Here is a 105915-nt window from a genome sequence, read left to right on the forward strand (position 1 = left end):
TCAAAACACGAAAAATGAAGCAAGAACCTCCGATCATTCTTCTGCACACAGAGTCTCACACACACACACACACATAAAACAACAATCATAACGATTTTTCTCAATGAAGGTCCAAGATCGTTCTTCAATTCCAAATCCAAATCAAAAGCCCCATCGTTCTTCTGGTCCTCGTTGTGACCGTGGCGGCGCTCTTCTTCCTCCGCAACGCCGGCGACACCGCCGCGCTCATCTGCTTCCAGAACCAGGCGCTGGAAGACCGGATCTGCTCCCGCGTTCTTCCTTTCCTGATTTCTCTATATCACTTCTGACCCACAATCAAGAGGAACTCTAGACCGGATCGGGGCTGGGTTTTTGGGATATTTTGGGGTTTATTGGTGGTTGGCGGTGGTGCTCAGCGCGGCGGGGTTGTTGGAAGAAGGAGAAGGAGGGTCAGAAGGAGGGTTAGGGTTTGCTGGAAAAGGGGGAAGGGATTGGGGTGGGGATTATGGAAAGAGTTCCTGGAATTTTTGTGCAAACACAGAGATCTCGTGTCTAAGCAAATTGATTTGCTTTTGATCATTTGATTTGTTTTGTACCTTTTGTTTGGGCAAGCTATGAATCTTCACAATTTAAGGGTTTGTGTATTTAGATTCTTGTCCTGAATAATTATTAATGATGAGTCACACAACCTGGTGGTGAGTGTTTGTTAGTGAAAGAGGAAGATGATGATGTAAGATGTTGAAGATGAAGAGGAGGATGTGCAGATGTTAGATGATGAATTAATTAATCATTTTAATAATTGAAATTAAATTATTAGTTATTTTAATAATTAGTAGGGTTAATTAGTGGAGATTAATGGTGTTTAAAATTTTATTTTTTTAAATGAAAAATAATAAAAAGCCACGTGGACCTCATTAATTGACGTGGCAAGGCCACCTCAGCTGGCGGAGCTCCGGCGTTGACCTAACCGGCCGGAAGGACCAAAGCCAACTATTTTACCAAAAACTGGGGACCAATCCCCACCTTTACTCCGGCGAGGGACTAAAGCCATATTTATGACAAAGGTTGGGGACCAAAAACTTGATTAAGCCTAAAAAAAACTCGTCTTTAATCAAGTGCAATACAATCACATCCTTGATAAATCACAACTTACTGAAAGATCTGTAAATATTCACTCGACCATGATGGATATCTGCAACTCTACTCATTCTTTCAAGCATACAAAATATGCTAGAAACCAATATCTTGCAATTTTGTCTCAAATAACCAGACCACTCACTGTCAATTGAGTCTCAAATAACCACTGGGACAGACCACTCACTGTCCAACACCATTTAATTTGCATCAGAAAATGGTTGACCAGCTCACATTTTTTCATTGGAGAAGCATGTTCTGATCATAAAGACAACATATGTCTTAACTCTTTAGTATGAATAAAAGAAGGAGGTTAATAAAAAAGTATTGTGAGCAAGTTAAACAGCAGAATTTGTAGGGAAAGACATCTTGGAGACCTGTTTCAATGACAATGAAACCATGGATAAACATTATGGTAGCAAGTTAAAAGGCAGCAAAATATTTCAATTCTTAAATGTGTTAAAAAAATTAAAATAAAGCAACTAACATTATTTTGGGCCCTAATTCTAACAGAAAACAAATAATATTATTCTATATGAAAGGAGAAGTAGCATAGAGAAAAGGAAGTACTGGCTATTGGGTAATGAAGCAAACAACAATTCCCAAAACACAAATCAAGCATGTAATTTACAGAAAATTCCCAAATCCCAAATCAACAACAAAAATACTGAACCCCAAATCTCATTACGAAAAGAAGTAGAAGAAACAAGATTTACCACTTAGTACAAAAATCAAGAACACAAATTAATGGTGGTGGGAGTGAAGCGGCCATGATGCGATGCTGAAGCATATGAACACTTTCCACCATCAAGTAACAGGCTATCCATGGCTATTTCAGCTAGCACGTGCTGAAGAGCATGAATTTCACATTTCCTGACATCAATTTCATCAAGTACTTTAAGTAGCTCAGAATCATTGAGATTACAGCTCCTCAATGTGTTTTGAACTACCCAATGCATCTCATTGTGCCTTCCATCATGACATAGAGCTTTAATAAGAGCAAGTACAGAGAACATATGAGGAGCAAAACCATAATGCACCATCTCCTTGTACATGTTATACGCCTTATCAACATTAAGGGATCTACAATGATCAAATATTAATAGATTATAAACTGCTGCATCTGGTTTATACTTTATAGTTCCCCTGAACCATTGTGTCATGAGCTCTGGCTGCTTCATTCACTAAACCCCTCATGCTGAAACCTTTCACAAGTCCTACCACACTCTTAAATTCATTATTACTGCAGTTCTCTATCAGAATATCATATACTATATAACTTGGGATAGTCAAACACTGATCAGAAATCTTCCTCAACCCTGGTCTCGCTCCCCCCACGGCAATATTCATGAAGAAGGGTGTTGTATATGGCAACCGAGGGCGGTAAGCCATTCGCAACCATTTCATTCAAAACCTCATAAGGACTCATACCTAAAGAAAAACTGAATGAGATTCTTGTAAGTCCTCTCATCAAGGGCCAAACCCATCCGATTCACCTCCGCAAGCAACTCCTTAGCCTTTATTATCTTATTTTCCATTACCAACTTGTGAATAATCGGGTGGACACCAATCGAACTCGGCTCCACACCCTTCTCAGTCGTTGCTTTCAACCACCCAGACGCGAAGCCACGGATCACGCCGTTTCGGAGCATGTGGCGTAAGGTATTGGTGGTGGTGGTGAGTGAAAGACGGAGGAGCTTCATTGGGTTGGGATTTCGGAGCATCTGTTAGGTTTTTGGACTTTAAGTAGTGTTTGGTTCTCTCGTTTCTGGCGGGAATGGTAACAAATGTTGTTGTTCTTGCCTTAACATGCATAGCATTAGAGTTTGGTCGTGCCCTGCATTGAGGTAATACAATCTACTCTCCTACCAAGATAACAAGCAAACCACAAAGAGGTTGTAAAATAGGTTATTTTAAATACTTCTTTATTTGTTTTACGTCAATAATTCGTATTTATTTGTCATTTTTTCCTATTGACAGAATTTGGAACATTTACATGGTATTAGAGTTGAAGAAGTAGTAACTACTAATATTGATCTTGTGTCATGCATAGATGGAGTAAGAGTAATTTGTCGACATACATCAGACATTTAATATTTTCTTTTTTTTTATAAATACGTATATTACCTATTTAAGTTGTTTTTTATAATCCTAGTTACATTCTAATTCATTTTTTTTTTCTAATTTGTTAGACTTTGAATCAATATACCAAAATCATTTTAATCTTCGAGATGTATATACGAAAACATAAAATACAAAATTATTGAGTTAATTTTCAAACCAATCTTTTAAAACGATTTGATATCAATTTTTATGACATATTTGATACCATTTTGAACATAAAATATTACATTCAATCTTTTTATATAAAAAATAACCATAATCACTAAAATAAAGACTTTATCAGCATACATCTTAATGACAAAAAATTCACAATTGACTTTTATTAATTATTTTATTGTCATTAAAAACCATTAAATGTCAAATTAATACAGTAGTTATTTTTGAAAAAAGTCATAATTTATTTTTGTTAATTATTCTAATGTGATAAGTAACTATTTAATGCAATATTAATCCATTAATCATTTTTGAAAATATGAAATTATTTAATATTTAAATTACGAAAAAAATCGGAAAATATAAATATGACATCATCTACCTACTAATTATAGTATGAGAGAGAAAGTTTATGAAGAAAATCAAAAAATATATAGAATGGGGGAGTAACACTTGTTGGAGTTGTCAATTTTTTGTTTCGGTAATAGTATACAAATAGAATAGGAATATAGGATATGATAGAAGAAAAAAATATTTTCTTTATAATGGAAAAAAATAGAGTTGAATAGGTTCAACAAAATTTTAATTGACTTGGTCAAATTTACCAATTTTGGTGAGTACTTATTTAAAAGGTTGAGTATTTAACAAGCGAAAATTAGTCTACACGTGTTGAAAAGGAGTCCATGAGTGAAACTCAACGGTGTGGGACTAAGAGGCTTGTTGATCATTGCATAGTGCAAGAACTCCGGAAGCAATTACACGAGCGCGGTTCATTTTGTGTTAAATTTCTGCCTCTTGTTGTATACAGAAAGAACAAATTAATATAAAAGCAGAGTTATTCAAAGATTGACACAAATTATTGCAATCTAAAAAATCAGTCAGAGAAGAGAAATGGCTCAGCTCGAACGCCCCCAGAGGCAAGTTGATGCCTCTTTAAAAACTCCAACCATTAATACCACGGAACAGCTCCTCAGAGGTAAATTTATGAAGAAAGTCGGTTCACATTGCATTCGACTTGTACTTAAACACACACATTCTGTAGAAAAATTGCAAAGAATCAATGTGACAAAGAATCATTGCATAAGTTTTAAAAAAAGATGATTGGTTGAGAAGGAAAATGGTTATACAATTCTCTTAAAAAAAACCTTTATCAAAATCCAACCATTGATTATTTCCATTTTTTTTTTCATACTCACCTTTGCAAATCAATATTTTTTTAATCAAGTAGCATTGTCATTCTAATTTTAAGTTCCAATTTGGACTCACAATACAGCAGGAGAAGGTTCACACTCAGCTCCAAACTCAAAGTCTAAGCTGTCACCAACCTGCTCCCCCTCCTCCTCCGCCATTTCCTCCTCGCCATCCTCCCCTTTCTTCAGCAGGTTGAGGCACCGTGATACAGAAGAAGACAATAGCCAGAATCAGAAAAAATCAGTCCTCACCAAAGTGAAGGAGAAGGCCAAGAAACTACGCCACAGCCTCAGCAAGAAAAAACAAGAGGATGGGAACGCTAATAGCCCCACATCAGGTGCTATCTTAGAAGGTGATGGTGCAGAAGAAGATGCTGAATACCGTGGAGCCCCAGGTAATCATGATAAACATTCCAACAAGACTCTTAAAGTTCTAAATTACTGTCGCAGCTGCTGCTGCGCTGTGGAGTTGCGGACAAATGCAGGCTGATGTGGCCTGACGTTGATGTGGTGTCTCCAAAACCCATTACATTGAGGCCGCAATAGCAGTTGCGGACCGCAATTTGAAACAAAACCATAAACATTCTTAAAGATTTGTCTTTTCTTTTCTTCCTTCTTTTTATATTCACATTGTTATGTCAAACTATTGTTTTCAGTGTATGAATCAGAGAAGGCACCTGCAGGATACAAGGAAAATGGTACACTCCATTCAAGAGCTACCTCTGCAGTCCCTGAGAAGCATGTTATGTCAAACTATGACAAACAAAATCGAGAAAAGTCACTAGGTCATTCCCAGTCCATGAGAACAACACAACCTAAAACAACAACTTCAAAGGCTGCTGCTGCTGCTACTACTACACTTCCGGATCGAAACAAGACAACGGCAAAAAACGTAGCTGAGAAACTGAAACCAGCTCATTTTGAAGGATCAGATGCAGCTAAGGCTTTAACATCCAAACTTCAAGACCTTACTGTTTCCAAATCTGCAGAACATCACACTTCATCTTCACTAACTGCTGCACCTCTAATAACTCATCACTTTTCTTCGTCAATTGGTACTGCTGCTCCGCGTACCCCTCCTGCAAAGTTGCCCTCCCAAACTTCTTCAATTTCAACTCGAACTTCATCGCCTTCGGCAGCTGCAGCTGCACCACCTCCATCCCCCTCGTCTGCTCCGCCAATCGGAAAGAGCACCAGTCCCACCAGCTCGCAATTATGGGACAAGGGTGTTTCCATGAAAGAGTATTTTTTGAACAAGTTTGAGCCAGGGGAAGATGACAAGGCTCTGTCTAAGGTGATATCTGAAGCAATGAGTCCTAAGAGAACTCCTGGTGATGCAGGTGTGATGGAGAAGGTTAGAGAAGCTGTTACTTCTTTGCTCCGAAATGAGCAACCAAACAAGTATGTAGACGCAAACACGACAATTACCAGTTCATCTCAAACCCCAGCATCTTCCACTGCAACTCGAGCTTCATCTCAACTTCCAGTATCTTCCAATGCTCAAGAAGGTAAAGTACCAACCGGATCATAATATGATATATAATTGAACGTTATGCTTTCTCCATAAAAATTATTTTATCTCAGCATAAACATATATTTCATCTGATCTTTGTAAATATGCAGTGGCTCAGGAAGAAAACCATGGCAGAATTCTTCAGGCAAATTGAAAGTCTCCATGATGTGTTTTCTGCAATTTGTACTATTGTGTATGTATTCATCTTTTGTTCAACCCTTTTTTGTATGTACCTGAGAATTAGGCTGGAAGATAATTTCCCTTGTATTTGTAAAATTCCATTTGTATGTAATAAAGGGTGTTCTGGGTGTAATGACCTGGACAATGCATTGTATATTTGTATTCAACATGGATAATAAAATCATTAGCCTGCGCCCTTATGTGATTTGAGTATCTTGGTTAGATACAATCGTGTTACTGCAAACATTTTCATCACCATCAAATCCCATACAGGAGATATACAAGAGGTTACAAACTTTACCGTGCTCACAGCAAAAAGTGCTAGTTTAAGCTGTCACTTCAAGATTTTGGATTCTATTTCTTCTAAGCTCAAGCCTTTAGTCTCAGGGACAGAAAATATAACGAACAGAAGTGCCACTAAAGAAATGGCACCAAAAAGGAGAAAAAGGTTCTCAGCTCCTAGAAGCTCCTGTAGAACAAGTGAACATAGATATAAACTCCAAAAGCACTCAGACAAAGTTAAAAATGATATAAAGTTATCTTCAACAAAAGAATTGAAAACCTTTAATGGTGAGAATGCAAAGGTGACGACAGCATTTGAAGCAAAGTTGGTAAGAACAGCCAGACTAATCCCCCGTCCTCTAGTGCGAATTGGGAAGATTTCTGATACCATAAGCCAGCTTATTGGCCCAAATGATATCTGCAATACAAATGCAATTTGGCATAAATCTCCTACAACACTTTAAACCGCATTGACTCAAGGACAGTGGTAATATTAAATATGAATTATTGCAAGGTTCTTCCTTTTATTGACACGGAGGTCTCTGAATTGAATTTCATGAAAATCTATGAGTGCGTTTGGGTGAACAGTTTAATTAAGCGCTTATGGAAATAAGGGCTTATTCATAAGTTAATTAGATAAACTTAATGAAATAAGCTGAAAATAGGTTATGGATAAGTATAAGCTCTTACTCATGAGCTAATGTGAATAGCTTATGAAAATAAGCAAGCTCAAATCAACTTATAGGTATTTACATAAGGTCTCCTCAACACTTACATTAGCCCTTATGCTATAAGATAAGTTCAAATGAGTTCTTCCAAACGAGGCCTATATCCTAGAGTCCCAATTGTATGGCCAAAGTTAATTAATACTACAGAACAGGACTTATATTCAAGTTGAACATGACAAGAAAAGGAAGCTGGACCAATGACTTAAAAACCTTTACCTGGTAGCAACCAACATAAAGAAGTAAAGCTCCAACAGCAACAAGTGGGAATCCTCCAAGAAATTTATAATAAGCAGACAGGAGACCTAAAGAGAGACCCTACAAAAGTATACAAAAAAGGAATAACCATTTGCATTTGACAAGTTGCAATGAAGTACTGTATGGATTTGTTGATTGAATTCCTACTATGCCACTGACGCCTGCAATCAGCAGAGGTCTTCTCCCAAGATCATCTACTTTTAGGACAGCAACCCATGTCATTAGTAACTACATGTTGTTCAATCACGAAACAAGTTATTACCAGTGTGATAAAGGGGTCGCTTTTCTCAGGTAGGTAAAATTCAAGTAAGTAGGTATACCTTGAATAAGCCGATAACAACTGAAACTTTAGTAGCATCAGATGCAGCTGAAAATCCAGCACTCTGGACATAAAGGACAGAATATAATCTAAAGTGATCAAGATGTAAAAACAGAAAATCTCATTTACAATAGAGTGTAAATGTAAAGTACCTGGAGAATTGAACCTGCATAATACAGAACACTAGGTTGACCTGTTATCTATTGTAATAAGGAGTCTAGTCAGACAAATAGCAGAAAGAACTCTCCATATTTCCTTCAATATAACATGAGTAAACTGGAAGCGTGCAAACATAATTATGATAATTATGGAAAGACTCATTGCATTGAAGATTTGAAATGGAACAACCTGTTGAAATAAGACTAGCCCCCCACCAATTATGAAGGCTTTCAGATTAGGACCCTGAAAAACCTCTAAGAAATTGCCCTCGGATTCCTGATCTTTATAGGCAGACTTCAATGAGACAAGGGTCTCTTCTATTTGCCTCTCGGATTCTTTATCACCGGGTGGTCGGCCCCTTAATTTGCTCAGGGAAAAAATTGCCTTTTCCTTCAAATCTTGAAAAGAACCTTTTCCTTGCACTGCTTTGAGAAGCAACCACCGTGGAGAAGCGGGGAGAGTCCACATTCCAAGTCCCATTAACACGGCAACTGGAGCACTAAATCCATACATGAATCGCCATCCCCCAACTGAACTAATCTGAAAGCTTCCGACAAAATAGCCCCCCTGCACAATAGTTTAGTTCCCACATCAGTAAATTATTTAGTCAAATAAAAATTCAGAGAAGGAAAAATGTAATACCAGAATCCCCAGGACAATGAAGAGCTCTTTTAGTGATACTAGAGTCCCACGGATTTGTGATGGACAAGTTTCTGCTATATATAAAGGAGCCCCATGCATGGCCTGTAATTCATTTCTCTTGTAAGATGGTGCAGGAATTATCAATATTACAGTAAGTGTCATGGTTCGACATAGCCTACCAAACCAATACCAAGCCCATAAAGCAGCCTTCCTGCTAAGAGGACATTAAGTTCTGGTGCAGCAGCAGTGATTGCACCACCAAGTATATACAACAAGGCTGCAACAATAAGTTGCCGTTTCCTCCCTAATGTTTCAGCAAAGTTGATATATTCAGAAAGGAAAATGAGAATCAAAAGAAGCTTCAGTTTCTGGTTAATATATGTAACCAAAGAACTTACCAAGGAAATCAGCAACAGCAAATGCAAGAATTGAGCCAAGAAGAGCCCCATATAGGGAACCACTGACCTATATTTGATGTTAGGAGTTAAATTCTAATTAATAAATATGGCAATGACTTTTCCATAAATTTGAAAGATGTTGGTCAGCTATGATGCAGGAGTCATACCACAAGTCCAAGCTGAATGGAAGAAAGATTGAACCAAGTTATCCCACTAAGCTCAGGTGACTGTGAATCCAAATAAAAAATATGAAAAATCAATTACTGACGTTACCACACTAACAACAGAACAAAATTTAATTGATAGACATTGAGTAACAAACTTACCTGCAGTGAAATTGTAGCACCGGAGGTGGCACCGATATCATAACCAAATAACAAGCCACCTAATGCAGGGAACAAAAACCTAAATTTTGAAACAAAGCCCTAATTAATTGACATAGGCACACCAGGAGCTCATATATTTTAAAATTTGCAATGCTTGATGACTAAGCTAGGATTGATGCTTTTCTGACAGTGGAATAAGGTAACTTAAGTACAATTAATCAGGCATAGCTCCCTGTATATTAGTTCCAAATCATTAGTTAGTCCTGCCTCAGCTCTAGAAGCAAAGTATTAGCACCAAGTTTAATAAACACTTTGATATGTTACTTAAGTTAAGATCCCACTTTGACAAATATGCCCAAAGTTCTCCTCATAATGACTTGGACAGTTCTTCTCATTGAATTAGCTTTTGTGGTTAATTTATACCTGGTAAGTTCTCAATTCAAGGCCATAATGATCATGATCCTGATCAATCAACTCTAAGAACTACAGTTTTACATATGTTGTTGAATCAATCCTAAGCTAAATTGAAATTCAGTCAAGTGTCTTAAAGCTTGCTACTTAACTCATCAAAGTTTAGATTTCATGTAAGTGGTTACTTTCAGTGTCTATGCAGCAAGAAAGAGCACACATTAATCACAAAACATTTATCCACACACAACAACACTTGTATGCTATTCACTTGTACTACCCAGCATTGCATTAGAAATTAAAAATGAATGAAGGAAGGAACAGTGACAGAAACGTACGGAAGAATCACAGAAGACCAAGAGAATTCCTCTTGGTATTTTGCATCAGAAGCAAGCGGCTCCGATTTTCCTCCAGCAGAATACACCTTCTGCTTCTGGGACCTCACGTGGAATCTGCTGTTAGGAGCAGAAGAAGAAGGAAGAAGTGGATATGTGACGCGTGTGGGAACCAAATGGTGGTTAATGGAAGAAACAGTGTGTTGGTTGATGATGCGAGAGGAAGAGAGAAGAGGTTTTGAACTCTTTGTCCTTTGATGGTGAAGAAGTGAGTTAGATGATAGGGTGAAATTGAAGAGAGTAGTTGATGATGATGCCATTGGAGGCAGCAAGAACAAGAGACAGCATGTGAGTGAGAATGTAGTGTGATGCACAATGACACTACCCAAGATATTTTTTAACTCATTGATTGATTTTGGAAGGTTCCATTCTAAATTAATTCAAATAAGGTGTGTATGAATGGTCTTATTTTATTTCAGGCTGTCCTGTAATTTCCGTAGGGTAGTTAAACTGCCGGTCTTTAAAACAAAATTATGTCAAAATTTCATTTCATTGAAAACTCTTAAGCTTAAAGAGACTTACAGCTAGTTTTGATCCACTTCTCATTCTCCTTAAAATTGATTCTAGTTTTAGAATCAATTATATAAGAATTTCCAAAAACTACACTTAAAAGAATAATTGCATAAATTTGGATATAATGATAAGAAAAAATAAATAGAGAAAAGTTAGATACATGAAGGCGTTGTTACTCTTGAGTCATGAGTGGTTTATAAATTGGATTTGTTTGAAAAAAGAGGAGCAAGCTCCATTGGGTAAGCAAATCAATAAATAATACAATTTATAAGTATGAGAAATAGCTAAATATACGAAAATATATGATAATAATTCAGAAACACAAGCAAGCGCTAATTATCCTTCATTTTCTCAAATCAAATGACATATTTAACTTGGTCACATTGACATTTCTACATTATTTGTTTACATATAGCATTGTTGAAGAGATAAATTATGGGGTCCATTGAAAATCTATTAAGATTTGTTGGGTTGAAGTAAAAGTTGGTTGACTATTGCTAGTGCAAATTACAACAATTTGAGATATTATAAAAAAATATATATATAAAATTTTAAAATGTGTTTGGCTGTGAAGCTCAAAGCTGGTTTTTTTTTTTTATTACAAGCTCAAAGCTGTATTTATTTTAACTAATAGTTTTACAGAGAAATTTGTTTCGAAAAGAATATACTCAATTTCGATACCAAGTATATGTAACAGTTTCTAAATTTAACCAACACATAACAAAGTAAGATAACCCAGATCACTTGTATGGTGAAAACTGAAAACAATCAAACTTTCCTCCAATAACAAGAACAGTGGTTGCATTGAATTTGAATGTATCCCACATACAGGACCAGAGGCTATTACCATTAGTAGAGATAGAAACGCTTCCACATTCTTGTGACTTGTGAGAACAAAATCATAGTAACAACAAACTGAAAAAACCATAGCCGTTGACTCCGCAAATAATGGGATTAGAGACAAGTCATCCTACAAAACCTAGGAACCAATAAAATTTGAAACCCTCTTCTCCGATTCCTATGGAAAGTTATTCTTGTTACCTCCTCCTCTGTCTTGTCCTCTGTACCATTCCTTTCAAAATCCATTCAAGTTGCAACTACATTAGGATATGCCTATATGAAACAAGATCATTGATTCAAATTGTTATCTCATTTGAATGAACCTTTTCCAATTACATTAAACATACTTCCTGCAAATTAGTGCAATCAATTTTCTAAGAATAAAAAGAAGCTTTTCTTTTTTGTAAAAATGGAGGACAAAGCTAGCTTGATAAGAACAAAAGGCAGAGCAGGAGGGTGCCCTACAAGGCTTCAGAAGCATGCTCCAGCTTCTCTTGAGATTGATAAAGTTCTCAGTGAGAGACCCTCTAACCCTTTTGGAGAGGCTTCAAATGCAATTCCTCTATTATCCCCACTTGTCATATCCCCACAAATTCTGTATGCAGAGACTGTTGAACAAAATCCAAATGCACAGAATAGTGGTGGCAATGAGGGTTGGAGTTCATCCTCCAAATCCAATACTCCAAATACAGGGTGGAAACATCCAGCTATGGCTCCATTTCCAGAGCCTTCATCTTTGTGCAGCTTCTTGCAAAAACAATGTGTTATTGTGAACAATACCCAGTAAAAAAAATCAGATTTTTCTTCTGAGGTATTGACAGAAAGTTGCAGAGGAAAGTTCCAAATCCCAAGCCTGTACAACTGCGACATTCCTTTCTACACGTTGGTTCAGAAATTAATTTTTTTTTTTAAAAAGAAGTGGAGGGAGCTTCTGCTCTCCCCCCACTATTTGTTTTTAGTGAAATAATTGCAAATATCTTTAGTGGCTTAGTTAAGTTTCAATTACATTCAAGCCAAACATTACACTTACAAATTTGTATAACAAGATGTATATCTTAAAGGCTGTTTGTCTTGCATTAATGCGAGAGTGATTTCAAAGATCTCAAACTCACAAACGTGTAACTTAAATTGACATTGAGCTTAATAGAAATTCAAACACAACGATGTATTTGAAAATTTGTTGCACAATCACCTAACGGAGGAGAATAGTGTACATCAGTAGCTTTTCACCAAAATACTGCAGATACAAAACCAAAACACTCCAACTATAGCGATTCACTCATACAAATGAGGTCTAGAAAGGGCATTACATTATAAAGCAGCTTTAAGAAAGAACGAACGAAAAATTCTACTCTTTCTTTCTTTTGCACAATCCATTTACCAAAAAACAAATAAGAAAATAACACCAGGCAGTAGAAACGCCCTAGCAAGAAATGACAAGCCGCTGCCATTGTAGAATTCTCCAATCTTTATATATCAATCTAATTTTTTTTATTTTCTGTCAGTTTCAGAAATCATTATCGCCGTTCTTTACTAAGGCTCAAAAGCTAATAAGGAGAACACGGTAATTTAAACTATCTAAAATATCATAAGGTCCCGAATGAAAAACAAACTGACCAAGTATACAGAGCTAATAAAACTCTAGCTATCCAGGTAAACAAATGGCGAACTTTAGGAAATGCCTCAGAGTGCCCTATCCAGGTAAAGGCCAAAATTTGCTCATACTTTTCCTTTATGTACATCACCAACATCAATATAACAAGGTCGAAACTCAGAAAGTATTAAGGACTTTCCTCTTCCTCAAGCTTTAACTTAGTAATTAACAATTATAATCAAAGAAAGATTACGAAACACAATGGCAAGTCTGAATTATGCTTCACCAAAGCACTCCCACTAAATGGCAGACCAGTCCCCGACAAAGTCAGAAGTCAAATTCTCCATTCGCCTGCAGAAGAGCATGGTATCAGCCATCGCAAAAATTCGATAAGCTGAAATCAAAGGATAAGTACATATCATTGCTCTCCTTCACAACTAACAAACCTTGTTGAAGAGAATATCCTTATTGTTTATGTGCATGATACCATCCTTTAGTGTGCACTTCCATCTGCTCTTGGTTCGCGTCACCTAAAGGTGTTGTGAGAGATCCATTAGTCTCAAGAAATGATTCTCCAACCATGAGCCATTAAAATATATTACTATATCACATTGTGATAACACTCAATATGTAATTCACAGAAAATGGAGAGGTTGCTACTTTGTCAAACTGGGCCAGAACAAGATGTTGTGTATTCTGATCCTCTCCCTGATCTAAATCATCAAAATCATCATCATCATTTTCATTTAGTGGGGGCTCATCATCATCATCATCTTCTTCATCAACCTCATTTTGCGCAACAAGGGCAGGAGTACTGGCTGGTACTTCTAATAAATAAGGTGAAAATATGCATCAGAAACATCTGTGGTAAATACAAATATGATGAACCACATGCATAAGTAACATATCCCATATTCTCAAGTTACCAGGAGGTGCTGGTGTGTTCGCAATGTTGTAGTCTTCAGTGAACGTTCCCCCATAATTATATATCTGCAAGCAAGTAAAAATAAAAACAATGAGATTGGTGATTTGGAATGCACAAAAAAAACTATCAAATGAAACACTGTTGCAATTAAATCTCAAATTTCTAAAAGATAAAATACTAGCATGCACAAAATTATTGATGTTGGCATTATACCACCCAATCTTTTTTCCTTGTGTGTGTATTGGGAGTTGGGGAAGGGGGGATTGCTACATATCATGCCACCCAATCAATTAGAGCTTTCAGTCATTAAAAGTAGGGCTGAACCATTGCATAAAATTTGTTGAACATGCAACTAGTTCAGGTTCTGTGTTATTGAAGATGTTGCAATATCCTTCTTCACTTATTCAAACCATTTAAAGAATCTCAAGAACTCACCTAAATTCATTAAATCCCTTAAATGTTGCATATTTCCTCAGAATTAGAGCTATAGTCTTTCTGTTATCTACAATGATAAACAGGGATGAGGGAGGGAGGGGAAAACTCATGATTACACTGAATTAAACAGGGGTCTGTGTGCAAACGAGCTTGTAGCTCAATCTGCACCAACCCAAATAAGAATTGGACTTGATTTGGTATCAGAATTTTGATATCCACAACCAAGCCACCTTTCCCCTTCCCTACCAAGTGCTTGAACCTCCAAATGTAACAACAAAATGAAAGGACTCACGCAAATGTAAGTATATAAAATCATTAATTTAGTATAGCTAGTACTTACAAATAGTCTACCACTCTACCAAAAGACACAGCTAAAGGTCATTTTCAATTTTATTCAACAAGAAATAACACAAAAGTATGAATGATAAGATTTGTCCCAAATTTTAAAATCCAAGCATGAGAGTGTGAATACAACTTATGCACCAAAAAGGTGCAACACTGCCTGCCTACCAAAATATTAGGGAATAATGCACATAACTTTTGTGCTTTGGCAAATAGACCCCATTAACTGTTAATTTCGCAATTAACCTCCTTTGATAGAAAATTAAAAAAAGTATCAATAAATAGGAGTTAATTTGTAGTCAAAGAAATGACTCATTTTTTTAAAATTTTGGATTATGTGTATAAACATTTTGAGATAAGCAAGCAACATGAGTATTGTGTTGAAAATTTTCAATATAAGAGAAGTTAGTTTTGAGTTCATATTCATACTGAATTATTGGCTAAGAAAAGAGCAAGAAAAACAAAGCAGCTATCAAAACATTTTCAAATTTCAAGGGATTAGTAATTGCCAAAATTAAAAGACTCGGTGACTATTTACAAAAGATCCAATATGTAAGGGTTTAATACACTTTTACCAAAAAAAAAATAGATGTAGGGGGGAAAACAGGGAAACTAGAAACAAAAAGAATCAGTGAAGAATGTACAAATGCATATCATTAGGCCAGGGTAAAGAACAAAAGGCAAAGTATTTCATCACAAGCTTGTATGGATGCAAGAAGGAGGAAAAATATTCACTACTCACATTTGGGGTAGAAAGCACATCATCATCATAGGGAATTGGTCCATCATGTTGAGGAATCCGAGAAGCTGGCCTCTCCAAATGTGCTGGCATTTTCTCTTTAGAAGTAGGGTGACCTGCACCAATGGAGATGCCCCCTCCATACAGCTGAAAGTTTCATTTTCCACAGTTCAGTAACTGAATAAACATTTCCCTCAACAAATTGTCAGACAAATAAATGCATGTACATTAACTTTTTTCCAAATATTTTCAAAACATTCAATTTTAAAACTTTTTCCACTAATATTATTTAAAGTCTTAAAACGTGATTTACTCTAACCTAATTAGGCTAGCAATTAACTTTCTCTCCAGCTGAAGGATTCTATTTCTTTTGCATTCTCATAATTTAATTGCTTTGTTCCTTTCTGACATCTTACAGTACAGAAAGGAAAATAAAATAAAATGACATGACCATCCATTACTGTAATACTGTTTTAAGAAATAGAAAATCTGGTTTTTAGTCAAAAACAAAATGTGAAGGTTGCTAACCTCCAAATCTTAAGAAAGCGTGGAGGAGTTTAGCAATCCCTACATTCATAGGACCCTAAAGAACTATTTACAATATTGGGCAGATAAAGAAGCCCGTGACCCAGTGTTGTTAATCGCGGATGGCGGAAAGCCAAAAATCCACTATATCAATCCCTCAAAGCGGAAAATAGCATAAAATAGCGGGTAGAGGTGAGCCCTCATAGCGTTATGCTATGGCGCCGCGATATCTACTATTTGACAACACTGGTGACTTATACGGTAACATGGCCATCTAAGCAAATATACAGGCTGCAAGTCAGGGAGATAGCGCTTACAGCAGTTGAGAATCACAATCTGACATGTTTTCAAATGAAAGCCATTTTTACAACAGTTGGTCGAATAATTATCTTGCCCACTTTTCAAAAAATGCAATGTATATCAGGTAGAGATGGCCAGACTTGCTTTGATCCACATGTCCCCATCCCCTCCCAACCACACCCACCACTTCCCGAGCTGGGACAACATTAAGACTGTGTGAACCTTAAAGTCAAGCTTTTTCTTTTGACAGAGAACATGCAAATATCTTATATTCCTATATGAAACTCTTCTCTTTTCTGCATTTCATTCTCTATCCGGCCCCTAAAACAAATTGATAAAAAAAGGATAGGCCCATAGATTTGAAGTCAGTATGAAAAGATCAGCCCATAGCATAGCTCTTTACATCCCCGTGCCGTCTCCTTCTGAAGGAAAGGCCTTCCGTCATATACCATGAGCTCATTTACAATAAAAACATAAGGGGTGACAATGATGAAAAATATTTTATCATGTAAAAAACCACTCCAAACAATATGCAAGCATCATGCTAATATGAATTCAAAAAATATCAACTTGACATTGACAATATGAAGAAAGAACATACTTCAATTTCAAAATTCCGGGATCTGGCATCTCCAGCTCCATCTTGCTGAGGTATATATCCACCAGCATTATATTGAGAAGCAACTTCATCACGTTTTCGCTTCCCTGAGGACATTGTGAAGAAGTCCTGGATGTTTCCCCAAAAATCAATAATATCTAAATGTTACTTTGATAGTGTGTTACCTCTTTTCATGTCAGAGTGGAAATTCAAGATAATTCCAAGGAATGGCATAGATAAACTCTACCATAAGGTTCATTCAAATTTGAAAATAGACAATTTTTCTAATAGACTTCACCTAGTTGCTTACCTGTGTCAGGGGTTGATTGGGATTTCCTCTGTCTGCCTCGTCCCGCCCTTCCACATAAGCTAAAGTAATAGACACAGTCATTACTGCAAAGCCATTTTATTCAAAACTTATGTTTTAAATTCAAATGGGACTCACCAACATTGACATCAAGAGAAGGCCTTGGGTTCATCCATGGAGAAGGAGGTTGCTGCACAAGATTAAATATACAAGATCAATAAACACAGAAACACACATCTAAACAGGAAAATACCGTGACGATCAACTGAGCCAGACAGCTACTTGATACATTAAGAAGAAAATATACCAGCAATCCATTATATTGGAGTCAGTGAGTCACAAAATGATTTACCATGTACAGACCGGGTCTTCCACCTTTAATCTCCACATTGGCTCCAGAATCATTCCCAGAAGATGGGTAATCACTAGGTCCAGTAGGAATGTTATACATAGAGCTATCCACAGTTCCTGGCAAAGGGGTTTGAATAGGTGTTTGTGCCGGGGTCTGTACATTCAAAAGCCCATATCAACAATCCAACATTTCAAATTCATTAAAACAAGTTAAAGCATAGATCATTGTTGTTAATGGCGGATAGCATAGCGGCAAGCCCAAAAAACGCTATTTCAAGCGCTATTGCGGCGCTATAGCGGTGAATAGTGGAGTAGCGGTGAACCCCTAGGGCGCTACACTGTAGGCTATTGCGCCGCTATAGTGCTATTAACAAGTCTGGCAGAGATAACTTATAAAAATTGATAATTCAGGACTAAAACTCACAGGGGGGAAAAGCATTTCAGCAGTGGGGGTTTCATACTCCTCAGTATAAGGCACATTAAGATCATGCACCGGCGTAATCGGACCACCTTGCACTGGCTTAACAGTGCCAGACCTTTCTATTGGACCAAGAAACACACCAGCTTGAATCATCTTCGATTCCCAAATCTACACAAATCATCAAAAAAGACAAAAATTCAACACAGCACTGTCACGATTTTCGACAGAAAGGAAAGCGCGTAAATGCACAGATCGAAGCCCTAGATTCTCAAAACGGAGAAGAGTTGATGCAAACCGAGTCATTGATTATATCAATTTCGACATGAATTTCATGATATGATAATAAATTTGGGAAATGAGAGTGGGAAATTACAGATTGAAGCTCCTTGAGGACTTCGTCGCCGGGACCGGCGTTGTTGACGAACTCATCGCGAACCTTGTTGACGACGTCGTCGATGACCTGAACGTAGACCTGGCTGGTGGTGGAAGCCGCCATGACGGTGGGTTGGGAATCGGCGAGTTCAGTGGTTTGATTAGGGTTTGGGGGGAGGATTTTGCAGTGATGATGAGGGGATAGAAAAGGAGAGTGCGAAGATGGGGAAGGGGCGGACCAGAAAACGCAGAATAAAGGATGGAATATAAATAGGTTTGCATCCGATTATATTCACGGGTCTACGTGGCGACATGTGCTTCATCCTTATCTTTCATGTTTTTCTTTTTACATCGGAAAATGTCTTTTTAACATTTTTTGCCCATTTCAAAAAAAAAAAACATTTTTTGCCACAATTTTTTTCTTCAACATACTTGATGATTGAAATTGACTTGAATACTTATTTTCACTTTTGATTTGATGATGGTTCTACACTTCTACTCTCAATTTTGTTTTGAACTAATGAGTAATAGTTTAGTATCTAAAACTAAAATTAGATATTAGATGATAATGTTCATTATCATGTTTTAACAACCTTAGTTGTAATCGGTGCACGAACTATCACTCAACTTAACAAGTATATCTCCCACAAAAATATTTTTTCTTAACAAATTTTCAAAAATAAAATGTCAACATAATTTTTTTAAAAATTGACAAAATTTCCTATGTATTTTCAACAATTCTAAAATACTAGATCTTGTGGGTGAAGACTACAGTGTCATCATTTTTTTGGGTTCCACCGGTGCCCTCATCAAAAAAACTTTTATAAAAAGGGGGACACCCAATACCTCTTTAATTACCACCATTGATATAATATTAAAAAAATTGAATGGTTCAGATTGAGTTAATAAAGTTACCAAAATACCCATTTCAAACCCTAATTCTTCTTCACTTAAAAAAAAAAACTCTTCCTTCCAACCTCCACAGCCACCTTCTTCCTCCTCCACCCAAGCCTGGTCCTTTTCCACCGACGACGCAGCCACCTCCGACGACCATCCACCCCCGCGACCCCACCCCGCACCCCTTTGATCGAGTCCGAAAATCTCACCAAATCCCCACACACATCAAAGTCCCTCCTTCACCGCTGCTGCACCGTGTGAGGCTCTAGTCGAACGCTACTCGCCACCGATCGAAGATCCTCGGCGGCCGTTGCGGTTTCCCTCAAATATTCCTCACCGAATGCTACATTCCTCGCGATCTCCTCTTGCCTTATTTTGTAATATTCAGATCTAGAAACTACAAGATCTATTGATCCAGATCTGTTTCTGGATGGTGTCATTTTCATCTATTTTGCAATTGTCATCTTCTTAGGTACTACCCAGATCTGTTTTTCTTTATGGTTGTGTCATTTTAGAAGGTTTGATAATGTACATGTGATTTGGAAACAGTTTCAGAGCAGCACCTTTTAATGTGATTGCATATCATTCAAGTAATTGTTTATCTCAACATTTGTCAAAATCGTTGATTTTACTTTTAAATCGCACCATTATGAATCTTGATACTTGAGGTTAATTAAAATCATGTTGCTATGGGGCATCTATTCTGGTATATTATATGGTTTCTTCTCTATGATATTGAAAACTTCAGCAAGTTGTGTGATGATGACTTCCTTAGAATTTGCAGGCCTAAACCTCATTTTCAATGTTGTATGGGTTCTAGTTCTGGGTTTTATTTTTGTCGATTTTAATTTTTCCATAGGTGGCTTTGGTTTCAATCACTCTCCTATTTAGTTATGTTAAATGATATTGTTGAGTTTTATGTTTTGATTCAGAAGAAAGATGAACCCAAACGAAGGGAGAAGGAAAGAAAAACGAAGTTGACAAAATTTGTTGCAGCCAACTACTGGAGGTTGAAAACCGCCACAATACTTAAGGGATAAATTTGTAATCTCACGTCAAAATTTTGGTGGACACCGGTGTCCCCATTTTTATGGGTGATACCATAGCCTTCACGGATCTTGTGTCAGGAGAGATTTATTAGTCTTTTTTTTTTTGAAAGGATTTATTATAGTCAACATTCCAAACAAAATTATAAATTCCAAATTCAGCACTCATGAGCAAATTTTTATAATGAAATATAGATCAATAAATCATAGTAAATCCAACCTAAGATTCTATTCATCTTCTCAGCAGCTTAACTCCATCTTTCCCACATGACAACATTCTATGGAGCACTTCCTTGAGCAATTCCTTAAGCACTTCCTTTAACATCTTACAAACAGGCACTGAATTTTCATATCCCAATCAATCCTTGAATTTCTTATATTATCAATTTACCATAGATAAAATTACCAACTTGGACATCAAATGGATAGGAAAAGATATTTATATTGAAAGGATTGATAAAAAGTAGTGAAAGACAAACAAAGAGCAAACCGTCATTTTAATTCTTGAAATATATGAGGTCGAGTATTATAGTGACAACATAAAATTTGTCATCAACTTAAGTTGACACAACTGATTACATGTTTTGGATTTAACTCTCAACTTCCATGGGTCAAGGGTTGAAATCCACTCGTGTCCAGTACAATCTCAATTGGTGAACAACTTTTTTTCAAGAGATTCTCTAGCACTCATACCTACTAGTGAGTTCCTGCTAGTATCCCTAAAATGCTAGTAGCACCCTTCCCAATCATATGGAGATGTTTTCCCACTGCCCTGCCATTTTTGTGTAAATAATATGAAATCTGTTGTTTTCATGACTTAAAAATTAAAAGCATTTAGTATAGTCCATCAAAATTAAAATTCGAGTTGTTTAACTATTGAAAGATGGAAAAAAAAAATGCCTAATCTTAATCCATACAATAATTAGACAAGTAATATGTGAATCAGATTGTAGGGATTTTATGAACTTGCTAAACAGTGTTAGAAGATCCAATCTGCTTGCTAATGCCCAAAAGGCGGCCGAGGTGTTTGATCTGGTCCGTCGTTGTATATTATAAAGTTTGATAATACTAAATTTAATAGTATTAGACCTGATATGATAGTGCATGATAAAAAATGAATAATATACATTATTTGATATTGCACTATATGTAATTTACCATATTGTCTAAATTGATACAATCATATATTTAATGGAGGATAGTAGTGTGGAAAGTGGTGGCGGTGATGATGATAGTGGTGGGTGGTAATAGTATAGAAGGTGGTAGTGGTGGCGGTTGAGGTGGTAGTTTTAGTGGTAGTGGTGGTGGTGGTGGTGGTGGTAGAGTGGTGGTCGTGGCGATGATGGTGGCGGTTGTGTTGAAGTCAGTGGTGGTGGAGACAATGACAGTTGCAATGACGAAGGTTGGTGATAACGACAATAGTAGTGGTGGCAGTGGGTGGTGGCGGTGAAGTGATGGTGGTGGTAGGGATATGGTGTGGTGGAGTGTAATGATGGTGAAGGAGAGGATGATGCCGAGTTGGATGTGGTGGTGTTAGTGACAATATTGTTGAGTGGTGGTGGCAGTGACGGAGGGTGGTGGTGGCGATGACGAAGGGTGGTGGCAGTGGTGATAATGACAATAGAGTTGGTGGTGATGGTGATGACGACAGCGACATAATCGTATTAGGCCGTTATCCATCATTCATATGTTGTATTAAATAATCTATCATTTTATGTAACCAAAAGAAGTAAACTATAATTTTAATAATAGTTGACTGATCGATTAATAATCCATCATTTTAATATATCGGAGTTGAACATAATATAATGTTAGCACTAAACAATAGATAAACTCACAATGTATTGTATAAATTCTTATTATCATGTTTAATATGATATATCAACCAAACTCTTGATTATTAATTTTGGATAAGAAATCCATAGGATAATTAAAGGCCAAGACTATTTGTACCATCCCCTTTACTATCCACACCACCCTTTTTTTTAATCCCAAAATTACCCCCAACATAGAAAACATACAAAGTAGGAAAAAAAAACACTCTCCCAATCTCACCTTCTTCTTCCTTCTTCCTCTTCCACTCTCACCTTCCCCATCTCATTTCATCTTCTAAATCAACACATCACACACCTTAGAGGTATTTGAAGCTCCATATCACTGTAAAAGATAAGTGGATGAGATCAAGAGAAGAATCGAAAGCTCAAAATAGGTGTGATTTTGGGATTTTTACTGTTTTTCCGCGTAAATATGTGTAGAATATATGAGTTCTGGTTCGTTCCACCATTTAAACTGCTGACGTTTTATTGCTACCGCTATCTTAGTAGCGGTAGCTTCTGCTATATTGGTAGCGGTAGCTTCCGCTATCTTAATAGCGGTAGCTTAGATTTTTTTTTATGAATTTAATCATAGCGGTAGCTTCCGTTATCTTAGTAGCAGTAACTTCCGCTATCTTAATAGCGGTAACTTCCGCTATCTTAGTAGGTTTTTTTTTTGAATTTAATCAGTTTTGTTTTTTAAATTGGGGGTATAATTGTATTTTTACTCAAAAGGGATAGTGTGGATAGTAAAAGCGATGGTACAGATGGTCTTGGCCATAATTAAATTGCTCTACTTTAATATTTCAAGAAATTGCGGAAAGTTTGCAACCTGGTGTTCATGTTTGGGATTATCCTCTCTTATGCTGAGTGATTCAGCTTTTATTCCTTAGCTCTTTTGTAGTTTTTCCAATGCAGAAAAAAAAAAGTCAAGAAACTGCTTTCAATACAAATGACTATTTGCCGAAAGAAAATTCTCAATGGGTAAAGTTGTAATTTAGCCATTGAGAGGGATGATTTTGTCATGGTATGTATCATGTATCATGTATCACTGCTGAATTAGGTCATGCTTCGAGTAGGTTCTGAACCCAACCACAGTTTTTTATCCCACACAGCGTTCAGACCCATTTGATAAACCTATCCATTCTCCACATCGGTTATGCATCTGAGACTGAAACCATCCCAGCTCAACCTTCTTCCCCTCTAGATTCTCGATTGCCATCTCATCCTCCTTCTCTTCCTCCCGTTCGGAAACCATCAGCATCCCAAGATGTCGGGCGGTTTCTTCCGAGTAAGCATAGCGCCACCCCTAAATCTTCCATCACTGTTTTCGTTTCTTCTATGATTCACTGCTAATTTATCGAAACATTTCTCAGATCTTCTCTGTACTCATATTCAGATTGCGTTTGATTTAATTAACAGAATGTTTATTCATGATTTATATTTGAAATTCATGCAGTTTTCGTTTACCACACAATAAATTGAATTCAAATTTTGGTTAATTGCACTGTTGTAGCTCTGTGAAGTATATAAACACTGAATTTTTGTGAATAGGGCACATCTGCGGATCAAGACACTAGGTTTTCGAACAAGCAAGCCAAGCTGATGAAATCGCAGAAGTTTGCGCCCGAATTGGAGCATCTGGTTTGTTGTTTCCTTGATTTTGAGTTAGATATTTTGTTTAGGGAATTTGTTTTTTTAACTGCCTTTAGTTTTGGAACAGCAAGGATTTGGATGCATATGAACTTGATAAAATTTGTTTGAAAATTTGGTTTGTAGGTGGACATGACAAAGGTGAATATGGAAGTGATGAAGCCTTGGATCACTAGAAGGGTGACTGAGCTTCTTGGGTTTGAAGATGAGGTGCTCATTAACTTCATACACGGTCTTCTCGATGCTAAGGTAATTAACTCTAGCAATTTGTTCTGGTTATATGGTAATGTTGGAGATTAAAAGGCGCTTCCGAGTCCCAACATTCTTTTTGCTTTGTAGTGAATCTTAACATCATTGTGTTTCTTTTTATTTTAAAATGTATGTTTTGAATTTTGTATTGCATTTATTTAGCTAACATTTGTTTTCTTTTAGGGTGTGATTGTGCAGTCTTACTCCTCTTTAAAATGAACTATTATTAATGTACATGTACTTTTTTGCTATCTTGGCTGCTTTATCACCTACTTCTTGATAACTTTACGTGGTGAGATCCCTAACGACCAGAGGTGTAGCAATAGTAGCGCTTATAGAGACTTGGGCATTCCTCATCTCATGGGCTAGGTTTTTGGGTAGAGTTAGGCCTAGTCCTAATTCAATACTGTGCTTATTTTTTATGGTTTTGGTCACATTTTATTCCTTATGATGCAGGAAGTGAATGGGAAGGAAATTCAAATACAAATTACTGGATTTATGGAAAAGAACACTGTAAAGTTCATGAAAGAGCTTTGGACGCTTCTTCTCAGTGCACAGAAAAATGCCAGCGGTGTTCCTCAGCAGTTCTTGGATGCTAAAGAGGAAGAACTCCAGAAGAAGAAGGTGCTCTAGAGTCTTGATATGCCAGTCATTTGGTCTCAAAATACCTTTCATACTTAACTTTTTGCGGAATTCTGATAATAATTGCTTCCTGTGTGTGGTTTAGGCTGAAAATGAAAGGATAGCAAGTGAAATTCAGAGGAAAAAAGAAAAGGAAGGGAGAGAGATGATGGAAGAGAGACTGAAGAAACTGGTAATTCTACTTGTTCCATGTTGGAGTTACATTTTATAGAGCTGAGATTTGGTTTTAACTTCCATTCGTGTTTTCATGGCGTTCAGCTAGCTTCTGCAATTATTTGGGTTCATGTCCTTTACCTCAAACTACTGTAGGACGGAGGACTTGATGCTAAGGATAATAATACTGCTTCAGATCCAACCTTGAAGCACAGGGATTCAGGGCGCTACGTCCAGGATGGGAAGGAAGCTGACAAAAGGAATGGTGTTAGAGCAAGAAACAGGTTAGATTGGCAATTCCTTTTTTTTATCATTTAAGTTATGGTGTTTTTTCCTTTCTTAATTTTCTTTTTGGTTACGCAGTGGGCCAAACTTCGAACTATAATCTAAAATTTATTTTTTCAGTTTCTTAAAATGGTTGGGCTTGTGTTAAGTTGTTATGAAGTGACACATAGTGGTAGTTGCTAGGCAGTAGGCATCACTCTAGCAGATGAGCTAGAATCCTATCAGTAATATTAAAATATAAGCTGCAACTCACTTTGCCCATTACAGGCCTTTTATTGGAATAATATAAACTTGATTGGCAGGTTAACAAAGGTGTAGAACTTCCCCAAGTCCCAACTCATTTATATCCTTATAGTGCTCTTAAGTTTCCCCGACAACCATAAAATTGCCTAGTATCACAATTAATTAAAATCATCATGAAATCTACACGAGTTTTGTAGAACTTCTTGCATTGTGAAGTCATTTGAATTCATTGTTATTTCCTGATATTGGATATTTGAACATTGTATTATATGTGAAGGAATTACCTCTGTTAACTTTCTCAAGTTATACCATAAACATTTATTTTAACTTTCCTCTTAGTTTAAATTATTATTTTAATTCTGTGTAGTTTGGGTGGACATAATCTTTTTGAGCTCGGCTTCTGCACCTTGAAACTTCTGAATTGAGTTCTTGAGTACTAATTAGCTTTTACTCTATTGCAGGGTTTCTAGGTCCCCTCATTCACCTGCGGTTTCCACTTCACCTCATCGGTAACACCATTGAATTCAACACTTCTTAACACATCTTCCATTTTCTATATTGGACTTAAATGATATAAATACATTTGATGTCGTTGTTAGTAGGTCACGTTCGAGGTCAAGGAGTAAATCATTTTCAAATTCCCGAAGTTATTCGGGGTATGCTTTATATATTGCTAACTTAGTTTTGTTTGCCTTGATTCTTTGCTGTATCTCTTGTCATTCATTAACCTAATTTGATGAATGGTTAAATGTGCGACTTGGCCAGCACATAAATCTTTATTTTGTCCCCACCCCCTTTTAGTCTTTGTTCATGAGTTTAACGTTGCACATTTAATTTTATTTTTGGTTTATCATTTTGTATTAATTGTTCTATCTTATGTAGTGATCGACACAAGTCAAGGAGTATATCTAGGTCTCCAGTGGCTCAAGGACGCTCCATTTCTCCTGAAAGAATTCGCCGATCTTCTCGGCAACGAGCTATTTCTCCTCGGAGGCATTCACCACGACGATCTCCTTATAGAAGGCCATCTTTTTCAAGGAGAAGATCCAGATCCAACTCAGATTACGATTCTCCTTCTCCTGTACGACGGAGAATTCATTCTCCATTCTATCGCCGACGCAGAACACCCTCTCCTGTTAAAAGACGTAGATCGCCTTCTCCAGTGCGTCGGCGCAGATCACCTTCTCCGGTGCGCCGACGTAGATCACCTTCTCCAATGCGGCGTCGTAGATCACCTTCTCCTGTGCGAAGGCGTAGATCACCATCACCTATTAGACGGCGAAGGTCACCCTCACCCATGCGGCGAAGAACTCCTGTTATGCGGCATAGGTCACCTTCACCTGTGCGCCGGATACCACCAAGGCGCAGATCAGGCTCTCCCATGCAATCTCCCTCTCCCACAACGCGAAGATATAGTAGTAGGCCTCCACGACGCAGGTCTCCATCTCCTTTGCAGTATAAATCACCTGTTCTCGGTAAGAAAAGATCTCCAAGTGCCTCACCTCGAAGGTCTCCTCGAGATGGATGGAGTTCTCAGTCTCCAATACGGCGTGTATCTCCATCTCCAGTTAGGAGAAATTCCCCAAGGAACCAAAGAAGTCCTGTGGATTCTTCTATGACAAGAGTCAGGTATAGAGACACTTGAAGGGATGCTTGAATATTGTTGCTTGCCTTGTCTCAGGCGTGTATGATTTTAATGTGATAATGATGGAGCTTTTAAAATCATATTTCATTTATAGAATCATGTCTCTATGTAACTGCAGAATTTTGTGAAGTGATAGTTTTGAAAAGGTCAGTTTTTGCAAGGAAATTGATGTTATCTGTGGTGATACCCATGCAGAATGCAAAAAAGTTTATCACCTGAGACTCATCAAAGTCCTTTGCGATCTGTACAAAGAGATAAAAATGGCAGAGCTTCACGCAATAAATCACAGGATTCCATGTCCACACCTGAGAAGTCTCCGATTCGATCAGTAGCCACCCGAGGAAGGAGCAGAACCAGCAGTGAAGATAGAAGGTAGTTTTCTTTTTATGCAATGCTCTTATCTTCCCATCATTGCTCGCAACTGGTAATTTATACACATATTTGTTTGTTTTTGAAAATGTTTAGTCCACATGAAAGCCCCCTGAGGCAAAGAAAGGAGAAAGTAACCAATGAAAGAAGCTCAAGTCCTCCAAAGAAAGCCAGAACCCAGAGACCTAGCTATGACATTCCAGAGACAAGGGAAGGAGCAGAAGAAACATATAATTCTAGGTTTGAATATGATTTATATAACTTTTAGTTACTTTATTTATTTATTTATTGAGGAATGTAAGTAACTGTCATTGCTTGGTCATTGTTTAGCTTTTTTCTTTTTCTCATTTTCTCCTCTATCTTATTGGTAGAGAGAGCAGAGATCCTAAGTCAAATTCATCTCAAAAGAAACCAAAATACTCCCCTGTTAGTAAGCAAAAAGGTTCACCTGCAAAATTTCGTCACGGTGATGAGTTTCATCCTGAAAGGAGAGCTGATCGTTATGATAACAAAGATTTGAGTAATAAAGGCCAGGAAATAAAATGGTAATACAATTGAGATGCTGCAGTTGTTCTAATGAATTTGAATGCATGTACACTGCAGACCTTTCTGATAATGTGTACTCTTTTGACAGTGATAATTCTTCTCGCAAGGGAGATGACCCTCCTGCCCAGCAGAAGTCACCAATGAACAAAGAAATTTTTTCCAGCGAGAAGCGTCATGAATCTTATCCTATTATTAAAAAATCTGATGACAAGGATCAATCCCATTCAGTCCATGCCAAAAGTAGTGAGCAACTCCACAAATCAGAAGCCGCTCCAGATTTTGTTGCAAAAGTTGATCTTGTCAATCAGAGTGCTTCATATGATTCTGTTTCTGAGGAAAGTGATAAGCATAGAAGGGAAGGAAAGGATAGGAGGAGAAAGCACAAAAGGTCTGAGAAAAAAATCGTGTCTTCTGATGAAAGTTATAGTGATGATTCTGAGTTAGAGGATAGGAAAGAGACCAAGAGGAAGAAAAGGGAGGAGAAGAAGCTGCGTAAGGAGGAGAAGCGTCGACGCCGTGAAGAGAGACGACACAGAAGGGAAGAACGTCGTGCAGAGAAGCTGAAGCTGAAGAGTAAAACAGACTACATTTCAGATGATGAGGAAGCTGAGCGAATGGATGACCATCCAAGTAATAATGAGGAGACACAAGTTGATCCAAAGAAGCTTGAGATTGAGCTACGGAATAAGGCTCTTGAATCCCTCAAAGCAAAGAGGGGCCTGAATAACTGATCAATACACTTTTGAGTTTTTATGTTTTATGCTTTAGAAGCTTCTTTGAGAAATATCTTCTTAGCTTCTTTTGAAAACTTGGTTTTACAAATGTTATGTTTTTTGTTTTATTGGTAAATGTTTGATGTCGTCTATCTTTAATGCTGGCAGCTGAAATGGATAAATGACGATTTCTGAGCAAATCTGTTGAGTACAACTCTATGCAGACATTGCCATATATTTACTGGTAATATTTGTCTCCCCTTTGTTGGGAATTTTATGTTTTTCGGGTGGTGTATTTTGGTTATATCTTATGTTCTTTTAGCTGCTATCTTGGTTTGTTGTAGATCCTTGTTTGTTTTCTCCCCACTATGACTTTGTTGTGATTGGTAGTGTTGACTAGTTTCTTATTTAGACGAGATTCAACCGAAGGTTGTGAATTATTAAGAAGGTTGTGATACTAAATTAGCTTTCTGGTCAATTGGTAGATGAAATTTATGTCAACTCTAGATGACCTGGTGAGCAGACCATGCGCAGACCTATGTATTGAACTTCAATTCAGGTGAAGTTTTTCATCTTTTACCATTTTTCTGGTTCTGGAAGAGCTCTTTTAAGTCATCTGTAGTATGTACATTGATATTCTTTTCACAATGTAATTTTTAAAACTATTAAGTTTGCATCTTGGGAGAGTTGTTCTTGGGCTATGTTTACTGGAAATCTCTATGATGTAGCTGTGTGTTTTATATGTGTTCTTCTGTATGTACTTTTTTGTGTGCCAGAACAAATAATTATCTTGAGCATTCTGGTGTGGTCGGTTTTCTCAGGTTGCTTTGTGTGGTGCAATTATTTGTTTTTGATTTCCCTTCTGACGACATTTAATACCTTGCATTATGCCATCTGTGCTTGTCTGCTTGAGCTGCTGTTACACTCGGAAATGTTCTTGTTTTCGATTTTCTTTGTTAACGTTGCTTTGGACTTTACCTGAGATCTGTATGATTTACTCTTGCAATTGTCATTCTGAATACTGATACTTCATTGTACATGAGATTTTTTTGGGCAATGTGAAACCAAAGAAAAACAGCAATATCAAGCAATCATAAACATGGGGCTTTTTTAATAACTGTCATTTGGTAGTTGCTTTTACGTTCATACAAGTAATTTTAAGGTGTTCTTTTCTTAAAAAATGTTATTGAAGGTTGTCATGCCATCTTTGTTCTATAAATTTGCTGTAAGATATCGTATTTTACAATTATCATTCCCATATAAACCCAATAGTACTTGATTTTGATTTAAACAAGGAAATGAATTTTGATTTTTAATATGGATCTTGTTCTTTTGAGGTGGAATAAAATAGTTCTTGATTGGAAAGTAAGAGTGGACATTGGCTTGATAGTTTGTACTGAGTTTAATTTTTTGTATTAAACTTTTTTTATAATGACATGCAATCGTTTCATGTATTTACACCGATAATATCCCTGTTATATTTGTGTCTCTTTTTGTTTCAGTTTAATATTATTTTAGGTAATGGTTACTTTTTTATTTGTAAATATGCTCGTTGAACAACACTCTTTCCAACTCTCTTCTATTGTTTTTCTGTTTTCATGTTTTTTAACGGTAAACTAATATTTTACTCCCGTAATATTTTTGATGGCTCTTATGAATTATGCTGCTCCTGATCAATAGTTAGATTAGATTTTCTACTGAGTATATAACCTACTAAATTACTACATTACGCCAGTCTTGGTCTAGTTGGAGGATGATCTCTAAGCACATTCAATACATCCTCCTCGACATTGTTGCGCTTCTGATCTTTATTTTGATGTATCTAAGAGTGGGAGTGGATCCTGTTTTATTTTAGGACAAATCTTAGACACTTGTATACTATACTGTGCTATGGAGGGATGAATATTTAATTTAATTTTTAGATAAATTTTTAATTTAAATATATTATGCAAATGTTTTAGATTGTTTTATAAAAATAGAGTGCAATTGTGAAGTCTAAGGTCATCCTCCTAAAACTACGATTGGTGAACTTAATTTAAACAATTTACGTGAAGATACATCATTGATTAATTAATCGACAACAGTAGTTAAAAGAAAAATTGTTCTATCCGGCTTAGAAATTTCTATTTTGTAAAATTTTTACAAATGCATTTTATATAGAATCTAATGTTCTTTTGATTCAATATTTTACATAACAGTTGTGAAACGGTGATTATGGGTGAATAGCAATTTTCAGAAGAAAAGGATGAACATTTTTAATTTTAAATCATTTAGAGAAATTGGTGTGTAAATGTGATGAGGCAGAGAGCTTAAATCTTATTGGATTTGTTTTTGGTCAAGAATCTTATTGGATTTCAAGTGCTTCTTCCCTCCCTAGGGCCTTTACCGGTGTAAGCTTAGCCCAACCAATATCCAAATAGTGAGTAAAAAAAAGTCTCATGAATAGTAAAATAGAAACTTGCAATTAGAGGGTTAAGATATGATATTATCTGATCACAACATGAGTTTTTCATTGAAAAAAAAAAAAAATACCTGAGTAAGTATTTACACTTTTGATGAAACTAAAAATGATTAAAGGCAGTTAGTTGTTACGAACTAAAAGATGGCACCTTCCCTTCTCCTAGACTTGATTGATCCCATCCCCTCTCTGATGGGACTTGGCTCTTCCTCGACTTGTTAGACAAGACAAAGACAACTTGCTTCAATGTTGTTGGCAGACGAGAACCGAAGAAAGGAAAGAGGGTCATGCGCAAATGCCGAAAGAGGACAAGGAGAAGCGCTAGTCCACAAACAACGGAACCTCTCAAGCGAACGAGTAGTGAAGCCTTACTAAGATCGAGATAAAAAAGAAAGGGCAATTCTCAAGCTAGACCCACACAAATGTTCAACTTTGTCATCCTTCCTCATACCAACACCACACTGGGTATACCCACCTTTTTAAAGAATTAGTTTAATGAATATAAAGAGAAATTCTCTTATAACAAGAGATCTGATCCGAGTTCAGAATGATGTTGATAACCTGACGGTAGGGTATACCCACCTTGTCGTGTACCATTGTCGCAATATTGCAGTATGCGATGATGATAATGGTAATGATGATGATGATAGCGGTAGTAAAATAAGCTTATTTTCTTAGTTTTAAAATTTCAAGAATAAATACTAATGTTTTATAAATGAAAATGAAAAATGAGAATAATTTTTTTTATGGCACAATGCCTTTATTTAGGACAGTAAACCACACTGCTCAAACAAGAACATAGATAGCATGAATGGATGTAAAGGCAAGGTGACATGTCCAGCAGGGATACAATTTTGGATCCATATGTCAAAAGGGAACATCATTTTCAGTGCTATCTGAACGCTTGGTGTTCCATCTTTCTCCTCTGGATAATCTCTTCCTACGTGGCTCCCCCCAATTCGCTAGCTTCTGCTTATCTCTTCCATTCAGATAATCCATTTCACAAAACCAAACTAAATTAACAGTTCACAACCTCACAGACATTTACACAAACACATGGTGTGCTGATTCCATTTCAATCCAATGGCTCCCACTCTCACATCCAATTCATCTCTAATACCCACCACCACAACAACAACAACACTCAGAAACCCAAGGCTCAGCAGCAGAATCTTCGCTAAGAAATCCGGTTCGTTTCCATCGTTTGGGCTTGGTGGAACCAAACCCAGAGATGATTCTTCTTCTGAAGAAAACGGGTCATTGAATTCCAATTCCAACAACCCTTTTCGTTTAAATTTTGGGAAGATACCCGATGTTACGTCGTTGATTCCGGTTGTGAACAACAATTCGCCGGGATTTTCGCTTGGGAACGCGAGGCGGAAGGACCCTTCGACTGTGTTTGTTGCTGGGGCGACAGGGCAGGCTGGTGTTCGCATTGCGCAGACGTTGTTGAGGGAAGGTTTTAGTGTTAGAGCTGGAGTTCCTGAACTTGGTTCTGCTCAAGAACTGGCTCGTCTTGCTGCTGAATACAAGGTAAAATTTGATGATTGTAATGTGGATTTATTTATTTACAATGCCATGATGTGAAACTTGGAAAAAGATCTTCCAAATTTAGTAATGTTTGGTTCCACATTTATAAGTGTTAGAATTGATTCTCCACTGTCAGAATTGATTTTTGGGTGTTTGCATGTTTCATTTGACAATTGATTCAAGCTCCAACATCAATTTTAGGATGGGGTTACTAATCCTACGTTATGCGGTGTGCATAATTAGTGTGAGATTTCACAACATTATCCTTCAAAAATAACTTTTTGCATAAATATACCCGAACATAGATCACTTCATTTTCAACTCACTTTTGCCATAATCATTTTAGAACTGATCCAATCACGCATTAAGTGAGAAAAGAATCGAGTGTAAACTCTTATCTTTCTGTAAATGAAAATTATAATATACTCAGAAGTTAAACCAATTGTGAATTTAACCTTATTAACACATTTTAGAGGAGTTTTAACCATGATATCCATATATAAAGCTAGCAAAATTAAGCGGCTAGCAGGAATTAAGGGAGATCTCTATTAACGGAAAATGAAACAGGTCACAAAAAGTGAATGTGATATTACAAAACCAACATATAGGCTTTTTCTCTTATATTGTGCTCATTTACATATATACGACTTCACCAGTGGCACTTTAATTTTAACTAGCAAAAGATACCATGGCCATTATATTGAGCATCCATGAAATTTCCATTTCAAGTACTATATTCCTGTTACTGATGCATGGTTAATGCAGATTATATCTAAGGAAGAGGCAAAGCGTCTGAATGCAGTGCAGTCAAGCTTTGATGATACAGAGTCAATAGCCAAAGCAATAGGGAACGCAAGCAAAGTGGTCGTCACCATTGGTGCCACAGAGAATGGTCCAACGGCAGAGGTCTCTATATCAGACGCCTTGCAAGTGGTTCAGGCTGCTCAGCTTGCCGGCGCAGGCCATGTGGCTGTCATCTACGACGATAGCAGCGCAGGCACCTCAACCTACAATGTGCTTGATGGCATCACCTCCTTCTTCAACAACATATTCTCCCGGTCTCAACCCTTGACCGTGCAAGAGTTCTTGCAGAAAGTCATTGAAACAGACGTTAAATACACCTTCATCAAGACAAGTTTGACTGATGATTATACCCCAGAGAGTTCCTACAATGTGGTTGTCGTAGGCGAAGAAAGCACCAGTGCAAACGACTATAAAGTAATGTAATGTATGCGATAGTATCTTGATGAGATTGCCTTTTTTTTAACCTCCCTTTATGTTCTTATTTCCATAGTTTAAAGGTTTTAGACAATGGTGGTGATTGTTTTAGGTAGCAAAGTCCAAGATAGCATCCTTGGTCGCTGATGTCTTCTCCAACACTGAGGTGGCAGAAAACAAGGTATCTGTTTAGTGTTTTTGCTTTACATGAAATGGAAATCATGCATGCTGATCTAATTGAGATGATTAGCATCCTTACACGGCAATATAATACACAGCCTCTCTCTCTGTCCAATAGGTTGTGCAAGTTTACTCGGACCCCGAAGCCCCCTTGAAGCGTGTAGATGAACTTTTCAGGTAAAATATGCTAAATATAGCAAAGTTGTTTCTGTTTTTCATCTATAAGAGTTCACTGATTTCACAATTAAACCTCATAAAATTAATTCTCTCTCCACAAGAATTGTGGAAAGAATTGATTTTGGTTAAATATGAGCAAAATGTGAAGTGGTTCATGTTTGGATTTGGATACATTTATGATTACTGTAGGGTAATGTTGTGAAATCTTGTAATAAAATCTCACCATTGATTCCACCGTATAAGCTAAAATTTGTAGCTTCATAAAAGAATTGATTTTTGGAGCTTGAATCAATTGTGAAAAAAAACCTCCAAACAGTCAAGAAAATTATTCTGATAGTATATATTAATCAATTCTAACTCTCAATTTGCAAACATGGAACCAAACACACTTAGTGTTGCTTCCAGTTGAGGAGGATCCATAGGTGTTCCTATCTAATTCATTAAGTTTCTTTTGCAGCACTATTCCTGTGGATGGAAGAAGGAAAGCCTATGCTGAAACGCTGGAGAAAGCTAAAGCAGAGGAAGAGGCGATAGTGGCTGCTGAGAAGGCACGTGAAGCTTCTGCAACAAAAAAGAAGCTGGAAGAAGAGGTGAAGAAGCTGTCTCAGCAAGAAACTCAGGCTTCCAGTCTTGCTAAAGAAGCACAAGAGAAGGCAGTGGCAGCTGGAACATCAGTGGAAGACCTCTTGAGCAAGGCGAAAGATTTTGGCGCAGGGATTTCATGGCAAAAGATCAGCTCACAGATTGCAACCTCAGTCCAAAAGCCTGATGAGGATGAGAAACCAAAGGTGCAGGTAGCCACTGTAAGGGGACAAGCCAAGGCTCGGAGTCTCACACCTAACAAAGCAGTGGTTAAACAAACAAGTCCAAGAAGCGTTGCTACTAAACCAAAAGAGGAAAATCGGAAGCAAGCAGAGACAGCAAAGGAGGTCAGAAAGGTATTCGGCGGGCTGTTCAAGCAAGAAACTATATACATTGATGACGACTAGTGGAAGGGGAGCATGTCTTGCACAGCATGAAACTCTGTCGTTTGAGTCTGTGTTGAAGTTGATAATTTGGTTGGATGTGTATTGTTTTGTAAAGTTCTATCTTTTGAAGAAAGACATATATGTAGTTTTACTGGTTCATAACCCTGTAATCAGAGCAGCAGGGAAAATAAGATCTTCCTGTATCTTCTTGACTCTTTCTAATGCCTCTGGGTCACGGTTGTGCCTTGCCTCAGCAACGGTAATAGCGTGCTTGGATTCTACTGTGCTCATCTCATATCATCATGGTTTAGCAAAATACTATTTTGGAAATTGGTAGGTACACACACTAGACACCCTATGGGGGTGTTTGGACCCTAGATAAAAAGAGGGAAAGAAAAAAGAGAAAAATGAAGTGATAGATATGATATATATGATGTAATGTGATATGAAGAGAAAGATAACTCGCGCGAAAAATGAGTGTGTGAGTGGAGATATTAATGGTGTTTGAAAATCAAAATTGGTACTAAAACGGTATAACCCACTTAACTTCTATGCTTTGTTTGGTTTGAATGAGAAAGTGAGAAAAAAGAATATGAATAGTGGGAAATTGTGAAAGTGGTGAGAAAGTTTATTGATGCAGCGCCCAAGCTGCTCAATTTGTGAATAGTGAAAAACTGCATTGGGGCCAACATCTTCTCCTCTATATTTTATTCTTCCTAAAACAACTTTGTCATATTCATGTTTTGGCTATCTTCAAATTAAATTAGATCAATTAATTTCTTATTAAATTTACTATTGGGTGAAATGAAATTTTTACTTTCATTGATTTTCTAATTAACGCACAAGTTTCTTCAATTAAACATCATATAAAATTAGATATTTAATATTTTTACATTTAGTTATTTCAAATAATAAAATAATTTATATTAATTAAATTCCAATGTGAAGATACTTTTTTATTTTTTATTTTTTAAATGTCTATCCATTGCGTAAAATATTAATATTGTAAAATATAACATAACCAGCACACATTATGGGCTTGTTCAACGGACAGTGATATGATATAAAATAAAGAATTTATATAAGAATATGATAGAATATCAACATGACTTTTCATATATCCCTACTATAAACACATTACATATTATTGTTTGCCTATCTAGTTTCCACTAACTTGAGCATCAATATATGTTTTGTATGTACCATCGAAATAGAAACATTTCAACGTTAGAGCTACAAATGCACTCTGGTGAAGGTTTAATTTGAGCCAACACTTAGACCAAACTTTAAAACATTAGAGCCACATCAAGTAAGATTTGTTTTGGCAAAAGTAAATAACTTACTTTATGGCAAGCCCTAGCCCAAAACTTCTTTTTTATTAAAGGAATTTCTGTCTTTGACCAGAAAAAGAAAAGAATGCTGTCAAATAGCAGAATTGCATATTTGAAGTGTCATGACATTTTCCCTAAACCCTATATATATATGTCTACATTCAAGACCTAAAAGTTTCTAAAAGTTATAATTTCAAGATGTGTAAATTCATTTTGTTACATGAACCATGAGGTGTTTTGTGCACCTATATACACTCATGTAAATGTAATTGTGCATTTACAAGCCAGCAAGAAGCCAAGAAATCAAAACAAAGTGTTTTTTTAGAGAGCTATCTTTTCTCCACACCACCTCCTTACTTTTCTCATATTTTACATGCTCGATCTTCAGCTAAAAGTTCACACTTCACAGTGAATATATATTATAATGAAACCTAACAATCAAAGTCATTAGATCTTCCCCATATCAAAGCACCATACAGCAGACTGAAACCATCATGAATCAAAATATTCTTAAAATTTAATTACGTGGAAGAAGTTGGCATACAACTGTAAAAGGTAAAGGTTCTATATATAGGTGAAGGGTTAAAAAGAAAATGTTGCCAATGAAAGGTGCAGGTGAATGAAAATTGTACTGTACATTACTGTTTTAACAGAAAATGAAAGATTTGGCATTGAAGAGGCTAAAGCTGTTAGTAGAAAAGGATTTGGCTTTAGACTTCTAAATAAACAGAGAGAGGAGTCATCACTTGAGATGGTCACTTTAATAAGTAAAGTAAGTCATCACAATTGAGAAATCTACGATTGAGATTTAAGTAAATAATAATTTGCTAACATTTATTTTTTAACGATTATAATGAGTTACTTTATTCTCTCTCTACTTTTATGAGCTAAATCTTGTAAAAAATCTCTCTAAGCTGAATATTCCAAAGACAACTAATCAGGTGCATAGAACATTGCGGACAAATAATAAGTTGAGTAAGAATAAAAAATGAAGAAAAATTGATAATAAAGATTAATAGGATAGTTGATGAGGCAACTGAGAGAATCTCATACGTATGTGTTCATTGTTTAGGCTCTAGATTTTACTTTATTATAAATATCTGTTTTTATCATTTATGTATAAATGCTACATAAGACACAGGTAAGTAAATTGCCTTGCTCATGTCGATGGTCCTGAGTTGTTGTGGATGGCAATGCTAGACTTGGTTCTAATCGAGAACATAATACAAACAAAATATATTCATTCTGATATGAGGCTTTCATCACTTGATACATACATTTGCTCATCATTGAAACTTTTATCCACAAGTGTTTCTTTCTCAGCCTCATCAACAAAATGTTGACATATCAATTAAAATTATCATAAGTTCATAACTGCTCCATTCGTACTTCTTTAGTTGATATGTCAAAATTTCATTGATGAAACATGAAATTGAAACGGCATATAAAAATGATGGAAGGCGTTGATCAACATTATATCGATTCTGAAAGCCTAGTCTATGCACAAACATTGTTGTTCTAATACTTGACACGTATACGACTCAAATTTAGTGCTACTTGGCCATGCGGTGCAATAAACTCAAATAAGAACTGTTGTACCCAAAACTAAAGAATTCAAAAGAAGTTAAGTTCTATCAGATCAAACATTATACTCTCATATACAATAAAAATCAATGCTAGTAAACAATTTAAAAAATCAAAATTTCAGAACAAAATGAAACAGATGATTTCTTATACACCAAGACAAAAAAAGGTTATTGGATACATCAACAAAATAATCATGTATAATTGTGCATTGAACTCAAAAGAATTTTCTGGTACCAGTTGCACCTGATGATGATGGCTCTGGCCCTAGTCTCAGTTCAAGGTCTAAATCAGAGGAGGAACCTTGGCTTAAAGCCCCTTCTGACGTAACAACTTGAACTTCCCCTTGAATTTGAGCTTGTGGTAATATTTGTGCTTCACCACTGCTAATTGGTGATTCAGCAAAAAGTGGAAGCTGCCTCATGTGAAGAAGAACATGGTCTTGTTGATGATGATACTTCAAATTCAAGTTTGGTTTGTTCTGTTCTTCTAATTCAGGGTTCTTCTGATGATGAACTTCCAAAGATGGTTGAGTTTGATTTGAAGATTGTTGTTTGAGCTTGGCTTTGTCTTTCCTATGGATGTTCATGTGGCCACCTAGTGCTTGTGCATTAGAGAAGCCCCTCTTGCAGAAGTTGCACTCATAGGACTTGGGGGGAGTCACCTTACTTGCACCTTGTTCATTATCACCTTGATCATGATCAGGCTCCATTAATCTATGAGTATCTTTCAACTCAATTTCTAGGTATGTCAAGTGTATATTGATAGATAAAAAGAGGACTATTGATGGTCAACATGGAGATTAATTTGCTGGTTTTATATGTTGAGTGGGGCATATACACAAAGGCCTGCTTTTTCATCTTTGCATTGACCAATGAATGAAATGAGAATACAACTTCCACACACAACAGACACTGAACAGACATCCAGAGCAAGAAAATAAATGTAATAAATGTGATAAAATGAGAGAAATAAAAAGAAAAATGTGATATTTATAAATTAAAATGTCTATACCGCACTGTTTGAATGTCGGAATATCATTATACTCTATTACAACTATGAGTTGTAGGAAAGGACAAAATAGCTCAAGGCTTTATAAACTTGGTCGTGTGGTATATTGGGAACAACCTGTCTGTTTGTAATTTGGCGTGTCCCTTTTTGCCTATGCTGCTTCAAACAATGTTACTGTCAAACAAGTAGATAGACACATAATTTATAGTTTCGTGTAATTATTACTTACTCACATAGGTTTCCTATCAGCTTGCTTTCAAATTTGTTTCTACATCGTATAAAATTTGTTTGGATTAATAATTTTTTATGCATGGGTTCATGAAAGCTGGATGAGTAAGACATGGTTTTGTGCTTTTATTAGATTGTCACAAAATTAAATGTGAAAAGAGAGAGGGTTGGTTTTGGGTTTTTTCAATTTTGTTTTGTACTGAAAAAGCAAAACCACCTTTTGAATTGAATTTGTGTGAGCCTTGTTTATTCTGTAAAATTGTATAATATTGTAAAGAACTTTGGTCTTTCAGAACAAGAATAAATTATTTAATCTAAAAATCAAAATTTTCCATTATACGTTGCTTTAATAGCATGTTTGCATAATTTTTTTCCAAAATCAATTCTAACCTGATAAGCTACTCACAAAAAGTCAAAAACTATTTCACCATATGCATAAGATAGAAAATTGAATCAGATGCGATTCTACTTGTTAGAATTTCAATCAAACAATCGCTTAATTAATTTTAGAAGGAGCTTATAATTCTTTAACATAATTGAAAAAATATTAAATATTGATATTTGAAATTGTAACCATGATCTGTTATCTGAGATTGATAGGTATGGTTTAAAAAACAAATGACACTCTAAATCTGTCCTAATTTCTAAAGCAAGAGTATGAAGAAAGTTAATTAAGACAAAAAAGATGAATGTTTAGCGATAGCAAATTATCCTGAGCTGTCGGGTAAAAGCTAAGTTAATAGTGGAGTATTTGTATTATGTTGGATTGGTTCCTCTCAAGTTGAAAAGGTCTTCTAAGGAATCACGCCATTGTTTGCATGACCATTTGATCTATAAAATAGTCAAGAAGTTTGAATATTTTATTTACCCTTGTCCCAAATTAATAATTAATCCATTCACTACCATATCAGCTATATGCATGATCAAACCTTGATGAATTCTGAACTATATATAACTTGATCAACTTTTTTCTTAGTACTTTCTTCTACCATATCTATAGACTTACTGAAATGTGAACCCAATTAATTCCTCCCAATGATCCTTAATTAATAATTAATTTAGTACTTGACTACTTCTATAGTCTTGTGTCATAGTCTACAATGTTCTCAAGCTTAGCCGTCCTGAACATTGAAATTGAAGCTGACTTGGTAGTTGGTGTTTGGGGGCAATGTTAAGTGGATATGCAAAATGGAAACAATCAAGCAGAGGGTTGCAGCTAGCTGGTAGAGGAAATTATCTTGGTTATGCCAACCTGACACAGCAATATTGTAACTATGAATCAACATTTTACACGTGGAAATCATTTGAGCATTTTAGCCAGTTGGACATTTTGATGCAGCTGCAAATAAAGAAGAAAGTGGTACTTGGGACCTTGAATATATCATGATATTTATCAAAACACTATATGTAATAAAGTCACCAAGGGTTTGATGATCCTTCTGGAATACATGTATAAATGTATATACATGGCTTAATCAGCAGTGGAAGGTGTCAGATGCAGAGAGAGAAATAGATAAATGCATTGCAAGTTTGCTCTGTGATTCAATCATAGAGACTTAATAATACAACTATTTACTCTGAGGGTATAAATTAGGCTATGGCAAGCTTACTCTGACATCTACTTTATTATAACTAATAGAAGCCTAATTACAACAACATAGTTAACAGTAAACAAATATAGACTCTGAACAACCTTACTCTCTCTTTTTATTGGTGGTGAAAATTTTATATATTTAATTTGGCTAGGGCCTAGGTGTAGTTACTTAGAGATGTCTTTAAATTTGAATTCAAGCTAATAACATAAAGGCCCAGTTTGGAAGAGCTTATTTAAGCTTATCTGATAGCATAAGCTCTTATGCCAGTGTTTGGGAGGGCTTATGCAAACAGCTTATGACCTCTCATAAGCTATTTTCAGCTTATTTTCATAAGCTACTTAGGATAGCTTATGAGAAACAGCTTATGCTTATGTACAACTTATTTTCAACTTATTTCAATAAATTTTTAAAAATAGCTTATGAATAAACGCTTATGTCATATAAGCGCTTAATTAAGCTGTTTTTCCAAACGGGACCAAAATTGAATGAGTGAAATTGAAATGAAAAGAATGCAGAAAATTGAAAATTGAGTTGAATGAATATGTGAATTGTGATTTCTGAACTTTATTCATCCATCATTTACGCACATCTACATCATTATCATTCATTTCTACCATTCGTCCATTTTTTTATTAAAATATAAATTTTATGAGATAAAGTTAATTGATAAGTAAACTTTCAAAAAATAAGTTTTTTTTTATGCTTAATACAAAGAGAGCCAATAACCAAAACAAACACAAAAAACCCTCCACTGCCTAACTACCATAGTTCCCAAGGAGTTAGCCAAAAACAACTCCTCCATACCAAGGAGGGGATCCTGAACATGGAGGAAAGAAGAGTTTTGAAGCGCATCCGCTTTCGCCAAGAAATCAGCACAGAAATTCCCTTCTCGCAGGATATGCTCCACCCGAGCCATCCAAGAACACTTCGACAAAGCAAAAATATTGCTAATAAGCACATCAAACATATGGTGTTGTGTCGGAGGAGCACGCACTAAGGAGATGACCAGCAAGGAGTCTGAAAAACACACCACACGTCTGTGCCCCAAGTTCCAAGCGACCAATTCCATAAGTAAAATAATTTTTTTAGAAATAAGTAAAGTAAAATTATGTAGTATTTATATTGAATAACAAGATAATAATCTATTGAATTATGGGTAAAAAAAATTAAGGTTCTAGACTTCTAGTGCCATGTACTCATAGCAAGGGATCATCCCCTTCACTAGAAGTCTAGAACCCTTGAAATCAAAGACAGCAAAAATGCACCATGCTTGTCTCTTTGGTGTCCCAAATCCAGCTACTACTCTTCCATTACTGTCAAGCTTCACTGCTTCTGGTTCTGGTTCTCCTACCACCACCTCTTTCAAGCTCAGTACAACATCTCACAAGAGACCTACAAGCACTAGGTGCCAACCCATGTTGCATTCCGACCCCAAAACCACCCCAACACAGGATCGGTGGTCTCTTCGTGGGATGACAGCTCTCGTCACCGGTGGAACTCGCGGAATTGGGTACGCCATTGTGGAGGAATTGATGGGTTTTGGAGCAAATGTGCATACCTGTGCTAGAAACCAAGATGATCTTGATAAGTGCTTGAAGCAATGGAATGATTCGGGGTTTGAGGTTACTGGGTCAGTTTGTGATGTGTCGGTTCCACAGCAGAGGGAGGCTCTCATGGAGTCTGTGTCCTCTGTCTTCCATGGGAAACTAAACATCCTTGTAAGCTCATCACCTTCTTCTCTCTTTCTTTTGTTGTTTTATGTTCATAATCATAATTCATGTGTTCTTGTTTTTCTGCTATCAAGGGTCAAAATATTGTATTTGTCATTGTCTTGTTTTGAAGAAAAAAATTCAGTGTGTTTGGATAACAGTTGAGTGAGTGAGTTAACATAGCATAAGCTTGTGACCTCTAGAATGCTGATAAATGGGGATCGTTTAGAATTTTGTTCAAGATTGCGTTGAGATTTATTGTGGATTAGTAACCTTCTTTATGTAGATATATTAACCTGAGTAATTGATGTGTAGGTAAACAATGTAGGGACAAATATTCGGAAACCAATTATAGACTTCACAACTGCAGAGTTTTCCCGTCTTATGGATACCAATTTAGGATCAACCTTTCACATGTGCCAACTTGCATATCCACTTCTGAAAGCATCAGGAGTGGGAAGTGTTGTATTTATCTCGTCTGTTTCTGCTTTTGTCTCCCTGAAGTCCATGTCTGTTCAAGGAGCAACAAAAGGTAATTCTGCTTTACATATACAGTGATGTATATGAGTTTATTAAATTTTGAAGATGCCTGTTTTCTGGTTTATAGGGGCAATTAATCTACTTACGAAAAATTTAGCTTGCGAGTGGGCAAAAGATAATATTAGGAGTAATGCAGTTGCGCCTTGGTACATCAAAACATCAATGGTTGAGCAAGTAATTTTCTTTCTCTTTTTATACTGTTACCATGAGTTAGAATCAACTACCTGTGACACTGATTAGTTCCTTGGTATAGTTAATTAGTTATATCAAAATTGTTTTGAAAATTGGTTGGATGCATGAAAAAATCATTTCCAGAACAGAACAACTATGAAATTGCAAGGACAAACACGAATTCCAAATTTTTATAGTCTTCCATTCCCTTCATAAGTTTCTATTTCAAGCTTTAACACACCATCTTTGATATAACATCTAGGTAGATTTATGCAGTCAATCTTCTTCCTTTCTAAGTGCCATCTTAGGTAGATTGCAGCAAATATATTGTTTGGTGAAGCAAGAACCTAGAATTTATCTGGAATCTTATCCTTGGGAACAGTAACTTTTCAGTAAGCATGACCTTGAAATCTCAATGATAAATCTACATTTAACCTCTGGCTTCTGTTTGACCAAACAAATTTACATGACATCGTAGTGTTGGAATGCTCATAATGAGCTACTTACAAGCTTATTCTAATAAGCCTATGAATAAGTGCTTAATGAAGCTGTTTTACTCAAATGCGTCTTATGTCCTTTATCTTTCCCAATTAAAGTTCTAGGGTTGGAATGCACACAAGTCAAATCCTCTACCATTTTAGTTTCCATTTTGTTCCTCTTCAAAGTTCCAACTAGTGAATAAAAGAGTATGTACTCCAATTCTTCTCACAACATGATAGAGAACAAGATTGTACAAGAAGCACGAGGGCAAGTTTTTGGATTTGTGTCTCAAATATATCGAAGCATATCCCAAAGGTATGGACAATAGTTTCCCTGTACGAAATAGAAGATTTGGAGGGTGCTCCTTGGATACATATCTAGAAATCTTACATGTATTTCAGTGTCGGATACGGGTACAGCATCTAGGCTTCATAGTAGATTACTACTGTCTTCCAAATATCCAATGAAATGATTTTGAAAGTTAGACATTTTATGATCCCATGATTGGAGCATTCAGGATTGTGATCTGTAATATAAAATGATTTAAGTTATTGGAGATACAACTAGTTCTATTGACTAGTATAATGGTATCTTTGATATAACATCTAGGTAGATTTATGCAGTCAATCTTCTTCCTTTCTAAGTGCCATCTTAGGTAGATTGCAGCAAATATATTGTTTGGTGAAGCAAGAACCTAGAATTTATCTGGAATCTTATCCTTGGGAACAGTAACTTTTCAGTAAGCATGACCTTGAAATCTCAATGATAAATCTACATTTAACCTCTGGCTTCTGTTTGACCAAACAAATTTACATGACATCGTAGTGTTGGAATGCTCATAATGAGCTACTTACAAGCTTATTCTAATAAGCCTATGAATAAGTGCTTAATGAAGCTGTTTTACTCAAATGCGTCTTATGTCCTTTATCTTTCCCAATTAAAGTTCTAGGGTTGGAATGCACACAAGTCAAATCCTCTACCATTTTAGTTTCCATTTTGTTCCTCTTCAAAGTTCCAACTAGTGAATAAAAGAGTATGTACTCCAATTCTTCTCACAACATGATAGAGAACAAGATTGTACAAGAAGCACGAGGGCAAGTTTTTGGATTTGTGTCTCAAATATATCGAAGCATATCCCAAAGGTATGGACAATAGTTTCCCTGTACGAAATAGAAGATTTGGAGGGTGCTCCTTGGATACATATCTAGAAATCTTACATGTATTTCAGTGTCGGATACGGGTACAGCATCTAGGCTTCATAGTAGATTACTACTGTCTTCCAAATATCCAATGAAATGATTTTGAAAGTTAGACATTTTATGATCCCATGATTGGAGCATTCAGGATTGTGATCTGTAATATAAAATGATTTAAGTTATTGGAGATACAACTAGTTCTATTGACACCACCAATTTACATTTTTTGGGTGTAGAAACCTAGAAATCTTATTTAAAAAAATGCATCTAGAACCTTTTTTATTTGCTTTATAACTGCTGAAAGCCTGAAATTGTAATATTTGTACTTTGATCTGAAATTTGTGATGCAGATTAGCTTTGTGAAAAATGCCCTGCATATCACAGCTTGGTTTATTGAATTGAATTTGGAATCTTGGTTGGAACTTGCATAATGTTCTAATGCAGCAATCTGATATAAACATTTATCTGACTTTCCCCCTCTTCATTTAGGTTCTCAGCAACAAGGACTATCTGGAAGAGGTTTACTCTCGAACTCCTCTTAGGCGCCTCGGAGATCCTGCAGAAGTGTCTTCTCTTGTTGCCTTTCTTTGCTTACCAGCATCATCATACATCACTGGCCAGATTATATGTGTTGATGGTGGAATGTCCGTGAATGGTTTCTACCCAACACATTTATAAGAGTTCCATTTACACCACACACCCTGCTTCTTGCTAATTTTCCTCTCCAAATTCCTATGGAGTATTAGGCATGATGGATCCATGGTCTTTTTTTAGTGAATTGAGTTTGGCAAATGAAGAGTCTAATTAAATTTATTAGAGCATGCCCGTTTGTGTATATTAGAATTAATTTTTTACTGTTAAAATCAAATTTTGAGTGTATATTTTTATTTCATGAAAAATCAATTCTTAGATGAAGATACAAAACCAGCTTGTTGAATTACACATGAGACTAGTATAATGGTATCTGACTTTTTTTTTATAAGCATAATGGTATCTGACTAATAAGTAATAACTGGAAAATTGTACCCAAAAAAAGTAATAACTGGAAAAGAATTTCCAACCGCTTGATTAGACATATTCCAACCGTGGATTCAGCCCACGGTGTTGACATATAATACCATGATGCTAGCGTACTGCAGGGGTGGTGAAATGAAAGAAGCTTGGCAACTTCTTGATGAGATGAAGACAAGGGGTTTCAAACCTGATCATATTAGTTACAATCTACTCATTGGTGGTTATAGTGAAGGAGGTGACGTGAAGGAGGCTTTTAGAGTCCTTGATGAAATGTTGAAGATGGGATTTGATCCTACCATGACCACTTACATAGCTCTTCTACCGGGCTTGTGCGAAAAAAATGAAGTTGAGCACGCCCAAGAGCTCCTCAAAGAAATGGTTAGTAAAGGCATTTGTACTCCTAATAACAGCCACTACCTATCTTTAACTGAATATATTGCTATATATTACTGATCAAGTGATGGTGGGAGTTGGTGAGTGAATTTGTTCTTGTCTTCATCCTCTTGAAATTGAGCAAACATCTGATGTTAAATGAAAAACAAGATAACGCACTATTTGCCTTATCTCACTTTTGTACTCCTGATGACATGAGACTTAACTAAAATGGTACGTAGAGAAAGATAATGATATTACCGCACAAATTGCCTTAGCTCACTTTTGTTAGGAGACTATAATTTTCTTTATTTCAACAATCATGTTAGTCATGAGACTGTCTTTTGATAAAAATATTTTCCAGTGTTTTTATTTGAGATATAGAAAAGGATGCCTATGGGTTGATTTGGCACTATCCTATATAAGTACATGTTCATTCTTTTAGTCTGGTTTTCAGTCTCTACTTTAGTTTTACTTCTAGGTGTTCTAGTGGATTGCAGATTAAATAAAGAACACGCCTATTTTTTACACTAATTTCCAAAGTTATCGTGCGCTAGCTTTGTTTAATCTTTGAACTATTAATTTAAACCGTCATGCCCCTTTACTAAGAAAATAAACACAATAGACTGGCAAGAAGAATGAATGAGTTAAGAAAAAGACAACAGATTAGTGAAAGATAGCATGTTTATGCCACTTTTCACTCCATCATTAGCTAAGGTTGATTGTAATGTATAATGTGTCTTGTTATGATATCGTCTTAACTCCTAAGTCCTAACTCCTAGTTTTTCTCAGTCAAGAACCTAAAGACTGAAGTTGAAGACAACATTTAGAATTTAAAGAAGGATGCCCCATCACATGAAACTAAACAATGAGTTATCGAGAAAATAGAAATGAAGAAAGAAGTTACGCGAAAACCCCAACCCCGTTCAAGCAGAGCAATATTCAATAGTCATGTTCACCACTTCCTCTGCAAACACATCGACCATTTTATATGAGAAACTCATTGAAGAAGATAGCTACTTTAACTCTTCTTTTAGATTCTAAGCAACAAGGACTATTTGAAGAGGTTTACTCAGAACCCTCTTCGGCGCCTCGGAGATCTTGAAGAAGTGTCTTCTCCAAATTCCTAGGGTATTATGATTCATGGTCATGTTTCAGTGAATTGAGTTGGGTAAATGAAGAGGTTTAATTAAATTTATTAGAGCAGGCACGTTTGTGTATATTAAAATTAATTTTTTACTCTTAAAATCAATTTTTGATGTATATTTTTATTTCATGAAAAGTCAATTCTTAGATGAAGATGCAAAACCTAAATTTTGTACAGCTACCCTATAAAGATTACTTTTCAAAAGTAACTTCAGACTTGTGGACCAAGACTAGGAAGCGCATTCAAAATTGTTCTCTCACTTTTTGGAGCAAGACTAGGAAGTTTCTCCTCTGTATAGAATCATTGTATATATAACCCATTGAGCACGTTGAATTATGAAGCATAGGATATTTTACAGGTCAGTTCCTAATTGCATAACTATTTTGGAGAAATGGCTGAGGCAAACACAGGCAGCAGGAGCAGCAGGTGGTCTTTACAAGGGATGACAGCTCTGGTCACTGGTGGATCCAAAGGAATAGGGTTCCCATCTTGCTCTCTCTCTCTACCTTTTCTTGTTCTTTCCAATTATATATAGTGCATGTTTGGAAATCATTTTTCAATTGATTTGATTGCAGTGCCAAAGTCAATTCTCGATAAAAGTTTCTATAAGTAAAAGTTTCTATAATTAGCTTGTGTGTTTCATAATTGATCATAAGAAACAATCCAGACATGCAAATAGTTACTAAAGTATCAACATCAACAACAAATTAGAGCTAGTAGACAATCCATAATGCTTGTATGGGTAACTTGTTTGGAGCAAACAGGTTTATATTAGAAAATGGTAGTGATCTGTGTACAGATAGTGATAGTGAGTGTTTGTAAATCTTTCTACAATTAATTCTGAAGTCAAAATGAATAATGGAGGGAAGTTTTTGAGTGTCGTAGTTAATTTTATGGAAAGAATTTGATTAGAACATGCATTGAATCATGTGTAACACTGATTTCTCACTGTTCCAATTACATGAACTCTTGTTAGATATGAAATTGTGGAGGAGTTAGCACATCTTGGAGCCACTGTTCACACTTGCTCTAGGAATGAAGCTCAGCTCACTGAATCATTACATCAATGGGCTTCAAAAGGATACAGAGTCACTGGTTCAGTCTGTGATGCAGCTTCTCGTGCACAGAGAGAGGACCTCATAGCTAGAGTCTCATCTGAGTTCAATGGCAAACTCAATATCCTTGTGAGTAGTAATTAATTGATTTCAATGAGATGAAATTGAAGTTATTTTTTTGCACATTATCTCAATTGAAGTTATTTTTTGCACATTATCTCAATATATATGAACTTATGAAGCTCAACTAAACCTCCCTTCATGTGCTGATTTAGGTGAACAATGTGGGGACAAACATACTGAAACCAACCGTGGATTATACAGAGGATGATTTTTCATTTCTGACCAACACAAATCTTGAATCTGCTTTCCACATAACCCAGCTTTCACATCCTCTTCTAAAAGCTTCTGGGGCTGCAAGCATCGTTTTTATATCCTCAATTGCTGGGCTGATAACCTTTAATGGATCAATATATGGTGCAGCAAAAGGTATATAACTGTTTCTTGTCTTGATTTTCTAGTGAAGAATAACTAACTAGTAACTGGTATTTGAATATGTGATTGAAATGAATGCAGGAGCTATCAACCAACTGACAAGAAATCTGGCATGTGAATGGGCAAATGACAATATCAGGACTAATTGTGTTGCACCAGGGCCAATCAGAACCCCTCTTGCTGAATCGGTAATTTAAGATTGATTGAAGTAACTATTAGTTATTCTCATATCATTCATTCATATCTTGTTTTGTACTTTGCAGGCCTTGAAAGATGAAAAACTTGTTACTAGTATTACTTCAAGAATCCCTCTTGGGCGGATTGGAAGGGCGGAAGAGGTGTCTTCCATGGTTGCATTCCTCTGCTTACCTGCTGCTTCTTTCATGACAGGACAGATCATCAGTGTTGATGGTGGTATGACTGCCAATGGTCTCTTAATCTGATTTTTATGATATCCTCCCTCTGCAAGACTGCAATGCAATGTAGTACTACTTTTTATATTATTGCTAAAAAGAAATTGATTGTGTATTCAATTTTTACTATCATTTGGATTGGTGAGCAGTGACCCAAAGTCATAGGTTGATATTGTAATAATTAATAAGTTAGCCTCAATAATAATGTAGTTTTTGATATGATTAATTTGGATGACCATCATGGGTCAAGCCCAAACCCATGCAACTTGTCCTTTCATCCTTATCCACCCCTATAAATATAAAGGAGATGCATCAAGATGAGCACCTCTATTCACTACATTTGTATCTTCTCTTGCTCTTGTTTCTCTCATCTAATCTCTTTCATCACTTGTTTAGACTTCATTTCATAACAGTTTTCTATTTTTAGAACTATCATATTTGAGTGGAATTATGACAACCTGCATTGATATCAAGAAATTTACTTATTTATGTTACTCAGTCTTTTTTATTTGAAGTATTGTTTAAGATGATGCAAGATATAAATTAAGAAATGCAACTAATTCTTTACGCGTGAAAATTACACCGGCAAACAAATGGATCCAAAGAATAATCTAGGACTCGGATCAAGTCATGGGGTGTGGGTTCTTTTTATTTGGTGGTTTACAAGCAATGACGAATGCGTTGAGTGTGTGGAGTATAATTCGAAATGATATATGTTTGTCTAAACAAGTTGAAAATAATCAAGTTATCTGGTGATAACTTGATAAGTCAGGGTTCCGGTGAGCTTAAACTTGTGTTTTGATGTTAAACAACCAAGTTGTTTGGTGATAACTTGAGAAATCCAAGTTTTAGTGGACCTAAACTTGCGATTCGAAAAGAGTTTTGAACAAAAAATTAAGTTATTCTGCGATAAGTTGAGAAATCAAGGCGCCGATGAATCCAAACTTAAGTTTAGAGAAATAATTTTGATACTAAAACAAAGTTTGAATTGTGAAGAAGTGAAAAGATTAAGTGTTGAAAACAAAAAAGTAAGCAAATATGCAAGAAAATAAGTAAATAAAAGATAAAGTTTGATTAAATAAAAGTAAAAAGCAAAGAAAAAAGGTGAACTCAATGCAGCAGTGTGTCATTTGCATGAACTTTATGTAGTCGTGTGTCATATATGAGCAACGTTAAACATTCTAGAATGTGTCACATGTCCAACATGTTTTTCACAATTACATTGACCTATTTAAAGTAAAGTAATTGCATTCACATTGAAAACTAATCCTACGAACAAGACTAAAAGTGAAGAAAATGCCTAATATAAGAACTGCCTAATATAAGTCGTTCCTTCAGCATGCCTATAATATCTCAAACTTGTCTTCTCGAGCTTTAGGTTCTGCTTCAAACTAATTCCTTCGTTCTTGGCCATGCCTTTGAGCTTCGAGCCTTTGCTTCCTTGCCGTCGATTCACCCATCAACTAATGCATGTTCTCCCTTGGAGTTGAGTAAAATTCTTCAAACCGTCAAGCCTTTCGAGCATGTTAATTCGATTCAAGCTCTTCCTCAAAGCTCTCTCATGACTTAGTCAATTTTACTTTCCTTGACCAAAGCTTCACATTTTCCACATCATTTTGAGACGTGTCTTACTTAATCTCCACTTCTATTTCCTTGAAACCATTGTCGTTCTTCATCTACTCAAATTGGAAAGCTAAATAATAACAGATGCTCCCAAAATGTTGTTCCTCAGGTAAAATGAGAGGGATAACATTTTTCTTATTTCCATAATTTCAAATCCAGCCTCAAATGGCTTCTAAATTCTAATCAAGATTTGCAAACCAATAGGCATGTAGGTGCATGCATCATTATGTGTTTAGCTTCAGTTGCGGTAGCAAAGCCAAATTGAAATTATAAAGAGAGAAATGAAGTGTTTCTGTGAAGCACTAAGGTAAAGCCAATATTCAGATTTCTGTCTCTTCTTAAGAGGAGATAGAATTATATTATCATTGTTTTTTCTAAGTTTGCATAAAAAAATAAAACCAGACTAATCATAATTAAATAATTAAACACATATTTATTGTAAACATTATTTTACAAAACTAAACAAGAAATGAAAACATTATTCACAACTGAGAGGAGCCTATACCAACTTTTCAAGATTTTTCTCTGTACTAGTAGAAGATTCTACCCCAATTATCCCATGTTCTCCCCCTTCTGATTTTTCTCTGGACCAGGGACAGGAAGTTGGCACTCTACATCTTCAATTCCTAACTTTCTCCTCTGTATAGACTCACTATATATATATATCACTATATATATATATATATATATATATATATATATTAACCCATTGAGCAAGTAGAATAATGAAGCATAACATATAGTATAGTTCTTAATTGTATAACCATTTTGGAGAAATGGCTGTGCCAAACACAGGTAGCAGGAGCAGCAGGTGGTCTTTACAGGGGATGACAGCTCTGGTCACAGGTGGATCCAAAGGAATCGGGTTCTTATCTTGCACTCTCTCTACCTCTTCTTGTTCTTGCCAGGTTATGTACATACATGTTTAGAAATTCTGCTGTGACTAATTCTAAAACCAGAATCTATTCTAGGGAAAAGCTTATATGAGTACCAGCTTCTGCGTTTCAGAATTGATTACGATAAAAGAGAATTTGATCCAAACTTGGTAATAGTTAGTTTAGAAATTCCTTGCTGAAAATATCCTTCTGACAAGTATCAGCAACATTAACAAATTAAAGCTAATAGAACACAATCCATTATGCTTGTTCGGGTAATTTGTATTTAGCAAACATGTTAATATTAGCAAATGATAGTGATATTTGTACAAATATGTGATAATATGTTTGGATCCGCTTCTCTTCCCTCATAATCAAATTTGACACCTAGCAGCTACTAACTTAATTTTGACTTATGAATCAATTGTAGAAGAATTTTGAAACATGCATTGAATCATGTATTAGACTGGTTTCTCACTGTTCCTCTGGTATGAACTCTTGCTAGATATGAAATTGTGGAGGAGTTAGCACAGCTTGGAGCCACTATTCACACTTGCTCTAGGAATGAAACTCAACTCAATGAATCCTTACATCAATGGGCCTCAAAGGGATACAGAGTCACTGGTTCAGTCTGTGATGTGACTTCTCGTGCACAGAGAGAGGACCTCATAGCTAGAGTCTCATCTGAGTTCAATGGCAAACTCAATATCCTTGTGAGTAGTAATTGATTTCAATGAGATGAATTTGAATTTTTTTTTTCATATTATCTCAATTAGTACTGGGATTATTCAACTATAACTGATATGTTAATATTTAGCCAATTTTAAAGTAGACGATTTATCAATCATTCATATAGCTGACCTCGCCTAGTGAGAGTATGTTCTGGAAAATATAACCAATTCTTGAGTCAATTCTATTGGGTTAAAATCAGTTTTAACCAGCTGAAATGATGTTTGAATCTACTAGTAAAGCAGAATAAACTTCATAGAATCAATTTTACTTGCTACTACATATAGTTGCTTCTGTGTTAATATATGAACTTATGAAGCTGACCTTCCTTCATGTGCGGATTGGGTTTAGGTGAACAACGTGGGGAAAAACATACCGAAAGCGACGACCCTGGATTATACAGAGGAAGAATTTTCATTTATGATCAACACAAACCTTGAATCTGCTTTCCACATAACACAGCTTGGACACCCTCTTCTAAAAGCTTCAGGGGCTGCAAGCATCGTTTTCATATCCTCAATTTCTGGGCTGGTATCCTTTAATGGATCAATATATGGTGCAGCAAAAGGTATATAAGTAACTGTTTCTTGTGTGCTAGACTTTTGTCTCAATTGTCTTGATTATCCAAATTACATAACCTTGAATGTGTTGATTTCCTAGTGAAGAATAACTAACTAGTAACTGATATTTGAATGTGTGATTGAAATGCAGGAGCAATCAACCAACTGACAAAAAATCTGGCATGTGAGTGGGCAAAATACAATATCAGAACTAATTGTGTTGCACCAGGGCCAATCAGAACCCCTCTAGCTGAATTGGTAAATTTTGTATTATTTTTCTTTTATAAAGACTAAATAGACATTTTAATTCCTTAACCATGCAGTTGGTGGTTTGACACTCACCCATAAAAATAGAACACATTTCGAAGTAGCCGCTTATCTCTTATAGCGAGCATCCGCAGAAAGGGAGTTAAGTAGTTAACCACTGTTTTAAGTGGTGGACATTCTTATCTCGACCAAAGAAGTATATGGGACGAATCGCCCATCATTAACTACCATTTAATCCTTGAAATGGAATGTAATTAGTTTAGTCTTAAAATATGAACTGTTTTTAACATCAGAATAAGACAATATTTAAGATTGAAATTACTAAATATGTGTTTGGATCCCTGTTGGAACAGTGCTAACAAGTATTTACACTCACTTCGAGACAAAAATGAACAAAACTTATGGATTATGATGAATGTGTTTTCACATTAGCTCAACTAATATCCAAACACATACTAAGTGGTTTTATATCATGTGTTTTCTTTCACTAAACTGAGGCATAAATGTTATCTTGTCACTATTTTCTTTCCAGCACTTGAAAGATGAAAAGCTTCTTAATGGTTTTATTTCACGAATCCCTCTTGGACGGATTGGAGATGCAGAAGAGGTGTCTTCCATGGTGGCATTCCTCTGCTTAGCTGCTGCTTCTTACATAACAGGACAGACCATCTATGTTGATGGTGGTATAACCGTCAATGGTCTCTTAATCTGATACCATTTGAGATGTACTGGTTTCTGTATTAATGTTAAGAATAAATAGATCGCGTACTCAATTCTACTTATCATTTTGGATGAGTGGCCAAAATTTGTGAGTATTAGCTACAGATTTATGTCACAAATTTTCGTTGCAAATATGTTTTTCATTAGCACTACTTGATATAAATGAGGTGGAATGTAATATTTAAGTTTAGAGTTAAGTATCATATTAGAAAACCTCAGGATAGTTGAGTGTAATTTACACCTTTTAAAGTAGTAAATATCATGACCGACTTCAGTTAGGGTCCATTTTGTATTTTTAAGGAGTCTACACTATAGACTAAGGTTCCCTCACTATGATCGAATTGAAAATTCACTGTGATTCCAGTCAAGCAACTTGACCCCTTCAAGAAATATGCAATTAAAATAACCAGTATAGCAGTGTAAATGAAAGCAAACATACAATAGTGTCTAGAAGAGATTACTTATATTACAAGCTTTCCAACAGTACTATAATAAAAGTCATACAATAAGGGCTCATTATTATATTTTAGGGTAAATTATACTGACACCCCATCCCCTGATGTTTGTCATTATTGCACTAACATCTCATCTATTATTTAAGCAAACACAAATCACCTTTTGGAAACATTCCACTGACCTCCTCCGATGTTTATCATTATTGCATTGACCTCCCATAAGATTTATTATAACACTAAACATCATTCTGTTATTCTAAATGATATGTGAAGGAGGCCAATGTATTTGGTAAAATAGAGGGGAGATTAGTGCAATATTGACAAATCTCGGAAGGTAAAAGCAATTTTCCCTATATTTTATGTACCCACTTTACGCAGAATGATATGAGCGCCATATTGAGGTTGAAGAGTCATTACCGTAGATGGAGCATGAGCATAGGCAGGAGAAAGTTCAAATGAGAAATGTTGTAAAATCACTGTCAAGGCCATCCTTGCTTCCAACATGGAAAAGTTTTGTCCAATACATATTCTAGGACCCCATCCAAAAGGAAAGAATGAAACTCTTCCTTTTGTTGCTTTTACAACTCCTTCAGAAAATCTCTCAGGATTGAACTCTTTTGCATCATCACCCCATAGCTCACAATCATGGTGAACCAAAACTGGTGGTAAATAAACCTGCACTCCAGCAGGTAATGCTAGGTTTCCAAGTTTCACATCTTTGTGAACATTTCGGACTAGCCCCACTGCTGGTGGGTATAACCTAAGAACCTCATACAAAATCATGGTGACCTGTTACATAAAGATACATGCTAATGGTAAGTTAGCGAGTATCAAGGGCATGTTATTCAGTATGAAGATCAGAACCATTAACACAATACTTACAATCTTAAGTTGACTTAGACCATCAAAATCTGGTTTTTGATTACCAAATACTCTTAATACTTCCTCCCTTGCGCGTGCTTGCCAATCCGGGTACCTACTTAGTAACACCATCGTCCAAACAAGCAAAACTGAAGTGGTCTCCTGCCCTGCAAAGTAGAATAGCTTGCATTCTTCAATTATGTCTTCAAGATTCATTCCAACATTCTTGTTGTTTCCATGTTCTTGAATTTCCTTGCGATTTGACTCCAGAAGAATATCTAACAAGTTGTTCTTACTGGCTTCACCCGCATTTAGTGCTCTCTCCCTCTTTTCAATGATATCCTTAAGGGAAGCATTTACATCTGTGCAGATTTCCTTCATCCTCCGATGAATAGTAGTAGGTAGAAACCTACAAATTAAACACAATCAGTCAATTAATATGATATGAAGGGAATGCTAGTTCGGAAATCAATTATCCTTCTAGTGGTTGGTCTGATAAGCACATTTCTTTGATTCTTAATTATGTAATCATTATATGCTTATCTCTGTTTCAGGTATGAAATACATGGGTAAGGTTAATTCAGTTAAATAAAACTTATTTAACAAAGTTCATCCTACTTTAGTCATCAAGCAATCAGATATACAGATTAGTCATACCTCCATCCAGGGATGTAAGCTTTCACCATAACTTTCATTGTAAGTTCAGCTTGCTCTTTTTGAAGTTGGAATATTCTTCTGCCTTCTTCATAACTACTTCCAAATGCTGTCCGAGAAATAACATCGCTGGCAAAATTCTGAAGGAAAGGCCATACATCCATTTCGCATGATCCATCTGACGACAACATTCCTTCCCATTTGCTAATTAGATCATTGCAGCTTTTGAAGAATATTGGTAACATGATCTGCAGTATGGGGGGAATTAATGAGGAGTTAAAATTCCCGCATCAGACTAAGCACTACAAACATTCAGACTTCAGATCATGTTCCTGAAACCAAACCCATGTTTCTTGCAAAAGTATATGTTGCTAGACAAACAAACAAGATCTGGCACACTGAATTTTCTTAAGAAATGCATCTTTGAGGAAAGTAATTTTTTCCATGCATAACGCACACACGTATCCCAGTGTTTTCTGACCTGGTTTCAGGAAGCACACAAACTGATTAAATAAGATCTACATTTAGTAAATAGAAACTAACCTTCAATTTTTCTATATTGAATGAAGGGTTAATTATCCTTCTATGCCTGCTCCATTTTTCTCCTTCATGGGTTACAAGACCTGTAGCTAGTAACTTTAAAATCGGATTAGTATCAGGCTTTGGGAAGTCATGGATCTTGTTTAACACGTTTTTTATTAATTCAGGATCTGTGAGGATCACCCACGGTGTTGGTCCAAACCAGATAAAAGAATTCTTTCCTGCATAACAACAGCAACTTTAATGATTAATAAGGTTAAAAGAATCAACCAGAAAGTAGGATCATTAATCCTGTCACTAAGGTAAATGATTAATATCAACGTTTGATGGATCATAAACGGAACCATTCCTTCTAAAGCAATTTGTACAATAAATGCATATGAAAGGCGAATATGATATGCATTAGATTAGACCAGAATCCAATTCTATCCAAACATGCAACACACTTTGATGATCCTCCACAGATCCTTCCTCAAACTTAAAACCTAACTATAAGGGGTTTATGGGAAGAAATCAGGAACTTAAAGGTGGAACCCAGATTGAAAATTTTCATTTGGAAAGCCTACGCAAAGGATGCAACTAATAGCATGTTTGGATGAGCTTCTATTCCCCCAGAATCAACTCTGAAACTTAGAAACTACTCACAGAAACTTCTCACCGGAATTGATTCTGGCTTCATACTAAGAGCATGTTTGGAAACCACAATCAATTCTATAAAATCAATTATAACAAGTTGAAATTATATTTGAGTGTACCAATAAAGCAGAATCAATTCTACTGTATAAATTCTACTTGTCACAACAAATAGTTTCTTCTACATTAAACACTTGAGATTTTTCAACTGAATTTCATCGCATTACCCTACAAACTCCGCTATTTTAATAAAAGTATCCGAACATAAATCACATCATTTAAACTCATGTTTATCACATGCAATTTTAGTAGAATCAATTTTAGTAGAATCAATTCTGCTAAACTTGATCCAAAGACACACATACTCAATTATATAAGGATTTCCAAACATGGAAGAGGTTTACTTATGTCATACCGTGTTTGTCAACAGTGAGTTTGACATAGGGAGACACACGAGACACTATTTCATGAGAGAAACTCATTGGTTTGGATCCGGCATCCTTTTGCATCTTGACAAAATCCTTCAAGTCACCGATCAGAATCCTGTATGGATTTCCTTTGAGACCTTGCTCTCTTAGCAACTTCTCTATCTTCTTCGGCCTCAGCCACAACCAGTTCACCACCTTCAATGCCCATATGATCAGACCAAATGTGATCACTATGCCTGCAGCTGCTGCTTCCTCCATTTTGAGATGAAACCATGGCTTTCTTGGAACTTGGTTTTATTGCAGAGAGTCAACGGAGGTTCTTCTAATACGACAAAGTTGGAAATGTGAGAGTGTTTTTTTTCCAAATTGACTGTGAGTCAAGTCTCTCCACTTAATTTTGTTACTGTGATGACTGACAATAGTGAAGTGAGACTAAGCCATCTTTCACTTTGGTTGTATTGCCGCCGCCGCCGGCGACTACCACCAGAAAGTCAAGGGAAAGTAGCTCCGCAACGTTTACGCTACGCTTGGTTCGGATAATTTTACCGTGATGGAAAGTAGGGACTAGGGGGAGCCCTCGATTTGGCACCCCAGGGCTTAGAAATGCCACCCCACTTAAGTGTGGGAAAATACCATAATGTCCCTGCGTGTTTATTTTCGAAACAACAATATCCGTAGGCTTTCGGATTCCGGTATTCCTAAATGATTCGGAAGGAACAGTTCCGAATGCTGTTAGTATTAAAACAAAACACGGTCAATCCCATTTCATTCCGAAACCTTTCATTCCGAAACCCTTCTTAGTCTCTCATTTCCGAAGCTCTCGCGATTTTCCCCCTCCAAACCTTCATCATCTTCGTCAACTGGAACGGGCTCCTGGAACGGTGCTCCGGTAGAGGTAAGAGCCTTCATCTTCTTCATCATCTAGTTGTTGTATTCAATTCAATTCGTATGTTAGGGTTTGGAATTCGAATAGTTTGGTGCGGTTTGGGGATGAGGTTGTTATTTGGGGTTTTAGGGATTTGGGGATTGTGGGGTGCGGTTTGGTTTAGGGTTTAGGGATTTATGCTGCTGAGATTACCATTGTGGGGTGCGGTTTGCTTTAACTCTCAGGGATTGTGGGGTGTGGGGTGCGATTTGGTTTAACTGCTATGATGAGGAAGAAATTTTGTGGATTTTGGGGTGCCATGAGCAGTCTTGGGTTTGGTCTGCTTGTTTTGGACTGCTGTTACATACATGAAACTCCAACATAGCAGTGAATATAGATAGTTTATAACTGAAGTTACATGAAACTGCTGTTACATTCAATGTTATTTTTTAGTCAATGATTCATGCTTATTGATCTAATATAGATAGTTTATAACTGAAGTATGAAGATCATTCCAACATAGCAGTGAATACACTCATTGACTTTGTTTCTGTATACCTGTCAATTGAACCAAGTTATTCTCTTCTTCCAATAACTTGGTTAGCATTAATGCATTCATGATACGTGAGTAATATCTTTGTACCTTTTTTTTGCTGCTGCTCTGCCCCCTTATATTAGAAAATATGCATTTGAATTAGAAGCTTTCATGGAAGAAAAGATTTCCTGCTGCTGCTCTGCCCCCTTATATTAGAAAATATGCATTTGAATTAGAAGCTTTCATGGAAGAAAAGATTTCCTGCTGCTCTGCCCCCTTATATTAGAAAATATGCATTTGAATTAGAAGCTTTCATGGAAGAAAAGATTTCCTGCTGCTCTGCCCCCTTATATTAGAAAATATGCATTTGAATTAGAAGCTTTCATGGAAGAAAAGATTTCCTACTGCTCTGCCAACTGCTATAATTATAAGCTTTGCATTATTAGATTTTCTTTTAAACTAAAACTCTTTCTTTTATAATGACAATATACAAATGTCAGGGACTTATGAGATAAGGTGAAGGCAACATTACACATGCACTTTCAACCTCATTTATATTTGATTGAAGTTTTTTTTTTTGATTACATGAAAGTATGAAACAAACACACTAGTATAATCTTTGGAACTCCTTCTTCAGAGCTTTCTGCAGCAGCTGCTTTAGCAGTAGTCCCTGAGAACTTCATGACCCTATTCTCTGCCTGTCTAGCTCCCCTGCATGACATTGACACATTTCACTTGTTAATAAAAAATCTGGACAAGACTATGAACCCAATTGATAAGAACTTTGTAATGCCTTTGAATTTGTCATTAAGAGACTGATTAATGATAATTTACCGGAGAATCAGCAAGGTTGATTTGGTGATGCAATTAATACACTATGATTGCAGTTGTACAATAATGTCTCAAATCTCAATACACTGAACTAACTTAACTGCCTCAGTTGCTAAAGCCTCAAAACCTTATATGGCTGTACTCATTTTGATAATGGCAATGTGCTATTCCCCAATTGCTGAGTCATTGTGATAATTGTGAAGTTAATTAGTTAGTCCATTAGATAGTTAGCTAGAAGGGGATTCAAAAGGATTGGAAAATCAAGGTAGGTAGGGATTCATTCTGTACAATTGATTGTTTAAGAATTAAAGAAGAGATTCTCTGTGAAGGAAAAAAACTTAGGTAGTATTTCATTCTCCATTTTCTTCAGTTTTTTCAATTATACATCTTCATTTGTTTAGCTCTTTCTGTTAATTCTCCATGTTCTTTCTTTGGAATCCTATAGGTTATACTTATATTACTTAAGGTTTCACATCTAATATGTGAACTGTCATAATCAATTTTGTTCCATTTCTGTTTGTTTCTTTTACTATTGATCATGTTTAAAGAAAAGTAGATCTAAACATCCTCAACATACTTGATACATGTTTTGCCCTCCGTACTTTCAGTTTTCATTCTTAGAAAACTATCTTCAAGTTGAGTAGCATTTACATATACTGGTTTATTCTTTTCAGTACTTAAATATGCTAGACATGCTTATTGATCAAGTATGTTAGATATTCTTTTTATTTACATATACTTTTGCAATTATCTGATGAGTATTATTTTTTAATAGATGGCTAAGAGGAAGAGCCAAGGGCGCAGGAAATCACATGTTGCTGGGAGCTCCCATGATGCCACGGAGGATGTTGAGGATCGCCACACAGCCCCGGATGATGTTGAGGATCGCCACAAACGGCTGCATGCTTCTTTTCGTAGAGTCAGAGGCAGATTTGGTGAGGACCAGGATGTTGGTGGGACATCAAATGAGGAGCGTCGAGACCCTTGTGAGATGATTCCTGAGCCTTCTCGTCAGACGACTCCCGAGCCTTCTCCGCCTTCTCGTCAGATGACTCCTCAGAGTTCGGCAGAGAGTGAGCATGAGGTTGATGTGGAGCATGAGGTTGATGTGGAGCTTCAGGTTGATGTGGAGCCTGAGGTTGGTGTGGAGCTTGAGGGTGATGCTGGAGCACGACGGGATGAGGTGCCAGTCCAGACAGAGGCACCGTTTCCAGGGGGCCTGATGATCTGTCACTGTTGGTCCGTTACCCACATCACGTTGCGCCGTGTCTGTGGCATCATATTATAGGCACCGACCCGCGTTACCCCGATAGAGGTGTGTTGAAGTTTGCCAGCGCTGGGATGAAGCTGGCAAAGCTGACATGTGAGGGCGAGGGAGACGATATGAGCGCTGTTCGTCAGCGTGTGGAGGGGACCGGACTCTATCCGCTCTTCAGTTGCACCTATCTGGAGATAGACACACCCCTTCTATCTGCCCTCGTCGAGAGATGGCATGAGGATACCAGCAGCTTCCACATGCCATTCGGGGAGATGACCATCACCCTGGATGACGTGTCATCTATACTTCATTTGCCGATGGGTGATAGGTTTTATACTCCCGGACAGGCCAGCAGAGAACAGGCAGCGGAGACCTGTGTTCTGCTCTTAGGAGGGGTAGCCACGGACTACATCATGGAGTTTAAGGCGGTGAAGACCATTGGCTTGCGATTCGGGTTCTTGCAGACTCTTTACACTAGGGCTCTTGCTGGTTAGTTGTACTGTATACTTAATTTATTTGCAACTATTATATGTGAATTAAATGATTAATGGTTTCTTTGTTGTACTTTAGAGCATCGGCATGACCATGCAGCACGGATGTGGCTACTTCACCTCCTCGGCTCGACCTTGTTTGCGAACAAGAGTGGAGGACACTACACTTCTGTCCATTGGATCGGCATGCTGCAGCACCTTGATCGGGTGTCAGAGTATGCGTGGGGCGCCATTGCACTAGCTACACTGTATGATGCACTTGGTCATGCCTCACGGAGGAAGACCAAGCAGATGAGCGGTTGTTCTTCCCTCCTGGTAGCTTGGGTGTTTGAGCACTTCCCACCCACCATTATTCAGCGGATTGAGGTCCCCGAGTACACGGAGGACCAGCCCAGAGCGTGCAGGTGGATGGAGTCCCGGGCTGGGCATGCTGGACTGATGGAGAGGCGAGTTCTCTTCGATGAGATGACGGCAGAGGACGTCATATGGACACCGTATGAGGAGCACAGGAGTCACAGAGAGCTGGACGTCCGAGCTTTATACTCAGGCTACATCCGGACTCCCATCCGGACGGCCGTGCGATCTCATCTTCCTGAGCGTGTGATGCGGCAGTTTGGGTACGTGCAGCCTATCCCGCGACACCCATCTGTTGTGATGGGCATGAGTTCTGCTGCGGAGGTCGTTGATGCAGCATACCAGGATTATGAGCCACACTTGATTCCAGGGGGGGTCCCTAGTATAGTGGATGGAGCGGCAGTAGATGATTACCTGAACTGGTACACCGGTGTATCTCACCGGTTCATCATCCCGGATGAGAGTAGGGCCGATCTCAGTGCTGTAGTAAGTGTGAACTTAATTTTCTTTATGCATTTGTGGTTTTGTGTATGCGGTTTACTAACATGTATATTGATTTATTTTCAGGCTTCTTTGCGTCGGGCCGTTGATTTGCTAGAGCAGGGACTTGAGGTCGACGACGGTCCCCCTAGAGATACACGCTCCCGCACTTTATTAGAGAAGTGCCTCACTGTCATCAGAGACTTGAGCAGGACCCAGAGCGTCACTTTCGTTGGTGTACGAGGAGGCAGAGGTCGAGGCAGAGGAGGAGGCGGAGATAGAGGAGGTGGCAGAGGCGGAGGCAGAGGTCGTAGGGGTAGGGTGGGTCGTAGGGGCAGGGGGCAGTGACATTATTATTATGTGTACTTTTATCGCACTATTAGTTTATACACGCTTTATTATCGGTCTGTACTTTTATCGCATTATTAGTTTGGATTTCACATTATCACGCTTTACTTGATTTGATTACATTTTTATCTCTTTTAAATCAGTTAAAATAACAAACAAAATCCAATGGGAAGTGAAATAACGCACATAATCCAATTGAAGCAAAATAACGTACATAATTCAAGGGACGCAACATAGCCTACATAATCCAGGTCAAGGATTTTTTAAAGTTGCAAATAATTCAAAATTAGCCAAATAACATTAATCAATCTTCTGTAATGTCGGTGAATGTTTCAGATGGAGGTCCACAGTCACTGGAGAATACCTGTGAAAATTCACATAAACGAAAATTGAGATGTGTAAAAATCCACAGTCACTTTTATTTTAATTATATATGTGTAAAAAAGATTTCCATACCTTAACTATGTTGGGCAATGTTATGTTCAGGTAACAATTAGATTTTCTAGGAGAAAACACAGCTACCTAAAAGCAAAAAAGGAAGAAATAATGTTCAACTTGTCTAAAGAAGTAGAAACAATAGTCAAGTCGGTTAGAAATAATAAACCTTCTGGATAAGCATAACAGATCCAACATTTATGTCCTTCGCGAATTCGCTTTCAGTGAAAACCTTGTGATGGACACTAGCACCGACAGTGCCCGTAGGATCCTGAAACTCAAACCCATATGGCATTGACAGAGGACATTTAAATACCATGACATTGATGAAAAAGAACGCGGAAGATGGAAATACCTTCAGGGTAACTGACACATCGCCGAATCCGTTTGGCGTGCATTATTTGATAACTGCGACGATGAGATCGACCCTTTCTAGATGGTGAGTGATTGAACCCAGAGGAGTTGCAGATCCGCCTAATTGCAGGGCTGAAAGCCAAGCATTGGAGTGAAAATCGGGATCAGTGTCGTGACCGTCTTCGACGACGCGCCTAACAAATTGTTGGGTTCGAATGAGGTGTCCGTCGGTGGTGGAGCTGCGTTGAATCATGGCGGCCTGGACAACACCAGCAGGGCCGGGAATGAGAGGACGAGAACTTGCAGAAGAGTTGCCTCGGAGTTTGCAAGGGCGGATGAAGGTGGGCAAATCTTGTTCCATTTTGATTTTGAAGGTTTCGTTGAAAGAATGAAAGGAGAGGATGAATACAAGAAAGCTTAAATCAAGCAAATTTATAGATGAAGGAGTAATGGGGTTGGTTGTTGTTGGTGGTTGATAGTAATTAGGTTGGCTGTGGTTGGATGAGAGTAATGAGGTTGGTTGTGGTTGGTTGTGGATAGTGATGGAGAGACTTAAAATTAAAATGAGAAAAAAAATTAACGTTCGGATCCCCAGATTCCGAAGTTGTTCGGATCCTATAAATCCGAACTGTCTCGGAAACCTAAATGTCGAAGATTGTTTAAACTTGGGGGTGCCAAATTTAAGTATATGACACGGAAATGGAAAGGAGTCGTCCGAAAGATTTCGGACTCCGTAGTTCCGAAGTACTTCGGAAACCAAAGTTCCGAAATTTGCTTAACCAGTTAAAATGACAGTACCAGAAACAATGCAGGCAGAATCACAAGTTCTCATAACCAGCTACATTGCAGGGCAGAAACAGATAAAATGCACATGAGAAATAGTTTAATACTACATCATAATACTTTGAACTTCTAATTAGTTGTACATATGTCATTGCTACAAACATCAATCCTAGTCTCAATCTTCTCCAAGGTCTATAAAGACATTCTCTTGAGGACCACCCGTAGGATCAATCCAAGCATTCAATTCTGCCGTAAATGTAGCCAAACGCGCCGCATACGGGAAGATCCATTGGTCGGTGGGTTCTTTGGCCAAAAGCCATTGGGGAGCTATTGTTGGCATAGGATGTCCCGGCTTAAGCTTGAGCTACATTTGAGAGTATAGCAATAAAGTTAGATAAGAACAAAGTGGCTGAGTACAAAGTATACTAATTTAACGTGACAAGCGAGTGTAAGGTACTTCATAAAAGTTATACCTGAACAAAGTGGTTGGTGACGTGACCAATTGCTATAACGGGATGTACTTCCGGTGGGGCGCCTCCTCTCAATGGCAGATAAGTGTAACAACCTTTTAGTGAAATGGAGATGAAGACAACTTGCAACCTCGTAGCAATGAGGTACCCCATCTCCGGTAGAGACATCCACTTGTCTTCCGTTGCAATTGTACCAATCGGAAGGATGAGACGATTTTGTAGAGACTGAACCCTCTCATAACCAAATATGTTGCTATAGTAAGCGGTATTCTCTGAGAGTTCTACAAGCAACTCTTCCCTAATCAAAGGCCAACCGTCTTGACCTATGTCGGGTCTGAACAATGCAGCAACTGATCTATAACCACAATTACCATCTGCAATAACATCTATGACTTTTTCTATATATTGATGGAAGAAAGATGGCAAATCATCCAAGTATATGCTGGTGGAGGACTGCTTGCTCTTCTTAGACTTCTTGCTTCGAGGACAAGAGACTTTGTTAGGTGTTGGCTTGAGGCTATTGTTAACATGTTCCCAATAACAAGGATCACGTTGTAAGGATGGTTTTTGTTGACTAGGTGGTTTACTCTCCATAGCCTTGGACGAGCGCTTGGGCTTTATCTTCACTTGAGGAGGACACAGTGAACTACTAGAAGGACAATATAGCTCTTTTACTTTCCTCCTTAGCATACTTTGGCCCGCAACATCCAAAGTGTTGAAATAAGCGGTCAAGCCATCAATCTCTGACTTGAGGTCTCCTTGGTTTGAGGCTTGACTCCCAATGGGTACATGGTCCCAACCAAGTATCTTCCAGAAAGTATGGATTGCCTCATACGGAATTCTATCATAACTATGAAGTGCACACGCACAAGGAAGCCCATGGGTAACTTGGAATGCGCATCCACAACCATCACGCATCACTCTGTTCTGTTCATCTTCCATGAGTTGCATGGCCTTTCTGGACACAAATCCCCTGATATTTGTATACATGGGCGACTTGAAACGATGTTCTACAAGGTTGATACTGCGCTCAAATGATGCCTTTATTTCATTGTGTCGTACAGTGGTCAACCTATCCACTGCATCCCACGAGGCGCACAAGTCACCTCTGCCGTCTTTCAGCATCCTCTTCAAGGTTGAGTGTGCACTTTCAGCCCTGCATACAAAAGATCATACTCTATCAATTTCTGGTAATAAAGCAAGACTATGAAATGAAAGATCACAACCAATAAAGTGTGCATTGTACCTGTTACTCGTTGTAGTTCCAAAATGCAACACAGAATTGGTCCACGCACTCACAAATTTCTCCTTGTGCTTTAACCATGTAGTAGAAATGTAGGATATGAAATCTGGGAAGTCCTTACACATGACACACATTTCCTTCCATTCCTCATCAAATTGTTCCACTGTTTCAGCATAAATCAGGCATTTCCAGTTCTCCATCACTGAAAGGGCAAAATCATCCGTGCCAATCAACACTTTGCACTTTGCCTCCACATTCTTGTTTATGTGGAACCGGCATAATAAATTGGTACAATTGGGAAGACATTGCTTAACAGCACTCAGTAAAGCCAAATCTCTGTCAGTCACAATCACTTGAGGTAATCTGGCATCATCGGCAATAAGAGACTTCATGCACTCCAAGGCCCAAACATAGTCAATTGTGTGCTCCCTAACTATGTAGCAAAATGCTATGGAGAAAGTCAACCCCGTAGAAGTGAGACCAACCATTTCAAGCAAGGGGATCTGATATCTGTTTGTCTTGTACGTGCAATCCATGATGACCACATGAGGGAATGTGTTGAAGAGTCTGACCGCATCAGGATGAGCCCAAAAGAGATCCCTAATCTCACTTGAATCAGCTTGTTGCCTTTCAAAGTGAACATACTTGGCTTCTACCAACTTCTTCATCAAATGTTGCATTTCTGTCAATGGTCCCCTCTCCTCTTTTTTAAACCTTTTGTTGCAACTGTAAACTTGAGTGATTGTAGTCAAGTTACTTGGATTGTTTTCCTTCAATGCCGCTAGTATTTGTCTCGGTGGAGTCCAAGTACTAGTCATGGTGCCCACAAGCCCCTTCTCTTCCTCTGTTAGTCGACCAACGTAGGGGTGGCCAACTAGTGATTTAGCTGGTTCATGGTTGTGTTTACCATCCATCACTTTCAGCCACCACATTCTATCACCCTTCGTAGGTCGTCCTTTGAGATTAAACTTACAATCAGTCTTTTGTGATGCGGTCTTTTTGTACTTGAATGTATTCGGGTCCTTGTATGGCCTGTAAATACCATGCTTCGCACACTTAATAGTAACAAATACCTTTCCTCCACTTATAACATAGTCAGACCTTGCAATCACCAGCACATAACCATTCGCCTTTCCAACATTCTTAGCCCATTGTTCAAGCTCATCACGAGTATCAAATATCTGTTCAATGATAACATATTGCTTTAGAAATAAAACATCCTACCAACCATCACTAATTATTCAATGATCATCACATCATTTTCCAAATACATAGTAGTATGTTCCAACAAAAATTATTCAATGAATACCTGGTCAGTTGTAAATAAATGTGTGGCGTCCACGCTTATACGAGGGGGCACCCACGGAATGATATTGCTAGGAGGCTCAACATTCCCAGAACCGCATGCGGCATCGCATGCGGCATCAACCAGTAAATCTTCTTCATATAGGTACGGTTCAGTCATTCAGCCTGCATGTAACAAACTGCAACTGGTTAACTACTTCGGACATTGGGATTCCGAACTCGTTCGGATACAGACAATCCGAACTCGTTCGGATACAGACAATCCGAACTCGTTCGGATACAGACAATCCGTATCAAGCTCGACAGCATCAGAATACAAGCAAACAATGGTGGTGCAAAACGAACTTCCAACAAACAACAATGAAATGTAACTACAATGATAAGTAAAGCAGGATATGAAGGGGGAGAGAAATGAAACTTACCAGAAGGAACTTGGTAGCAAGGTGGAACTTGGAAGGAGATGGTGGTTGAGGGTGGAGCAAGTGGAACTTGGAAGGAGATGGTGGTGAGGGGGAGGAAAACAAACGTGGAGGAAGAAGAGGAAGAGTGGTGGTGGTGGAGTTTTTTGAATCTGATTGTAATGGGGGGGGGGGGTGGTGGTGATGGGGTTGGTGGTGGATGAGTAATGGTGATGGAGTTGGTGGTGGAGGAGTAATGGTGCTCAAAAGGTGGCAGTGTGCGACAGGTTTTCGGATTCAACGAATCCGAAGTACTTCGGATTGTACGTTTCCGAATTATGTCTGTCATTTAAGTGTCAGATTCAACAAGGTATTATTCGAAACTTTGGATTCCGAAGTGTTACGGATACCCGGTGTCCGAAAGGGTAGTTCTGGCATTTTTTAAAAAATCTGGGGTGCCATTTCTAAGCCCTGGGGTGCCAAATCCAGGGCTCGACTAGGGGGAGTGCAATTTATTTCTAGAAGATAAAACTACGACTTAGTGGAAGTTGTTGTCTCTAATTGTCCTTGCTTCCAAAGGGTGTGGTTAATCACGGTCATAGGTTTGTCAAATAAAGAGTCTTTTAGAAAATCATAATAGGATAATATCTTAAGAACTCCATTACATTACTAGGTAGGGTGTGGTTAGACTCTCATTCTTCTTCCTCTTGGATGAAGGAGCTAGCACAACAGCATCTCTAATGCTAGTTTTTAATTTTTAGTTCTTACCACTATTTATGTGGGTCTGTATTATCATGTGCTTAAGCAATTTTCAAGCAATTTTGCTCTAACCATGAGCTCTTAGTTCTTACCACTATTCATTTGGTCTCACCAACCACATTATTTATATTTTTTATTTTCATAAAGTAATAAAACAAAACTCATCAAGTAATTTGGATGAGAAAAAAAAAATTTATACTAAGAACTCAAAAAGTAAAACACCTTATATAAAAACTGAGTTATTATTTTTAAGAACTAAGAACTCCATGTCAGCACTTTATATGTGCTTATTCAACAACGCAACACATTTGAGTCGTAGGAAATATGTCGTCTAAATACCTCCCTATGCGAAAGAATATCTATATTGAGCGGACCTTACTTCTTCTATCATAATCTTTCCTTGAGGATGGTTATTACATGTGTTTAATTATCTTTCAAAAATCAAAAGATTCATATTTTTTAACCGTATAAAAGACAAATATAATCACCTAATGTAACGCATAATTAAAATCATTTATTAACATTCCTAGTGATCATATTCATTTTGACTTTCCTAAAATGAAAAATTAGTAAAGTAGTATCATGGTGGGATGGTGGTACCACTACAAACATGTCGTGTTGTCATGAAGAGACACAACCCATTACCAGCCCGAAACAGTTCTCTTACACCAGAGATTAGATTAGGTTTTAGTCTATCCCAATTCTCTCTGTCGGAAATCCATATCCATAGGGTAGTTTGTTGTTAGCAGCTGACTCTGCCCCCTTGGATATTCACCGGGACAACATGCCGTCGTTAACATCAACAACGAATCTCTGAGTTGCGTCGTGTTGTCCCGTTAGATTCCCTTTTTTTTTTTTTTTATAATTTTTCGAATCTTCCAACGTAGCCCCTCGTTCCCACTTGAGCTACAAAGTTTCTGAATTTCCAATTCAATTTTGTCTCCCGGCTGCTCATTACTTCCATCAATTGCTTGTCCTGGTACGATTTCTTTATTTTTTTCTCACCTCTTTGTTCATTTTGCAACTTTATATTTGTATTTTACTCACCAAGAATATTCAAAATGCAATTTATTCTTTAATTTTGGACATAATTTGTGTGTTTTGTGAAGGCCCAGTTTGTTTGTTGAAGCCTATGGAACCTGAGAAAGCCTTAGTCTTGGAAGCAATTTCCATGGAGGAAATTGGGATCCCAATTGTCTCTGAGAAGGTTGAGATTCTTCCTATGACAAAGGGACTGTCTTGCAATTCTGTATGTGCTTTTTCCAGACAGGAACACAGTGTTTTGGCATCTAAAGAGTCATCAAAGTCAGCAAGGAAACTTTCTTTACTCATAGCTTTCTATGCTGTTGTTATGGTTGTGGAAGTTATAGGGGGTGTAAAAGCTCACAGTTTGTCTGTCATCAGTGATGCTGCTCACTTGCTTTCTGATATTGCTGGGTTCTCTGTCTCTCTCTTTGCAGTGTGGGCTTCGGGTTGGGCGGCGACGCCGCATCAATCTTTTGGGTACAATCGTCTTGAGGTTTTGGGTGCCCTTTTATCTGTGCAGTTTATTTGGATGATATCTGGTTATTTGATATATGAAGCTGTTGGTAGACTTCTTCACCAAAATGAAAGGGTGAATGGAATGCTCATGTTTGCAATTGCAGCATTTGGGTTTGTTCTTAACCTTATCATGGTTGTATGGCTTGGTCATGATCATCATCATGGCTTTGGAGGGAATGATCATTGTCATCATCATCATCATCATCATGGGTTTGGAGACTCAGATCATGGACATGATCATGATGATCATGGCCATAGTCATAGCCATAGCAATAGCAATAGCAATAGCCATAGCCATAGCCATAGTCATAGTCAGTTCTGTGGAGACTCAGATCATGATCATGGGATGGAGGAAGTGGAGCTAGCTAAATTGACTGATGAGGAGGAGAACCTGAGCATGCTTCCAGGTAGCCAGAGAAATGTTAGTGTCTTGAACTTTAATCTCCAAGGGGCCTATTTGCATGTCATGGCTGATATGATTCAATCTATTGGAGTGATGATTGGCGGAGCTGTAATATGGGCAAAACCAGAGTGGTTTATAGTTGACCTTCTATGTACTCTCTTATTCTCTGTTTTGTCCTTAAGTACTACTGTACCCATGCTTAGGAATATATATGGCATTCTGACAGAGGGTGCACCTAGTGAGATCAATGTCATTCAGGTAGAAAATGGTCTTAGAAGTATTAAGGGAGTGCTGGATGTCCATGACTTGCACATTTGGGCCATAACAGTTGGTAAAAATGTTCTGTCTTGCCATGTAGTAGCTGAGCCTGGCATCAACTCTGTTGATTTACTAGGCACCATTAAGCATTACTGTGAAAAATCATATCAAATACAACATGTAACCATTCAAATTGAGTAAGGCTACGTTCCTTTTGCTACTTGATTGATGCATCCTCATATAGATTTTCACAATACTTGCTTTATTCTAACCTGTTATGACAGTAAACGACTCAAATACATGAAAATGCAAACACTTCAAGGTCCTAACTCATTAACAAAATAAAAATTGTGGCAGTTAAATTAACAAGGAATCACTAGCCAATTACTTCAGTTGTTCTTGGAACTATGCATTTGCAGATTATGTGCTCAATTTTACTTCCAGCAGTAGCTAACGGATTTGTATGGTGAAAGGAGAAATTGCAAACGAGATGATCATAGATTTTGTCAAGCTCTCTCAAATGGTAGCCTATTAACAACAAATTAACAAAAACCAGACGAAAGTATAACATGACCTCTCTGAAATGTCAGATTCCCATTAACCACGCTATATAACAAATATCCGTCAGTGCCAATATTACATCAATTCACGAGAAATTAAAATTATCATAATACGAAAGAAAGAAACTAAACACTTCTGGTTTTTAAAATTTCACAAGCTTCCTCATTGCAACTCAAAGAAGTAAATGTACTCTACAAGTTTCTCTCTCACCCATTAAGAACAAAAATAAGAGAAAGGGGTAAAACAGAATTGGGGGGTAAAAAAATACTATCCGCTAGCAACGGTTTTTCCACAAAATGTCACATCAAGTGGAACAGCAACCTTTCTTTGTGTTCCCAGAAGTATCAGCAACATTGATAGTGGTTCCTTGACCAGGAACTGAGGCACCAGCAGTTGCTTCCTGAGCAGCAAGTGCTTTTTTGCTAACAATATGGTAGATTTCTGTCAATATGGTTTGGAATGCCTTCTCAATGTTGGTTGCTTCCAGTGCAGATGTCTCAAGAAATGAGAGACCTTCCTTCTCTGCCAACGCTCCTCCGTCATCCTCCGAAACAGCTCTAAGATGGTTCAAATCAGATTTATTTCCAGCCATCATGATAACTATGTTAGAATCCGCATGGTCCCTCAATTCACGCAGCCACCTCTGGACATTGTCAAAGGTTTGCCTCTTAGTTATGTCATATACAAGGAGAGCACCAACAGCTCCTCTGTAATAAGCACTGGTAATGGCGCGATATCGCTCTTGACCTGCTGTATCCCAGATCTGTGCCTTAACAGTCTTTCCCTCTACCTGCACAGTAAGATAAAGAAACAACCATCAGCAATGCTGTCAAACAAACAATGACCAATATATAAAACTCTGCACATCAGCATATTCAAAGCACATTCAACAAAACAACAAAATTCACTCTCAGCAACCACAATGTAACATTAATTTATGTTTTTACACTTAAGATCAATGCATTCAAATCATTTGTTCAACGCCAAATCTGAATTTCATCTAAGAAGCAACCTATCCATAGATAAAACTCAGCACATAATCAAATTCAAAACACATTCAACACAACAACAAAAATTCACTCTCAGCAATAGCATCCACCATATAACATTAGTTTTATGTTTCGACTCTTGAGATCAATGCAGTCATCAGTATTCGACACCAAATCTGAATTTTCATCTAAGAAGCTGTCTATCTTTAGATAAAACAAATCAGGCCTCCAATTGATCACATGAACACACACAACATTCGAATTGCAGTCACAGTCAAGTCACAAACTGAGATAGTAAAAAATCCTGAAAAAATATTACCAATGTGGCCATAATTATGATCACTAAGACCTCAAAACTGTGATTTAAAACCTTGATAACAGCACTTAAAGCTAAAATCATCATTCCTACAGCACACTTAGTTCCTCCTCAGAAGAGGATCTGAACTAAACGTTCTAGCTTCTAACCAACCAATGCTTTTGAACAACAATACAAAACAAAACAATAGGAATAAGTTGATCAAACTCGAAAACCTATAAATGCAAACACCTTCGTATCAGGAAAAATAGCATGACGAAATCCAGAAATTTGAAAGGCAAATGATCATTCAACGATTAACACATTCACAGAAGGAGTAATTAGGAATACCTGAAGAGTCCTGGTGGCGAATTCAACACCAATAGTAGATTTGGACTCCAAGCAGAACTCGTTCCGAGTAAACCTGGAGAGGATATTGGATTTGCCGACACCAGAGTCTCCGATCAAGACGATCTTGAAGAGATAGTCATACTCATGGTCCACCCTGTGCGCCATAACTTCTTCCCCTCTCCGATCTCTCGAACCTGCCAGATCCACCACCGAAGATTCATTCAGATCCATCACAAGCACGTAACAGAAAAACAAAAACGCGCAATCGAAACGAAACAACAGATCTAGGAACTGAATCGGAAAGCAAAAGAACTCACCGTGAAATGGATTGATTGATGAGAGAGGAAACGAATTGAGATGAATGCGTTTGGTGAAGGTTTTGCTTGTGTGAGTGAAGCGAACTTGAGAGACTGTAATAGGGAACGGTTGGGGTAACTGCACGAACCGGAGGGTGGAGAGGAGGAAGAAGGAGAAGAAGAAGGGTGGCCGAATTGGCCAATGGGGGGAGAAAACGGAAATATCGATGAGTGAGAAAGCACTTGGAAAGGCGAATAAATAAGGATCAATTTTTATTTTATTTCTTTTTAATTTTAATTAATTGACAGCAAAAGGGGGTTTCTTTTTAATTTACTTGTCGTTATTATTATTATTATTATTGAGTGGTATAATTTCAAAAAATAAAAAGAATTAGGAGGAACGGCGTCGTGTTAGTGAATGGGACGAAGTCCGTGAGATGACGCGGAGTGTGTGTGTGTGTGTGCTAATGCTATGGCAGGCTGGCTGAAGGGTGGGCTGACGCATGATGGACAGGGTGCCCTTTGCCAGAGTTTTTCCACGCTTTTCTTTGTTGGCGTGTTTTTCTTACTCAACCAATACCACGTTTTGTTCTGACTCTGAGCTGATCATATCTCTGCCTGTGCAAGGGCTAACCAACCACCACCTTACTTTATGACCTCGAAAGAAAGAGATAGTATAGTGCATTTAGAATTTTAGATACACGGTAGGATACCCAACCTAATTTTAGTTAAAAGACATTACTTTATTGTAATTTTGGTTCATCGTGATCATTCACCGTGTATCTAACTATAGATATAGTAAAGGTTTAATTGCATTCATCTTCCTTCAAGTATTGTAAGCATGCAATCTAATAACCGATCACATTTAGTCCTTATGAGACTTTGCAAAAATGGTCATTTGTACGGTGTTTCATCCAAAATTTAACGGAATCCTTCATATGACATCCAAAAGAGTAGGGTGAGCATCGGTCGAACAGGTCTGTTTAGTCCAATGCAACTGGAACCAGTACATGAACTATGTGGCCCAATTTCACCATTCATGCAAATAGGTGGTTCAAATTTGCGTTCACTAAATAGGTTCAGGCAGATTGGGCCTATAATTGGGCAAAAAAATATTTTTGGGCTTTTAAAAAATTGTTGCATCATGACTTGTCAAACAATCAATTATCTAAAAAACTTAACAATCAATTATCTAAAAAACTTAAACTATTAGGTAAGAGACACATGAATGGTTTTATATTATTTCTAAACTAACTAATAACACATGTGTTTCAAACAAGATTTTAGGTCAATGAGTTAAATGTGCCATGAGCCTTGGTATCACCATCGAATAAGGTTAAATTACAATATGCAGTTAGTTATGTAACTTCACTTTTTGGTAATTTAGCGAATTTTTCCCATGTAGAAAAAGTTTTTTCAGAGTCAGATGCATTTGTTTCCTCTTCCTATTGCTGGTTGGAGGATCAACACTTGCAAATTCAATTAAAGTTGCAGGCTGACTTTATCATTGGGCTAAGTTCCACCAACACCACCTCATTCTAATGAGAGAAGTGTTAGATTGAGCAATAGCACCGACATCGATGTCTATTTGTGATTGTGTTTGTTGTAATGGAAGCGAGTATTGACTAAACTACCCTATTACTGTGTCATTGAAGAAGTTACATCCAATAGATTTCCCTTCATTATAAGAAAATACATTGTGTTCAACAAATTGTATTTAATAATTAACTGTTAATATCTTTGTTAAATCTTACTAATTGAATAGTTCTCATGGCGGCTTTTATAACCTAGGTTAGAAGATTATAACAAAATGTCAAACAATGTAAGATTTTGATTTAAAGCAGATAAACATAATATGGGGCTTTAAGTGCTATGAAATTCGGATGAACAATGTGGTTGCTTCAGCCTTCAAGGGTGGCTTTTAGTGGTGGTTTGAAATATGATACACCTAAGCTTTAAAAAAATTAACAAATTCAATGTAGTTGGTAAAAAAATTAATTTGCATATTATGGATGACCAGAATGTTAATGTCATTTGATATTTTTGTCCCACCTTGACTAGACCCAATCATGCCAAGAAGCTGTTGGATCTTTCTTTTTCTCTATACCAACATTGGAGGAGTTAGATAAGAATGTTATTGTACCCCATATCATAACAGAAAACTGGGCCAGTCCCTACCTATACCAAAGCCCTTTCCATCTAACAACCCCTAATAATAGTAAATAATTTTTATTATTATTATTATTATTATTATTATAATAAATAGCAATAATAGTTATAATAAATAATATAAATAATGGAGTAATAACAATAAATCATAATAATAAGTAATAACACAACACATTCGTCTGGAAACAGAGATTTGGAACGAAAGAAGGAGAAGATGAAGAAGGAAGACACAGTGAAGCTGATCAGTGCGGAGGGTTTCGAATTCATCGTCGATAAGGAAGCTGCTATGGTTTCCCAGACCATTCACAACATGCTCACCTCTCCAGGTTTTCTCTTCTTCTTCTTCTTCATTCCATTTCCTCATTTTCCTGCGATTAGGGTTCCCAATTAACACGAATGAAGTCATCTACCAATTCATAGGGAGTTTCTCTGAAAGGGAGCGCGGTCAAGTCACATTTCCTGAAATCAGCACCGCCATTCTCGAAAAGATTTGCCAGTATTTCTATTGGCATCTTCAATTTGCTAAGTATTTTTCTCCTTCTTGGAACACCCTCTTCAATTTTGGCTAAAGGGGTTTATTCCTATCATTTTTCATAATTGAGTTTGTGTTTTGATTTGGGTTGTTGGAATTCAATTTTTGTAGAATTTAGTTTTCCAATTGAAGAGATATATCATGTAGTAAGCTCCATTGATTCACAGTTCTTTGATTCCGTTGCCTTTTTCTTATCGTAATATTCATGTTGATCACTTTATAGTTTTTACTGAACATTACTTAGGATTTAGGAATGGTCTGTAGGAGGATGGTAGATTTTTAATTGAATAAAGAAGTTAGTTTGGGCTTGCTCAGTTGGCTCTGTTCATGTTCTCTTTGGGTGCTAGTAATATGAGAATGTTTAGTTGTTTTCATTTCTAAAGCGATTCTTGTTGATGTGTGAATCCAGATTTGATTGTGATGCATTTGCCTCCTATACTTCGGACCTGTAATGGATTATTTATGGTTTGAAAATTTCTTGCTATTCTGAAAATATAACCAATCACCCTTACCAATTTGAGTTCACACCTGTCCTGACTGATGTTTTGGCCTACTGATAGACATATTTAGCCTGCGTCGCTGGTGATATGATGACTTTCACGTCATTTTGGAATACTTCTTCTGTGGATTGCTTTGGTGATAGTTGCAAAAGTGTAATTGTTCTGTTTATTGGAAGTTATATTTTTTCTTCAGAACATGTGATCCTCCCTCATTTTATGATTATCACTATTATTGTCATCATCATTATTATCATTACCATTTTCATCGTCGTGAATAGAGATTTAGTGATAAATGGTTCATCTTTAAATGTAGAGGAACGCTAGTAACACAATCTCACACACTCCATATGATTGGTCTATTTTTTAAAAAAGTTCACATATTTGGCTCACTATTTACAAAATGTGTTGACTTTTAAAAAGTTCACCAATCACATGGTGAGTGTATTGAAGAGTGTGATAAAAAAAAGTGTGTTGCTATCATATCTCTTAAATTTAATATTATGAAAAAGCTTTAAGGCGTTGCATGATCCATGTTGCCAACCCCACTTAGTGACAAAATGCTTGATTGTTGTTGTATTCTTATTGTTATTATTTTTGTGTTATCTAAATTGTGGTGTTGACATTAGTATGTTGTTGTTGCTAGTGGGAAGGAGACAGAGTTTCCTATTGAACCTGAACTGACTCTGGAGCTAATGATGGCTGCCAATTACCTGCATACTTGAGCATTTTAACTTCCATAAGGGTGATGGTTCTCTTCTTTGTTGTTCTAAGCTTTACTTATTTCTTGTAGTCGAACAAGTTTAATTATCACAATATTTATTTCTGTTGTTTTAATCTTCCTTTTTTTTAATATTTTCAATAGGTAATGAAGAAGGAACTGTTGCTTTGTTAGGCTTTCAAGAAATATAATCTAGTGTCATTGTAACCTGTATCCTAACATTGACAAAGTATACATGTAAGCTGTGTAACCTGTATCCTTTCTGTTTCTCTGGTTGTTTGGTTCTGCCGGTCATACTTTGTGAAAATTGACAGATTCAAAAGAGAAGATAAACTCATGTTTCTTTCTTATTAAAAAAGAATATGCTAATTCAAAGTGAATGCTACATACTTAGTTGAAATTATAAGGATATGAGTTCCAATTAATGTATTTTTATCCTTTTCTTTTTCGGCCTAGGGTATCATTAATCCATTATCTGTAATTTCATGAGTTGGGAGTTTATTGGTGGGCTTGAGTCAAGATGAAATTGCATTCTTTGCCACTTACTCTGTTAGGCTGGACAGATCAAAGAAATAGTTGAAGAATGCTCTTTCTGTATAATAAGTAATAAGTAATTTCCTGCGTTAGGAAAGGGTCAAATTGAGAGAAGAGATAAAGAAGAGAAATAGGGTGAGAATTTTTGTTGTTTGGATGGATAGAAAATGAAATTAGAGAAATATTCAAAATATTTAGACTTGTGCCTTCCTGTAGTATTATTCTGTCTTTTTGTGTCGTAAAGTATAATTCTGTCCTTTGAAATTTGAATTGCAGTTTGTTATTTTCCAATCAATAAGCATGTTACAAGAGTTCATGGACAAGTTTTCTTAATTGAAAAACAGCATTGAAGAAAATTTGTCAAACGTTGAAGGTGAATAAACAGGAAGGTTTTGCTTGGGTAGTTCCATGGTGGTGATGTACTCTTGGATTTTTCTGAAGGCTTTGAAATCGAAACGCTCCTAAGAATGGTGGATTAGTAATAAAATTCATTCAAGTTAAGGTGTTAACAATTACTTTCAAAAAAAAAAGTTAAGGAGTTACTCCTTAACTTGAATGAATAACCTTAAAGGAGTAATAATTTATTTTTTCTTTTAAGTGTTTTACCATGAATTGACAAACGCTTAGCTATTGTTTTTATAGTATTATTTTTTCACCAATTTCGATTATAGTGTGATTTAAATCAAAATTTTTGTGTTTGAAAGGGGTTGTCTAAATTACTCATGAGAGTTACTAATCCACAACTCAATGGATCAATAGGATTTTTTTTCAAATTTTAGCATTGAAAAAAAATTAAACAGGCGAATATTGAAAATTTTGTATGCAAATATGATTGGAAGGATTAATTTACAGTTTAAAGTTACAATATCAATTAGATATAAATAAGTTATATTTGAGAAAAATCAATCAGATATTAATAGAGAAAGATCAATCAGATATTAATATTTTAATGCATAATTGGTTTTTTAAAAATTATACTAACAGTTATAAATTTTGATAAATCTGAAATTTTCTGATCAAGTTGACCTAATAGCGTTTTTAATTATAGCTATTGATGAGAAAATTAATGGTCAGGTTAGTCTTTATCATAAACTCAAGTGAGGCACCATAAAAGTAAGAACACAAGTTCCGTTTTCAAGAAAGTCATTTGTTAGAAGTGCAACTTCAGGGGTGAGACTCGCATTCACCAAATAAATAAAAAACAGTAATAATTAGTTAATTAATTTTTTTTGGGTACACAGAAAAATATGAGTTAACTAATTTGATTTGATCACAAAATACAATTTAAATAAGTAATAAAAATATCGGTTAATAATATGGATGTTATCTATTTTCTATTTTCGATACTGAAAAAAGGTTTTTGCCATGAATTAGCATCCTACCAATTGGGAAAAAAAAAACTTGACAACACCATGTCACCATTGATCTAATTTCCTTTTATTTATTAATTATTAAAGACAAAAAATCAATGATGAAACTTGCCATGTATATGAACAGTGAAAATTAAACGTGAAGATGATTTTTCGGAAAGTCTCTAATCAGCCTGATCTTAATTTATAAGATGCAGAGGTTAGGCAGGTTCAATGTCTAAAGATATTGCATCCTTATAATATTTGCAAGTTAGGATCTTAATTTCCTCAAATTAATATTTCATTTATGATTTCATTCAATGACTTATTAATTATATGCTGCTCACTCTCCTATAAATTGCTATTCACTGCCAATCACTCTTTTGCATTTCTCTGATTTCTTTGATTCTGCCTATTTGACATCCATCATCATGTTTTTCTACGACGGGATGAAGTCTAACATGGTTAGCATCCTTCCTTTCATTTCATTTGAAAACTATGTACTTTTTCTTTCATACAATACAAACACTTTCTGATCTACATAACCATGTTTTTTATGGCAGACTTGTGCTATGAAATTGGACACTAGCCGCAAAGGATGGTATGAAACTATGAGCAAAATTCTGGGACAAAGACAAGGTAAAAATGTTTCGTTTTTAAGTGTTTCTTTCTTGTTCATATTGGTATTCACCGCTGACAACCATGACTAACAAATATTGTATGGTATTGGTTGATTTTAGGGATAAGCTATGATTGGGATGCGAAAGAAGGGATGCTGTACATTTCAGGGAAAATAGACCCGCAGAAGATTTTGAAGATTGCTAAAAATGACAAGAAAGTAGAGATTCATTATATGAAGACTGCTGATCCATATGCGAGTGCTGTTGATCATAGGGGATACTATGCTCCTCGTCCTCAATGTCCTTCAACTTCAATGGCACCTTACTACAGTTATCATGACTACAACACTTCTTACCCTCCACAATTGCCTTATTACTACTGAATCTAATGAATCTAGAACCAGAACCGCACCAGCAGTAACAGTATTTGCTTCACTGTTGGGGAAGGGTGAAAAGTTTCAGATATCATCTAGTTCTAGTCCTTTTTGTTTTGGTTGAACTCTTGTTCTAGTCTTTGTTTTGGTAAAATGGCCTAATTTTTGTTTTGTCATGATTACGGACCTTTTTTTGTAAGGTTTGTAAAAGACTGCTATAACTATGGACCTGTTTTTGTAAGGGTCGTAATTCTTAAATATATGAATTTAATGCTAATTATTTGGTGGATGTTATTTACTCTGTTATTTTGATAGGGAGAAACTGATGTGCTATTTACTCGTTAAACGGAATAAAAAGGGAAAATGACTATATTATTAAAGGAAGTTTCAACCAATCAGATCCATATTAAGACCACGTAAAATCAGTGTTTAGTACATTTTGGTATAGAAGGTATTGATCTCTCTCCAAATATAGAATTTGAATAAAGAAAAAGATGGTTGTGCACTTCCATGAGAATTATGTGAGAGAGATACAGAATAAGGTGAATAGAGAATAAATGAGAGGATACAAAATTTGATTGAGTGATGAAGTAGGGGAGAAAATCAAGGAATTACATTCATATGAAAAGGAGAGATCACGAGAAGTAATTAATTTGTAATGAGAGGATGCATGATCCTGTATTAGGCCCAAAGAGTTTATTGGGCTAGGATGGATGAATTCGGTCCCAATCCATCACCATCTAATTGGGAAAAGAAATTGTTAAAGTTGTAAGATTTTGGGTTCCCTTGTATTTATATATACATCAATATTTATACATCACCATCATTATTTTATAGTGTTGTCATAAACCACTATATTTTCTAAGTAATCAGTAGTTGGTTGTTGCTGTTAGTTGTATTGGCTGGTTAGGCAATTGTACTTCACTGTTGCTAGTTGATTTTTAGTTTGGGTTCACCAAGTATTGGGGTATAATTAAGTTGATGATCAGTATTAATCTAGAAATCATCAATTGAATCAATATGCAACCCCCTTGATTTTCCTCTATCTCCTTCTCCACCAAATTTATGTTAAGAACATGCTTATCAAAAAAAAAAATTGTTGTCTTAATGTTCAGAACATGCATGCTTCTCTGATGAAAGAATGTGAGCTGGTCAACAATTTTCTGATGCAAATGTGGTGGTCTGTCCCAGTGGTTATTTGGGACTAAATTGACAGTGAGTGTCTGTCCAGTGGTTATTTGAGACCAAATTGCAAGTATTTGGTTTCTTGCATCTTTTGCATGCTTGGAATAATGAGTATAGTTGCAGAAATCCATCATCATCGAGTGAATATTAAAGATCTTTCATGAAGTTGTGATTTATCTAGGATGTGATTGTATTGCACTTGACTAAAGATGAGTGTTTTCTGCATAGCTTCCTCCTTTTCATACCCGCAACATATCTGTGCATTTGATCATCAACAATTCTTCTGATTATCTCGATCATGATCAAGTGTTATGATGCATATGACAAAAGCTGAAGTTTACAGTTTGTTCATGTTTATTCCAGTGCATTTTGTTTTGATTTTTTGTCAGTAGTATTAAACTATTAATCTCTCATTACTGCCAATTTTAAATACTGGATGCAGTTCAATTCGGATGGGATTATCACATTATACTTCTTCATATAACACATAAGTTGAGCTTTATTATAATGTGCATTGATCCTAATTGAAATTCTAGTCTTTATCAATCTTCTTCTGTTTGTTCAATCTCGCTGTATCACAACCGCTTGAAGGCATGGGTAATAGATTTTTTCTTAGTCACTGATGGCATCACTCTTAAAGTTACCAGCAACCAACCCACACCTCAGATGGCCTACTTTGAGAAGTCTATATTGGTAAAAAACTGAATAGATTACTCATTTCAGTTGCAATAGTTATCTCTTCATCTGAACTCAAACACTTCCCTGTAACATTAGTTCCCTCCTATTTTTCTCTTTTTACGGAAGAGTGTATAATTCTGGATGGAGAGATGAAAGATTTCCTAGTAAACAAGGTCAGTACAGCTAATTTCAGTGGGCCCAAAATAAGTACACTAGCCCAAGGCCTGTTTCCAGTGCCAAAAGTGCAATTTGATCATCATATTCCTAAAAATAGTATCCTCATATTTTCCGGTTCAATAAAATTTGAGTGCTACAAATTCCTGGTCAAAAAATTGAAAGCAACACATAGAAATTAAATATTAGAATAACACATTTACGCTATGAAAAACCAAACATACTTGAAACATTAAAAATCAGACATCAAGTCATGGAATGGAACCATGTGAAAACCACAAAACATAACTAAGACAATTGACACTTTTATATCCCAACAACTCAACCTGAACAAACCATGAGTTAACTCATTAACTAGTTATTGATTTGCCTAACATCTTAAATCCCATGATTTCCGTCTAGAGGTTCTTTCCCTTTGTTTGTTGCTTCATCATCATCAGTCACCCGAGTCTTCTCTATTTCCTCAATCTTCTCGTCGATTTTCTTCATTTGTAAATTAATCACATGTTTCAGCACTTTTAACTCATCCAACCCTAACTTCTCTGGAATATTTCCAGTCTCAATGTACTCATAGGTTAGAAGCATCATCTCTTTCACCTTATTTTCTTCTTCGATTTTCTTCAGGTCCTCCTCAAGCTCCTTGATCACCATCTTCTTCATCTCAATCTCCTGGTTCATTGGGAAATCAGCCATTCTATTCAAACTGTGAGGTTTGTAATGAGTAAGCAAATCACTGGGTATTACTTGGTGGGGAGGGATGATACTATTAGGAAATTTTATAATTGTATCCTCATTTATATATAGAATTCAATTTAAATGTGTTATTGTTGTTGTATTGTTATTTGAATATGGTCGTTGCAATATAGTCGTTTGTAAATGACCGTTGGATTACTATTGTTGAAATATAGCTGTTGAAATGTGATCGTTTAAGACCGTTGCAATAAAGCCGTTATAATATGGGTGTTTGGTTGTAAACCTTTACTGTGCGTGTCACGTGAAGCACGCCGCTGGATTTAAAAAGAAAAATAATAATAGTTGAGATAACTTTAATTAAACAATCTTGATTGGTAGATCATAAAACAATATCAGTACACATAAATAAATATAATTTTTTCTCGTTATAGAACTCTTCATGTCACTTTACATTATATATCACATCTATAATTTATCTCAGTAAAATTCATTTGTGAACCTGATATGTTGAAACAAATATGTGGACTCAAAAGCCTCAATTCTTGCTCGATTTCACCATCACACACACAAAAACAAAACCTTTTTTTTCCAAACACAAAGAAGATCTATCATTGTCTTGAAGAAATTTGAAAAAGAAAAAAATGGTTTCCCGTTCTCCCAAAACCCTTTTTTCATTTGAAGAATATCGTTGTTTTCTGAGAACGAAACCAAAATCCACCATCAAATGTGGAGCTGAAACACAAAATCTCTCTTCTCTCTTTCTCTGTTTTTTCTTCTAAAACCCCAATGGAGCAGCACCCTTTATCAGCGTCATGACCGCAACACCTAGAAGCTACCAAAACCAACACCCACGGTAACTCCCCACCATCGTGCCTCCATCAACATCAGACAGGGCACCATGGTAGCCAAACCCGCCACCGCTAGGGTGTTGTGGGCAAGAACTCCGAGCACCAATCTTCTCGTCGGCCGCTTCTTATTCTGATTCTCCACCCCATCATAGATTCTTTCTCAAATCTCTCTCCACGTCGGTGCAAGACCTTGGAGTTGTATGCTTGAAATTTCTCTCTAAGAAAAGGTTGGAAACTTGGCATGTAAGCAACAGTTGTTGGTTTCGTGAAGTGAAAATATAAGTTGGTGACTTCCTCAAGTAAGAGGCCTAATCACATGCAGGACATGAAACATCAATTTTGATTAGAGATTAAATGAATATTTATTCTTCTAGCAGCTAGCTAGCTTGCTGCAGATACCACCATTGTAATTGTACCTCCTTACCAAACACGGCAAAACAAGAAACTTCTAGTAATAGTAGCTTCAGGCTTCAATGATCATCACATTCATCAAAATAGTATCATCATATTTTCCAGACATCGATAAATGACAAATCATTCTCTATAAATCATGATACAGTATACACAATTGAATTATCAATTTTTGAATTAACTATGCAATAGCCTCCCCATTAACGAGTAAAGGCATAGAGTACTAGAATGACATAGATAAGAAGCGCAGTGGGAACAAGAACAAGCAAAGGAGCAATTGCAGCAAAAGTGTAAAAATTCCCACAAGCCAAAGTTCCCAGCTTGATCTGCACCAAATTCACCAGAGCCATGACCAAGAACCCACATCCCAAAACCGACCCAAAACCCGAAATCAGAGTCCCCAGCCTCAGAACCACCGTGTTAACTTTCACCACCAGGTCGGCACCGTGCAGGCGTGTGTCGGCGGCGGCTTCGTCGTCGCCTGCGGTGGACTTGCTGGAAGTGATGACGTTTTTGAGGGCGAAGGCGATGAGGCTGGAGAAGAGGAAGGAGCTGAAGGAGTAGAAGTGGTAGGTGATGAGGCCTTCGGCGACGGAAGGTCCGGCAGCGCAGGCAGAGTTTTCACCAGCGACGAGGGAGCTGGCGGTGTTGGTGGAGGTGATGCCGAGGAAGAGGGCTAAGGTGAAGAGGGAGTTGACGTTGACGATGCCGTCTAAGGCCATTATGTGAATGCTGGTGGTTGTTACTCTCCGGCGTGACACGTCAGACATTTCCGGCGAAGCAAAGTGGGTGGTTGCGGTTTGAATTGTTTTTGCTGAGAACAAACAGAGCATTTCATTTGTAATGATTAATAGAATGGATTGCAATTGCAAGCAATAGCAGCTGTGTGTGTTGCGTAGAAGCTTACGTTTGGATTTCCGTTAGTTTTGGTCATAACTTGTTTCCTTCTGAAACAGAAACGCAAGTGGTGGTACTATCATTATTATTTTTAATTTTTTTCTCAAGTTTTGATTAATAATTAAAATTTAAGAAGTGATAATTTTTATTTTTAAATATGAAATTGCGTAGTAGATGGTTGATATTGATTTTCCCATCGTCTAAGCCATTAGAGTCTTGCAAAAAGTCATCTAGAATAGAACTGTTGCAAGCAGGCTAAACCTTGCAAACAAATTCAAAGTTCAAAGCGGTGCATGAATTCTTGCTCTTGCAAAAATGACAACTCATTCCGTTCTTGCAATGCTTTTGCTTCATCTCTCTCGCTAGTCTCAGGGGGACGAAACTAGGAAAAAAATGGCTGGGAGGAACAACTTTAATAAATTAAACAAAATTAAGAATGACCAATTGGAGGGGACAGTATAAAATTTTAATAGAAACATATAAATACTATTCTATTAAGGAAGTTCGTGCTCACATGGCGCCACAGTAGTGGTGGTCTCTCTTTTTAATGTTCAATGAAAAACATGGTGCAAGAGAGAACATAATGGAACAATGCTAGGTGTCGCAGTAGCGGTATAGATATGGGGACTCTAAAACCCTTTCAGCTGTGACCGTAATTGCGGTTGCAGACCGCAATTTAAAACCAGGGGCAATGGTCCGGTGACTCTGGCATCCCGCTCCGTGACCGACCCTAACCTCTAGCAGCGGTGACTAGTGAATAGGGTGTGTGGCCTTCTGCAACTTGGATGACATAGGAGCATTTGTTTTGAAACTAATCGCGGTTTACACTTTTTTCAAACATTTAGACTAGTTCACAAAAACTCCAAAGCTTGGGCAGAAAACAAGGCTAATATTTGGAAACATAAAGAATTATTGGAGCAGATTAAAAGCTCGTGAAAAAAGCCAGATAAGGAAATAAAAGAAAGAGATTTTGGCATGGAGTTAGTGCAAGAGGATGTGCAGGGTAGAGTTGCTTGAAAGAAGGAAGAGTAATTTCCATCATTATATCCAAATACCAATAGAGATGAACATAAACAAGCCAAACAATACCCTGAAAGCAATAGTTAAATATAAATGTGACACAACAAAACAAAGAGAGTGAGAATCAAATTTAAAACATTTCAAGTCAGTGGATCATGTACAGCGGCAAGTTTGAACCAAATCCAGCACAAACATATTTATAAGCACACTTTCAAGCTATAGTCTAAGCACACTCTTAAAACAGTAATAGACATTAGACATTGAAGTAAGAACAAAGGGAAACAGAGTCTGGTCAATGGTGAAGATGCAACAAACGTTTCCAAAGACTAACCAGGTTCTTCAGCATATCAGATGGTAGAAGGGACAGAGTCTTTAACGATAGTTACAGGGCAGTTCGCATTTGAGGTGACATAAGTGCTCACACTCCCCAGTAACACCCTACAACCAACCAATTAAAATAACAAATAGCATCAGAAATTTACATTGCCAACCGGCAACCAATTCAACTTGCCTTTAGCTTGGGAAGCCAGAAATCTAACCAAGTCAAGATGCATTTGAATTTAATAATGAAATTTCAACCAGTTATTAGTAAGCCTTCTTGTCAGTCCATGACATCTTATTTTGATGCATTCACTTATTTATCACTACTTACACTAAGGAACTAGTGCCTGTTTGGTTTCCTGTTTGCGTCGACGCAACGCAAATAGGAAAACATCCATCCTAACGTATCAACATAGAAGCAATATATTTTTGAAGCAATATATTTTGTCAAATTGATTCAAATGTGGATCAACGTTGAGTTTAAGATAAATCAAACATACACTAAAGGATCAAGTTTTGAAATTTCGCAATCAAATAATAGGGGATAAAAAACAAACAGATTGAAAGCAAAGTACCTCTGAATAGCACCCAAGCCTCTGCTACCCATGACCAAAGCATCAAGCTTCAAATCCTCAACGGCGTCAACAATTTTCTCTCTTGCATCCCCCCAATATAGCTTTGCCACAATCGTCACCTATATTCAAGACAAAACCAGTCAAGCTCAACATGCATGTAAAGTACTAACATTAACTAATTACTAATAGCATCTCTTTTGCACAGAATCAATTCTGACACCCAGAAACTACTCACAAAAGCTTCTTCCAAGATTCGACTTTGCCTTCAGAATTCAATTATAACCAGATTTACAAACATACCCTAAATCAAGTTAAAACAAAAGACAAAACCCCAATCCAAAAAAAAGGTAAAAACCTCAAACCTGTTTCTGCCTAGAAGCAGTGTCAAGCAGGTCCAGAACCTCAGCATCAGTGTCGACCTCATAATGGCGCATGACCTCCCTCTCACGAAACTCAGACAAGGGGATCAGAGCTTCACCCACCCACGAAACCCTTAATCAGAATAACATAGTAAAAGTAATCAAACTTGGATTTTGATGAAAAGGGTAGAGCTACTTACGTGAACCAGTGGTGGACCAGAGAAGGTTACGTGATTCACTGTCTTGAGGAGGGTTGATGTGGATGATGTAGAGGGTGTCACCGTTGCGGAGGAGATTGTCAACTGCCCAATTGAGTGCGGTTTTGCTTCCCTTGGAGAAATCCAAAGCCACACCAATATTCCTATCACTGCTCATCTTTTCTTCTCTCTGTGTTTAGTTCCACAATTCACTTTCAAGCTTCTGGAGTGTTCAGGAGCTTCACCGATTGGTATCAACAGACAAATTGAGCCTATATACACTGCTCTACCCAGTCTTTCTAGAAGAAATTATCAACACACTCACACTCACACTCTGACACTCTTTCCGACACACACTTAATGAACCTTTTCCGACACACTTCATGTCACACACTTCATAAATTGTGTCATAAAAGAGTGTTTATAATTTTTTTTTACATTGAAAAAAAAAAAATTGCAACCCCCAGTATTAATTCCTAGACATTTCTCATCAATTCATACCACTTGAGTTATCATTTGAGGAAAAAAGAGTGTTCATAAAATTGGGTCGAATAAAAGTGTTTTAAAAAATGTTGTAGTGAGACGCATCTTGCCATTTTGGTCATTGTCGAATGTCGGCAATTTTGGTCGACCAGTGGGTGTAGATATTTTTTTTTGGTCGGTTGCTATTGACTTTTTTTGTCAATGAGATGCTATTGACTTAATTAAATTACTTTTCTTTAGTCAAAAATTCAATTAAGTATTGTCCAAAAGGATGGCAACACAGCCCAAATAAACAAACCTGCACAAAGATAAAGGCCCAACTCTAAGGAGGAAAGCCCTTGCTTGTTGCTATCTACCTTGGGGAGTTGTCACTTGAATTTTTTTTTGTTACAAGAGGAAAAATGCTGAAAAAAAAGAGAACTAGCTAATAGCGTCTAAGTACATTGGACGCATAAAAAAAGAAAGAGGACTCCTCCAAACTTGAGCCGGAGATCCCAAGTGCATTCCCTCTATTTCTTTTTAAAGAAATTGAAATTTTGATGAAAAAATATTGAAACAAAAAAATGATAATACATTGAAATTTAATTTATATATAAATATTAGAATACAAAATTTACTCAATTAAAAACCAAACATACTTAAAACATCAAAAATCAAACATCAAGACATTGAACCAGGTGAGAACTCAAGTGATTGACACATTCATATCCTAAAAACTCAACCCTAATAAATTCATGAAATAACTTCACATCCTAAAGTCCCCGATGGATAGCTCAAATGGTAAGGAACTAGGGACATAAGGGTGAAGGGTTCGGACCCTGGGGATGACTAATTTAATAACATTACTAACAACTAACATTTGCCTATAAAAAAACTGCATATCCTTAAAACTCAACCCTCTAATAAAACCATGAAATAACTCTAATCAGTTGTTGATTTGCATAACATCCTAAATCCCATGGTTTCCATTCATCATCAATCATTGTGGCTTGGCTAATAGTCACCTGAGCTTTTTTCTATTTCCTCAATCTTCTCATCAATTTCTTATTTTGCAAATCAATCACATGTTTCAGCATTTTAAATTCAACTATCCCTAAATTCTCTGAAATCTTTCCGGTCTCAATATTCTCGTAGATTAGAAGTCTAATCTCATTCACCATATTTTCTCTTTGATCTACTTCAACCCCTTCTCAAGATCCTTGATCTTCTTCTTCGACTCACTCTTCTAATTCAATGGGACATCAACCATTCTATTCAAACTATGAATTTTGCAATATGAGTAAGCAAATCAATGAGTACTATTTGGCGAGGAGGTGAACACACATGGTGTTGTGGATGTCACCTTATTATAGTAGGTGAACCCCGTAACACTAGATGGAACATTTAGTACACAGTCGGCTGACCAAACAGACATCTTGTACTGGACATGGAGGAAACATTGATTACTTTTCTTAGCAAGGTGTGAGATTGAGGGTCTTTCAGCTGTCTCATCGACTGTCGTATACTGTATTCATTACTCTTATTTCTTTTTCATTCTTTCCTAGCTTAAGTGTTTGTTAGATATATGTAGTATGCACATGTCTACAATCATATTTAACAAATAAATGAGTTGTACAACAAATAAAACTCTTTACATATTTTAATACTTTACTTGGAAAGCCTGCTTTTTATAGTCCCTAACCCGATCAGAAACCTTAATAGTCACTTGATCAATCCTTTGACCTTCATCATGTCCCAGTAGCACAGTAACAAGTGTTGCCTCATTTGTCTCTTCCTTTCCTTGAAGAAAACTTGTTGGGCCTTTAATTACACAACAACAAGGCCCTTCTTTATTCCCCCTTCCATCTTCTTCTTCAACAACTCTGACCTATAAAACTTGTCTCTTCCTTCCTTCCTTAAACCACCACTTCTCTATTCCCTTAAATAACAGAGAGTGCTATTTAAGGAGACACACACAAACACACACACACACACACACACACACACACACACACACACTATATTTCCCTTATAAAAGCAGCCATCATTAACAAAACCTTCCCCTGCCACCAGTTACAACCATAATTGATCATTACCATTCATCAATCATCTACTCTTCTTCTACCTTTATCATGGCTGTTGAACTGCACAGTGGGGACACATCGCATCACTCCAACAGCAGCATCAACACCAACAGTTCACCTTTAAACCCACACTTTCCTCCTCACTCTACCAACGCCCAAGGGAGAAAGGACATGGACAACGATGATGATCTCCTTGCTGAGCTCACTCACCAGATGCAGATGGCACAATTCATGCTTCAAGAAGACAACAAATTCGACTTCCCAGGCATTGGTTCTGAGAATCTGGAACCGGTACAACACACTCACTCTGTTTATACTCAGTTTCTTTCCCTTCTCTGTTTAACACGTATTGTCAAAACAGAAAAAGTTTTGTCGTGTTTCATTTTATACCTTAAGTTTCTCGTTTAACCACCTCTAATGTTTGATTTGATTCTCACAGTGGGAATCAATTGATTGGAGCCCTCAATCAACTCTTTGGTCACCTCTGTGCTCAAAACATGGGAGTTCTGAAGGGTTGTCATCTAAAGAACCATCACCACCAACTACCCCTGATAATACCCGTGATTGGGAGAGTGTCAACGACATGGTTGGAATGCTTGAGAAGATGAAACTTGACGAAAGAGGAAGTTCCAAATACCACTCTGGTTATGGGGTTGGAGTTTGCTCTGACCAATCTCTGTTTCAGGAACAAATTAGAGCAACCCAAGTAAGATAAACACTCTGTTCCAACATTTATTCTGGTTTGTTTCATTCAAATTACACAACTTAGACTTTGTTTGTTTCCTTTTTGCTGTAGATGTCTAGGCTCAGGCAACAGCAGATTCAGTCTCTGAGGAAAAAACTCACTGATCATAGCCACAAATCACAGCAATTTCAGAGGAAAGGTAAAGGGGTTGGTGTTGTTGATGATGATGATGCTGGGTTTGGTAACGATAATGGCAATGGAAGAAGGAATCGTCAAACCAGACCCGGTTCACTGCACCAGCAAACCGGTTCGGAGATGCAGGCGATTTTCCCGGGAAGTTCCGGTTCAAGAGCCACGTCTTGTGGGACCGGTGTTTTCCTACCACGTGCCGGAACTAACGCCCCATCATCGTCAGAGTCACGTAACAAGAGACCAGGTAACGTAACGACGTCGTTTTAAGATTTCGGCTGTGTTTCCTTATATTTCAATTGTTTATTTTTTGTATAAACTAGCCGGTATCCGATCACCATTCGCATGCTCACTATTGTGTAACCGGGATTTAGTCACAATTGAACCTTTTCATCCCTCTTAGAGTGTATTGTGGGGAGATCGAATCTCATAGCTCTTTCCATACATTTAACCTGCGTTGTCAACTGAGTTACGTTCTTAGTTTTTTTTCTCTATGAATTGTTAGAGTGCAGGTTATTAGTTTGTTAGCTGGTCGTTGAAGTAGTTGGTTCCTGATGTGGAATATGAACCAATCAACCATAAACCACTTACTTCATTTAATACTAAAATATGCATTCATTGGTTTTCAAATCAATTTTGAGTTGGAGGGGAGCATTATAAAAAACCATTTTGACTTACGGATTCTCCCATGTTCTATGTTCTTGCGAATCCGCATACTGCTTTAGGCGCGAACAACTATCTGGTGGACTGGTGGTTGTGAATTCAACTGCACCTTTCACGGAAATGAAATCAATTAATAATGTATAGTTGTTTTTGTTGTTGTGATTTGGTCAGGTAATAAAGGTTGTCCCACAGTTCTTATACCCGCCAGAGTAGTGCAGGCTTTGCAACTGCACTTTGACCAAATAGCTGCCACTTCTGGACCCACCAAACCTGCTGGCTTCCCCGCCCTAAATGGTAGCTACCTAATTCTTCATCTTAAAACAGTTACATTTGGCTTATAATCTGCCACTAATCGAATTAAATTATCTTTTCTCACTGTTCTTTTTTGTGCTGTTGTTGCAGATGTTTTAGTGAATAACAGGAATGGCCTGTATTCACTGCAGAAGCGGCAATCAAGGAGAAAACCAGAACATGTGCAGAATGACATGATTCTGCCTCGAGAGTGGACCTATTGAAGATGCATTGATCTTGCATTAGCAGCTACTGTCTCTCTTTTTAGCTTTATAAACACAATTATTGATTCATTGTACTAGTAGTGATGCTCTCTTGGTGAAACAAATAAAGAAAAAGGTTGGAATAGAGGAATAAAGAAAGAAAATACCTCTGCTTAAGATATTAGATTAATAGATGGGGAATTCTTTTACATGGATTATTAGTGTATCATGAGTGAGGATCAATTCATAGAACAAATAATAAAAGAGTAATGTTACTTACACACCTCTCTTTTGAGGTGGAAGAGGTGGAATGATGAGAGAGATAAGAAGAAAAAGAAAAGTAAGGGAGAGAAATTATGAGATGTGATAGATGGTAAGAGGAGAGAGATAAAAACAAAAAAAGGTGAAAATGAAGTGTTTTAAAAATGAGATATGTATATATCATTACTCAATAATAAAATCCTTGTATACTCAAGTGACTTGTGGTCACGAGTTTGTCTTTATCTATATGTTGTATATGCTTAGCTATCTAGGTGATGAGTGTCATATGAGTCTATGCTGTCATCTAATTGAAATCCTTTTAATAATTCAGCTTAACATGTTAACATTCTAGAAAATGTAAAACACGTCCAAGATGACAGAAGTCAACAACTTTTCTTTTGGTTTAGCATGCTTTGAAAAACATCAAATAGGACAAAAGAAAGGGACGATCGATCTTGAAGATTAGTTAAGCAGTAACGATTGTTTGTACATTGAAGTAGACACATTTAGAATGAGTAGCTGTCCAAATACAATTTGTCCAGTGTCCGGTAGTATAGTGGTTGTAGTTGCCCTTGTTGTTGAACAAATTGTTAATGCCGATGGTGCCCCAAGACACGATATTGACTTAGAGTATGTTTTTGATACAAGCGTGGAAAACAGACAAACAAAAAGGAAAAAGAAAAACCGCTAAGTCCTAAAGAAAGGAGTCATCGGCGCATCCGCCAAAAGCAGAGGCTCAAGCTCCAAAGGAGGATTAATCACGGTGTGAAATGCAAGCTGCTGCCTCGCACTCGCCTTAGCCAGAAAATCTGCACAACTTTACTTTTCGAAGAGTATGCAGCACACGAACATCCCACCGGCGCCGAAGAAGATCACCAATTTTCCCAAGCACCACTGCATGCTCATGGAAAGCGGAAGGAGGGCGAAGGATCAAGTTAACCGCAAGCAACGTATCAGAGAAATAAACTGTCCGACGGTACCCTTATAGTTTTTGAGAACTGTATTTAAAACATCTTTTATCTCTTCTAGTATTTCAGTTTTAAAAACTACAATAGAGAATAGTATTCCAAAATAGTTTTTAAAAACAAATAAATTTTTTAATTTTTAGTTTTTAAAAACAGTCTAAAAACAGTTCTTCAAAAACTCTAATCAAACAAACCATTAATTCGCTCTTGATTCAAAATTGTTGCAACTCCGTCCGGCAACCACTTCTTCATCACTCTGATTCGGAATTGAGCAATATCATTGTGTCATAGCCTTCACCATAGTTGAGCATAGATTCGATTGGGCCTGAAAAGTGAAGCAAATTTCTGACAACTAAGGGAACTAAGGGAAAAAGAACTTACTTGGTTGTTATTTCGACAACGGGAGAAAGGAAGGAAAATAGAGGCAATTTCCTGCTTAGGGTTTTTTGCTTAATTAGTTCCTTTTTTATAACTTCTTTTATTTTTTATGGATTGAAGAAGCATCTTATATTCTATTTTGTAGTTGTTTTTCTAAGCCAGTGAGTTTAAAGCTATGTTCGGATAACTCAGGAACATAGTCAGACAAAAATAGACGGGGCAAAACCTTTTGAAGTTACACATGATTCACTTTAGTGATCATCGAAGTTAACAATCATTTCAAAATGCAAAATGAAACAAAACTCTTATAAATTGAGATAAATGTGCTTTCAAATTATGTCTACGGGTACCACACACTAATTAAGTAGTTAATGGATAATAAAAGTTATTGTATCTCTAATGTATTGACTAAGTGAAAGAAAACTTTGTCATTCTCCTTGTTATTTCATTATACAATATATTTTTGAGAAGTTTAAGGGGCTGTTTGTGAGATGGGTTTTCGAGAAAAATGGAGGGGATAACTTATTTTTTATATATTTTTTGGTTGTTGGGATGCTCGAGGCCCAAACATATTTTTCATTTTAAAATATATGGCATTTAATTTGATATTTTTTCTAAAGAAAATATACATAATAATAAATTAGCATTAATATAATTTTTTTTGTATACTAAAAAGATAAATTTCTTTATCTTGAGCTTGATCCCTAGTCTCCGCAATCCAAATCATATGTCTCATAGCTCTTACCTAACATAAATTAATATACTAAGTATTAATTTGTTATCATAAACGTTATATCATTCTCTTAATTTTAAAAAAAAGTTCTTGTTGAGTTCAACAAAAAAAAGTTCTTGTTCAAAAAAAATTCAAAAAAGAAAAAAAAATATGAACTCTCTCCTCCCCTTCCGTAAGAAAAACCCCAAATAACCCTTCTAAGGTACGTGTATCTAATGTTTTGTTTTTGGTCAAGTGTATCTAATGTTTTTATTTTTAATGTTGAGACACGATGCAATGGGCCGAGCCGTACAGGCCTGCATTAGGTCCATAAGAAATTAAATTTGTCAACCCCGTCAACATTTTGGCCTCGCCAATCACAAAAGGAAAAAAAAATGATAATGATAAAATTAACCCAACATAAACAAATACCTAAGCTAATTATTTCCTTATGTAACAAAAAAAAAATACCTAAGCTAAAAAAGTTAACGGCTACAAAACCCCATCGCAAGATACTCTGACCTTGCCTCAGTGTTTATGTTATGAATAATTATATTGTTATAATTACCATTTCTACGAATAAATATTTTTGTATTTAATTAGAATATTATTGTTAATTAGAATGTAAAATAAAAAAGACTATTGTTGGAATAATTGTTCTTTCTATGAATAATTATTATTTCCTTATTTATCTCCTCAGATTACTACATTCCATTCCATTGTAATATGCATTTTTCCTACAAATAAATAAAGTAGGAAACCAAAACTCTCATATTTGTGGGGAGAATAATTCTATATATTTTCAAGAGTTGATTTCATACTTTATTTATAGAATATAGAATACAATAGAATCAAGTAATTTAATGAGATAAAAAAAGAATAATTATTCATAGAAATAACAATTATTCCAAAAATATTTAAATTAAATAAGTAAAATATAATTATTCCTAAAATGAGTAATTATTCTTAAAAATAGTCTAATTATTCCTGATAATTTTTGCCAAGTTTAAAATCCGGTAGGGAACTCAAACGAAATTAGTGCGCGTGCCGATAGTGAGGTGTCGGCCGTTTGACACCGAAAAAAAAAATTAGGTTAAACAAATTAGTAGGGAATGCAACATCCACTTTTATTATTTAAGCACCTAATTAATTTCCTTCCTTCGAAATTAAAGAATAAAATTTGATGAGGTTGTGGAGTGTAAATAGAAAAAAAGAAGTAATTTTTGTTCCCGTGCATGAGTTAGATCAAGTAGAAATGTTCGAACAAAATAAAATCGAGTAGCGATGGTTTGGAGAAAATAAGATTCAGCATGATAACAAAAGGAATATGTAGATACCGAGTATTCGCACAAATTGATAGAGATTCTAGTCGTCACAAAAACTCATATAAACCACAAATGCATATATATATATATAAATATATCAATTAATCATAGGAAGGAAAATAACTTGCAGGAATTACGAATTACTACTGCTAAATAACTTGCAATAATTTTTTTTCAGAAAGGAAATAATTTGAAATAATTGTGACGAAATGACATAGAAAAGAGGAAATTGATTAACAGTGAGGAAGATGAGAAGCCTCACGGTCTTCGTTTGGCTTCTGAAAAGCCGGGCTCCAGAGCAAGAACCCTAAAGCATGACCAAGCACAGCAGCCAAAAAGATTCCTCCATTGAAAGACATGAGTGCAAGCATGACAAGGTAAGACACGCCAACCCTGAACGCATGAACCAGGGTCTGAATCAGACTAGTGGCAACCACGTTTCCGCGTTTGATGAACCTGGTTCGTGAGAGAACCTCAACGAGCATAGACATGACGAAAACAAGGATCAACGCCATAGCGTACGACCCGGTTTTCCCTGCAGGCCAATCGTCGAACAGAACCAACGCGTCCTTCCCCCAGAAGAATGTCATGTGCATCATGCTATGATGGCCCATGGACATGTTGGTGGTGGCACCACCATGGTTTGGTGGTGCCATCATCCCTTCCATTCCATGATCACCATGCTCCATTTCCATGTGTCGGTTCTTCTGCTTGATTGAGACGGTGGTGTTATGAGGGTATTCATTCACATCACAGCATGGATGGATATATATGAATATGAGGCTGTACTGTTTTTACTGACACGGTAATTTGTTGTAGTACAATTTTAACCTAAATGGCAATGTTTCGTATCGTATTGCAACGAATTGTACTGCAATATTCCAGCTAATTAAATGCATGGATATCGATTTAAATTAACTTATTTCTTATTTTTATATTAATTTTCAAATTTTTTATATGTATACTATTGTCTTCAAAATTAAATGAAATCCTATTTTTGAAAATTTGAATGATGTAACGTCAATCATATCTAAGATATTATCATATTTAAAAATCTATATCATCCATAAATCTCGTATTAATTTTTTTTAATTAATTATATTTTTGTTTATTGATATATAACGTGACTTCAAAACAAAATGATGATATAATTTCATGATAATTATGAATGAGAGTTGAAATTTAGTGGCCTTGAAATTTTTATATTAATTGAAAATTTAAGGCAGCTTTCATTGATTATGCAATAGTAGTATTCGTTTCCCTGCCAATTATATATTTCTGTTCTAATTTTGGGGCGAAATTGCGTGACTGTGACGGCATTCCAAGTCTTACTGTGATTATTGGTCCACAGTCTACACATATAGTCCAACTATAAGGCGTATTTTTTGCTCATTTTGATACTGTAGCGTTACTTCAATAAAAAAAAATCAGTATCTTGTTACTCGTAAAAATCTAGAAAGGTGGAAATTGTTGACAATGCATTAAAATCTCTTATCTGTTTTTGTTAGTATTTTAGTTTAGAATAACACATTTTAAAAATGTTGATTTCTTTCTTCTAAATAGTACTAGTAGCAATTTTTTCTCTTAATGAGAGCTTGCGTGTAGTTGCGATGACTTTCATAATCTTACCATAGTCCAAATAAAAGGCGTGTGGTTTTGATTGTTCTTTTTTTTTTCTCACAGGAGAAACCAAATTTAACTTCCAAAATCATAGTAAATGTCTCTCAAATAGTGAATTGGTAACTGTTATGCATCCACTTATACTAACTAAGGGCTTAACCATTTATAAAAAATGAGGTGAACTCCGAACTTTGCTTTGGAGGTGTTTAATACATTGGAAAAATTGGTCAGCATGAAATAAATATATATAATGGACGACTTTAACTCTAACTTTGGGTTTTGGAAAGGGTTGAGAATTTGTGATTGAAATCTGGCCAAAACCCGGTGGTGCCCGGTAGAATCCAGGTGGTGGGTGACCAAAACCAGATGGAGGTGGTGGTAGGGTCCTTGGGATGGTTGGTACATGCGTGAACTATGGTGGAGGTTGGAGAGGGATTTAGGACTAATGAAGAGATAACAATGTCACTTTCTCCAGTACAGTACAAGGTCCTTATACTGGTCTGAAAATGGGATGTCGTGGACAAAAGCTTCTCATCAATGGCTGCAAGTAATTCTAGAGAGAGATATGGTGTAGCTAGGAGGCATAGAGAACAGTGATGAAAGTGCCAAATTGGTAGGATTAAAGCAATCTACCAAGTACCGAACAACTAGCAACAAGAAAATCTAAGAAGAGATAAAAGAAAGATGTGAGCAAGCTCAATTTTCTGATTATTTCCTTCTTCTCACAGCAGTACAATTATTTAGGGTAGAAATCTCATGAGCCAAGAATAGTCATACAAGTGAGATTATCCAAAGACTAAGAACATTCTAGATGCCCGACCCTCTTGGGCCTATTCCTGACAGATGACTTAAGTCCAATCATTTTGGTGCTACCTTATCCTAATGTGTGTGCTCTGCAAGAACACAAGAGTTGCCTTCCCTTGCAAGGTACATACATATGTGAAAATTAAGATATATATGAGCCTCACAAAAACATATATAACATATTGGGTGAGAATGTGAGAAGAGAAGCTAATACTTGTCCTACATGATTAATGATGAAAATTATTTTACTCATACAAATCTCATGGTGGCCATCATTTTGTCAATGTTATGAAAGCATACTCTCACATGTTACCCTTGTTCTATTATTGAAACTGGATAAAACTTCACACCAACAATTAACTGATCAATGGCTAGTTAACATGTATGTTTCATGGCAGAGTCTGAAGATCATGGGACTTGGTGCCAGAACAAGACTTGCTGCGATTTCCAATTCAGCGAATCAAGATGATTTTCTGCAGCAAATGACTAAAACACTCGCGCTAAAACCTTTTTTGGTTGTGACCTTCAACACCATGTAGTGGCTAGAAGTGCCATCTCTGAATAAGCCCAGAGAGTTGAACAAAGTTAGTCTCTACCCCATTAGGCCCTCTACAAATTTAGAATAATTTTGGCAATGCCACAAGCATACACTTTAACATTAAAGAAGAATAATCCATCCCAATAACTAAACTCAAAACCATTTTCAGTTTCAGACATATAAATACATATAATTTATGCACTCATGCATTTAACTTCCAAGTTCCAACAAGTAGTACTATAGCAGATTACACAACACAGTTCCAATTTTCAAGCCACAAGAAAGATAAAACACACACATACACACATACATAATTACATATGATATGGTTAATTAAAATGTAAAGATGACAAGAAACACATACACAATTGTTGTGTTCGATCAGTCATCAGAACCCTCAATCTCAACGACCCTGATGTTCCTTCCTCCGCCAACAGAGGGTTGCTCAAACTTGGGAACAGTGATGACCAGAACCTCGTTAGGCATCATGTTGGCCTTGAGCTCTTGGAGGTTACCATCCTCGGGGACCTTAAACCTGCTCACGAAATTGCCACTGTCGACGCTCACCTGCAGCACCCTCTCATCTTGGAGCTCAACCAGCACGTCTTCGTCAGTGAAGCCAGGAAGCACCACCTTCCACACGTGTGCTCTCGGTGTCTCCCTCCAGTCCAAACGGGTATTCAGAGATGACCCGAACCCGATGTCAGGGAAGAAACTGGAAATGGAAGGAGGGATGATGGGGAAGTGGAAATCCATGAAGGGATCCCAAGAAGACAGAGCATTGGTGGGATCCCATGAGCCCTGAGATGAATTGGAGCCATTGCCATGACCCTGGTTGATAGGAACTATTGACATCCTTTGACAGATTCTGTGGCAACCTTGAATGCTGTATGCACAGACAGACACTCACTCCAGAAGAAGCTGATTAATGTCTTTACCTTCCCTTGAATGTTCCAGAAACTGTGAGTGATTGTTCTACAACCTTTTAATTTTATTATTGGGCACATCATTCAGGGTCATGTTATTGGATTGGATCATGTCATACTTTGTTGGGCTAGCCAAACAAGCCTTATTCAAAGCTCATCTACCCATATATGCCCCCAGCTTGTTTGTTTTGGGTTAATTGTTCTCACTTTTGTCATATTGTTGTAGACGGCGCTCGACCGCCTTGTTTCGGCTTTAGGGCATTAGGGGATGTTTGACGGTCAGGATATAATAATTGACGATATGATACAAGGGTTAAATAAGAATATGACATGATTAGGGATGAAAAATTTCACTTGAAGAAGGGGAACCCCGTTGGCAAGAGACCCTTGAATTTGAGAGAATTTTCCCCGCGCTGGTAGGGGATGAAGATGAAAATTCCTTGATAAAAATTTGAGGCCACGGATATGAATCATAGGGGCCCTTTATCCCTATACTGTGGGGTCTTCACCCCGCATATTTCGTTGAAAATACAATAATACACTTGCAAATATTGGTTTGATGAAAACGGGTTGAGTGCTCGAGTCTATCTTTTGAGTATTAAACTTCTTATTTTAGATGAGTTGAATGTTAGAATTTACGGTTGAAATGTATATTTTGTAGACTTAACATATTGTGCTATGTATTTTTTTTTCTTTTTCAATTTTCATATAATTTGTACTGTTTTTAATGTAGTCGCATTATCACATTTGTTCGAGTAAGTAATATAATAAATTAAAACAAAAATTCTTCAAGAGATGAGCAGCTCTTTATGTTTTGGTCAACTAGAGATGATCAGCTTAAAAGGGGTAATGGGCTGTATCTTTTTGTTCGTTGGGCTTTTGATTTTTCTCTCAGCCTCTCTTGTTCCTTAGGCTTTGCCACCAGATCTACGGCAAAAACAAATTCTATAATATATTTCTTTCAAATATGAACTACATTAAAATGCGTTTCAAAAAAAAAAAAACTACATTAAAATGGGAAGAGGTGAAATAAATAGGATCGATGCAAAAAATATTAAGATTTGATTTGGGAACTACATTAAATTTTCTATAAATATGATAGTAGATACATTTTTATTTTATAAATAAATTAAAGAAGTTTTTCCCCCTCAAAGAAAAATGTGGTTATGTGATCTTATGAAAAAAAAAATGCCAACAATACTAATAAAAGTCGATTATAGCAAAAAAAAAAATTGATTCAATTAAGAGAAAATGGGTTAATACTTTATATTCTTCAATCAATATGGCTAGGGTTTTCAAAATGATTATCAATGTGTAGAATTATGAAAGTTCACTGTTGTTTTCCATAGCCATAAGAAAAATGATGTAGAACCCGCTTTTACTGGGAATTTTTTATATGAATCATTGTGTTAATATGCGGCCAATAATTGGGCTCGAGACATGAAACTAGCACTTATATATAATATATTGTGCCATATCTATTGGATTTGATTTGAGTGTAAAGCTGAATCCACTAGCTATTATGATATTTTCCATGTAGTTATCATTAGTATATAAACTATGGCTTATATTTATCATTAGTATATAAACTATGGTTTATATCCTTTGCCCACTACTACGTACCATATTGCTTAATTAACTCGCATTGCATGTGCTATAAAGATTTGAATATTAGTCATATTTCAGACAGTGTTAATTGTTAATTTGACTGCCAACTGTGTTAATTAATTAACAACTTTACATTACATTGAAACTAATTAAAAATACTACGAACGAAATGCAGCACATATCTGTACCAAAAAAAAAAATGCAGCACATAAACACATGTGTGAACTTTTTAACTTATTAAATTATTTCTTATCTGGCTCAATATTTACCATTGATTACAAAAACCAATTAATGGCTATGATTGTCCTGCATAGAAATGCAGATTGCATGCTGCGGATCCGATGATCCAATTTGATCTAAACTTTCCCTCACTATTTTATCATATGCATGTAAATTTGTGCTAGCTAGACGCCTAGACCCAAGAGGAAGAATTTTCTCTTTTGGAGCAAAGTCAGGAACAACAGATACTCCCTCCGAGCCTCAATTGTAAGCAAAAAACATGGAAAAAATTTGGCCTCAAATATAAGCAAAAGTCATAAAATTCAACTCTATTTAATATTTTCTTTCCACAAATACCCTTACACATGCATTTTGTCATTTAATTTGTACAACTTCCTATATTTGTATTACCAAGCCGCTATAACTCATTTCCACACACATTCCCAAGTTAATTTATGCTTCCAAGTTTCTTACTAGTACTATAAAAAAAAAAAGACTTACTCCTACACTACTTAAAAATGGCAGCGTCACTTGTACCAAAAGAAAAATTGGCAGCACCACATAATTTGTTTAGCATGCCTTCATTTGACTTGGGCACTTGTGATGATGAGGATTTCTCACAATTAATTGTTGAAGATTCATTAGAAGTGGTTCATCTTTGTATGTTTTGATTTTTTACAAGGGAAACATCAAAAGGCATATTACTCTGCACGTTACTGCATTAAATATGTGAGACAATTAATAGTATCATAACGGAACCAAATGCACCCTGTTTAATTTCATTAAATTTTGGTGTTTAAAACTAGAAGGTTATTTTAGTACTTTTAACATATAGTTTATACAAAATTAATACAAAAATTCAACTTCTTAATAAGTGTGCAAATGAGAATATTTGCTTACAATTGAGGCCAGAGTATTGTATATTGAGACGCTGTAAGCCTGTAACACGTTCTGGCATCATCTTATTATTTAAAAAAGTGATTAATTTATGCAATGCAGATAACATTAGCAATAGCATAATTGCAGTTTTGGGATCTCATTTGTTATCATGATGGCTAGCTTTGAACCCTCACCTTTTATTCATTTCAATGTATATAGTTAATGGTTCAATTTTGTATATATATACACTATCATGTATCATCTCTCTTTTTCTGTATTGTCTTCTCTCTTTTTGTTTTCCACTGTTAACTGTTTCCTATTCACTTTTAATTTTGTGCTCCTTAGTGCCAACATCTTGATCTCAAGCGCGCCTTAGAAAGGAGGATATACTTTCTCCCTTTCTTTAAATTAACATTACTTTTTAGATAATTTCACTGTGCAACTAAAAGTAGAAACATGGTTCCATTATACTTAGTTAGACTTAGACTATATGGTAAAATAACAGTTTTTTAATTATTTTCTTAACGTTAACCAAATAGACTATCTTCTCAAGTTTAACACTTGTAAACTCTAAAGCATTTTGTCGAAAGTATCGTTCCAAATATGTGACAAAAACATCTGAAGACAAACTAGTAATTGTTAAGTTTTTATTATTATATGTTCATTATTCTCATCACACGCAAATAATTTTGTTCTGTTTGTTTGTTTTAGAAGTTGGAAACCCATTGAAGTTTTTTTTTTTTGAGCATGCCACTTGAAGTTATTAACGTCCAAAATGGTAGCCAGCACCAACAAAATAATACAACTGATAGATAATTAGACTCTTTAAACATTTAATTCATAGTATAATCTCTTGATGAAGGGTATGTATAAAAAATTATTGGTACTTTGGGAAAAAAATTGGAAGCCAGCTACGACCGGCCAAAGCATAAACACCAAAAATGAAATTATCTAAACAAAGAATATTAAGGAGATGACATAATTGATCTTCTTAATAAGGACAAGCAAAAAAGACAGTCTCTCTCCTGGCCCAGCTAGAGCCCAATCGAACGGCCCATAATAGAGATGGAGGAGAATTGAGTGGGACCGAGTCAAGCCCACCTACTCGCTCATTTTGACAGACTGGCCCACCATTTTACTTAGCACTCTTTTTTTTCACTAAAGAGAATCAAAGCCAATAAAATATAATTTTGCGATGTAAAACAATAAAATAATGCTTCACGTGGGGCCTTGGGAAGTCACACTCTGTTTATCTTCCCCGCGACTTTCTCTGATGTGATGTCATCATTTTTAGCCCTAGGATCTATAAAAACGATGGGGGCCATCCTAGGCTTTTCAAATTTAGAGTGAATTTTGTCACGTGAGCACATCATCACCACTGGTTAATTCGAGTAAAAGAAAGCGATACATAAAAGAGTATTTATTCATTTACTGTACATATTAATTTTCCTTGCGTGTCATTTTTACTCATATTTTTTTAATATTTTTCATTTTTATTAATAAATTATTTATGGTATTTATATATATATATATATTTTTCATAATGTAAAATGTATATAAAGCGTCAACAAAACTATTCTGTAGAACATCATTTGCATGAATGGCAACTATGGAGGATTTGGAATATAACGTGCATGTATCATGTAATCATTTTTTTCTCATGATAAATTATGACACAAAAGCTACTTACAACAATTAACTTTACTTTAGAATCGATACTAAAAAATCTCCCATAAATAATTATTTATTCTTTTCTAATATATACACACCACACTTTATTTAACTTACTTTTCACAATTTTTCACATATTTTATCTCTTTTCTTTTAATAGTATAAAAATGGTTTCTAATATATTCACACCACACTTTATTTAAGTTACTTTTCACAATTTTCCACATATTTTATCTCTTTTCTTTTAATAGTATAAAAATTGTAGAATGAAAATAAAATACTGCCAAACTATTGAGCAGAGCGCCAGTAACATATTGGAAGGTCAGAAAATGTTCACTCATCAGTTAGACTTCAGAGCATAAGAAATTGTTTGGTTGGAGGAAAATGGAGGGGAGGGGAGGGGAGGGGAGGGGAGAGATTTTTAAAATCTGATTTTGTTTGGTTCAAACTTTAGGAGGGGAGGGAAGGGAAATGGAGGGGAGCAAAATCCCTCCAACCTCAATTTTTTGTTCCCCCAAAAGTGGGGGAATTAGGAGGGGAAATAAATTTAAGACAAAAATAACCTTGCACAAATCTAAAAATTCCAATTTGTTATCCTAGATTTCCCTTCTTTATTTCACGTTATTTCTTCTTCCCCTTATCGTCGCTGCCCCTCTCTCTGGGCTCTCTCCGCCGGCGCCGCTGCCCCCCTCTCCGGTCTCTCTCTCCGCAGCCGCCACCGCCTCCTTCTCACCGGCACCGGACCCTACAATGATTATCGCCTCTTTATCTTCTTTGGTGCTGTCATCTTGACATTAGTACGTAATCAAATTAAACCCCCTCTTCTTTTTCCTTTTTTCTTAACAAAATTAAATCTTAGGAAGAACCTAATATGCACCATTTTTAGGTGGTGTAATTTTACACCACCTACTTTGACCGGGTATAGCAGGTCAACACATTATTTTTTTTTAAGAAAAAATATCATTAAAAATTTGTCATATATTAAATTTCTTTAAAAAAAGATATGTTGACCTGTTATAGCAGGTTAAAAAAAGCGATCTAAAATTAGACCACTTTAAAAGTGGTCCACATTAGGGGTCACCGTTAATTTAATCATGTTTTTGGAGATGCAGTTTTGTTTGTGTTGAGAAAATATTACAACACAATCATGTTTTTGAAAGAGTTCTATGCCTTTGGCAAAAGCACAAGCGAATCCAATGGTAACAGACATGCCCAGAGTACAGAGTATATTCTGGATATCAATAATGATTTTCATATAAACAGTATATTCTGGATATTCATAATGATGTGCTGAATAATTGTTGATGAAGAAGAATGTTACTCCCTCCGTTCCTATATATAAGTCACAAATAACTAATTCTATTAGATTAAAAAAAGTAGTTATTAGTAATAAATTTGTAAAAAAAATGATTTACTTTCCTATATTACCCTTATTTACTTTCCTATGATTTTCTCTCTCCAAGTTAATACTACTAAAGTTTATCATCTCTTTCATATTAAATATAAGGGTGAACTTGGAAAAAATTATTTAATGCTTCATAGATATTAGAAAGTGACTTATATTTTGTAACAAAATTTTTTCAAAAAATGTGACTTATAATAGGGAACGGAGGGAGTATATTGTGTTGTTAAATTCAAGTAAATATATAAAAGGGTATAAAAGTTATTTTAATTATAAAATATCTTCCTCCCCTCATGAACTAAATAAAAATAAGTTATTTTCCCTCCCCTCCCCTCCCCTCCCTTGAACCAAAT

At 36.5% G+C, this 105915-nt stretch overlaps 22 protein-coding genes across 32 annotated transcripts; 11 read left to right on the top strand and 11 right to left on the bottom strand.

Annotated features, from left to right (window-relative positions):
• The first annotated feature begins 4211 nt into the window (after positions 1–4211).
• Positions 4212–6403, top strand: LOC130747278 (uncharacterized). 2 transcript variants are annotated; one of them, XM_057600156.1, is made up of 4 exons: positions 4212–4366; positions 4667–4975; positions 5237–6088; positions 6204–6403. In XM_057600156.1, exons 1-4 carry the CDS (start codon positions 4282–4284, stop codon positions 6245–6247), a joined length of 1290 nt encoding a protein of 429 aa, XP_057456139.1. In that variant the 5' UTR covers positions 4212–4281; the 3' UTR covers positions 6248–6403. The 2 variants fall into 2 exon arrangements, with proteins under 2 accessions (XP_057456139.1, XP_057456138.1); XM_057600155.1 differs by having other exon boundaries at positions 4226–4366; positions 4664–4975.
• Positions 6404–6444: 41 nt separating this feature from the next.
• On the bottom strand, positions 6445–10522 carry LOC130747277 (D-xylose-proton symporter-like 3, chloroplastic). Its single transcript, XM_057600154.1, has 13 exons — positions 10129–10522; positions 9383–9461; positions 9224–9283; positions 9057–9123; positions 8838–8962; positions 8659–8760; positions 8206–8583; positions 8010–8057; positions 7859–7921; positions 7686–7766; positions 7500–7598; positions 6836–6973; positions 6445–6742 (listed from the first exon to the last, which is right to left on the bottom strand). The coding sequence occupies exons 1-13, from the start codon at positions 10443–10445 to the stop codon at positions 6608–6610; spliced, it is 1692 nt and encodes a 563-aa protein (XP_057456137.1). The 5' UTR covers positions 10446–10522; the 3' UTR covers positions 6445–6607.
• Positions 10523–11947: 1425 nt separating this feature from the next.
• On the top strand, positions 11948–12325 carry LOC130744996 (uncharacterized). The gene has a single exon (XM_057597152.1). It carries the CDS (start codon positions 11948–11950, stop codon positions 12323–12325), a length of 378 nt encoding a protein of 125 aa, XP_057453135.1.
• Positions 12326–13103: 778 nt separating this feature from the next.
• LOC130747279 (transcription initiation factor IIA large subunit-like) lies at positions 13104–18703 on the bottom strand. Its single transcript, XM_057600157.1, has 11 exons — positions 18449–18703; positions 18079–18243; positions 17656–17808; positions 17442–17493; positions 17307–17365; positions 17000–17125; positions 15577–15720; positions 14059–14122; positions 13793–13959; positions 13579–13662; positions 13104–13483 (listed from the first exon to the last, which is right to left on the bottom strand). Exons 1-11 carry the CDS (start codon positions 18569–18571, stop codon positions 13460–13462), a joined length of 1161 nt encoding a protein of 386 aa, XP_057456140.1. The 5' UTR covers positions 18572–18703; the 3' UTR covers positions 13104–13459.
• A 4549-nt stretch (positions 18704–23252) lies between these two features.
• LOC130747280 (protein PLASTID TRANSCRIPTIONALLY ACTIVE 16, chloroplastic) lies at positions 23253–35449 on the top strand. Of its 6 annotated transcripts, none has more exons than XM_057600162.1 (14): positions 23253–23495; positions 23759–23848; positions 23984–24106; positions 24563–24730; positions 24834–24920; positions 25058–25185; positions 25891–25938; positions 26029–26085; positions 26312–27058; positions 27270–27446; positions 27540–27683; positions 27824–27988; positions 28078–28946; positions 29188–29396. In XM_057600162.1, the coding sequence occupies exons 1-13, from the start codon at positions 23475–23477 to the stop codon at positions 28718–28720; spliced, it is 2598 nt and encodes an 865-aa protein (XP_057456145.1). In that variant the 5' UTR covers positions 23253–23474; the 3' UTR covers positions 28721–28946; positions 29188–29396. The 6 variants fall into 6 exon arrangements, with proteins under 6 accessions (XP_057456145.1, XP_057456142.1, XP_057456144.1 ...); XM_057600159.1 differs by having other exon boundaries at positions 23255–23495; positions 27815–27988; XM_057600161.1 differs by having other exon boundaries at positions 23255–23495; positions 26032–26085; positions 27815–27988.
• Positions 35450–38307: 2858 nt separating this feature from the next.
• On the bottom strand, positions 38308–39128 carry LOC130743006 (transcriptional regulator TAC1-like). The gene has a single exon (XM_057595116.1). The coding sequence runs from the start codon at positions 38858–38860 to the stop codon at positions 38366–38368; it is 495 nt and encodes a 164-aa protein (XP_057451099.1). The 5' UTR covers positions 38861–39128; the 3' UTR covers positions 38308–38365.
• A 3017-nt stretch (positions 39129–42145) lies between these two features.
• LOC130747281 (tropinone reductase homolog At5g06060-like) lies at positions 42146–45957 on the top strand. 3 transcript variants are annotated; one of them, XR_009022354.1, is made up of 6 exons: positions 42146–42700; positions 43007–43223; positions 43299–43405; positions 43999–44197; positions 44826–45024; positions 45568–45706. XR_009022354.1 is itself a non-coding variant. In XM_057600165.1 (4 exons), the coding sequence occupies exons 1-4, from the start codon at positions 42242–42244 to the stop codon at positions 45754–45756; spliced, it is 972 nt and encodes a 323-aa protein (XP_057456148.1). In that variant the 5' UTR covers positions 42149–42241; the 3' UTR covers positions 45757–45957. The 3 variants fall into 3 exon arrangements, 1 of the variants encoding a protein (XP_057456148.1); XR_009022353.1 differs by having other exon boundaries at positions 43999–45024; XM_057600165.1 differs by lacking the exons at positions 43999–44197; positions 44826–45024 and having other exon boundaries at positions 42149–42700; positions 45568–45957.
• Positions 45958–47932: 1975 nt separating this feature from the next.
• LOC130747282 (tropinone reductase homolog At5g06060-like) lies at positions 47933–49911 on the top strand. The gene is made up of 5 exons (XM_057600166.1): positions 47933–48091; positions 48588–48795; positions 48942–49155; positions 49243–49349; positions 49425–49911. The coding sequence occupies exons 1-5, from the start codon at positions 48003–48005 to the stop codon at positions 49602–49604; spliced, it is 798 nt and encodes a 265-aa protein (XP_057456149.1). The 5' UTR covers positions 47933–48002; the 3' UTR covers positions 49605–49911.
• Positions 49912–51883: 1972 nt separating this feature from the next.
• On the top strand, positions 51884–54557 carry LOC130747285 (tropinone reductase homolog At2g29150-like). The gene is made up of 5 exons (XM_057600169.1): positions 51884–52062; positions 52578–52785; positions 53153–53369; positions 53513–53619; positions 54161–54557. Exons 1-5 carry the CDS (start codon positions 51974–51976, stop codon positions 54338–54340), a joined length of 801 nt encoding a protein of 266 aa, XP_057456152.1. The 5' UTR covers positions 51884–51973; the 3' UTR covers positions 54341–54557.
• Positions 54558–54729: 172 nt separating this feature from the next.
• LOC130747283 (cytochrome P450 72A68-like) lies at positions 54730–58196 on the bottom strand. Its single transcript, XM_057600167.1, has 5 exons — positions 57907–58196; positions 56862–57079; positions 56322–56566; positions 55686–56073; positions 54730–55592 (listed from the first exon to the last, which is right to left on the bottom strand). Exons 1-5 carry the CDS (start codon positions 58175–58177, stop codon positions 55161–55163), a joined length of 1554 nt encoding a protein of 517 aa, XP_057456150.1. The 5' UTR covers positions 58178–58196; the 3' UTR covers positions 54730–55160.
• Positions 58197–61533: 3337 nt separating this feature from the next.
• Positions 61534–62606, top strand: LOC130744998 (protein MAIN-LIKE 1-like). The gene is made up of 3 exons (XM_057597153.1): positions 61534–61897; positions 61979–62516; positions 62591–62606. Exons 1-3 carry the CDS (start codon positions 61534–61536, stop codon positions 62604–62606), a joined length of 918 nt encoding a protein of 305 aa, XP_057453136.1.
• A 219-nt stretch (positions 62607–62825) lies between these two features.
• Positions 62826–63912, bottom strand: LOC130747287 (uncharacterized). 2 transcript variants are annotated; one of them, XR_009022355.1, is made up of 4 exons: positions 63872–63912; positions 63686–63787; positions 63538–63603; positions 62826–63445 (listed from the first exon to the last, which is right to left on the bottom strand). XR_009022355.1 is itself a non-coding variant. In XM_057600171.1 (3 exons), exons 1-3 carry the CDS (start codon positions 63833–63835, stop codon positions 63386–63388), a joined length of 276 nt encoding a protein of 91 aa, XP_057456154.1. In that variant the 5' UTR covers positions 63836–63862; the 3' UTR covers positions 62826–63385. The 2 variants fall into 2 exon arrangements, 1 of the variants encoding a protein (XP_057456154.1); XM_057600171.1 differs by lacking the exon at positions 63872–63912 and having other exon boundaries at positions 63686–63862.
• A 916-nt stretch (positions 63913–64828) lies between these two features.
• LOC130744999 (protein FAR1-RELATED SEQUENCE 5-like) lies at positions 64829–68240 on the bottom strand. The gene is made up of 5 exons (XM_057597154.1): positions 68094–68240; positions 67676–67850; positions 66370–67547; positions 65127–66279; positions 64829–65017 (listed from the first exon to the last, which is right to left on the bottom strand). The coding sequence occupies exons 2-5, from the start codon at positions 67829–67831 to the stop codon at positions 64829–64831; spliced, it is 2676 nt and encodes an 891-aa protein (XP_057453137.1). The 5' UTR covers positions 67832–67850; positions 68094–68240.
• Positions 68241–69400: 1160 nt separating this feature from the next.
• Positions 69401–71251, top strand: LOC130747284 (metal tolerance protein B-like). Its single transcript, XM_057600168.1, has 2 exons — positions 69401–69807; positions 69938–71251. Exon 2 carries the CDS (start codon positions 69961–69963, stop codon positions 71230–71232), a length of 1272 nt encoding a protein of 423 aa, XP_057456151.1. The 5' UTR covers positions 69401–69807; positions 69938–69960; the 3' UTR covers positions 71233–71251.
• A 339-nt stretch (positions 71252–71590) lies between these two features.
• LOC130747286 (ras-related protein Rab11C) lies at positions 71591–73759 on the bottom strand. The gene is made up of 3 exons (XM_057600170.1): positions 73545–73759; positions 73228–73421; positions 71591–72382 (listed from the first exon to the last, which is right to left on the bottom strand). The coding sequence occupies exons 2-3, from the start codon at positions 73390–73392 to the stop codon at positions 71897–71899; spliced, it is 651 nt and encodes a 216-aa protein (XP_057456153.1). The 5' UTR covers positions 73393–73421; positions 73545–73759; the 3' UTR covers positions 71591–71896.
• A 2088-nt stretch (positions 73760–75847) lies between these two features.
• LOC130747288 (uncharacterized) lies at positions 75848–77822 on the top strand. Of its 2 annotated transcripts, XM_057600172.1 has the most exons (4): positions 75848–76018; positions 76113–76218; positions 77368–77466; positions 77587–77822. In XM_057600172.1, the coding sequence occupies exons 1-3, from the start codon at positions 75907–75909 to the stop codon at positions 77444–77446; spliced, it is 297 nt and encodes a 98-aa protein (XP_057456155.1). In that variant the 5' UTR covers positions 75848–75906; the 3' UTR covers positions 77447–77466; positions 77587–77822. The 2 variants fall into 2 exon arrangements, with proteins under 2 accessions (XP_057456155.1, XP_057456156.1); XM_057600173.1 differs by lacking the exon at positions 77587–77822 and having other exon boundaries at positions 75849–76018; positions 77368–77472.
• Positions 77823–79553: 1731 nt separating this feature from the next.
• LOC130743008 (uncharacterized) lies at positions 79554–80579 on the top strand. Its single transcript, XM_057595117.1, has 3 exons — positions 79554–79789; positions 79889–79964; positions 80066–80579. Exons 1-3 carry the CDS (start codon positions 79757–79759, stop codon positions 80326–80328), a joined length of 372 nt encoding a protein of 123 aa, XP_057451100.1. The 5' UTR covers positions 79554–79756; the 3' UTR covers positions 80329–80579.
• A 3033-nt stretch (positions 80580–83612) lies between these two features.
• LOC130747289 (uncharacterized) lies at positions 83613–86210 on the bottom strand. The gene has a single exon (XM_057600174.1). It carries the CDS (start codon positions 85139–85141, stop codon positions 84509–84511), a length of 633 nt encoding a protein of 210 aa, XP_057456157.1. The 5' UTR covers positions 85142–86210; the 3' UTR covers positions 83613–84508.
• Positions 86211–86343: 133 nt separating this feature from the next.
• Positions 86344–87999, bottom strand: LOC130747290 (universal stress protein PHOS32-like). Its single transcript, XM_057600175.1, has 4 exons — positions 87681–87999; positions 87484–87593; positions 87122–87240; positions 86344–86663 (listed from the first exon to the last, which is right to left on the bottom strand). Exons 1-4 carry the CDS (start codon positions 87853–87855, stop codon positions 86573–86575), a joined length of 495 nt encoding a protein of 164 aa, XP_057456158.1. The 5' UTR covers positions 87856–87999; the 3' UTR covers positions 86344–86572.
• A 1990-nt stretch (positions 88000–89989) lies between these two features.
• Positions 89990–92444, top strand: LOC130747291 (uncharacterized). Its single transcript, XM_057600176.1, has 5 exons — positions 89990–90514; positions 90663–90929; positions 91020–91344; positions 91932–92054; positions 92163–92444. The coding sequence occupies exons 1-5, from the start codon at positions 90272–90274 to the stop codon at positions 92273–92275; spliced, it is 1071 nt and encodes a 356-aa protein (XP_057456159.1). The 5' UTR covers positions 89990–90271; the 3' UTR covers positions 92276–92444.
• Positions 92445–96027: 3583 nt separating this feature from the next.
• LOC130743009 (copper transporter 6-like) lies at positions 96028–96615 on the bottom strand. Its single transcript, XM_057595118.1, has one exon. The coding sequence runs from the start codon at positions 96588–96590 to the stop codon at positions 96129–96131; it is 462 nt and encodes a 153-aa protein (XP_057451101.1). The 5' UTR covers positions 96591–96615; the 3' UTR covers positions 96028–96128.
• Positions 96616–98453: 1838 nt separating this feature from the next.
• LOC130747294 (17.5 kDa class I heat shock protein-like) lies at positions 98454–99826 on the bottom strand. Its single transcript, XM_057600184.1, has 2 exons — positions 99222–99826; positions 98454–98876 (listed from the first exon to the last, which is right to left on the bottom strand). The coding sequence occupies exon 1, from the start codon at positions 99710–99712 to the stop codon at positions 99239–99241; it is 474 nt and encodes a 157-aa protein (XP_057456167.1). The 5' UTR covers positions 99713–99826; the 3' UTR covers positions 98454–98876; positions 99222–99238.
• Positions 99827–105915: the final 6089 nt, after the last annotated feature.

Source organism: Lotus japonicus, chromosome 3 (assembly GCF_012489685.1).
Source record: "Lotus japonicus ecotype B-129 chromosome 3, LjGifu_v1.2".
NCBI lineage: Eukaryota > Viridiplantae > Streptophyta > Magnoliopsida > Fabales > Fabaceae > Lotus > Lotus japonicus.

Excerpts from the sequence above, each read along its gene's own strand:
- LOC130747278 (XM_057600155.1), top strand. The coding sequence starts at position 4,282 with ATGGCTCAGCTCGAACGCCCCCAGAGGCAAGTTGATGCCTCTTTAAAA. Across the intron at positions 4,367-4,663 it reads CACGGAACAGCTCCTCAGAG|CAGGAGAAGGTTCACACTCA; the intron begins GTAAATTTATGA and ends CTCACAATACAG. Across the intron at positions 4,976-5,236 it reads TGAATACCGTGGAGCCCCAG|TGTATGAATCAGAGAAGGCA; the intron begins GTAATCATGATA and ends TATTGTTTTCAG.
- LOC130747277 (XM_057600154.1), bottom strand. The coding sequence starts at position 10,445 with ATGGCATCATCATCAACTACTCTCTTCAATTTCACCCTATCATCTAAC. Across the intron at positions 9,284-9,382 it reads GTGCTACAATTTCACTGCAG|TCACCTGAGCTTAGTGGGAT; the intron begins GTAAGTTTGTTA and ends TTGGATTCACAG. Across the intron at positions 6,974-7,499 it reads TTTATGTTGGTTGCTACCAG|ATATCATTTGGGCCAATAAG; the intron begins GTAAAGGTTTTT and ends TTTGTATTGCAG.
- LOC130744996 (XM_057597152.1), top strand. The coding sequence starts at position 11,948 with ATGGAGGACAAAGCTAGCTTGATAAGAACAAAAGGCAGAGCAGGAGGG.
- LOC130747279 (XM_057600157.1), bottom strand. The coding sequence starts at position 18,571 with ATGGCGGCTTCCACCACCAGCCAGGTCTACGTTCAGGTCATCGACGAC. Across the intron at positions 18,244-18,448 it reads TCCTCAAGGAGCTTCAATCT|ATTTGGGAATCGAAGATGAT; the intron begins GTAATTTCCCAC and ends TGATTTGTGTAG. Across the intron at positions 15,721-16,999 it reads CCCGGAATTTTGAAATTGAA|CTGTATGGAGGGGGCATCTC; the intron begins GTATGTTCTTTC and ends TGAAACTTTCAG.
- LOC130747280 (XM_057600159.1), top strand. The coding sequence starts at position 23,475 with ATGTCGGGCGGTTTCTTCCGA. Across the intron at positions 27,447-27,539 it reads ACCAGCAGTGAAGATAGAAG|TCCACATGAAAGCCCCCTGA; the intron begins GTAGTTTTCTTT and ends GAAAATGTTTAG. Across the intron at positions 27,989-28,077 it reads AAAGGCCAGGAAATAAAATG|TGATAATTCTTCTCGCAAGG; the intron begins GTAATACAATTG and ends CTCTTTTGACAG.
- LOC130743006 (XM_057595116.1), bottom strand. The coding sequence starts at position 38,860 with ATGGAGCCTGATCATGATCAAGGTGATAATGAACAAGGTGCAAGTAAG.
- LOC130747281 (XM_057600165.1), top strand. The coding sequence starts at position 42,242 with ATGCACCATGCTTGTCTCTTTGGTGTCCCAAATCCAGCTACTACTCTT. Across the intron at positions 42,701-43,006 it reads ATGGGAAACTAAACATCCTT|GTAAACAATGTAGGGACAAA; the intron begins GTAAGCTCATCA and ends ATTGATGTGTAG. Across the intron at positions 43,224-43,298 it reads TGTTCAAGGAGCAACAAAAG|GGGCAATTAATCTACTTACG; the intron begins GTAATTCTGCTT and ends TCTGGTTTATAG.
- LOC130747282 (XM_057600166.1), top strand. The coding sequence starts at position 48,003 with ATGGCTGAGGCAAACACAGGCAGCAGGAGCAGCAGGTGGTCTTTACAA. Across the intron at positions 48,092-48,587 it reads GGTGGATCCAAAGGAATAGG|ATATGAAATTGTGGAGGAGT; the intron begins GTTCCCATCTTG and ends AACTCTTGTTAG. Across the intron at positions 49,350-49,424 it reads GAACCCCTCTTGCTGAATCG|GCCTTGAAAGATGAAAAACT; the intron begins GTAATTTAAGAT and ends TGTACTTTGCAG.
- LOC130747285 (XM_057600169.1), top strand. The coding sequence starts at position 51,974 with ATGGCTGTGCCAAACACAGGTAGCAGGAGCAGCAGGTGGTCTTTACAG. Across the intron at positions 52,063-52,577 it reads GGTGGATCCAAAGGAATCGG|ATATGAAATTGTGGAGGAGT; the intron begins GTTCTTATCTTG and ends AACTCTTGCTAG. Across the intron at positions 52,786-53,152 it reads ATGGCAAACTCAATATCCTT|GTGAACAACGTGGGGAAAAA; the intron begins GTGAGTAGTAAT and ends GATTGGGTTTAG.
- LOC130747283 (XM_057600167.1), bottom strand. The coding sequence starts at position 58,177 with ATGGAGGAAGCAGCAGCTGCAGGCATAGTGATCACATTTGGTCTGATC. Across the intron at positions 57,080-57,906 it reads ACTCACTGTTGACAAACACG|GAAAGAATTCTTTTATCTGG; the intron begins GTATGACATAAG and ends GTTGTTATGCAG. Across the intron at positions 56,074-56,321 it reads GCTTACATCCCTGGATGGAG|GTTTCTACCTACTACTATTC; the intron begins GTATGACTAATC and ends TTTAATTTGTAG.
- LOC130744998 (XM_057597153.1), top strand. The coding sequence starts at position 61,534 with ATGAGCGCTGTTCGTCAGCGTGTGGAGGGGACCGGACTCTATCCGCTC. Across the intron at positions 61,898-61,978 it reads TTACACTAGGGCTCTTGCTG|AGCATCGGCATGACCATGCA; the intron begins GTTAGTTGTACT and ends GTTGTACTTTAG.
- LOC130747287 (XM_057600171.1), bottom strand. The coding sequence starts at position 63,835 with ATGGTATTTAAATGTCCTCTGTCAATGCCATATGGGTTTGAGTTTCAG. Across the intron at positions 63,604-63,685 it reads CTGTTATGCTTATCCAGAAG|GTAGCTGTGTTTTCTCCTAG; the intron begins GTTTATTATTTC and ends TTTTGCTTTTAG. Across the intron at positions 63,446-63,537 it reads CATTGCCCAACATAGTTAAG|GTATTCTCCAGTGACTGTGG; the intron begins GTATGGAAATCT and ends GAATTTTCACAG.
- LOC130744999 (XM_057597154.1), bottom strand. The coding sequence starts at position 67,831 with ATGACTGAACCGTACCTATATGAAGAAGATTTACTGGTTGATGCCGCA. Across the intron at positions 67,548-67,675 it reads ATTTATTTACAACTGACCAG|ATATTTGATACTCGTGATGA; the intron begins GTATTCATTGAA and ends ATCATTGAACAG. Across the intron at positions 65,018-65,126 it reads TCACCAACCACTTTGTTCAG|CTCAAGCTTAAGCCGGGACA; the intron begins GTATAACTTTTA and ends TCTCAAATGTAG.
- LOC130747284 (XM_057600168.1), top strand. The coding sequence starts at position 69,961 with ATGGAACCTGAGAAAGCCTTAGTCTTGGAAGCAATTTCCATGGAGGAA.
- LOC130747286 (XM_057600170.1), bottom strand. The coding sequence starts at position 73,392 with ATGGCGCACAGGGTGGACCATGAGTATGACTATCTCTTCAAGATCGTC. Across the intron at positions 72,383-73,227 it reads TCGCCACCAGGACTCTTCAG|GTAGAGGGAAAGACTGTTAA; the intron begins GTATTCCTAATT and ends CTTACTGTGCAG.
- LOC130747288 (XM_057600172.1), top strand. The coding sequence starts at position 75,907 with ATGAAGAAGGAAGACACAGTGAAGCTGATCAGTGCGGAGGGTTTCGAA. Across the intron at positions 76,019-76,112 it reads CAACATGCTCACCTCTCCAG|GGAGTTTCTCTGAAAGGGAG; the intron begins GTTTTCTCTTCT and ends ACCAATTCATAG. Across the intron at positions 76,219-77,367 it reads TGGCATCTTCAATTTGCTAA|TGGGAAGGAGACAGAGTTTC; the intron begins GTATTTTTCTCC and ends TGTTGTTGCTAG.
- LOC130743008 (XM_057595117.1), top strand. The coding sequence starts at position 79,757 with ATGTTTTTCTACGACGGGATGAAGTCTAACATG. Across the intron at positions 79,790-79,888 it reads ACGGGATGAAGTCTAACATG|ACTTGTGCTATGAAATTGGA; the intron begins GTTAGCATCCTT and ends TTTTTATGGCAG. Across the intron at positions 79,965-80,065 it reads AATTCTGGGACAAAGACAAG|GGATAAGCTATGATTGGGAT; the intron begins GTAAAAATGTTT and ends GGTTGATTTTAG.
- LOC130747289 (XM_057600174.1), bottom strand. The coding sequence starts at position 85,141 with ATGCTCTGTTTGTTCTCAGCAAAAACAATTCAAACCGCAACCACCCAC.
- LOC130747290 (XM_057600175.1), bottom strand. The coding sequence starts at position 87,855 with ATGAGCAGTGATAGGAATATTGGTGTGGCTTTGGATTTCTCCAAGGGA. Across the intron at positions 87,241-87,483 it reads CTGCTTCTAGGCAGAAACAG|GTGACGATTGTGGCAAAGCT; the intron begins GTTTGAGGTTTT and ends TCTTGAATATAG. Across the intron at positions 86,664-87,121 it reads GGCTTGGGTGCTATTCAGAG|GGTGTTACTGGGGAGTGTGA; the intron begins GTACTTTGCTTT and ends GGTTGGTTGTAG.
- LOC130747291 (XM_057600176.1), top strand. The coding sequence starts at position 90,272 with ATGGCTGTTGAACTGCACAGTGGGGACACATCGCATCACTCCAACAGC. Across the intron at positions 90,930-91,019 it reads AACAAATTAGAGCAACCCAA|ATGTCTAGGCTCAGGCAACA; the intron begins GTAAGATAAACA and ends TTTTTGCTGTAG. Across the intron at positions 91,345-91,931 it reads GTCACGTAACAAGAGACCAG|GTAATAAAGGTTGTCCCACA; the intron begins GTAACGTAACGA and ends TGATTTGGTCAG.
- LOC130743009 (XM_057595118.1), bottom strand. The coding sequence starts at position 96,590 with ATGGAAATGGAGCATGGTGATCATGGAATGGAAGGGATGATGGCACCA.
- LOC130747294 (XM_057600184.1), bottom strand. The coding sequence starts at position 99,712 with ATGTCAATAGTTCCTATCAACCAGGGTCATGGCAATGGCTCCAATTCA.